The sequence below is a fragment of the Diabrotica virgifera genome, chromosome 4 (assembly GCF_917563875.1).
Source record: "Diabrotica virgifera virgifera chromosome 4, PGI_DIABVI_V3a".
Classification (NCBI taxonomy): Eukaryota; Metazoa; Arthropoda; class Insecta; order Coleoptera; family Chrysomelidae; genus Diabrotica; species Diabrotica virgifera.
In genome coordinates, this window is record NC_065446.1 from 264,906,959 (window position 1) to 265,031,889 (window position 124,931).

A 124,931-nucleotide genomic window follows, 5' to 3' on the forward strand; every position below is an offset into this window, starting at 1 on the left:
AGCTGTTGACTTTAAGACCTGGGGGTTTGCACCCCGCAAGCTTCAAGAGAAGGTAGTTTCTCTTAGAAACCTTTTGTCTTGTACTCTGACAGTGGAATTTATATGTTAGTGGCCGGTCTAGTATCACTCTTAAGTTATTAGGGCCTATCAGTATGTTCCAAGCGTTGTCCCTAGCAAGACACATTCAGTTTTACATGCGCCAAATGGTTGTTGAGATGAAATTCATATACTTGTGTTTTAGTAAAGTTTGGCTTTAACGAGTTTTGTTTGTAGTAAGTTGATATCATATTTACAGCCTCTTCCATTGTCGACTCTACTTGTGTGAGTGTTTTCCCTTTTACAGTGATACTGAGGTCGTCATCGTAAACAAAACTCTCAGTCTGGCTCAGTCAATAGAATAATTATCACCATTTTATGAAGTAAATGATTAAGTAGATGAAAAAATGTTATAATGAGGAAACAAGAGTTTTATTTTCTCTTCACTATACTGTACAGGTTTAAATAAACTTCTGGTACAAAATAGAATACAATCTCTCTTATGAAATTAAAAAAAAATACATAAAAAATTAATAAATAATACAAGTTGTATCGTTTGTCTTTCTATCTCTCTCTATACCATCTACCTCTAGGCTTTCTTAACGTTCTAGGTGATTTAGGGGACCCCGGCATTCGTCTTTGCTTTTTAGCCGTCCTTTGCTGCGTTACGATTACACTTTTCGATAGTTTTTTGCTATCTAATTTTTGAACACACACGTACGGTTGCCGTAGTTCACTGTTCACTAATTTATTCGACAGTACTTTCACCCTGCTTCTAGTAACATCACAACTTTGATCACTCGCACGCGACTTTCCAATGTTTGGTGCCTCCTTTCGCCTACTGTTTCTCTTTGTCGTCTCCGGCTTTTGTTTCTTCACGGTCTCCTGTACGTCCGCTCCTTCGTCACAGTCTTCCGCTTCTGAATTGATCACGCTGGCAGAACCAACAGTACTTGAATTTTCATCTTCGCTTTTCTCTTTATTCGGTTCTTTCTTTGATGATCTCTTCGTTTTACTCGGCCATCCTAGAGAAACAAATTTAAAATTAGTCTCATCAACGCTTTAAAACAATAAATATACAAGGTGTTTCATTGGGAACGGAAATACTTGAATGGTCAATAGAGGTTTTTGATGCGGTTCTAGATATGTATACTACATTTATTGCCTTATCAATTTTTATAACCGAGTTACAGGGTGATTTTTCGATTTTGCCCATTTCTTTCTGGACACATAATGGTCTAAGAGCTAGCAACGTATTCGAGAAACTATTTTAAGACAGCCGATCCTTTAATATATTATTCCCTATGCATCCTAGAACTCCTTACCGGCCATCTGGCTACTGAGACAGGTTGCGTTCATTACTGCGCAGCGCACCTATCGAATTTAAAATTATTTTAAGATGAAAAATTTTTTTGCCATTACTTGTAAAACATTCTTGGAAATATGAATTATAATTGCCAGACATTTCTGTGGTTGCTAAATACGTGCCAGACGCTATAGTCTAAATGGCTATCAACGTTTTCGAGAAAGTATTTTAAGACAGCTGATTCTTTAATATATTATTCCCTATGAATCCTCGAACACCTTCAAGGCCATCTGGCTACTGAAACATGTTGCGTTCATTAACGCGCAGTACACCTGTATAGGTAAATATATCGAATTTAAAATTATTTTAAGACGAACATTTTTTTGCCATTACTTTTTAAACATTATCAGAAACATGAATTACAATTGCCAGACATGTCTGTGGTTGCTAAGTGCGCGCCAGATGCTATTTATTATATAGAAAAATTTAATAGTTATTTATGATATAAGTGTTAAAAGTACACGTTTAAGGCACGCATGTGAAAGTTTGCACACATGAATGCCTTAAAAATGTACTTTTTAACACGCATATCATACAATATTTTTTCTACAAACGTAATTACAGGACAATATCTACAAAAACTTTTACTTGACGGACATTCCATTTTTATATTTTTTTGGCATTACATCAAAATTGCCTATACTGTCAATACGAATTAAAGTGCCATAACAATTTTAAAGCACTAGTGCCTTAAAGTAGCATTTTTAACGCTCGTATGGAGTGCTAAAAATTGCATTTTTAACACGATTGTAGAAAAATCATTTTAGTATGTCTCTAATTTTAATATTATATTATTCACACATAAATAAATGCAAAATTAATTTGCCAGACATTAACTCTGATGACTGCAGTCATCGGCCAGATGGAAGTAAAATCGTTAAAAATGATATATATTTTCAGCAAAACGTACGCTCGCTGTGTTAAGAAATAAGACAAACAAAAGATACAGGTAAATATATTTTAAATTAGTTTAAGACGAAAAATTTTTTGTCATTACTTTTTAAACATTATTAGAAACATGAATTATAATTGCCAGACATTTCTGTGGTTGCTAAATGCGCGCCAGATGCTATTTATTATAAATAATAATAGAAAAGTTTAAATCATTTTAGTATGTCTGTAATTTTAATATTATATTATTAACACATAAATAAATGCAAAATTAATTTGCCAGACATTAACTCGGTTGCAGTCATTAGCCAGATGGATTTAAAATCGTTTAAAATGATATATATTTTCAGCAAAACGTACGCTGGCTGCGTTAAGAAATAAGACAAACAAAAGATACAGATATCGTACAGGCATTGTATTTTATTTGCCATTATATTGTATCACAATTATTTTTCACTAAATAGAAACTCGACAAGAATCGTTAACAAACTGTGAATTGTGACTGGCCCATCTGAATACATGTGTGGACAACATTCACCCCCGAAATTGTCGTATCTTTTGTTTGTCTAGTTTCTTAACCCAACCAGCGATCGTTTTGCTGAAAATACACATTATTTTTATTATTTTAAATCCACCTGGCTGGTGAATGCAACCGAATTAATGCCTGGCAAATTAATTTTGCATTTATTTATGTGTAAATAATATGATATTAACATTTCAGACATACTAAAATGATTTAAATTTTTCAATTATTATTTATAAAAATAGCGTCTGGCGCATATTTAGCAACCACAGAAATGCCTAGCAATTATAATTCATATTTCTAATGATGTTTAAAAAGTAATGGCAAAAAAATTTTTCGTCTTAAAATAATTTTAAATTCGATATATTTACGTGTACAGGTGCGATGCGCAGTAATGAACGCAACCTGTCTCAGTAGCCAGATGGCCGGTAAGGTGTTCAAGGAAGCATAGGGAATAATGTATTAAAAAACCAAGTGTCTTAAAATCACTGTTTTCCCGACGTTGCTAGCTCTTAGTCCATAACTTAAGAAACACCTGGTATATTTTTTGATATTTGGTACACATACTATTATTTAGAAACCAAACCACCTAACCAGCAATTACAAGAAAAATCCAGGTCCGGACTAAAACACTTATAAATTCATTGTGACCTTGAAACAACACCCTGTATATTGAAATTTTCAAAATCCGTTTGAGTATTTGAAAAGGGTACAAAAAATTAAGTTTAATGGTTCGCTTGAATTTTTTGGCCAGACAATTTAATGACATTGATTTTGAAATCAATATTGAAATTTTTAAAAACTAGCTCGAAGATTAAAAAGCTGGTATTATTAAAGTTAATAAACAATAAAATAATCAATAATCCGTTGTAACCCGGGAGCAGTGGCGTTCACTTCTGTAACGTGAACAGTCGCGTGTTAGATTTCATCTCACAATACGAATTTACAACCAATTTTTATTTTATAGTATTTTTATTTACTTGCTATGTTAGAAATATTATTTCTAACAATTATTATTAAAGCTAATTGGCTCTCCCCAAAGCCATAAATTCCACGAAAAGAAGAAGAAAAAAATACCTACGAAATTTTACACCCTTCCTTGAGGCACTTACGAAATTTTTTCAAAATTGCAAAACTTTTGATCAAGTCATCGCAATTTGATAAAATTAGGATAAAATGTTAGATTTTTTCTAAGGGCGCAACTGCTCGCGGGTTAACCCGAACTTGGATTTTTATTGTTCTTACTAGTTGGTTCGTTTGGTTTCTGCATGAGACATATATGTAGCAATTACCAAAAAAATATAAAAGATGGTTCTAAAGATATGGGTTCAGAAAGAAATGGGCAAAATCGATAAAACACTCTGTAACTCAGTTATAAAAATCGGTGAGGCAATAAATGTAGATCTATTTAGAACCGCATCAATGACCTCTATTCACCATTCGAGTACTTCCGTTTCCCAATGAAATATTTATTGTGTAAAACTGAAAATGATATTGATTGAGGGCTAGAATTTCAAGCGTCAGCAAAGGAAATAAAATGGCTAGAAAAACATGAAATGTGCAAAAGGTGCAGAACATTACTTGAAAAATATCACCACAGGCTAAGGAATCAAAATAGAACTGAACAATGACAGAAAGATATACAGTGAGGACGTTTAGGTTGGAATAAAATCATTTTCCCGAGAATGGGCGATTTTAGAGAGAAATACCGAAACAGGTTTATTTTTATGTCGAGCCACTTATTATGACGATAATGAAGACATGAGAAATATGCGAATAAATGCTTGACGTAGAAAAGCATTGAATAGGGACGAATGGAGAAATTTTTGAGGAAACTAAGACCTCTACACAGGGTTGTAAAGTCAGAATGATTTTAATGCCATGGGAATTGGGAAATGTCATTGATAAATCTAAAAATTAAAATGCATACCGGTCTTATTCAATTTCCTCTTTTTATACCCCGGTTTTCTCCCTGGCGTCCCATTGAAAAACCGCCTACAACTTCTCTCAGTCTCCTTGGAATTATTTTCCTCGTACATCCCCATAATATCCTCTAACGTTGTTCGGCTGTTATTAAAGTCTACACCAGTTCCATCAGACATTTCAATTTCATAATCTTCTATATCTTCATCCAATGCTGTATCCAACTCATCGTCTATCTGCTTCACTACTGAATAGTAATCTATTTTGGGTTTCACTTTTCTAGACTTAACAGGAGTGGATTGGTTTTGAGGATTTGGAGGGCAGTCGCTTTCTTGTACTGGGGGAGGAGATGCTGATCGAACTGGAGGAGGAGGTTCTGGTGCAACTTCTTCTTGCACCGGAGCCGATAATATTTCTTGTTCTTCTTCGATGGTGGCTAAAGATTGGTTAATATCTTCTACGGGCTGTCTATGTTTGGACCGGCGCTTTCTTTGTTGTACCAAGTCGCTAAGAATAGCTAAAGTAGAGGCGTGCTGTCTAGGCGACTTCCGAGGATTTTTACCTACAAAACAAATCTTTGTAAGCCTCACTTCTAAAAAACGAAGCATTTAAAAATCGAAAAATTCCTGGCTTTTTTTTACGGGAATATCTGGGGAAAATCAATAGAAAAGGTGTATAATCTCATAGACTAGGAGCATATATTCTTTTTCTCATGATCATCTTTCAGTGCGTCACAGTTTTTCGATTTCTCTCTAACGCATTAAGTTGTATGTGACAGAAAAAAAGGCACGTCGGTGATTACATTTCGTCGGTGACATTTATAACATTTATTCTAGTTATTCTAGTTGTCGATAGATGGCGCCATAATAAAAAAATATTTTTTTTTTAATTAGATAATAATATGACAAATATAATCTGTATAATTTATAAGACTATACAAATCAAAGAAAATACCATTTTATAAATGCAAGAAACACATTTGATTTGTTTTTATTCCAAATTGAAAATAAAATGTGACAACTGTCAGATTTAACTAAAATGTCATGTTAGAATAAATGTCATAAATGTGTATTATCACGGACTTACCCTTTTTCCTATCATTTGTTACGCACTGAAAAATGCTCATGAAAAGGACAATAGGTGAAATTTATTAATCATTTTAGGCACGATAATACCCTATAACTTAAATAGTAGAACCTAAAAGAAAAGGTATGAACACTGTGCCGTCACTTTTTAGTGGCACATGCGTCGATAGTGGCGCATCAAACTTTAACTTACGGACGGGATAAATAAATTAAAATGTACCCTCCCTCACGCCCAGAATTCAATTTTTTTCATTTTTTTAAGTTCTATGTGATTTAAAAATACGACTCGGCGTAATTTTAACACACCAAAAATCCCATACCGAACGATAAGAAGTATTCGCTTCACAAAATGTTTATAAACAAAAAATGTATTCCGAATTAATCCCGAAAATTAGCATTTTTTAATTGTTTGCAATTATTTTTGTTAATATATTTTGCTTAAATGTCAATAAAAAAATCATGACGCCGTAAAAGATGTCCAGGTAGATATTCACAAGATGGTATGCCTTTCCCATTGACTTTCCGCAGATATTTCAGTTAAAAAATAGCTGGCATAATTTTTCTTCAATATTTAAATACCTCAGTTAATAAGAACAAAACAGGCCTCCGAATTCTATCCTACTGCATGGATTGAGTTATTTTGGGAGTAGCCTCTACTTATCTCCTAATTCAAGGTCTACCCTATGCCGATGTGCGCATTTACCTTGGGGGTGGTTCCCACCCCTTCTCGTGAGTGGAAAATTTTTTGGTCAAAATAACCACGCATGTGGCTAGAGAACCTCCTTATTCTTAGCCAAAACTATGCTATATTTTTTTGAGAACTCAATACTTTTTGGGTTATTTGTGGTTGAAAATTTACCATTTTCGTTGAAAAATGTCACCTTTTCGGAAGGTTTTTTTTGCGAATACATTTGGAATGCATAAAACATTTTTGTAGCTTATGAAAAATCAAAGAGATTCGTGTCTTCATAAATCTTCTAGTTATAACACAAAAAGAAATATGGTAGGTGAAAAGAGATTTCTTTGGTGCAAGCTCAAATCAATGTGTTCAACTTACAATACCAGAAAAATGGTCCATTTTAAGGGTATAATGCTACCAATACCTTTTGTAGTGCTTGAAAAATGAGCACTGTTAAATGTCGATTACACTCAAACTAAGCGAGATATGGTGCAAAAAACAAATTGATGACTAATTTATTTTGAAGTAAAATGCGAAGTATATTTGACTCCTCATCCACCAGATTTAAATGCGTCGCTTTACTTCTACAATACATTTTATTATAGTGTTATTTCTACGTTCAAAAAGATGGAGGGCATCAAAAAATGCATGATTTTTGAAAAAAAAAAGAATGTGTGTGTACTTTGTACGCACGTAAGAAGTTATACTTCTAAATATGATTTCAATGAAATAAATATACTTTCGGACAGTTTATTTGTATTTTATTTAAAGATTAAATTAATTTTTACTTACTACTTTCCAAAAATTTTTATTAAAACAATACCAAAAATTCAAAAAAGAATGTGTGTGTACTTTGTACGCATGTAAGAAGTTATACTTCTATTATATGATTTCTTAAAAATAAATATACTTTAAACAGTTTGTTTTAATCTTTTTTAAACACCAAACTAATTTTGTGCTTACCGCTTTCAAAAAAATAAAAAAAAGTATAGGATTGCACTGGATTCGAACTCACGACCTCTCGATCTCTGGCCGAATTAGTCGAGGCATTGAAGCACAAAAAAAGGCCTTACTGTCGATTTTTGGCGCAGTAAGACGGATTTTAATGCAGTTTGGTGCGTTGGATTCGTGAGAATGTCAGGAAATTTTGTGAACTATTGTAATGAATAAGAAATCTGAAATTGCATTTGTGCATAAGAAAAATTCATTTCAAAAGTGCATTTTGAAATAGGCAAATATTATAAATTTGCAAATCGGTAAATAGTTGGGCAACATCCCGATTAAATATTTTAATTATTTTTAATCATTTTTAAGTCCATATAATAATAGTCTAAAAGATGTCAATAACCATTAATAATAAACAAAAAAATTTTCCTTATGGAGAATCGAACCAAGTACTAACATGTCCGTAACTAGATACACGTACCGCTAGACTACGCAGACACTTGCTAGACAAGGGCGATATTAGGTATAAACAAAAACAAATAGGTAAGTAAAAATTGTAAAGAAAATTACTACATACTTAAATGTATTATAAAATTAATATATTCCTAAATTTTAGAAGAAACATTCGTAAATAGGTATTATTAATATCTATTAATTTAATAAATGAAATATAAATATTTTGACGTTTCACAATTTGACAATTAACTTTTAACTGCAGTGCCTTAAAATTTTTAAAGCACCGGTGCTTTAAAGTAGCATTTTTAACGCTCCTATGGAGTGCTATAAATTGCATTTTTAACACGTTTGTAGAAAAATATATTTAAAAACACTAATATATTCTTTTCACACCTTTTCTGGACTGATAAATACATGAATTAAAACATTTAGTAACGAACTCCATACTGCCTGTGCGCAGATTAATAAAATTTCACCCTCAATGAAATCGCGCCTAAAGAAGTATAACTTCAAAAAGATTAGAAAACACCAGGATTTGAACCGGGACCTCTTGATCTCCAGCCCAACGCTCTACCACTGAGCTATACCCTTTTGTTTATACGGGCTACAAGATTTCTCAGACATAGTGACAAACATACGAAGTGAATTATAAAATACTTCAAAAATATTACTTATTATCTTATTCCCGAGGTAGACAAGTCTAAATACACAAAAATTATAATAATAGTTATTTATGATATAAATGTTAAAAGCACAATTTTAAGGCACGTATGTGAAAGATTCGCTTCGCTCATTCTGCAATTCACATGAGTGCCTTAAAAATGTACTTTTTAACACCTATATCATACAATATTTTTCCTACAAACATCTTATATATCAACAATTATAATTTATTCATTCTCAATTACAGGACAATCCCTACAAAAACTTTTACTTGAACTTGACTGACATTCCATTTTTATATTTTTCTTGACATTACATCAAAACTGCCTATACTGTCAATACGTAAATCATAACAACTACAGAATAATATCTACTTTTATTTTTGTATATTCTAACAAATTTTAATAGTTTTTTTTACAAACGTGTTAAAAATGCAATAATACAGTTTAAATTAAATTTAAAAAAACCTTTTAAACCACCTTTTTCAAATTGCGCAAGTTGTATTATTAATATTAATGTTAATAAATGAAATATAAATATTTTGACGTTTCACAATTTGACAATTCACTTTTAACTGCAGTGCCTTAAATTTTTTAAAGCACTGGTGCTTTAAAGTAGCATTTTTAACGTCCATAAGGAAAAATTTTCCTATAACTGGCTGTATAACATTATGTAATTACAAAAATTGAAGAAAATCTTCTGTGTAAAAGGTATATTTATTTAAAACCCCAATAAAGGGCTACATTAAAAGACAGAACGTTTTCGCTCTAAAGAGAGCATCATCAGTGTTCCAAGCAAGCTCTACATGCTAAGCCACCAAAAATACATGGGTTAAAACCCTTAAAATGCCGACCAAAAGTCTTACATTGGCGTGTTATACAGGGTGTCCCGAAAAGATTGGTCATAAATTATACCACAGATTCTGGGGTCAAAAATAGGTTGATTGAACCTCACTTACCTATATACAATAGTGCACACAAAAAAAGTTACAGCCCTTTGAAGTTACAAACTGAAAATCGATTTTTTTTAATATATAGAAAACTCTTAGGAGATTTTTTATTGAAAATGGACATGTGGCATTCTTATAGTAGCAACATCTTAAAAAAAAATTAAAGTGAAATTAGTGCACCCCATAAAAATTTTATGGGGGTTTTGTTCCCTTAAACCCCCCCAAACTTTTGTGTACGTTTTAATTAAATTATTATTGTTGCACTATTAGGTAAACACAATATTTCTAAAACTTTTTTGCCTCTTAGTACTTTTTCGATAAGCCAGTGTTTATCAAGATATTTTGAATAATTGTCGAATCCACCACATATTTGTATATAGTCTAAGAGCTGGGAGCGGATTTTGTGCGTGATAAGTAATATGGAAAAACTATACGGGGATATGTTGAATTAGTTGTGTACATGACTTTCACCAACGGCCGGAAACCAGAGTTGGGGCCGAGGGTAGTTATAAGGGGTCAAAGTCGCGGATTTTATTATTTTTTTTATGACGCTCATGATCGAGATAGTGCACCAAAATTTGGGAATAAGTAGGTAATGACGTACCTAAGTAAAATCTCCAGGAGTGGAACGCTGCGTGGTCGACAAAGGGGTGGGGCAGGGGTGAATATAAAAAAATGTAAGGGGCTTTTTGCGACGTTTGTGATTGAGATAGTGCACCAAAATTTGGAAATAAGTAGACCATGACATAACTAAGTAATATCCCCAGAGGCGGAAACCAGAGTGGCGGACGAGGGTAGTTATAAGGGGTAAAAGTCGCGGTTTTTATTATTTTTTTTTGTGGCGCTCATGATGGAGATAGTGCACCAAAATTTGGGAGTAATTAGGTTATGACGTAACTAAGTAAAATCTTCAGGGGCGGAACGCTGCTTGGAGTACAAAGGGGTGATAGGCAGGGGTGAGTATAAAAATATATGGGGGTTTTTTGCCGTTCGTGATCAAGATAGTGCACCAAAATTTGGGAATAAGTAGATCATGACATTACTAAGTAAAATCTCCAGGGGCGGACCGCTGCGTGGGGGACAAATGTTGTGCCGGGTCACAAAAAAAATAATACACACTGCGACTTTGACCCCTTAAAACTACCCTCATCCCCAACTCTGGTTTCCGGCTCTGGGGATTTTACTTAGCTAAGTCATGGTCTGCTTATTCCCAAATTTTGGTGCACTATCTCAATCTAGCATGTCGCAAAAAACCCCTTATATTTTTTATATTCACACCTACCCCCACCCCTTTATCGGCCACGCAGCGTTCAACCCCTGGAGATTGTACTTAGTTACCTCATGACCTACTTATTCCCAAATTTTGGTGCACTATCTCGATCATGAGCGTCACAAAAAAATTAATAAAAACGGCGAATTTGACCCCTTATAACTACCCTCATGCCCAACTCTGGTTTCCGGCTCTGAGGATTTTACTTAGTTATGTCATGGTCTACTTATTCCCAAATTTTGGTGCACTCTGTCAATCACGAACGTCGCAAAAAACCCCTTATATTTTTTGTATCCACCCCTGCCCCACCCCTTTGTCGGCCACGCAGAGTGCCACCCCTGGAGATTTTACTTAGTTACGTCATGACCTACTTATTCCCAAATTTTGGTGCACTCTCTCGATCATGAGCGTCACAAAAAAAAATAATAAAAACGGCGACTTTGACCCCTTATAACTACCCTCATCCCCAACTCTGGTTTCCGGCTCTGGGCATTTTACTTAGTAATATCATGATCTACTTATTCCCAAATTTTGGTCCATTATCTCAATCACGAACGTCGCAAAAATCCCTTTATATTTTTTATATTCACCCCTACCCCCACCCCTTTGTCGGCCACGCAGCGTTCCGCCCCTACAGATTTTACTTAGTTACGCCATGAACTACTTATTCCCAAATTTTGTTGCACTATCTTGATCATGAGCGTCATAAAAAAAATAATAAAATCCGCGACTTTTGACCCCTTATAACTACCCTCGGCCCCAACTCTGGTTTCCGGCCGTTGGTGAAAGGCATGTACACAACTAATTCAACATATCCCCGTATAGTTTTTCCATATTACTTATCACGCACAAAATCCGCTTCTATCTCTCCGACTAATATGGTTAAGTGCGATTATAGAGAGCTGTTAATAATCTGAAAATTTATTTATAGTTTACATTATTATGTATATTTTGAAAAAGAAGAAACATCTCGATAAAAGGTGACTTATCAAAAAAAGAATAAGAGGCAAAAAAGTTTTAAAAACACTGTGTTTACCTAATGGTACCACAATAATAGTATAATTGCAACGTACCCAAACATTTGGGGGGTTTAAAGGAACAAAACCCCCATACAATTTTTATGTTAACATATTAAAAAAGAAGCCGCATCTCGATAAAAACTGGCTTATCTAAAAAATACCAAGAGGCAAAAAAGTTTTAGAAACGTTATGTTGAACTAATGGTACCACAATAATGAATTAATTGGAACGTACACAAAAGTTTGGGAGGGTTTAAGGGAACAAAACCCCCATAAAATTTTTATGGGGTGGACAAATTCCACTATAATTTTGTTTTAAGATATTTCTGCCATTAGAATGCCCCATGTCCATTTTCAATAAAAAATCTCTAATAGTTTTTGATATATTGAAAAAAATCGATTTTCATTTTGTAACTTCAAAGGGCTGTAACTTTTTTTATGAGCACATTTGTACTAAGGTAAGTTAGGTTCAATCGAACTATTTTTGACCCCAGAATGTGTGGTATAATTTATGACCAATCTTTTCGGGACACCCTGTATACTAAACCCTGGCGATGGGTGAAATTTAAAAAAGATATACCTCACAGCATTATATGACTATACCACGTGTATGTGGGTGGTTGAGTTGATTTCTCTTTGTGAAGACAGAGAAATCAACTCAACCACCCACATACACGTGGTATAGTCATATAATGCTGTGAGGTATATCTTGTTTAAATTTCACCCATCGTCAGGGTTTAATATATAACACGCCAATTAAGACTTTTGGTCGGCGTTTTAAGGGTTTTAACCCATCTATTTTTGGTGGCTTAGCATGTAGAGCTTGCTTAGAACATTGATGATGCTCTCTTTAGAGCGAAAACGTTCTGTCTTTTAATGTAGCCCTTTGTTGGGGTTTTAAATAAATATACCTTTTACACAGAAGATTTTCTTCAATTTTTATTTTTAACGCTCCTATAGAGTGTCACTAAACACTAATATATCCTTTCCACATCTTTTCTGGACTGATACATACATAAATTAAAACATTTAGTAAGGAACTCAATACTGTCTGTGTGCATGCGCGCAGATTAATAAAATTTCACCCTCAATCGCGCCTAAAGCAGTATAACTTCAAAAATAAGATCAAATTATAGAGCGCATTTTTAAATTTTCTTAAATATCTTCCTTTTTCTCCATGCAACTCGAAAATGATAAAGAGATACTGTCATGAAAGACAAAACAAAACTGTTATCTGAAAAAACTTTTTGTACTTTATTTGAGCTTACTTTTTTCAAAACTTAATTTGACCTTATTTTTTTCAAAACTTAAACCCGTTATATACTCATCCCATTAAAATCCATATACATATCTCCTTTTTCCTTAAAATAAATTAGTCATAATTTTTTTTTGGGCACCATATCTCGCTTAGTTTGAATGTAATTGACATTTAACAGAACTTGTTTTAAAGGTCTTTTCCAGCGCTACAAAAGGTATTCGTAGCATTATACCATACCCCCTAAAACCGACCATTTCTCTGTTATTTTAAGTTGAGTACACCGATTTGAGCATGCACAAAAAAAATATTTTTTCACCTACCATATCTCTTTTTGTATTACTAGAAGATTTATGAAGAAATGAATCTTTGATTTTTCATGAGCTACAAAAATGTTTTGTATAGTTTTTTCGTCCAAATAGTTGTCACTAATGGCAAATTTTCAACCACGAATAACTCAAAAAGTATCGAGTTTAAAAAAATTATAGAACAGTTTTAGCTTAGAATTACGTTCTCTAGTCACTTCCGTGGTTATTTTGACCAAAAAATTTTCCACTTCAGAGAGAAGGGGTGGGAACCACCCCCAAGATAAAAGCGCACATCGGCATAGGGTAGACTTTTAATTAGGAGATAAGTAGAGGGTATTCCCAAAAATTTCATTAAATACCATGCAGTACGATAGAATTCGGAGGGAACATCCTGTCTTTGTCCTCATCGAATGGCGTAAAGACAAGTGTTGTACCTGATGAAGCAGTCGGTTGCAGCACTATTATCCTACTGGACTTCCTCGCCCCTACCTTCGCTACTTTCGTTGATCTATCATCAGCGCTGCAGATAGAACTACTGGTCGAAGCACTCATTTTACTGTCTTCGTCTGGATCGTAGAGTGACGAAGAAGATGACATACTTTCGGGGGAAGGACTTCGAGTAGACGATTCAGATTTCACCGATGCTACCGCCATCAAACCTTTTAGAAGTTCTTGATAATGACTTAGGCAAGATTTACGGTCCAACGGCTGGATGCTGCGCATTTGATAAGGTAGAACAATTTCTTCCCAAAGGTCTAAAAGAATATTATATACATATTACTTATAAATTAATAAATTATACAAATCAATTGGTTTTGTAATTGTAATTTTTTATCATATACCTCTGAAGAGATGAATTTATAATGATTATTTATCTTACATTTTCATCATATTTCTTTACATTATGCACTATTTCGACAATGTGGCAACACTGTGAGAAAAATCAGCGACAAAACTAAAAAATAAACTGTATGCGCTCTCTGATGATACCCTAACAAGGGTTGAAACTTGTTAGAGTGCTTTTTTCGCTCTCTGAACTAACTAAAGTAAGACGGCTATTGTTTCGCTTCACAACGTAATGATTATTTTATTATTCTTATTAGTTCTACTCCTAATGATATACATTATACATATAATAGCATGACATCATTAATCCAATTTCTAAAATATATTCTTCAATATAAATATATTTATTTTTCTTAATATTTATGCGAGTTGAGGTGTTATGAATAGGATCGTATCCAACTTGGTGTCTATGCATTTTGGATTTATCGTAGTCACGCGTGACGTTGCGACCCTGACAGAAATGTTGGTGACATCTGGTGACTGACTGTCTCAATTAGAATCAAACAAATTTATTCGTTTTGACCAACTTTTACTATGTAATAAAGAATGCTTTAAAGTAAGATTATAACTTAATTCTTGTTTTCTATTTCTAATGTCTTTATTTATTTGCATTGAATATTAATTTGTTTTGTTGTATAATCCACTTCCGCAATAATTGACGGGTGTATGTGAAAAGGGATATAAGTCGAAAAATGCGAAAAATGAGCTAAGTACATCATACGTTCCAAAAATGGATATTACACTTAGAGGAAAAGAGATAAAGTCATTCTATACATATTTACGCGCGATTTGGTATGTGCAAAATGATATAATTGACTAAAAATGAAATTTTTAAAGTAATACGGGCTTATGTAGACTTATATGTGAAATATATGAAAATAAATGAAATATTTTGTGAATAGAGGTATTGTAACGGGTGCAAAGTGCATTAACGTTTTCGAATTCCTGATACTGTTGCTTCACCCTGTAAGGTAAATCCGTTTCAGAAATTGTATTTGTTTATTGCGTGGAAATGTGTGATTCTTTTTCATTTCTCATGAATCTGTAGTATTGCGTAATTGGTCCTCGATTCATATGAATATTTTTTAAGTTTCTTATTCCCGAGAACTCAGGTTTTAAAAGTATCATGTTTTGTTAGCCGTTATTCTGTCGTGAAATGGATTGTCGGTTTTTTTATCAAGGGAATTATAATCGTAAATTCTTCTATAATTGATTTCTGGCGACGAGAATAATATCATATTATAATGCTTTGTAGTTGGGTTTGTTTACATAGTGCATACCCTTGTGAGATAACAGGCTATGAGTGTGTTTATATAATATACTTGTTGGTATCTTAGTGGGCCAGCTGTGCGAGAAGCTGGATCAGCGAAAAACGTGAGAATGTATTGAGCTGAGATATGAATATCAGAATTTCGCGATGAATCCTATTTGACGGAGAATGAGTTATTACCTTTGAAGGCGTGGTTGAAGTTTGCTTAAACCTTTTCTATTCGTTTTTAAATAAGAGTGGAAATTGGCGAATTTTTTTGAGTGGTAAAACCGCTAGTAGGATAGAAGAATGGGAAGATGGAGTGAGTTTTGGGTGTTAGAGGAGTTTGAAGTATAAAGGAGATCAGTTCTAAGTAGTCGAGAAGAGCGATCAGTTCTAGAAAGCTAGAATAAGAAGTTTGTGCTTTCCGTCAGCAGGCCTTGCGTTGCTGACGGAGAAAATTGTTGAAAATAGTTCAATGGAGAAAATTAGTTGTTTGTATTTAGTACAGTTTCTTTAAGTCTTTGTTCCAGAGCCGAAGTAGGCTTAAGTGGCTGCTGTGGTCGTAGGGAATGTAAATTCTCGACCGTATTTTGTGTTCCTAGTGATGGATTAAACACATCCATTAGTTTTCTTTTGTCGAAAAGTTCTTCGTTTCATTCAATCAAGTTTAATTAATAACAATAATATAACATGATATAATATAAGTGTTTCATACAATAAACGAACAATGGAATTTCATCTCTAATATAATTATTAATACCTGTACTTTGTCTGTAAAATTGAGTGTCATTATGTGCGTGACAACAAATGTGCCGTAACATCAGGACAATGTTTAACACCGTAACTGCCGCATGGATGGACTATGGATAAAGAACACATCAAGGTACTTGCGCTATTTTTTTATTGTTGAACTCTTACGTGTTCCGCGAATCGATGAAACTTAATTTTTTTATTGATAACAACTTTGCTAAATTTTTATTTGTTTCAATAAAGTAAGAATTATGTTTAATTATTAGATTTTCTTTATCAACCTCTATCGTCCTTATAAAAGTAATCAATCACACATGAAAGTAGCCTACGGTAAGTACAGATATTTCAAGTAGCCGGCATACTTAGTTTTATATTTTTTTTATAAGGAAACATATATATTTCTTTTTTAATTATGGCGCCCCCCGAGCAATTGAGCTTCAATTTTATTTAACATCTATTAAGAATCCACAACCCTAGGTCTCTGAAGACTTAGCAGCTACCGAGGTATATCAAAAAGTTAAGTAGCACCAAGTATATTTTTATATTTTGTTTAATTTGGCATTTAACGTGTCGAGCTTTTTTTCTTTCTAATCAATGAATGTCACAAAGATAGCGCCCTTTCTTGGGACTGCTACAAACTGTCGCCACCGTGTTTGAGGCATATTTAGTGTTACAAAATGTCGCCGGCGACGTGCTGGGCTTTTCGTCTATTCTTTATTACGTTTAGTGCTACAGTATATGTTCACATATGATCAAAAGCGTCCGATTATTTTTCTGATTTGCGTTTGGGTTAATAAATATAAGTCAGATAGTGTAAGGGATATTTTGCCAGATGCATCTGACCACGAATATAACTAACAGAGGGTAATTAACAATAATAAATTACTAGTAATAATTAATATATTTTGTTTGTACCTAGGTTTTAATAAAAAATGTTTGTGAAAAGAGGTATATGTTCTATTTTTTTTTAAATATTATATATATTTCAAATTTACTACAAAAAATATGTTCTTGCGACATAATGAAGTCATACACTGAAGATAATACACATTTTATTGAAAAATAATAATGTATTGCATTTACGTCACAAAAATCACAAAAACCCGTTTTCCCAAAATTATACTTTTTTGACTTATATCCCTTTTCACATACGCCCGCCAATTATGTGATATACATAATTGATTTAAAATGAATTCAAGAATTTTTTGTAATTGGGCAACAATGTCAACATAGATCTCTGATGTAGATAATGGCGTGCGACAGTATCTATATTGTACGGACTGTATATTCATATAACACACAGGACAAACTGTTGTATACTTACAATTACTAAAGCAAGGGTATGTTTGTTCAGTATTGTCCAGCCTCTTGAAAGCCTGGTACCATCCCATATGAACCGGTACTTGTTCGAAGGCGAATTTGTACTTGGACAACTTTATTTTTGAACTCTGTACATGTTTCGTCTTCTTCTCCTCTGGTTCTTCGATCTTTACATCCTCCTCAGTTTTGGCAGGCCGTTCTGGTGATTTCATCACTAGCGGTAGGTAGGATCCTTGGTACCTTAACCTGCAATGACTTTGACAAATTAGATAACACAGAAATTATCACCACCAATGAAAACATATCACTAAAGCCTTCACCCAGATCATTCATAGAAGAATATATTATGATAAATGTGAATGAAATATTAATAGATCGCAGTTTGGCTTTCGGAGAGCACTTGGAACTAGAGAGGCAGTATTCGTTCTCCAAGTGCTTATACAGCGGTGTAAAGACGTTGATAAGGATGTGTATTTGTGCTTTGTGGATTTTAGAAAAGCATTTGACAAGGTCAATCATGAACAATTAATAGATATTCTGCGAGAGACAATTATTCTGAGAACAAAAAAAGGTATCCGTGTCCGACAGGGATGTATCTTATCCCGACTCCTATTCAATATTTTTTATTCCGAGGAAATATTTTAAAAAATGTGTGGAAAACCGTGTACCGACGTATTCTTTTTATATCCTGGACTGAACATGTCACCAACATAGAGGTAATCCACAGAATCGGAAAAGAGAAAGAAATCGTGAGCACAATTAAACAAAAAAAAAAAAACTTGAATATCTAGGCCACATAATGAAACACGATAAGTACCATCTACTGCAATTGATTGTCCAGGAGAAAATAGACAGTAAGCGCGGACCAGGTAGGAGAAGACACTCGTGGCTCCAAAATCTGCGGAAGTGGTTCAGGCTCACATCAGTCGAACTATTCAGAAGTGCCGCAAGCAAGATCAGAATTACCATGTTAATAGCCAACATTCATTCGTGATGCAGAAATATTTATGTCTGATAAAGTTGTTAGATTATTGCTCGACATACTGCATTATATTTAAGCTTTACTGATTATAATACACATACACATAGATCAAAGATAATCATTTTAAAAAATAGGATTTTTTTTATTTCTATTATTGAATTCAAACTAAGTAAATCATTTATTATACTAACCTGGAGCCCGGAGTCTCAAATTTATAATACTTTTGATTGTCCATGATGAAAGCCTCAGCGTGCGTCCTCCTCCTCTTCTTTCTACCCGTACTGTCCATAGAGGTCTCATCTTCGTTCCTAATGTTGGGTGTGGACGTTTTACAGTCTTCTATCTCGGTATTACTACAACTATCCGCCGAGCTTGCTGTAGTATTGGCCTCGTCGTCTTCCTCCTCGCTACTGTCATCCTTCTTTGGAAACAAAAAGTTGGTGGCTTCATTGTTTAGTTGAATCAATTCAGAATTACGCAATTTCTTAAATTTCACTATTAAACCTGTTGATAAGTTGTAAATAATGAATCAAATGTTTCACTGACATGTTGTTGTACTATACCTTTTTCCTTTTCATCGTCCCTCTTTGGAGATTGAGACTGTTGCCTCTTTGTAGACTCCTGGCTCTTGGTTGTTGAGTTTTGGCGTAGCTTAGGAGTGACCACTTCAACTTTGTAGTAGGTTTTGCAGCTTGAATTCAACCTTTCATCGGCAGATAGTCTTTTCTTGCTTATACAAGCCCTCTTTGGTCGACCAGAGTTCCATACCTCCTCCTCCTTGTTACTTTCCGCTACAGGACAAACCACTTTCTAAAAGCAAAAAGCAAGATTTGACTCATAAAATGAGTTAAGCAAAGGAAAAGAAGAGAAATACTATATTAATCCTACGCCCCACCGGTAAAATGAGTTCCGAGAAGGAATAAAGGAATAAATACTTGACTAAATAATGGAGCTCGAGCCAAAGTAACAACAGAAGAAGGTAGTACAAAATCAATTGCAATAGAAACAGGAGTGCGACAAGGCGACTCCCTGTCAACCACATTATTCAACATAGCACTAGAAGGAACAGTCAAGGCCAGCAAAATTAAAGGAACTATAGCCCACTCCTCAACACAAATAGTTGCATATGCAGATGATTTAGTTCTTATGGGAAGAGACAAGGAAAGATTAAAAGAAGCAGTAACAATCCTGGCAAAAGAAGCACGGAAAAGAGGTCTAGAAATTAACGAAGGAAAAACAAAATATCTACTCTGCTCTAGAAGAGAAGATAACAGGATGAGAGAAATCAAAATAGAAAACTACACTTTTGAAAGAGTCCAACAATTTAAATATTTGGGAGTAATAGTGAATGGCCAAAACAAGAGAAGTGAAGAAGTAACGGAACGAATACTAACAGGCAACAAAACATACTGGAGATATCATAGGCTTATGAAGGACAAGAACTTATCCAGAAATACAAAACTGAAAATATACAGAGTTGCAATCAGACCAGTAGTTACGTACGCATCTGAGACAATGTGCCTCACGGAAAAAGATGAAGAAAAATTGAGAATATTCGAAAGGAAAATCCTCAGACGCATCATGGGCCCGATAAGAATGGACAACGGAGAAATGAGAAGAAGAATGAACCATGAACTAAGAGACATAATGAAGGGAGAAGATATAGTTAGATTTATTAAATCACAGAGGCTGAGATGGCTGGGACACATAGAAAGAAGGAAAAACGACCGACTGATTAAGAAGATCACCAGATGGAAACCGGCAACTGAAAGACCAAGAGGAAGACCCAGAGAGAGATGGGAGGACCAGGTCATGAGAGATATCAAAATTCTGGAAGTGAGAAACTGGAGGGAACTATGCACATATCGAAATGAGTGGAAGAAAATAGTAACGAAAGCCAAGTCATACAACAAACTTTGACAACATACAAGTGGAATGCGGAGTGATTCACCGCAATAAGCGAATCTGAGAGCTCTAAGTAAGAGCGGCAAACATTCCACCTGGAATGAAAAGCCCTGATGATGATGATGAAATAATACTATTAGTACACTAAAAGGCCAAGGCTTTTAAACTGTCAATGTCATAAGGAGGGTAAGCTTTTTATATCGATAAAATAATATAACAAGAACATGAAACAGCAGAGGAGGCTCAACCCAAAGCCTACTTCGACCTACTACTAAGATATAGTCCGTTCGCTAAACTCAGACTCAACTGGCTAGTGATTTAAGCTAGTAATTTTGCCAATTTGATAAAATTGCCAAAAAAATAATTAATAAATAGTTAATAATTACTAAATATTTAGTAATTTTGCAAATTTTGTCAAAATTGGCAAAAAACAAAAAAGTTACGTACTAAAATCATTAGCCATTTGCGTCTGAGTTCAGCGAACCGACTATACCTAATTTACTGTTACCTTTAATTAAAAATGTACTACAGTAGACTCTCTCTATAACGAACACGGTTATTATGAGATTTCTCTTATAACGAGGTACACTAGAAGTCCCATGAAATTCCTATTGAACTGTAACACCTCTTTTGGGACAATGCAAGTTCGGCAAAGCGACACCTGGTTTCTACGCTCAGCAACATTATTCGCACTTTTAATTATATTGGCCAATTATATTAGTCCTGGTTACTGGATAATTGTCAAGGTCATAGTCCAAAAAAATAATAAGAAGAAAAAATATGTAGTAAATAAAATTAGTTATTAAAATGCAGTACTGCAAGTAAAATACAATTAATTAAATTTACCTTTATATAATAATTGCAATCATATCAATATTGTGGAGCAATATATAATTTTTCTTCTTTAATGACAGTAGGTATGAAATATTATGTCAATTTGACAATTTCAATTGACAATATAAATTATTTAAGAAAGTTGCAATATTTCTCCGCTATTCTCGCACGATCGATTCTCGTATCCCCTCCAAGTACTTGCACACCACGAATAACGAGGCATATTCGGTTATAACGAGGAAAAATGAAATCGTAGAATATGTATCTTTACCTGTTTTTAGCGCTGTAATGTCTATAAATAAATAAGTACTTTAACTTGTATTGGTATAGGTCTGTGCTATTATTGTAAACAAGTTATAATTGAATCACCGACTGTTTAAATGTACATAAATATAATGTTATCTGAACGTTAAATGAGTTTTAATTAATTTGGGGCCAAAAGGCAGTACAACACAGTTGTACTGCCAGATAACATTATATTTATATTGAAGCAGTCGGTGATTCAACTATAACTTGTTTACAATAATAACAGAGACCTATACCAATACATTTCGACACCATAAATATCTGACAATAACCCAATACTGAATTCACTTACACTGCATTAATACCTGACATAATATTAATACATCACGTTCCCAATTCAGGGTCAAATGTCAGTGTCTTCGTCTGGGGTTAATACCATATTATATTTTGATAAAGTTATTTAACCCTTTCAGGACCAAAGACGAGCGTACTCGCAAAAAATTTTCGAGCCGGTCGGACCGGAGACGTACAAACTCGGATTGATGGAGGCGTATTATAGGAACCGAAATCTAACGGATTTATTGACTTTCCTCTATTGGTTAGATTATATTAACCACGCCCCAATGAAAAAAATATGGAATCGACAATTACTTACCCAGTTTTGGCGCGCTTCAAGCGGAGATACAGAGAATATTATGACAGTGAAGCACGCGTTTCTAATAGGGATGAGTACTATTCATTGAATTACATTCCGAGTTTTGGCGCGATTCAAGCGGATACACAGAGAACATGACAGTGAAGCAGGCGAATCTAATATGGATGAGCACTATTCATTGAATTTTGAGAATGGATTATGACGTGATCTTTGTTATCAGTTTTAGGTAGGAGTTTCAACTTGTTTGTGCAGGAATTTAGTATACTGTGGTTATCGTTGAATTAACAATGGGTGCGTTCGGACGACCACAGCGGCTGGATAGCTGAGCCAGCAGTAGCTGTCAGACGTCACCGCTGGAAGCCAGCCGCTGAGAGATTTACTAAGCTTTCCCTATCACGGCTGGATGCAACCACTCAGCCGATTTCTGCTGCCAGCCAGCCGCTATGGTCGTCCGAACGCACCCATGGCTCGCAAATATTTGACGGAACAAGAACTGTATGATTTATTAAATCAAAGTGATGATGAAGATTTTACGCGTCTAGAAGATCAGTTTGACGGTTGGGACAATGAAGATGGTGAAAGTGATTGTGAAATTGCAGAAAATAATTTGGTACTAGCCGAAGCTGAGGTACCCTGTGATGAGAATAATTCAGATGCTGAGAATACTCAACCTAATCAGGAAGATAATCCACCACTCAGTAAAAAAAAGAAAACTGATAAGCTGACAAACAAGTTTATTTGGAGCAAAGTTGACCTCAAAACTTCTTTAGAGAATTTCGATGCGAACTATTCTGGGTGTCAACTTGAAAACCTGCCTGAAATTCCAACGATTTTGGAGGTTTTTGAAAATTTTATTACTAAAGAATTCGTCGAAGAAATAGCGGTACAGACAAGCATGTATTACCATTATATTGTGAGTGAAGATCCATCACGAAGAATTCACAAATATACATCACCAACTACGGATGAAATCTACCTGTTTTTGGGTCTTTGCCTACTCATGCCTCAAGTGAAAAAACAAAGAGTAAAGGATTATTGGTCCCAAGATTTCATAATTCAGACTCCTGCATTTGGTCAAATAATGTCCCATGCGAGATTTTTAGAAATTTTACGATTTCTGCATTTTTCAGATAACTCCAACGTTATCAAAGAAGATAAACTATTTAAGATGAGGTTCGTTGTCGACCATTACAGACAAGTATTTAAAAAATGTATGTACCCTTTTCAAAACCTCGTGATTGACGAAAGCCTTATGCTTTTCAAAGGAAGAATATCGTTTCGTCAGTATATTCCTTGTATATACCTATGCCAAGAGGCATCGATTTGGGATCAAATTTTTCATTATTGTGGATTGTGAAACGGGCTATATACTTGATCTACTGATATACACAGGTACTACAACAGAAATGAAGAAGTTCGACGAAAATCTAGGAACTTCAGGCAACATAGTGATGACTTTGATGGAGCCTTATTTCGACAAAGCACATCATCTATACACAGATAATAATTGGTATACCAGTCCCATTCTGTATCAGTCTTTTAGAAAGAAAAGTTTATTGCTGTGGAACAGTGAGACCAAATAGAATGTTCATGCCGAAGTTTGAAAAAATTGAAAAAGGTTCGATTGATTATTTTTCAAGCCAAACTTTACTGGCTTTGAAATGGAAAGATAAAAGAGACGTCCATTTATCTGCAATCCACAGTAATAAAATAAAAACTGCAACAAATAAAAGAGGTGAAGAAATTCAGAAACCAGAGGCGATTTTTGAATATAATCAAAATATGGGAGGAGTGGACAAAACGGATATGCTTCTGAGTACCATAGAAAGTGTGAGAAAAACAGTGAAGTGGTATAAGAAAGTGTTTTTTCATCTACTAGATTTAGCGTTGTTGAATTCCCATGTGATATATAAAATGAAAACAGGAAATAATATTCCATTATTGGACTTCCAGAGGACTTTAGTTAAATCTATAATAGAAAAATACAAAAAGGTGACACCTAGAAGTTGTACAAGCAGCAGACCAGAAAATTCTCACAATCCTTTACGCCTTATTGAAAGATATTTTCCTTCAATTTATCCCAAAAAGCCTGATAATAAATCTGTTGTCAAGCGGTGTGTTGTTTGTGCAAAGCAGAATAAGAGAAGAGAAACAGCCTATAATTGTGGACCATGTAACGTAGCGCTATGTGTTATTGGATGTTTTGAGCGATACCATACGGTACTAAAATTTTAATTTTTTTGTGCAATTTTTTTTCTTAATAAAATGTATTTTGATTCGCTTCTCAAAAATTATTTATTTCCATAAATGTAGTTAAGAGCATAGGAGCAAAAATTTGCGCCAATGCTTTTTAAATGCATTTATTTTTTTCGAAGTTTGAGAAAACTAATAAGTATTTTTGAAAAATTTAAACGCGGAATACAAGATTACATTATTACCGAGGGCTAAAAGTCGCTGAAAACTTCTATAATATTTATTTTAATAAGTGGCAGGGGTGAAAAAGAAGAAAAAATTTATTGTGATTTTTAATTTCAAATATCTCATTCAAAAGACACTTTTTGGTTATTCTAAGGGACTGTAGGCCCTCGGTAATAATGTAATCTTTCATTCTGCGTTTAAAATTTTCAAAAATGTTTATTAGTTTTCTTACTGCCTTCGAAATTTTGCGCCTACGCTCTTGAAATAATACTAAAAAATATAACATCTGAAACCGCGTTTGTGGACCAGAGCCGAATAAACTCGCAAGCACGTCGGCTACGGTCCAGCGAGCACAGCCGCCTGAAATCGGTACGGTCCTGAAAAGGTTAAAACTTAAAACATATTTTATAGGGAGTCTCCTAATATTACTACAAACTACCTGTATCAGAAACCTCCAACATCTGTGTGGTTATCGAGGATAATTTTGTAATAAAATGCACCGCCTAAAATAAACTTCTTCCTGTTCTGTGTATCTATCGACCGATATTGAATATTGTAAGAAAATTTAAAATTTATTTGAGGAAACAACATTTAGTATCTTATATTGCTCCGAAAGGCTTCACTACAGGAAGTTAATGTTTTAGAAAACTATATTATATTCATATAATGTATGCACAATATTATTGTTGTCTGATATAATGAGATCCGCTTATAACGAGGCAATTAGTCTGCCATTCAGTTCTCGTTATAGAGAGAGTCTACTGTATAATAGAATTTAGCTGAAGTGTTTTGTACTTACCGTTAAAGACCTAGTAGTAGACCTCAACCCTTTAGTTTCCTTTTCCTTATTCTCCGCCAGTTCCTGAGGTTCTTCTACAAGGGTTAAATCTGGTTTCTCCTGTAAACTATCCTCGTCCAACGGGGGAGTCATATAATTGATGTTTCTTCTAGATCTTAAATGATGACCTGTTATATCGCTGCCAGTTGGAGAGAGAGGAGAAGGATTAACTCTGTCAAACATGACCGACGCTGCCCGCGTTCGGCGCATACTGCGCTTCTTGTGAATAGGTGAGAAATCATCGAGGGAGGTTTCATGTACACCTAACAACATTTTCGATATATAACAGTCTGGTAAAATAATAAGGTAAAATAGTAAAATAATAAGCCTCAACTTCAAGAAGACAAAATGGATGTTGATAAGCAAAAAACAACAACCTGCTCAACAGTTACGGATAAACAACATACTAACTGACCGTATAGAATCTTATGTATACCTTGGCACCAACGTAAATGCAAAATGGGAACATGGCACAGAAATTAAGGCGAGAATAGTACGAGCTAGAATAGCATTTAATAATATGAAAAAGCTCCTCGTAAGCAAAGATTTATCTCTTCCCCTAAAACTACGTCTAGTTAAATGCTACATCTTTCCGATCTTACTATATGCTGTGGAGGCCAGGACGCTGACAGAGACGCTCACGAAAAAACTAGAAGCATTCGAAATGCGGCTGTACCGACGCATTTTTCGTATATCCTGGACCGAACATGTCACCAACATAGAGGTAATCCACAGAATCGGAAAAGAGAAAGAAATCGTGAGCACAATTAAACAAAAATAAACTTGAATATCTATATATCTATATATTGCATTTCAAGAAGCGCAATAACTTCGTGGATAAAACTCTTGAAATTAGGCAGAGAAAAAAAATTGTTTGCTCCTCCCCAACGTCGTAGAAAAACTAAATTAAATCAGGCTCAACTACAGCAAGTTGAAGCAATGGATCTAGGCAACATATTGAGACACGATAAGTACCGTCTACTGCAATTGATTGTGCAGGGAAAAATAGACAGTAAGCGAGGGCCAAGCAGAAGAAGACACTCGTGGCTCCAAAATCTACGGAAGTGGTTCGGGATCACATCGGTCGAACTATTCAGAAGTGCCACAAGCAAAATCAGAATTGCCATGTTAATAGCCAACGTTCGCAACGGACAGGGCACTTGAAGAAGAAGTAAAATAATAGAATTAACGATTATTGCATTAGATATGGACTAAAAATGAAAAAGATAAAAACTAAATTTAGGATTGTCTCAAAAACATAAGATGGAAATAAAAGGTTAATCTCTCAAAGTGAAGATGGTTTACAACATATGCTACACCAATTTAACATAACCGCCAGAAAATTTCCCAAAAAAAGACAAAATGCAATGTTATAACAACAAATCCAATAAGATGTAAATTGGAGCTGGTGGTTAAGATAATAGAACAAGTGATGGATTTTAAATATTTAGACATCACACTATCTAGCTACAGAAGCCTCGAAACAGAAGTGAAAGATCAAGTGAATAGAGCAAACAGAGCCACAGGTTGCCTGAATGACACAATATGGAGAAATAAAAATATCAGAAAAGAAATGAAAGGCAGAATTTACAAAACAATCATCAGACCAATAATGACATACGCGGCAGAAACACGACCCGACACAGAGAGGACAAAAATATTGATCAAAACAGCGGAGATGAAAACCCTTCCAAAAATCGATGGTAAGACTCTATGGGACAGAGCTAGAAGCAAAGATATACGACGGAGAGGCAAGGTGTACAACATTAATAACTGGTTAAGAAACAGAAGAATAGAATGGAATGACCACATAAGCTGAATGACAACAAATAGAGTAGAAGACGATCAGTGGGAGACCACAAAAATGATGGAACGACAACTTACTATGGTTTGTTTTTAAACCAGGAGGAGTAATTCAAATTTACCGCGTGTAATGCTTGTTTGTAATTGGTCCAACCCCAGGCAAGTTTACACCACTGTTTGTAATTTTGACACTAATGACATTTATGAAATTTTGACACTTCTGGCACTTTACTGGTTAAGTTATATCAGCTATTTTTGTGTTTTCTGCGTTATTCCTTTAATTTTTCAATTTTCAGTTTGCTTCTATACAAAAAATAGTTGTTTTTGGAACTCTTTAGCGACGTATTCGTATAATATAAGATTTATGGATTACCGTAGAAGGCCGACATGATCAACCAAAAAAGAAGATGTATTTGTTGACTTTTCTAGTGACTTTCTCGATCGTGAATCTGTCTTTTTAGTTTACTCCTCTTGGTTACAAAATAAACTATAGAGCCACATTGAAAAAACACAGTCATGTCTATACAAAAAGAAGAAGAAGAGGTTTATTTATTTTAGGGTTTAAAATATGTAGAAGGTTGTAGCATTTAATAGTGAGTTTACTCGATTAGAAATTGTTAGTAAGGGGACATTCTCTATAAACTAATTGTTAGAAAAAAATTACCTATAGCGTCAATACCATTTAAATTCAAAAATGGAATACTGTTGTTTTGCAGAAAACCATTCAGAGATCCGTTTAATGCTATGTAATTGGCATCTTCCCCTATTAACTTTTGGTGTTTCTTTGATTGGATATGATCTTCCACGTTATTATATGGGACATTACAAACGGCACAATATCCTGATTGAAGGGCTGATATTCTTGGCCTTCTAGTCCTAAAAGACAATAATTGCTTTATATTGGAACGTGCATTTGATATAAAAGATGTCAAAAATAATAAATCAAAATCAAAGTGAGAGGACAAAATAAATTGTGCTTACCGTGTTTTGCGTGTCATGATATGCTCGTCTAGCAATAGATCATCACTCCTTTGTCGCAATCTTGTACTAGCTTTTGTATTTCGCCTTTCTGAAATATTTGATTGTAGGTATTTGAAATCATCTGTAAATGCTTCTTCAAAATAAGATCTGGTTGTTCTCTCCAACATTGCATCACAAAAAGTGCCAACCCTAAAATTGGATACATTTTTACTGTATAGGTTTTACTATTCTACAAGGAACTCTTTCAAAGATTTCACTGTTACATGAACATATTCATAAATTTAACAACCTGTACAGATAAAAATAATTTACTAAGCTTGAATTCCGAGTTAAAACTATTATCAGGCAAGAAATAAACTATGTTAGCGTAGAAAATAAATCATCAACAGATGACAAATATATCGGGCAGCCAGGCAGTGTTCAGTTGAACAGAACTATCTTAAATAGATTGACACAAATTCTGTCGTTCACTGATGAACACAGTAAATGAACTAGAGTAAGAGTAGATAATATATATGAGAGAAAATCCAAATTAACAACTATGGTTCTTTTCATGAGGATTTTTCAGTGCGTCACAAATGATAGAAAAAAAGGTAAGTCCGTGATAATATACATTTATAACATTTATTCTAACATGACATTTTAGTTCAATCTGACAGTTGTCAAATTTTATTTGCAATTGGGCATAACAACAAATCAATTGCCTTTATTGCATTTATAAAATGGTATTTTCTTTGATTTGTATAGGCTTATAAATTGTACAGATTATATTCGTAGATATATTATATAATTAGTAAATAAATTTTTTTCTATTATAGCACCATCTATCGAAAAATAGAATAATCACTGAACTAGAATAATTACCAAAGTAATCACCGATGTGCCTTTTTTTCTGTCATATACAATTTAATGTGTTAGAAAGAAATCGAAAAATTGTGAAGCACTGAAAAATGCTCATGAGAAAAAGCATATGCCTTTGAGCAAGTCAATGTATTCACATATTTTATCTTGGATCAGAAAAATTGTTAATAGCTTAACAGTATCTGTTCGGACAAACTTTGATGTACAGGAACACTGGAAATTTTAATTGTGGAACATGTTGCAGGTTTTCGAACTTCAGACTACAAAAACGTTCCATGCATTTTGTCAGACAGAACTTCCAATTTATTTGTTAGCCTTTAATTAAACTCTCAAGCAAAAATCAGACTGTTATTTACTACCAATATAATTCCTGTTATTTGACATGTTCTACTTGTCAGTCTTATTTAAAATGCCCAACATATTTGGACAAACATTTTTTCATACCGGCTAGTTTTCACAATCATGGATTTGTGAAGATGACATGTTCTACAATTAAAATCATGTTCCACAATTAAAACTTCCCCTGTTCCAGTGTTCTCATAGATCAAAGTTTGTCCGACTAGACACCGTTAAGCTATTAACAAATTTTCAGCTTGCTATTAAACAACCTTTTTTTGGTATGCGGGATCCAGGCCTATTCGGTATATCGGTAGATTTGACAGGAATTCGGTAGATCTGCCGAAAAAATCGTTAGCTGTGGCATCACTGCACAACAGCCAAGAGACATTAGAATTGGCAACGCTGTTTCTGCACCTTGTTTTTGATAATAGGAAAAGCCCAAGGAGAAAGAAGTGACAGTTGCATACAACCTTAGAGCATGGAAAATTTAGGGTAAAAAATTTTCCATACTCTAAGCATACAACAGTGTGGCTAGCTGTATTCAAATTCTTGGATTTAGAATATTTTTATATCATGACCAGATTTAAAGAGTTCTTATTTCAAAATGCTACAAATATTCCGATATTTCGATTAATCCCTATTGAATATTAAAAAAACATTCCATAACTTATCAATAAACATTTTTCCAACAAAGAGGCATGCTGTTATATATTAGTGTTATACACTTATTTTGACAAAATTATCCTCTAAAATCACCATCTGGACTGAACATTTGGCAACGCTGTTAGTTTAAAACCGTCTGGTTATGGTATAGAGATGGGCTTTGATGCCCAAACAAGTATCCGAGATGAAAATGACGAAATATTAATTCACGAAAACGATGTCAAAAACGGATGGAAAAAGGGGGCTATGATTCTTTTCATGAGCACTTTTCAGTGCGGCACAAATGAGAGAAAAAGGTAAGAATATACATTTTAGTGGCATGACATTTTAGTTAAATCTGACAGTTGTTACATTTTATTTGCAATTTGGCATAAAATCAAATCAATTGTGTTTATTGCATTTATAAAATGGTATTTTCTTTGATTTGAATAGTCTTATAAATTGTTCAGATTATATTCGTAGATATATTATATAATTCGCAAATTATTTTATTTTCGATTATGGCGCCATCTATTGACAACTAGAATAAATATTATAAATGTCACCGACGAAATGTAATCAACGACGTGCGTTTTTTCTGTCACATACAATTTAATGCGTTAGAAAGAAATCGAAAAACTGTGACGCACTGAAAGATTCTCATGAGAAAAAGCATACTACAGTATGCGGTCTACATTAGGGATTTGCACAAAATAATGAAATGCAAATATTTGCTAAATTTAAAGCAAATATAAAAAATCTTTCAAAATAAAACCATAATTTTATTTTCCATCAAAATGAAAATTCATTCTTGCGCCACGTAATATTCATATAGTCGGTTCGCTAAACTCAGACACAACTGGCTAGTGATTTTAGTAATTTTTTTGTTTTTGGCCAATTTTGCCAAAATTGGCAAAATTACTAACTATTTAGTAATTATTAACTATTTAGTAATTATTTTTTAGTAAATTTAGTAAATTACTTAATAAAATCACTAGCCAGTTGTGTCTGAGGTTAGGGAACCAACTATATCAGCTCTTTTGTAGGAGGAATATTGTGTGCGTCACTCATTTCTACCAGCGTTTAGCGGTTTTTTTATTCTTGTATCAGTGATTTTTCAAAGTTTTTTATAAATTAAATGTATGAACTTGTATGTAATGTTTCTCGATTACATGTTAAGAGCTATAAGTGGTCGCCTTCTTTGTCACATTATCGTCCAAATGATCTAGTGGTTACGACACTAAACTTGTGATAGAGCAATCCGAGTTCATATCCCAGCCATCCCAATACTTTTTTTTTCAATATAATTCTTTGTGTGCATCGAATATACACTCGATTTTTTTTCTATACGGAATAGATTAAAAAAATAAGTATTGTGATGGCTGACAAATGAACTTGGATTACCCAATCAAAATTAGCATCGTAACCACTACAACTAGATAACTATAACATTTCGGCAATAATGGTTAAATGGATTATACTTTGGAGCTCGATAACTTATACAGAGAGAGTCTGTAATTTGGAATAAATTCAATATCTCAAATACTAATTGTTTTTTTGAAAATTGCTCAGACCAGTCGATTAGTATTTCAAATTGTCCTTTTTGACATACAATAATAATTTATACAGGGTGTTCCAATTTAGAGATATGACGTCATCGCTGATTTTCTTAAATGGCAACACTGTCATTTTGATAGCCATTTTGATTGGGTGTGTAAAGTTATACATAACTGCAAAATTTCAAATTTCTATTCCCTACCATATACAAGATAATAAAAAATAACAAAGTTATGTCTGTAATTTGGAAAAAATTCAATAATTCAAATACTATTTGTTTTTTTGAAAAATGCTTAGACCCGTCGATTTGTATTTCAATTTGTCATGTTTGACATATAATAATAATGTATACAGGGTGTCCCAATTTAGAGATTTGACGTCATCATTGATTTTCTTAAATGGCAACACTGTTATTTTGATAGGGTGTGTAAAGTTATACATAACTGCAAAATTTCAAATTTTTATTCCCTACCATATACAAGATAATAAAAAATAACAAAGTAATAAAAAATAAATAATCAAATAATAATTGAATTTAATTATTTCAATTAAGCAAATGCTCATAATGTTGCCCTCAATTATTGTCAAATGGTCAGTGGGCAATATTCTTCTTCTTATGGTGCCTATCCGTTACGGATGTTGGACACTAACATGGCTATTCTGACTTTGTTGACTGCTGCCCTGAAAAGTCCGGTAGCGGTTAAGTTAAACCATTTTCGCAGGTTATGCAGCCAGGATATTCTTCTTCGTCCTGGACCTCTTTTCCCATGCACTTTACCTTGAAGTATGGTCCGAAGTAGGTCATATCGTTGTTCATTGCGCATTACATGGCCCAGGTATTCCAGTTTGCGACGTTTTATGGTTACGACTAGTTCGCACTCTTTACCCATTCTATGTAGAACTTCTTCGTTGGTAACTCTGTCTATCCAGGAAATCCTCAAAATGCGTCTATAGCACCACATCTCAAATGCTTCGAGTCTCTTCAGTGATGCTTCAGTTAAGGTCCATGACTCCACGCAATATAAAAGAACGGAGAATACGTAGCACTTTAGTAAACGAATTTTTATTTCCAATTTTATATCGTGACTGTTAAAGATTTTTTTCATTTTGACGAAGGCTGATCTTGCTTTCTCGATCCTTATCTTAATTTCCGTCGATTGGTCCCACTGTTCATTTAAGTTTGCACCCAAATAACAAAAGTTGGTGATTTGTGTTATAGGTTGTTGGTTAACTAGTAATTGACCAGGTGGTATCCTATTTTTGCTTATAGCCATGTATTTGGTTTTTTTGATGTTAAAATCAAGCCCAAACCTGCTACTTACTTCTGCCACCCTGGAGACAAGTGTCTGCAGACCTTCAAGACTGTCTGCAAAAATGACAGTATCATCAGCGTATCTTATGTTGTTCAATCGTTCTCCGTTTATAAGTATTCCCTCGTCTATGTCCGTTAGCGCTAGGTTCATAATGTGTTCTGAATATGTATTGAACAATAATGGGGACAATATACATCCCTGTCGCACACCTCTTTTTATCTTTATGTCGTCTGTTAACTGATCCCCTACTCTAACAGCTGCAGTTTGTTCGTAATAGATATTGTTTATTATACGGCGATCTCTGCTGTCTAGACAAATTGTATTTAATATTTTCATCAGTTCGTCATGTTTTATTCTATCGAACGCTTTCTGGTAATCAACAAAACACACATATATATCACAATTCACGTCTCTACATCTTTGAAAGAGAACTTGTATTGCAAAAAGTGCCTCTCGAGTACCCAATGCATCCCTAAAGCCGAATTGTGTGTTTGTCATGTGTTCTTTCAACCTACACATTAATAGCATGGTTTCTAAGTCATTAAAGATGCTTGGCTTTGTTAAAAGATGCAGCTATGACTTTACAACTGGTCGTTCTTTAAAATTTCTTTATTGTTCTTTGGTTAGACCACATTTAGATTATGCATCATGTGTTTGGTCACCTCAATATAACTGTCATATTAATAAAATCGAACAAGTTCAGCGTAAATTCTTACGTTATTATGCTTATAAGATGCATCTCACTGGTCAAAGTTATGAGTCTTTACTGCAAATTATTCGACTTGACTCATTACAGAGTCGTCGTCAACATAAAGATCTTTGCTTCTTATATAACTTAATTCATGGTCATAAATTCTGTATCCCACTTTTAAATAAAATTGGTCTACATGTACCTTCAAGAACCACCCGTTCTGTGACCACCTTCCACGAGGTCATTAACCGCACAAATTATGCTTCAAGTTCCTATCTCTCTAAAACTATTAAATTAGCAAACACATTATCTCCGCAAATTGATTTCTTTGTGAACGACTTTACTGCGTTTTCCACACAATTACATTTATACTTAACTTAATGTTCTAATTTCAAGACTGATTTGTCAACTACTGTTATTGTCTTTGTTCTAGGATAAGTTGTATTTGTCAATTTCAAAATGTTCTAGCTCTCAATTGTTAAATGAGAGCAAGTAATTTTATTCTTTATTATTGTTTGTTATGTATTTACCAATTTTGTACCTACTAGATCTTATTTTTCTAATTTGTGTGACATTTTAATTTAATTGTATCATGTACTAATGGACTTCGGTCCGTAAATAATAAATAAATAAATAAAAAGGAAAATTTGAAATACTAATCGACGGGTCTGAGCATTTTCTAAAAAACAATTCGTATTTGAGATATTGAATTTATTCCAAATTACAGACTCTCTCTGTATATGGCTTAACCGATTTTGATCACTAAACATGAGTTAGAAAGGTATCTTGCATCAAAGAACAAATAAGATAAGTGAAGGTATTATAGGATCTAGTGAGCTTGAAAAACTGTTCATTCCTATGGGAACTGGATTTCATCAAACTTATGAGGCCTATAATTTAAAAATTGGAATTTTCCCAGATATTAGGTATACACCGTTAGACACGTCTAAAGTCCTACAAACTCCCAGTTATCGGAGCAAATGGTAGGTTGAAAATTTTGAGTATTGTCGAAAAACCCAAAGTTCAATTTTTCAGTTTTTCGGCTATACTGAGCCATGTGTATGCCCGATCCTGACCGCTTAGGCACCATTTGAAAGCTTAACTCAACGCTATTGATTTGATGTATTTGCCGTTTTGCTGCCTCTCCTTGAACCCAATATATATCCCAAAAAATATGCCATTTTGTACCTACCCTAACCAGTCCTATAGCTGGCTTATGGGAGGTCAAATGTGCCAAACTACACCGGTTCTGTATCGGCCCTGACCCCCTCTTGAAACACAGAAAAAAAATTCACATTAGTGTAACTTTTCCACATATATAGTATTTTTACTACAAAAGCGATATTACGTAGGTCAAAATTTTTGACGTAAGAGAACTGTCAAAACATTAGAATGTGACTTTTCATTATTGCCATGTTTGTCAAAACATTAGATTGTGACTTTTCATTATTGCCATGTTTATAACAAACATGGCAATAATGAAAAGTCACATTCTAATGTTTTGACAGTTCTCTTACGTCAAAAATTTTGACCTACGTAATATCGCTTTTATAGTAAAAATACTATACATACATACATACCCACAAACATTTTCCCCTTTTAAAATAGAAATTAAGTCATATTTCTGAGCTCGATAACTTTTGAATGGTATAACCGACTTTCAAAATTAGACATGCGTTGGAAAGGTAACGATCAGTACTATCAGAAGCCACAAAGGTCGGAAATAAATTTTCAAATTTTTTTAGAGTTTTGGGGACGAGAACGAAAAACAGACCCTAAATGGGAAGGGCCGTAAAATCCACACCCTTAGACCAAAATGGATGGTTGAGTCTTTTCTTAAACGCTAACATGGGATTTGTCCAAATTTTCAATTCAGTCAGATTTAGAAAATTGAAAATTTCGTGTACATATAGTTTCGCATGTAGGGGGGTTGTTCACCACTGGTTATTACAAGGTGTATTAGTGTTGTATCCTAATCCTAGAGGCAAATCTCCACTTTCGAATACAAAATCATTGCAGACACAAAGTAACAGTTACTTTCAGAAAATATCTCGCACCTCTATTATTTCCGTTTTGTTGTGTTTGATGAAATACTGTGACACGCGGGAGGAAAAGGGGGCTGAATCGGCCCGCGGCCGTTTACCTACCCACCACTGCAAGTACTTGTGCACTTTGTTGGATCGAAATATTTCACTTTATTGTCGTTAAACAAACATCTACATCTAATGGAGTTTTGACTTTTGACACGTTCTTATTCCTACTAGAACTAAAATTAAAGAGCACAATAATAATAATCTTATTACGCAATATTATCTAGAACACCTTTGTGAAAGTGCTTGGCAGTACTTTTAAAATAAGTACTGTGGCAATGTTATTAATAAGAACGATTTTGTTTCGTAATATAACATGCCACTGAAATGTAGAATGATGTGATATTAACAACCGTTAACCAACTGACAGAATATTTTGTAGTACAATTTTGTGAACAAAAAGAAATAGTTTTTATGATTTCTTAGCCAGTGATTACTAATCGTTAAAAATATTTTGAGTCACGACGCTTTTAGATAACAATTTTTATTTCTTGAAAGTAAATATACCTAGCTTTTAACTCAGCGTAAAAAGGAAATAAAATGCCGTCTGTAAACTAAAATCAAAAACAAACATCTCGTTAACAAATACCTGAATATACGGTATGATACGTGATATCACTGTATTATCGAAATAACCAGGTAAATATTACTTTGTGGGAAAATTACGTGAGAAATAGAAATAGAAAACGCAAACCTATTTACATAACAAAAGTAGGTAACTGCCAAGTGTATACATATTTTTTAGTTTACAGAGGCCATAAAAACAGCTATATAGAACTACATCATACCGATGTACAATACTGTAAAAGAAAAGGACCAAAATTGACGTAAGATTGTCGCCCGAGGCTTGAAAAAACTACTAACCTGATTTCAGTCCATTAAATCTCTAGCAAAGCTAATGCATCAAATTAGTTGTTCGTACACAAAAAATACACAATAAACACTATATTAAGATTGTAGTTTATCTACCAACGAACCCGTAGGCAAACATGACACGTACTTATTGAACGCCGAGCAAGAGAATCATCGCCCATATTCAACTCCAACTACCGTCTACACTTCGTTCGGCCATCCACCATCGCTGCTATCGTTGCTGTGCGCTGGTTCTCGACGCCCTAGCAGGCGTTTACCTGCTTTTTTCGGTTATTTTTTGTGGGCTGAATACTTCTTTAGCCGTTTGAGCAGTCAAAAATGACTATGTTACATTTTTTATGTTTTTACTTCGAGAAAAACACTATTTACTACAAATTCAAAACAATCGTCTGTCCGCCACTTATAATATAAAGCAATTAACCAATAAGAAAGCAGAGCTACAGCGCTCCGCTCGGTGCTTTTCATAAACTGAAACATTTACGAGGGAAGTTTGAATTTACTTAGATAATTAAAAATTACAAAGTATTATTTTTTCGTATTCATACAGGTTTGTTGATATATACGAGGCTCGTTCAATTGAAACTCACCTTTGGTTCAGCAAAAAATTATTATTATTAAGTATGTATAAAATATCTAAAAATATTATCCCATTGTTTCAATACCGATGTACTCTAGTGATGTAAAACAAATGTCATTTTTTGAACATTCGCGAATACCTACATATTTAGATTTTTTAAATTTGTTTCTATTTTTGTAATGTTTCCTAAATTTATAATGAAAAGTGAATTGATCATGTCTTACCTAATCGTCTCCCCCTCCTACTCCCTCCAGGAATTTGCACCTCAGCAATTCTTCCTATTGGGTGATTAGCGTCTCGACGTTTATTATTATCAAAATTGAAACTAATAAAAAAATGAAATAAACCCCTTGCTACAAAATCCTTTGTTTACAAAGGTGTTAACCTCTGGTGAAGAAGGTCCGCAGCATAGAAATGGTGCGGCATTTATTTTAGAACAAAATGTCGCAAAATCAGTAAAACATATCGTGCTATACTCAGATAGATTAATAATGTTACAAATAAAAACAAATCGTACAGACTTAAACATCATTCAGGTATATATATGCACATACACAACAATATGACGATTAAGTTGTCGAAAGCTTTTATTCAGATCTAGACTATTTATTATCACTCACAGGAAGCCAAGATATAAACTATGTATTGGGGAATTTCAATGCCAAGTTTGGAAGAGGTAGTGAAGAAGATGTCGTTGGCAAGTTTGGTTTAGGAACGAGAAACGACCGTGGAGATAGAATGATTAGATTTTCCGTAGAAAAACAATTAGTAATATCCAACACTTTTTTTGACTTGCCTAAGCGACGACTTTACACCTGGAAATCTCCTATGGACACTTGTGGAAGAATAGTAAGAAATCAAATTGATTATATCTGTATATCAAAAAGATATAGAAATGCTATATTATCCTCCAAAACATATCCAGGAGCGGATGTACCCTCCAACCACAACTTACTAGTAGCTAAAGTATTACTTAAATTTAAATAGATTAAAAAAACCCAAAATATCTCCTACGATCAGCAAAGATAAAGTTTCAAATGCGGAAGTAAAAGAAATAGTAGCCGATAAATTAGAAGATCAGTTTCAGAAGTTGGGAAATAAAAATTCAGAAGAACAATTATGGGAGTCATGCAAAGAAACATTGGAAAAAGTCCAAGAAGACCATCTAATGGAAAGAAAATCAGCGTAGGAATAAGCAACAGTGGATGACAGAAGAGATATTGAATTTTTTTTTCTGATTCTGGCTTTGGTTTAGAACTAGAACCTTTAGCCACGTAATTGTATAACTTATCACTAAGTCAGGGGAGTAATGTGTAGTGTGTGTGTTGACTAAGTGTCTTGTTACTTTGCAAAGTCGACGTCATTGTCTTTGCAAAGAGACGCTAATTGTTTCCGAACGTCTGCGGTCCCTCCGGTGAGTACCGATCCCACAAGGACAGAAACTATTTTTCATTTATTAATTTATAATAAATGAAAAATTTCTGCCCCTGGTAGGATTCGAACTCCCGATATTGAATTTAATGGATGCAAGAAGAAAATATAAGAATACTAATCTGACAGAATACCAAAAGCTAACGATTCGAAGAAAAATAAGATCAGCTAAATCATAGTGGCATAAACAACAATGTAAAGAAATTGAGAACTACAAGCGTATCTATGACGCATTCAATATGCACAAAAAACTGAAAGAAGTTGCAGGACTGAATAAAAAAAATGTAACCCTCCACTAATCGAAGATAAAAACGGAAAAATTATAATCGATATCGAAGGTCAACTAATACGATGGACAGAATATATAAAGGAATTATTCGATGATGAAAGAAGCGAACTAGAAACGGTAAATGACATAAGCGGTCCTCCAATAACTAAGGAAAAAGTGCACTACGCTAAATATAAAGAATGCAAAAAACGGCAAGGCGATCGCACCAGATGGGATTTACGTAGAAACACTAAAGCTTTTAGGTACCGAGGGCATTAAGATACTTACGAAATTATTCAACTTAATCTACGAAAGCGGAAAAATTCCTAAAGATTGGCTTAAATCATCATTTGTTGTACTACCAAAAAAAAAAAAAACACAGAGCCACAAAATGCAGCGACTATCGCACCATCAGCCTAATGAGTCATGTATTGAAAACTTTTCTCATAATAATTCATCAAAGAACATATAGAAAAATTGAGGAAAGAATCTCAAGTACTCAATTCGGTTTTCGCTGTGGCCTTGGAACGCGTGATGCACTATTCGCAACCCAAGTTTTAATTCAAAGATGCAGAGATGTAAATCATGAAGTTTTCATGTGCGCGATTGATTTTGAAAAGGCCTTTGATAAAGTTCGCCATGAAAAAATGCTACATATTCTCAAATCTACCGGTCTGGACGGTAGGGACATTAGAATAATCGCAAATTTGTATTGGGGCCAGGCTGCATGTGTTGTGTTAGGGTTGGGAATCAGTGCTCTGAAGAAGTAAAAATCAAGCGTGGAGTTCTACAAGGCTGTATATTGTCACCATGTTGTTTAATCTTTACGCTGAAACAATCTTAAATGAAGTGTTGGAAAACGCAAGAGGGAATACTTATTAATGGTATGCTTATGAACAATATCAGATACGCAGATGACACCTTGTTACTGACAGGATCAATTGAACATCTTCAAGCGTTATTGAACCGAATGGTGGCATTCTGCGCGCGATATATAGACTCAAACTCAACGCAAGAAAAACAAAGTTTATGGTTATTAGTAAACAGGCAGCCGTAAATAATAATAACTATAACGTAACAATCGGTAATGACTCAATTGAACGAGTATAATCTTGTATATCTGGGTACTCATATTAATGAAAGCTGGAATCCTAGTACAGAAATAAAAAGTAGAATTGCCAAAGCAAGAAAAAGTTTTATAAAATTTAAGAAAATCCTGTGCAGTCATGATCTAAATTTGGAACTTCGCATAAGAATGGTTCGATGTTATATATTCCCAGTACTACTTTACGGGGTTGAAGCATAGACCCTGTCAGAATCGCTTTTAAAAAACCTAGAAGCATTTGAGATGTGGGTCTACCGCCGTATTCTGAAGATCAGTTGGGTAGAAAGAGTCACAAACGAAAGGGTTTTGCAACGTTTGAATAAAAGTTGCGAAGTAGTAAACACAGTTAAAAGGCGCAAATTGAAATACTTTGGTCATATAGTGCGTCACCCAGAAAAATATGACATACTTCACCTTGTCATGCAAGGTAAAATAATGGGAAAAAGAAGTGTGGGCCGCCGTACAACTTCTTGGCTTAAAAACCTACGCCAATGGTTTGGGAAAACTAGCACTGAACTATTTCGTGCGGCTGTAAATAAGACAATGATTGTTAATATGCTGGGCAACATAAGAGCCAACGATCGACAAGCGGTCTCGGCACCTTAAGAAGATATGTTTGTTACGGACGACGCGCGATTTTTAAACTTTAACGCGCTAGAGCGATAAAGTGACGGTACTCAGTAAACGTCAACTTTTCGTTGCCATTGACAAGCAAGTTGCCACTTGATTATCAAGTGATTGTAGAAAAAATAAAGTGAAGGCTGATACTGTGATTATACGAGGTTGTTACCTTTTCTTAATAAAAAAAGATGAGAGGTGAATAAATTTTGATTTTATTAACCTAATAGGTATGTACACACATCAAAATAATCTATGGGACAAAAACAAAATGCGAGATTACAGAAGTATTTTAAATAATTTATTACAAATATTTAAAAAATAAGTTAGAAACAAGTGTCCCAAATATAAAATAAACAAGATAAAGGCAGTTTTTGTTTATATTCGATTCAGAGTTGGACCACCATCTCCATATAGCTATTTCAGCATCCTCATGCCTCCTCAGTGAAGCTATGCAGTCACAACTCTGAAAGGAATATTAACAATCTGCCTATTTAAGGGAAACCATCGCGATACAATGATTCCACATTTTAAGACGCAATCTAGCGACATCTTTCGTATTACGAGGAAAACAATGAAAAGCCCTAGATACAAAGTTTACTACTTTTTAAACAATTAGAGTAATTGAAATAAAAATATAATAAACAGTATTTTAAATCTAAGACTTTTCGTTAATAAACTGCTTTCTGGCTGCATCCCGTATCTCCGGATTTTACAATATATAATCACAGAGACGACGAAAATAGGAGAAAGCAAATAGAGGACAATTAGGCCACGCATTTACCTTCTCTTCGTCTAGGAAAAGGACCGAAAGACAGTTTCTAAATACTCAAAACTGAGTAAAAATGGAAAAAGATAAAGGCAGTTTTTGTTTATATTCGATTCAGAGTTGGACAACCATCATCATATAGCTATTTCAGCATCCTCATGCCTCCTCAGTGAAACTATGCAGTCACAACTCTGAAAGGAATATAAACAATCTGCCTATAAAATAAACATTTTTTCTTAGAATTATTGCAATAGCTCTTAAAAAATTAAGACAAAACTCCCATAAGTCAAAAAATACTAACATAAAAAAATAAAAAAAGTAATTTGTTGACCCGCAACTCCCAACAAAGTAGTCTGTAGGTTAAGTTAATACAGTGTATGACCTCCACGGTTGTTGATTACTGCCCTACATCTGTCAGGCTAACTCATGATCAAATGGTCAGTGTCTTTCTGCGGTATTCTTCTCCACTCCATTGAAAGGCCCTCAAACAGTTGCTGTTTTGTATTGAACGCAATATTTTGATGTAAAATGCATCTGCCCAATATGTCCCATTCATGCTCAATTGAGTTTAAATCTGGCGATTGTGCAGGCCATGATAAAACCTTAATTTCGTTATCTTCGAGGAATGTTTGCAAGACCCTGGCAGTATGTGGACGCGCATTATCACGCGCATTAATTGAATTTGGGAACCAGCTTCTTATGCAAAGGATACAACAATAGGTTCGAGAATAATATAGCGGTAGTATGTTGCATTTATTAACCGTTCTTCCACCAAGAGAGATGCCACAACGTGTCTTTATACTGCTGCTTTGCTGTCTATGAACCTCCTGTACGGCGACCAATAGTTTAGCATTACCAGATCGTCTCCAAATTCTTGTCCGTCTCGTATCTGGTGCAAATCCAAATCGAGACTCATCTGTGAACAAAGTAGAGGATCACTTACCAATTTGCGTTTTCTTGTGCCCACTGATATGTCGATGAGCGCGATTTCTTGTGGATAGCACACGTACTCTCACAAGTCTACGTGCATCTAAACCTACTTCATGCAGTTTATTTCTAATAGTTTGGCAACTTAAAAATAGCTGATAGGTCTCTTGCAGCCTCATTTGTAATTGTGATGCAGTTATAGTGAGATCTTCCAAATCCTGCAACCTAAGAAACTGTCTTCAATCTGGTTGGTTATCCTTGTATGGCCTGTATGACGTTCAGCAACGTCACCAGTTTCATGAAACCTTAACCACAAACAATTAAAGACATTACTGTTCTTGTAGAGAGCCTCAGCAACGTCTCTTTGACTTCTCCCAGGTCTAAGCATCCCGATAGCACGCCACTGGATTTCGCTATTTAAATGATGTCTCTCCATTATTGGCAATTGCAAGACTAAATCAAAATCCAAATAGACATCGAAAATCAAGTACAAATAAAGAAATATTAAAAGATGAAGTTTTCGATCCTAATAGCATTATTAATAATATTTAGAAAATATTAAAATATTACTAAAAGATTTTTAAATTGAAAACTTATTGGTCCATTTCCTTGGTAACACCTCCAAGGCTTCTAAAATTTGCAAGCCAAATGGATGCTGAAGCGAAGAAGACAAGAGGGAATTCAAAAAAACTTACAATTCACGACCCCGTCTGTTCAGCTGGTAAATTCCAACAGAAAATGGACCTAGTTAATCGGAGGAGTAAAGACCAATATACACGTTCTCCATATGGAGAACAAGCCTACGTTCTCTCCGATGAGGCTCTAATAAGAGCCGAAAATCGCGATTCAGAGGACTGGACTGCGCTCCGTATTATAATTGAAAAGTCAGATTGTTTTGCCTTCGAATTGCAACTGAAATAAAAATAAAATGTTTATTTTATTTTTAAAGAAATATTACTTCGTATCTTATAGGCAAAAACGCATTCTGAAGTTTTGTTTTATTTTTTATAGCCATTCTTATCAGCATTACCATCCAAGTTGGTACAATAATCGAAAAAACAACAAAAAATATTAAAATCATAAATTTATTTTTGTATTTGCAGCTAACACTGATTTAAAAGCTGTTAATGTGAGTGTCCCCTAGATTATTTTGATGTATTATCTTTAAATTATTTTTTTCTGATATTCATATTCGCAAAAATTTCGCGAATGCGGATATGCGAATACGAATATTCGTTACATCACTAATATAATCTGCTTAAAGAGTTGTTATTGTGGCTGTTGCTTGAAGAATTCTTTTAGACATTTTGTACTTCTTCGTCCGAGTGAAAATGACTATTACTTAATGCCCAGATCTTATTCTAATGGCGCTACAATCAACCCTTTGTGAATCTTGGCCTGCTTGACAATGTTCTTCCATTCTGCCCTGTCGGATACTTCCTTCGCCACTGTCTGATATTTATGTTTTTAAGATCTCCCGTTACGTCGTCTATCCGTCTTTTATTAGTTCATCCAGCTCGTGGTTCATTTTAATTCTCCACGAACCATTGCTGTAGCTGCAATGTGTTGGTCCAAATATCTTTCTTAGTATTTTGCGTCGAAATATTCTCAATTGATTTTCATCAGTTGTTAAGAGGATCCACGTTTCACATCCATATGTGACCACTGGTCTAATTACTGTTAGTAATCCCCTGTTCTAGTGTTCCTATACATCAAAGTTTGTCCGACTAGACACCGTTAAGCTATTAACAAATTTTTAACTTGCTATTAATAAATTTTTTTTGGTATGCGGGATCCAGGTATATGTGCTTCGTAGTAGAGAATTTGGAATAAATCTAAGTATGTATGTAACAAAATATTTATTTAAACCATTCAACACAGGAAAAAATACATCAAGCAAGATAATAAACAATATGTTTGCTTGAAATCTAAATACTGTTCAAGCTTATGCAGATTATTTAAATTTAAAAGTAAATTTTAATATTAAGTAAACTCATCACAACCTGAAACGATGTTTCAGTTTGAAATACTCAAGACAATGAATAATACTTCTTGAAATAATTAGTTTTAAGACTATGTAGTGTCCCTTTCAACTCTATTCTTTGACAAATGTAAGAAAAAGCTATTTATGTAGCTATGTAAATAACCACTTTTTCACAATGATTTTAGCTTTGTTGACATAATTGATCTTTACAATCTCTCATCAATCCTAAATGAATAGGGAACTTACATAGAATTTTAAATTCGACAAAATGCTATAAATCCCAACAGACCATAATTTAAAATATATACCAAAGGAAAAAAGTTGTTTTTTTCTTTCATTTGGCCCCTAAAGATGATTAATATCGAGAGACAATTCACATTATAGCGGCCAGCCCAAAAGGCGACCTGATTGGTCGCGACGTCGTATTATTATAATGTTTAAATTCAGCGTCGTTAATTCATTAAGTTTTTGTTTAATATTGTTTATGATTATTGTAATCATTTTATGGTCTATTTCAGTTTATAAATCTTTAGATAGTTGCTGTGAACTATATATTTCATAATATTTGAGTGTTTTTGTTAAGACAATTTTTTAAAATGACCGAAGAGGGTTTTCCTAAAGGGCAGTCTGATAACTTTACCCATTGTAAATATATTTATGTTGTCCAGGTGCCACATATTTTCAAAAGGAAGAAAATTTTTCACACAATTGATATTATATATTATTTTTATCTTTTCCATCTATATATACTTGATTTATAAAAAAAGACTATTAAGCAGACAACACATATTACATTAAAACAACAGACACCTATATTAGCATTAGCTTCGCATCCATGAAGACCTTGAGAATGAACTAACATGTCTTTAATGTCCTTTGTAACCACTTTATTAATCTCCGTTTCTTATCCGCTGGTAATCTAATAAATATTTTATTGGGAGTTTCAATGGTTTTAATTTAACAGAATGTTATTAAACAACACTTTCATAGTATTTACTTTTATTTTCCATAATAAAAATACACACAATTCATTACTATCTCTTCAAAAACTGTGTTTTTGAACTCCAAAGTAAACAAAATTGTATGTAATTTAAATGAGACGTTAGAAATGACATACAAAATATGATCATATGACGTCACAAGAATTCGCGCGATTTTTAGATCGTTTGAAATGATTTAAATACATAGAAGATTTTAAATTTGTACTTCTAAGTTATTATGAGATTTTGAGGCGTGAAATTTTGGAAATCTTATTTTTAAAGGAAACTAAACAATATTATATAATAAAACAAAAAAGTGCAAGTTCCCTATTGTGATTGATTAGGGCACCAATGAACTTGCCAAGGAGTAAATGTTATCTTATGTGTCGATAGTTAAAAGAAAGTTACTGTCTGAACTATTCTTATTTGTGGAGTATCATGCAGTGAACACACTATTTTTTTAAGATAACATATAATTTGTTAGGTCTAGAGTCTAGAGTAACAATAAACTTTGTAATTTAAGTAGTAATTAACACAAATTATTTAATAATCTTATAGTGCTACAGACGAAACAATTAAACTAAAAGAAAATAAATATTTTTTAACTTATTGTATAAGGAAATACTAATTTAGGGGCTTAGATTAGTGAATATTAAGTTTCTCGGGTTCTTTTTCTATATGGTATTTTGAAAATTTAATTAAGACTTCTATCAGTACAAATGTTGACACTGCATAGTTAAGCCGCGCTATTTAATTGAGGTGCATCCTTCTTAGCTACACCTCCCAAGAGCTTCTTGATTTCAGCAATAGCTCTACCTGGATTTAAGCCCTGGAACAAAAAAAAAATATATCATACAGTGTGAACCATAAGCAGTACGTACACAATTGTTAACACGTTAAGCCCCGCGTGACACAGATGCTGTTTCACGGTGCTGCGATCTTGCCGGACCGCGTGAGCTTACGGATGTCTCTCACAGCTCAATTTTACATCAGACCGCGTGAGCAGATGAAGAGACACGGTGCAATCTTATCTCTATTACACCACTGAATAACGCCGGTCCAGGGGGAACATTTCAGTGTTTGCTGTTTCAAAATTAGGGGAGTGCATTTAGATTTTCACTTCGGAAAAAATCAAACAAGATAGAACTTTTTGTAATTTCATTAAGAAACGTTTAATAAACAACGTATCAAAAAGTTCTACTCGAGAAGTAGGTGCTTCATTTTTTATTAAACAAATGAACTGCGAAATTAGATGTTTTTTTAAGTAACTTGGAAAATATAAACTTTATAAAAAAACTGACTTGACCATTGAAAAATTCAGAAAATTTTACAAAAAAAATCTTATATGTATAAAGATTTTTCTAAAATTAAATCTGTAGCTTCTATAATTTTTTATTTATAACGCTAAAGTCACCCTTCTCACAAACATTGGCGCACTGTATACTAGCGTTCGGAGAAGTGCACGGTTGAGTTATTTTAATGTAATTCTTTAACTAACGGATCAAATGAAATTTTACAAATTTGACGTGAAAGAAGAATAATTAAGCTATCTTATGGTTATAATAAAAAGAAATAAAATATATGGGCATAAGTACGGTGTGGGCGGAAAGTGAGACTTACATGAATTTTGTTTAAAAACGATTTAAACAGTTTTGTAACTAATACAATGTTTCTTATAAAACTCTCAATTTTGCACAACTTACCTTTCAAACATCTTACTAAACGATGTTTCATTCAAAAAAAATCTCAAAAATTTAATTCAAATGATATGACGTCTCAAAAAATGTAATTTTTGAAAACTTCGTAGTTTTGCAGAATTAACACCACTTTAAGACGGTATTACTCAAGTTTGAACAGATTTATTACAATTTTATAGGTGCTTTTTTAAAGCTTAGGATGTAATCTTTAAAATCCACTAAATTATTTTACTTTAGAAATGAAATAAACTATTTCTTTTTGAGAAAATTAAGAAAGATAACAAAAATGTAATACAAAAACCGAAAATGACCGTTTAAAAAAATGGTTATACAAAGTGATCAAAACTTTTTTCTGTAAAGTTTACCTAAAATACATTTAATAATAGGCTTCAACAATAATAAATGTTCAACAAAAAAAATTTTTTAGCTCTTATACAGTATGTCTGCGTAGCTTGGAACCTATTAATAACTTTTTTATTTTATATAATACGAAAAAAGTTATTCTTTATAAAATACTTTGCAACGTATATAATCTAAGATGCAACCATCAAATATCAAATTTTATTGATTTTATACGAGGTATGTCAAAAAATATGAATTTCACCCAAGAGTAAAGTACCTTCATTTTTCACAATATCGAAAATTGTTTTTAAGGAAAGTTATTTCTAATTAAAAAATATGTTTCAGTGTTCAATTACATCCTTCTAATTAAAATATTGTGAATAGTAAAGGTACTTTAAGAAAAATTCATATTTTTTTACATACCTCGTATAAAATTGAATGAGTTTGATATCTGATGGTTGTATCTGAGATTTTAGACCAGGTAGAGCATTTTATGAAGGATAACTTCTTTTCGGAAAATTTATAATAAAATAGTTATCATACCTACTTGAGTAATTTGAGAAAAAATTGAATTTATTTGTTTCGATTAGAATGATGTATATTAAAACACAGTTTTTAATTTCAAACAACTTTTCCTAACAGCATTTTTTGATATTCTGGAATATAAAGGTACTTTACTCTCTAACGTAATTCATATTTTTGACATAACCCGTAGAAAATTGATAAAATTTGATAACTGATGGTTGAGTTTTAGATTTTTGACTATCCAAAGCATTTTATGAAGAATAACTTTTTTTCGTAAAATTGATAATAAAAAAGTTATCCATGTGGTTTCTAGCTACGCAAACATACTGTATAAAAGCTTCTCTATAATCATTTTCAAATTGTACCTAATGTCATATTCGGATTCAGCATATCAAAAAAAAAAAAAATAGAAACATATTTGATCAAAGTAAAATGATGAATTTAACGATATTTTTAAAATTATTTATACAAAACAATCGTTATTGTTTAAACAATTAATAAACAATTAGGGCCAAATCTGCGAGAAGAACTTTTTACTTTAACATGTATATAAACTAACAAAAAAAGTTTTAGAAAAATATAAGCTTGTTTGAATTATTCCGAAACAATGCATGTTTTCGTTCTAATTGCACTCCCCTAAATAGGATAATTTGATATCAAATTATGAATACAATTTGATATCAAATTATGAATCATAACAAACAGCCATAGGTACTTGTACAAATATTTATTCTAAACAAAAATAAAGCCTAGGATTGTTTTATAATTGTCGTAAAATCATCTGCATATGATAAATCACTGTTCCCAAACGGGTTACTAATATCTTCATCAGACATTACTTCTCTTCATCGTTCATCGTACAGTTTTTCTATCCGAGCTCAATCGGCTTCAAAAGAAGACATACTGCGCTATTTATAACACTTCTCAAATTATGCAACAGTTCAACAATTACTTGTAAAGTAATGCAATTTGCGCAAGTAACCCTCAATGCCTTGATTTAGTCAAATAAGAACCGACAAGCCATCAACAATCATCGACAACATCTGCACTCCAGACCGGGTGAGCCATCCGTGACTCGTGTCTCTCATTTTCATTGCTATATAAATGAAATACAATTGACTAAATTTGAATGGAAAGTACATTGTTGGTTATTGAAAGGCTCATATTTGATAATTTAAGTAAAATTAATTTTCGATCGGCGGATCTTATAAAAAAAAATGTCATGTCGGGGCTGAACGTGTTAAGAGGTCACATCAGCGAGTCATCAATTTTACTTCGGAAGAAGCTCACCCTTTTTCGAAAGTTTTGCGAAACTTTGTTAACAGTGCGTCGGCATTATTTGACACTAACTAAGATCAAGGCTCAATATTGTGACAATATACTCCTAGGCGCGCTAAATGGAAGTAATAGAAAACAATTTATTATAAGTAAATAAAAATATTTATAAAAATAAACATAATATTAAAATCGTGTATTTTGGTTTTTTTATTTAAATTTAACTTTTAAACTATTGATGATATTTTTAGAATAAAAAATCCTCCTAAGACTTTATATACGCGCATTATAATTCGAAATATTTTTTCGTAAAATATATCTACCTATAAAACTCACAATTAATAATAAGCTATTTTTTCAAATAGTCCGACAACTTAGTTCTATTACACAAAAATATAATAAATTATTTATACATAAACACTACTTCCCTATGGATCAACACTAACGAATTCCAATATCTTAGAAAATAATACACTACTGCACTGAACAAATATCGATGTAAATAACAGAACAGATAAGAGAATCGTGCTATCACATTTTGAGAACCGATAGAAGTTTGCCAAAATGAAAGTGACCATTTTGTCTATGTTGCCGAATCAGTTATTAGTTATAATATTTTCGATTTCTTGTTATATAGATAATCAATTATAGTAGCTCCAATGTTACATAAAATCTAGGTATGGGATAAAAAAGTTTAATTAAAGAAAGTGTATTATTTTGTAGAGGGATATCAGTGACTAGTACATTCAGCCGTTTGTATGGACGAATAATTAGAGACCGCATTGAGAAGGAGTACAAAGACCAAGAGGAAGAAGAACAATCCGGTTTTCGAACAGGAAGAAGCTGTACTGATAATATCTTCTGCCTCAAACAACTAATAGAAAAAAAATTAAGCACAAATCAAGAAGCCCACCTCATGTTTATTGACTTGCAGAAGGCGTACGATACAGTTCCTGTAAACAAACTCTGGAACGTGTTACGACAGACGAATATTAGTGTCACCTTAATAAAAGCCTTAAGAAATTTGTATGAAGGGTCAACATCACAAATAAAAACTGGAAACAGATTATCGCAAAGCTTCCTGGTTAATAAAGGTCTACGTCAGGGGTGTTGTGTATCACCGACCTTATTTAAAATATATGTTGCAAAAGCATTGAAAGAGTGGAAACGAAAATGCAGAGGCATGGGCGTAGACCTTGGAGAGATTTGCTTATATACATTGCAGTTTGCTGATGACCAGGTTGTTATAGCAAACGATAAAGATGATTTAGAGTACATGGCAAGGAAATTACAAGAAGAATATAGAAAGTGGGGACTAGAAATTAATACAGAAAAAACAAAATACCTGCCAATAGGTACCGAACTATCGAACATCACATTAGAAAATAATGAAATCATCATGACCTGCGACCATTACACATATCTAGGAATCGTTTTTGACACAACGGGGAAAGATGATGAAGAAATAAAGAGAAGAATAACACAATCCAGAAAAACAATAGGTTGTCTAAACAGCGTACTGTGGAATCATGAAATAGGAAAAAGAAGAAAACACAATATCTACGAATCTCTTATTAAAAGCAGTCTATTGTACGGAGCAGAAACTTGGCGGATAACCGAAAACAACAGAAGAAAACTGGAGGCAGTAGAAATGGACGCTTTTAGAAGATCAGTAGGAGTGTCACGCAGAGAGAGAATACGTAATGATGAGATAAGACAGCGAATGGGGGTTGACGGCTCTCTAACAACAGACATAGAAAGAAAACAGCTGATATGGTACGGACACGTCCAGAGGATGGATAACTCAAGACTCCCTAAAATAATTATGCAATGGGTACCACCAAACCGCAGAAAGAGAGGAAGACCCAAGAAATCTTGGAGAGAGGGAGTAACGAAGGCGATGAGCGCAAGAGATCTTAGAGAGGGCCAATGGGATGATAGAGTGTCATGGAAATTAGGCATCGGACAACGTCGCAAGACGTTTTAAAACCGATTGATAGATAGTATTATTTTGTTCTTAATGGCGGTACAGGCTAGTTTTTATAATATTTTGTTTAATTATAAAGTAATTTCCACATATAAATATATTTCCCAAATTGGGCTCTGTACCGCTATTCCTTACTATATTACGAATATGTGTGCCAAATATCCCAACAAAAAATTAAAACTGCAATCTTGGAACGCGTTTTCCGTTTTGATGACGCGCTGATATAGCCTCTTAATAGTATGTGATATGGTGTGCCAGACATTTTGGAATTAACAAGAAAAAGAAAATCACGTTACCTATTTATGTATGCTAAAGTTAAATACAGGGTACAATAAATTTTTTTTAAAGTAATCACTACAATAAATGCCTAAAATTCTAAACAACTCTAGATGTTTTACCTTAGGACAGGTTCGAGTACAATTCATAATAGTATGACAACGATAAGCTGAAAATGGATCCCTCATTTTATCCAATCTTTTATTTGTTGCTTCATCTCTGGAATCAATTATCCAACGGTAAGCCTAAAAATAATGGTATAATATTATGTCCACTAACTCTTCATCTAAGTACATACAGGGTGTCCAGAAACTCTTCCGACAAAAGAAGATCGGGGATTCCTCAGATAATTTCAACCCAATTCGTCTAATCCGAAATCGCTTCCTAAGGGAGCTAGAGCTAGAGCTCTTTGAAGACGGCGTCTTGTAATTATGTAGTTTTTTTTTTAAATAGCTCCAGAAAGCTTCTATTTAGAAAAACGAAAACTGGTTCGCCTATTTATCTTCCAGAGTGAAATCGACGTCATAGGCGTCCGTTTTGGGTAGGGCAACGGTTATTTTATTCCATAACCATTTTTGTCTTTAACTTTTAAGCAGTTTTGACACCGGATTATTAAACTCAGGTATTCTAGTACTAAGAGGTATTGTTGCTTTAAGAGGATGGGTACGTATTTTCGACTGCAATGCTATTCAAATGGGGATTCATTTTTTTCGAATCCTGAGAAAACATATAAGTGTTTTTGAAAAATTTAAACATAGAATGAAAGATTACGTTATTAGCGAGGGCCGAAAGCCCCTGAGAACTTATATAATGTTTATTTTAATAAGTTACAGGGGTGAAAAACTAAGAGAAAATTTAGTGTGATTTTTAATTTCAAATATGTCATTCAAAATAAACTTTTTATTTATTCTCAGGGACTTTCGGCCCTCGGCAATAATTTAGTTTTTCATTCTGCGTTTACATTTTTCAAAAATATTCATTGGTTTTTTCAGGATTCGAAAAAAATGAACACAATGTCCGTGGTAATATTTTCCAAATCTATCTTTGTCTTTGTCTTAGGAGATACCATCTCGCCCAAGCTATTCAACCAAGCGCTAGAAGATGTGTTCAAACAACTACACTGGGATGGCTTGGGTATAAACATAAACGGGCAATATCTGAATCACTGACGATTTGCTGATGATATTGTATTAATAACAGAAAGAAGTGAAGAACTACAAAGAATGATGGAAGAACTAGATAGAGAATCGACAAAGATAGGACTGAAGATGAATTACAGTAAAACAAAAACCATGACCAATCAACAAGAAGAACTAATAATTACAGTGGCACAAACAAGAATAGAACAAGTAAAAGAGTATATATATCTAGGACAAATCACTAGATTAAATAAAGAAAATCAGACCGAAGAAATAAAGAGAAGAATAAGATTGGCCTGGGCATCATTTGGAAAACTGTCTTATATTCTAAAGAACAGAAAATACCCGCAATATCTAAAAACAAGAGTCTTCAATCAATGTATACTCCCTGTTCTAATATATGGCTCTCAGACATGGACGTTTACAAAAGAAAATATGGAAAAAAATAGCAAAGACAGAAAGATCCATGGAAAGACAAATGCTGAACATTAAACTATCAGACAGGAAAAGAAACGAATGGATCCGTAACAAAACAAAAGTGAAAGATGTCTCAACCCAAGTAGCAAAGCTTAAATGGAAGTTCGCCGGAGACACCCTACGGCAGAAGGATGAAAGATGGACTAAGACGATTATACATTGGAGACCGTGGAACCACAAACGAAAAAGGGGAAGGCCACAAATGCGATGGTCAAATGACCTGAAGAAGCACACTGGGTCAAAATGGATGCAAATTGCCCAAAATAGAGAGGCATGGAAGAAGGAAGAGGAGGCCTATATCCAAGGATGGATGTTTAGGGCTGATTAGATAGATAGATCTTTGTCTTACAACGCACTCAGTCGAATAGAATATTGTCAGCATATTGTCAATCAGACAGTGACAATTTTAAATATTTGACATGGCATCGGGAATATTTGGAGTTGTTGATTAAATAATATTGATATATAGTGAATTTGATAAATAATTGATTTAAGACGTGAACTTAATAAAAAGTTATTTACTGTATACTATTTGTGGAAGATCCAAACAGAGAATACATCAGGATAATATATTCTGTGATCCAAGTATTTTGTTGTTAAAGATGTTCAAAATTGTAAGCGTTCCATAGTAACAATATATTATTAAAAAACACTTCTCTTTTCTCGATTGAGTATTAATTTTTGTTGTACACATAAATTATTACAATCACTGAATACATAGTTAGTGAAAAAATTATCACATTTATTAACTGAATTAATAATTTGCAATTATATAAATAACAGTTATCCAAGAACATTCAAAAGCTATCTCTTTAAGTTAATGATGACATTTTCAAGTAGAATGACATTCTAGTAATATTTACATATCCATACCAGTGTGAATTTTACTACACGTAATTTGACGTGTAAAGACAGAAAACCGATGGCCTTAAGTCGGTATGATTCACCGTTTTCTAGAAAAATCGATTTGAAAAAAATTTTCAAAATGAAACGGTGTATTTTATCGACTTGAAGCAAGAGTAACTTTTAGTACTAGAATATCTCATAATCTAATAATCTGGTGTCAAAAATTCTTAAAAATTAAAAACGAAACCGATAAAGCGATAAAATACCCATTGACCTACCAAAAACGGACGAATATGACCAGTACTATAAATTCGCAATTGATAAAATCGATTCATCTCTAGAAGACAAATAAATGTACCAGTTTTCGTTTTTCTAAATAGTGTTTTTTTTAAATTTTTTTAAAATCAAAAAACGAAAAATTTTCTAATCGATTTTTCTAGAAAACGGTGAATCATACCGATTTAAAGCAAGAGTACTTTTTAGTACTAGAATACCTCAGAGTTTAATAATCCGATGTCAAAAATACTAAAAAATTATGGAATAAAATAACCCAAAACGGTACCTATGACCGGTACCGGAAATTCGCAACTGACGGAATCGATTTATCTCTGGAAGATAAATAGGCATAACAGTTTTCGTTTTTATAAATACAAGAGTTCAAAAAAACTAATTACAAGACGCCATATTTAAAGAGCTCTAGCTCCCTTAGCAAGCATTTTTAGACTAGATGAATTGGGTTAAATTGTCTTAAAATTATCTGAGGAATCTCCGGTCTTCGTTTGTCGGGAGAGTTTCTGGACACCATGTATAAACTAAAAGTCAAACAATTAGATGCACGTCATAGATTATAGATTTAATGACTTCATAATCCACCGGTGCAAACTTGACGGCAAACAAATTTAACAAATTTTTCCCCATACATATATTAGTTTTTTCGCTACCGTCAAGTTTAACGAGAAAGAGCTGTTGCCAAATAAAAAACATCTCAAAGCAGCTACCGGCTACATTGTTTCTCTTTGTCTTTAAGAGTGTGAAACAAAGATAATTATAGTGTCACACTGATATTGTCCTATAAAAGGTTATGTATAGTGTGACCAACTCCAATTCAGTCGAATCCGGGACAAGGCTGAAAAAAATACCTGAAATCCGGGACTTTTCAATTAAAATCGGGCTATTTTTCTTTTCTGAAGACGATAATTAAAATACAGAAACGAAAAAAAGTCCACCGGACTTAGATGTGGTATTAGAATTAAACTCTAGAAATTGTCGACTTTTTTTCATCCCACCAATTCAATTTGATGTGAATTCTTAGAAGAATAACGTATTCAAAATAGAATTTTACCAAAACGTTGAAAATTCGGATGGCCTGGAAGCCTTGTCCGGGACACGACTTCGTAATTCGGGCCATGTCCCGGATTTTTCGGGCTAGTTGGTCACACTAGTTATGTAAGATTTGTGTTTGTTTATTTTTTTTTTCTTCTTTTTTATGACCTTTGGGAGCTGTGCCCATTTAGTCAACACCATTTCTTAAAATTCACGCTTAACTAAACTTACCCCAAAACAAGACTATTACAAACCTATTCGACCAATCAAGGATAAGGGAGGGAAAGTGAAGTTGGTTAAAATATAAACTAAATAAATAAAATATAATTTGAAAACAATAATTTGACATTATATTTAGGTAACCTCCAATATTATGACAGACATCAGTTACCATTTACAATCACATCAAATATAATAATGGCGTCATATAAATTCGTCACTAATTCTAGCCAATGAAATGATCGCTGTAATCGGAATGGCATGCCAAAAAATCTGATTAGTCCCTATATTTTTTTTTAATTCAGAATAGGGCAACAAGGGGAAAATTACGTGCATACCTTATTGTTTGACTTTTCCTATATCTATATGGAGCAAAATTATGTAAACAGGTTTATTATTATTTTTAAATTATGATTTTTTGGCATATACAGTCTCTGGCCACATTATTATGACCACCTATGAATTTTTACAAAAATCAACTATTCCACTGGGTACATTTTGTTTAAAAATTTATTTTTAATTTAATTTTGTTACGTAAAGTTAATGCTATATGGGCTATTCCACGAATATACGTCTGTCTTGGATTATCGCGACAACGAATATTTTAGTGTGCAACATAAGAAGTGCGAAAGTAAATGGCTCTAATAATTGTTCCAATAAACAACAATGTATTTTGCAATTTACTTTCGTTCTTCATAATTTGCACAGTAAAATATTCGTTATCCAGATAATCCACAACAGTCGTATGTTCGTGGAATAGGGTATACATTAACTATAGTATATTTAATAATAAACAGAAATAAAATATTTGAATATGTGACATATTTAAATTAACTTAGAACACTCCGTGTACAGGTTTTTAAAAAAGATTTATTACAAATTATCTACAAAATACGTCTTTAATGTCGGAGAGCAGATTCTAAACTGAATTAAAAATGAAACAATTACAACTAACATGATAACAAATTATGAAATACAATAATGCTGAAATTGCTGAAACAATATATGCTTTCTAGCCAACGTCCTCTAACCTTGTGCATACACTGCTGTTCCTACACTATAACTCCTCCCCCGTTAGAATAGAATAGAATAGAATAGAAATATGCTTTATTGTCATGAAAAATTGTACAATTTTATCGACAAAGCTTATAAAAAGTCAAGACAACAAAACAATAACAATTCAATTTACTAAAATTACATAAATCGTCAATATATTTACAATAATAACAATAATAATGAAGTTAAACAGAAGTAGTCAATTGCAAAATTTAAGTAAATTGCAAATGCATAGTCTACCTAGTAATTAATAAGTTTAAAAGTTAAGCTGCTGCATATGACACCCAAATATAGACAAAAAAAATGATAATAAAAATACTACTTGTGCAAAGGGTACTGTAATTTCTTAGTTATTGATTAAGAAAATCTTCTACTGAATAATATGGTCTTTCAGATAGGTAGGCTTTTGTCAGTTTACGGAATTTGGGGAAAGATGCTGCAGATTTAAGTTGTAGAGGGAGATGGTTGTAAAGTTTTTTTGCGGAATATAATATAGATTTCTTTACTAACTCAGAGGACGGGGTCGGCATATAGACGTCAAACGTAGAATTTCTCGTGAAGTAGTCATGATTAGGTCTTGGTGGAAAGACATGTAGATGTTTACGAATTAAGCAAACAGTTTCTAAAATATACAAAGATGGAAGGGTTAAAATTCTGTGATCTTTGAAGTAACTTCTGCAATGTGTTGTTCTTCTGAGGCCAAACAGATATCTAATTGCTCTTTTTTGTAATTTGAAAATAACATCGAATTGGGCAGCTGTACCAGAACCCCAAAAAGGAAGACCATAACGAAGATGTGACTCGAACAAAGAAAAATATGTTATTTTGGAAGATGCTAAATTGAGTTCATTCGAAACAGATCTTATAGCATAGCAAGCTGAGGATAGTTTCTTCCTTAACAAATCGATATGGTGGGACCATTTAAGTTTGCTGTCTAAAAAAATACCAAGAAATTTCACAGAATCAACGGTACTGATCTGGCTGTTATTAAGAGGTAAGGGTTGAAGGACTCCTTTATAAGACAATGCTACTGTTTTATCTACGTTAAACGAGAGTAAATTAGAGTCAGACCAGGTTTTTATTGTAAGTAGATCAGAAGTTATAGTAGCATGAAGAGTTGCAATATTTGAGTTGCTCCAAGTGATACTGGTATCATCAGCAAAAAGAAAGATTTTTCCATCGATTTTTAAACTAGTGATGTCATTAATAAAGATAAGGAAAAGTAGAGGACCCAATACTGAACCTTGAGGTACCCCACATACAATGTTTTTGAGACTAGAGTCTGTATCGTTTGCTCTAACCAGTTGTTTCCTATCATCCAAGTAAGATTGGAACCAATCTAAAGAAATACCTCGAATTCCGTAGAAATTTAGTTTTCTTATCAAAATGTTATGATTTACACAATCAAAAGCTTTGGCGTAGTCACAAAAAACGGTGGCAGTGTGAAGATTATTGTTCAGTGCTTGATAAACCTCATGTAGTACAGAAAAGATGGCATCAGTGGTGCATTTATTATTTAAAAAGCCGAACTGATTTTGTGATAAAATGTTGTATTCAACTAGAAAGGACATAAGTCGGGCTTTTATGAGTCTCTCAATAATTTTGGAGAGTACCGGTAGTAGTGCAATAGGTCTATAATTGCAGGTATTAGATATTTCACCACCCTTATGAAGAGGAATAATGATGGCTGTCTTCAGGCACTCTGGAAATTTACCTTTCTCAAAGGAATCATTAATTAGTGAGATGAGGACTTCTAACACATTTTCTGGGAGATTAGAAAAAATTTTTATCGATAGACCATCAGTACTACAGGAGGATTTGCTTTTGATACTATTGATTGTTTGGATCAGTTCAGATTTATCAACTGGTTTTATAAAGAATGAATTCGAGACCTTTCTTGAATTAGGGAGATAAGCAATGGGATCTTGTTGTGGCAAAATAGTTGATGTAATATTTTTACTCACATTAACAAAGTATTCATTTAGATTTTCAGGGTCTGGAAGGGAAATTGTTTTAACAGTGTGGGTTTTATTTCGAAGATCGTTTATTATGGACCAAGTTTCTTTTGCAACACTTTTTGAGCTTCCCAAACGGTTATGGTAGTAGTCTTTTTTAGCTGATTTTATAAGTTTAAGATAGGTTGCCCTGTACTTGGTGATATATTCAGTGATAGAAACGTTGGTAGTAAATTTCCTGATATAGAGAAGAGAACGCATATTCTTGGAAGATATTCGGATACCTTTAGTAGTCCAGGGTTTGCGATGTTTTGGCTTAATTGCAATTAAAGGAAATGCTTTATTGAAGATACGGACAAGCTTATCCAAAAAAGCACTGAAATTATTATCCACGTCCATAGCAGGAAAGCGCCACTCAGAGGTTAAGCATAAATTTTGGAAATTACGAAAGTTCCGGGTGGAAAAAATCCTGCCTAAACGTCGGGTTTTCAAGGAGGGTTTGCTCAAGATATTAAACTTCGTATAAACTGCTTCATGATCAGATAGTCCAGCATTAATAATTGTAGAGTGGACATCAAGGGGTGAAAAATCTGAGACAGTATAATCAATTATGGTAGATGAAGTTTTTGTTATCCTTGTAGGAGAATCAACGTGCATTGTTAGACCATAAGATTCAAATATGTTGACCAAGGATATTTGTGTAGCACTAGCAGCAGCATAATCAATGTTAAAGTCCCCGCATAAAATTTTTCTACTTTTATGGGGCAGGTCATCTAACAAATTTAGCAGGTTCTGAAAAAATAGTTCCACGGAAGAGTTAGGTGATCTATAAATGCAAATAATATAAAGATTAAGATTCTTATTGTAAATTAACGAAAACTCAAAGAAGGCTTCACTTAGCAGAAAGTCATATTTTGTTACCGAAGAAAAATCATTGCTCGTAGATAGAATTAGGGTGCCTCCGTAAGCTGAGCTTGGACGATCATACCTAGCAATTGTGGTGTATTTTTCTACAAAAAAAGGCTCGTTGACTTCAAGCCAGTGCTCTGTAACCGCAACTACCGGGGGAAATCCTAATTCCTCTAGGAACAAAAACAATTCATCAGTTTTGTACCTTATAGAACGAATATTAATCAGAACCATGCTAAAGTTGTTATCACTAAAACAATTTGAGGATTCTAGTCCCTCAGAACACGTCGTGATGTTTAAAAATTTCGTTTTGGAGAGGCAGCGGAATAGTAATTTCGGTGACATTCCCTTGATTTCTGCAGGTGAATAATTCTTTCAGAAGTGAGAAAGGATCTGTAAGCATCAAGATCAGCTTCCACCTCATCTGGACCAATCCCATAGGCATTGTTAAATTCCAGCAGAATTCGTCGTAGATCTTCAGTCTTAGTGGGAAGTCCCTCGGAAGCCAAAAAGAGTTTAACGCTTGTATTGGTAAATCCATCGTAAAACACTGAATCTGGTTGGTCGTGTAGATAAGCAAGATGAAGTTTAATGGCTTTTAAGATATCCGGTTCCCTTAATCTGGCTAGAAGATATCGACTATTCGAGTTATTGGTTAATCTAACTCTTGGTGGGGTCAAAGGATCCAGATTTATCGAAGGTTCTAAAGTATCCTTCTTAATGAAATTTACAGGCGAATGGAACGGATTCTTAGATTTACAAACTTCGATGGCCTGCTTGTCTGTACGTATGTTTGTGTTTTCTACTTCATCTTTGTTCTTGCGAGAATTGATAATTGGATTTTCCAAGGTGACAGAACTTCTGAGATTCTTCGGATTCTTATGTGACTCAGATGAAAGCGTTGGTTCAGAATTGGATGATTCTATAGACCATTTGATGTTAACACCATGTGGCCAAATTTCCTTATTAAATAATAGGTTAATAGCTGTTCTAGATTTTATACCTATTTTGAACGAAGAGCCAGTTGCTGTGTCGGCATCTTTAAGGAGTGTGTAACATCTAATGTATTCCTTAATGCCTAGCCTCTCTTTGATATAGTGCACAACTTGTATAGGGGTGTACGTTGGGGTCAAGTTACTAATAACTACAAAGTGACATTGATCTTCTGTAATTTTTGGCTTTTGCTCTGGACTTGGTTCGATATGTCGGGGCTCTTCAGTTTGGGTACTTGCGGTGGCATAAGATGTATTTTTCTTCAATATCTCTTTTTTAGTTGGTATATTAGATAGATTTTTTGTAAGACTGCTCATTTGATTTGACATATCACCGATATTTGAAGAGAGCCTTTCTAATCCCAACTTAATCTCAGTTGAATTTGTGTCTTGGATTTCAACCTTGATAGTCTCATCTGAAGAAGAGCCGAAAAAAACTGACGATATATTAAAAATGTCGTGTTCCATCTGCCTTACAGATTTTAAAACCTTCTCAGGATTCAGCAGGTTGTTTAGTTTGTGGATCTCGTCAATTTTTTTCGTAAGATAGTCCAGTTTGCCGTCATTTTTAGTTAATAGGTCATAAGTCTCGATGAAAACAGGCAAATTGTCATTTAGTTTTTTAGTAACTTGAATTAAGGCCTCAAAGTTCTCTAAAGGTATTTGATTTTTTGATAAATTTGTAATTTTGTCATTTAGGGCCGATTGTTCAATTGGAGATTATCTTCAGATTAAAAATAATCTTCAATTAAACTTAATATTTCGTTGTCCAAAGCAAGTTTAACATTTAACCATCTGTTAACAAGAGATTATCTTAATCGCTCAAAAACGAAGGATTAAGGGTGTTAACTAAAGATTTGTAACCTTACTTTCTGTTTTTAAATTAAATATTTTCAATAGCATTCCACAATGAAACAACCATAGTTATTGCAATAGGTAGGTATAAATATTGTTCTCTCTACAAATTTTCAGTAGTAATAAGGTTTGCAGTAATAATCTATTATAATTTCGTGTCTCTAATAATAATAATGGCTATTTCTAATATTGATGTTTTTTATTTTGAGGATATGACATATCACAGAGGACGAAGATGTCTTAGCTGTTGTTAATATAATTTAAAAATGTAGGTACCTACTTCTTAAATAATTTATAATATTATAACCCAGTGATATGCACATAGGCAGTACAAAAATAAATTAGATTTCTCAGTGTATAGGTACTTATGCTTCTACAAATTTATTCATGATAATTATTTATAAGTAAATACATATTTCCTTGAGTTTCACTTTCTTCTTCATGTACTACGTCCTTTCAGAACGTTGGTTACCATCATAGCTATCTTAATTTTATCCACTGCCACCCTAAATAGCATGTTTGTATCAATACCATACACCAATCTCGCAATTTCTTAAACCATAAGGTTCTTCTTCGTCCTGGACTGCGTTTGCCTGCTATTTTTCCTTGCATAATATTTTGCAGCAACCTATATTTGGGACCTCTCATTACATGTCCGAAATACACCAGCTTTCTCTTCTTGATGCTTTTTATAATCTCAGTAGTCTTGCTGAGACGTTCTAGTATTGTGGAATTTCGAATCTTCTCCTCTCAGAAAACTTTTAAAATTCTTCTATAACTAAAATTCAAGTTTCACTTGCTTTTAATTATGTGTAAAAATCAGGCAAAAACAAATTGGAAAATCTTTTTATGAATTCTTTTGGGAAGGAATGATATACAATTTTTATTGTCAAAAGCTAAAAATTAACATTACATTAAACATATGTTTTTTTGACGTAAAATTAGCAGTTCTCCTGCTTTTATTACTTTGTTCCATTTTAATTATGTTTAATTATGTAAATTAAATAAAAATAATCACTGATACAAATTAACATAACAAAAATGCACATAAGTTTTAGAAGAAAATTTAAACATCATACGTCAAAAATCATTAATTTTACCACAGAACACACTTTTAAGTACAATTTTCATGATAAAATTTATTCCAAGCCGTTAATTAATAACTGGCAACATTGTCACCGCTTCAGTACTCGGGTTTAATGAATCCGAAAGTTAACCAGCATTGAACAACTTATTAAAAAATAATCTTTGAATTAAATTTAAACATGGTTTACTTAATCCATGAGTTACCTATTGATTGAACAACTGGCCCTTAAATAATTTAAACTTGGAGAGTCACATACGGTACAAAAGAATCTAAGGTGAGAAGACTTTTGGTCCAATAGGGCTTTAGTGATGGTCTTGTTTAATTTTGTACATTTCATACAGAAGTTTCTTTGGCAATCTCCATTACATCTTAACTGGTTGTATTTATCCGAGTCAGAATATTGTGTAAGACAATGTTCACAAGTGTACGTCATTTTCAAGGTTAGATGTGCAAAAATTAACTAGGTCGATGTGATGATGGTAATAAAAATTGAAACACTTACAGCTAGTATCCACAACACATAAATCAAAACAAATAACAAAACTTGTAAACACAAGGAAACAAATCAAAACATACATCCGTATACTTCCACTGCTGGTAAACGAATGATGAAGGAGTGAGGCTCCGTCAGGTAGCCGAGTTTTATTTTCTCCTTGTACCAATGTTGACTTTGTTTTTCTTTGTTGTCTTCGTTTGTAAATAAAATAAAATAAAGATACGATAATACAAATATACAATAGAATAGTCCATACGCTTGGAGTGTGGAGTTTCCGTTATTATAGGAAATGGTCCATTGGTATGAATTTCTTTAAGTTCTAGTGACTTCAGGTCAATTTTCATTGGTAAAATTTTGATGGGATTAAATCGAAATTTTGGTTGGTTTATTATCAGTGGTTGTCCGTAAGTTTTTTCTAAAAAGACCAATTCTTGGTTTCTAAATATTATTTTGCAATTAGAATTTTCTATAAGATATATTCCGGTTAACGTTTTAATCTCTGTTCCTTGTGGACAATTTATAGTTAATTTTTCTGGTGAAGGAAATATAGCTAAAAATTGATTTACTTCTGGGATGATTTCAATATTGTTTTTTGAAATTTCGACTCGGATATATTGGCATTCAGAAGAATTTCCATTGGTTATTATTTGTTCTTCACATTTAAATTTATTATTGTTTTGAAGGTGACGAGGGCATTGGAATATTTTACCTTTAGTACATATGTCGTTGAGAGGTTTTATTATATTTTTGGATTTCAGCAAAAATTTTGTGTTTGGTATTATTGTTGAGAATTCTGATTCATGCTCTGTGGGAATAGGTAATAAATAAAAGAGTTCAAATTCTAATTCGAAATCAATGGGTATAGAAAGAAAATAGGTTATTTTATTTTTGTCTATTTTACAGTTAACTTCTAATAAAGATTCAAAATTTAATATGTTTTCATAATTAACTTCAAACGGAAGTTGAGATTGGTAATGGGAAGAGATTTTTCTTATTTCTTATAATAAGTCTCGGGATTTTATGATGCTTGGGTGTAAGGTTTTGAGCTTACAGAATGTGAGGGAGTTTTCGATATTTTCTAAAACATTAAGTATTGAATTAAAGATAATTAGCATTTCATTAAACAAATCTTTCAAATAGACAACATTTTCAAGATTTCCTTGAAAGTTAATGATATCTTTGATTTCTAGTATTTTAGACTTCAGATTTAGTTCGTTATTTTGAATGTCGACTACAGTCTGATTAAAATTTTTAATAATTTCGTGGCTTACAGAGTATTGCATTTGAAGTTGATTTTGTAAATTAATTTGGTTTTTCTTTAAATGTTCCAACATTAGATTTATCCTTTCTCCGTCATCTGAACCTAAGTTACCAGTAATGGTTTTAACTATTAATCCAAGACCATTTATTAACCCTCTTCTTTTCCTTATACTAGTAGAATGAATATTAAAATTATCTAACTTATCATCTATACTATTCTTAACATACTGAATTAAATTAATAAAATTTTCAGTTTCTGACCTAAAGAAAGTATCATTTGAAATATTAGTTTTGAGATGGTCGTACTGAATATTTAGATTTTTGTATTCGTTTAATAATGGATTAAGATCATAAAAGTGGATAAAAGTATGACTTGCTTTTTGTAATTTGGCAGGTCATAGGTTAATGGGTAGAATGCCCATATTGTTGCTAATATCCTTTATGTTGATGGCTGCATGCCCGACTGCGATGCACCTGTAATAAAATTATAAGGTTTTTGTTTAGGTCGTTTAATATTAGATAAGTGTATATCTTCAGTTGTATTTTTGTGTCGAGTAACGATTTTGGCTGTTTTTCTTCCGCGATTAATGCTTTTTATTTCCTCCTTTTGATATTTGTTTTTGGTTTTTCCTTTAATTTGTTTGTTACGCACAAATATTTTGGAAGGAATTATTTCAGGTACCTCTTCACGATTTAAATTTGCTTTTCCAATTAATGTTTCTTTATTTTTTTGTAAATTTTTATTTATTTCTGAATACAGTAACTTCATTTTTTCTTTATGGTTGATTATATAATTATTATTAAGTTGTTTTTCCAGATCTAAGTCGAAAATAGAAGTATTCTCTAAATGTCCATTTATTATTTCATAGGATTTAAATTTAGTCGCTGAGTGTATACTACTATTATAAGCCAATAGGGCATAATTGACTTTTTGTTCTATTGGTTCGTTTTTAAAATCGTCGCGGTTATTAAATAATCTAATATGTTCGATAATTGTACTATGGAATCTTTCGGCAATTCCATTGGATTCTGGGTGTTGTGAGGTTATAAAATGGATTTTGATTTTATGAACAGCAAGAAGTTCTTGAACTAGAGAATTTTTAAGTTCGGTACCATTATCCGAAATTATTTGTTCGGGTGTATTATGATGAGAGAAGTACTTTATTAGGTCGTTTACAACTTCTATTCCTTGGGCGGATTTTAATTTGTAGAGTTGGGCATATTTGGAAAATGAATCGATTACGGTTAGAAATTTAGTGTTTTCTAGTGTGATTGTATCGAGATGTAATATTTGGAAGGGTTTGATTGCTGTGGGGGTAATATTGAAAAATGGTTTGATTGGGTTTCTATCGTATTTAGTTAGTTGACAGATTTCACACTCGTTTATGTAAGTTTGAATCGAAGCTCTTTGATTGGGCCAGTAATATATATTTTTTATGCGCGACTCGGTCTCATCTAATCCTCTATGGTTTTGTTTTCCTTCGTGATAGTTTTGGATTAATTCTTTTATTTCATTGAGAGGAATATCAATAAGTTTCTTTGTACATTTAATGAAGGATATTTGGGAATTTTTAAAGAATTTTTGGACGACTATGCTAAATTTTTCGTATATGGGATCCTCAAAATATAAATGATATTTTAATTTTGGGACAGTATAATCTTTGACGAATTTTATGACATCTTTTTCGAATTTTTTTTTTCGAAAATTGTACCAGAATTCTGCGCTTATTATTAAATAATATTATAATATTGGGTATTGCTGGTTCGAAGTTTACTTCAGAAATTATTATTTGATTTTTTCCTATATTTACGGCACATTCTGCGATAGGAATGCCGATAATTGGATTTTCTTGACTGGTGTGTATTGTGTTACCTTCGTCATCTGCTTCTTCGCATTCAACTATAAGTGATTCGTTTTCTACGTCATTATTTGGGGTATTAAGTAGTTCTTCGTCAAAATTCATTATATAATCCATTTCTTCTTCGGTATTTGGTTGTGTTTCATTTGTCTCATTTACATTTAATTCTATTGTGGATAGAAAATCACTATTAGTGTTTAACGCACCTTTTTTGTATACGACATTGTAGTCATATTCTTCCAATTTGAGGTGCCATCTAACTAACTTTGAGTTAGGGTCCTTTAAAGAAAATAGGCATTGTAATGGCTTGTGGTCAGTTACAATTGTAAACTTACGACCAAAAAGATAAGGGCGGAAATATTTCACTGCCCAAACAATCGCAAGTAGTTCCTTCTCAATTGTTGAGTAGTTGGTTTCGCTTTTATTTAAAGTTCGACTAGCATACGCTATAGGTAAATCAGATCCAATTTTTCCTTGGCTCAATACAGCCCCTAGTGCAAAGTTGATTGCATCTGTGGTTAAGTTGAAGGGTTTAGAAAAATCAGGGTACTGTAGTATTGGATCATTAACAAGAAGATTTTTACACATTTCAAAACACTGGGAATAATCTGAATCGTTTACGTTTATAATTGCATCTTTTTTGAGACTAGAAGTTAAAGGTTTAGTTAATTTTGAGAAATCTTTTATAAATTTTCTATAATATCCCAATAATCATAAGAAACCTTTTAGTTGTTTGGTATTTTTTGGAATAGGAAAGTTTACGATAGCTTTAATTTTGTCTGGATTGGGTTTTACGCCATCTGGTGTAACGATATGTCCCAGATAAGCAACCTCTTTTCTTAAAAATTCTGATTTATCAATTTGAATTTTAAAATTTGACTCTCTTAATCTCCTAGAAACTTATTTTAAATTTGTAAGGTGTTCTTGGAGACTGGTACTAAACACTATAATGTCGTCCAGGTACACAAGACACTTTTCATTTTGTATTCCTCGAAGTATATTGTCCATGACTCTTTGGAAGGTCGCCGGTGCGTTACGTAATCCAAAGGGCATTCTAAGGAATTCGTAGTGACCGTTTTCTATATTGAACGCAGTTTTGGGTATATCTTCTTCGGCCATATCTATTTGATGAAATCCCGAAGCAAGATCTAAGGTTGTGAAATACTGACAACGACCTAGTTTGTCAAGTAAATCGGAAATATTAGGTAGGGGATATCGATCTCCTAAGGTGATTTCGTTTAATTTTCGGTAGTCAACTACGATTCTATATTTAGGTACTTGAGAGTTGTCCAATTTTTTGGGAACGACCCAGATCGGGCTCGACCACTCTGAGTCAGAATGACGAATAATATTTTGGTCCAGCATACTTTGAATCTGGTTTTGTACCTCTTTTCTATAGATTTCAGGATATCTATAGGACTTCGAATAAATAGGTATATCGTTAGCTGTTTTAATATTATGTTTTACTTTACTAGTAAAAGATAGCATGTTGCCAGTTACATGAAATATATCTGAAAATTCTTTGATAAGTTTTAATATAGCTTCCCGTTCTTCGATATTCATGTGTTCAGTGCGAACTTTGGAAATATCGAATTTAAATTTTTCTGCGTATATATTATTTAGATTAGGGTAAGCTGTGCTATAATAGTTTTCTGAGAAGCTTTCAGCTTCGATGGGTGAAGTGAAAGTAACTTTACATGCATTCTCAGAAGAGTTCAAAATACTGCAAATGGCTTTAATAATTTTTATCTTTTGTTAAACATTGTGGGATTTCTACGTTCCCAATTTTCGTATACGGGATTATTACATCGCCATTATTGACATTTAGTATGTCTACGGAAATTATTTGCTCCGTACCAGGAGGCACTACTATACAATTCATGCTATCCTCGTTAATATTATGATAAAGAATATTTATTTTATTATTTTTTGTTATTAGAACATTATTTATTAAATCTATTTTAGCATTTAGTTTCTTAAGATTGTCTAATCCTAATAAACAATCAAAGTAGTCATGAAATTTAAATATGCAATAATTTAATTTCATGGGATTTTTGGTTTGGAATATTTTAGAAGTAGGAATCACAGTACAAAAATTTTGTTGGCTCCTGCCTAAAGCGGTTGAAACTTGAAAAGGTTTCCGAAAAATGGCATTTTTAAAATATTTTTCTGCTACATTTGGAACACAAACGACTTAGTACTACCAATATCAATTAAAACTTTCAGATTATTTTCAGGAAAAATTATATACGGTAGTTCACTTTCTTTATTGGTTAAATTTAATAATTCTATTCTAATTGGTCCGAGGCAATTTCCTCTAAAAAATGATCATTATCTTCTTGGTATACATTTTTATCTTCGGAATTATTTATTTCGTCAATATTATGTAATTCTTCTTGAATTATATTTTGTGGTTGCCTAGCAAAATAATTTTGATTTTGACTACGAGGTTTGTATCGATTTTGATAATTTTGGTTCGGTCTGAAGGTATTATTTGTAGAAATAGTCATCGGAGTTGGGTTTGGAAGATTTTGGTTATGATTAGGTCTAAAAACGTTACTAGTTCTGCTAGTGTTAGGTTGATTTTGATTATTATTAAAATTTCGGGTTTGTGTGTTTTGATACTGAGTTTTTGGGAATTGGGAATAATTATTATTCCTTTGGTAATTATTATTTTGGAAGTTGAAATTATTTGGTGGAACATAATTAGATGAGTTTGATTTGTTTTTATTTGAAAAATTATTTGATAATGAGGGGTTTTGATTTTTGGGAGAATTATTTTGTCCCATATAGATTTGGAAATCATTAGTGAGAACATTTAAAGCTGTGTTCATATCATTAGGGTTTTTAGTACGCATAAAAGTTCCTAAGGGTTCTTTCAGACCTAGTAATAATACTCTTAAAGCCAGATTTCTAAAATAGCTACCAAGTATCTCTTGTTCGTTACGGTTAGAACGAGTTTGCAACAAAGATATTTGTAGATTTAAGAGATGCTGTATTTTTTGGAAAAATTCGAAAGGCGATTCATTGCCTTGTTTAAGGTGTGTAATTTCTATACTAAGTGTATAAACGTCTCTTTTATCTGCATAAGTATTTAATAGAGCATCTTTTAAATTTTCCCAAGTTTTTATACTACATGATGAAATATTTATGGCGGCTTCGCCTTTAATTTTTGCTAAAATGCTAGAAGTCAGATATTCATTCTGAAAATCGGTTGGATCGGCTACATTATAAAATTTAGTGACTAGTTTTTCGCAAATCTCTATGAAGCGAGGAAGTAATGCGACATCTCCATGAAAATCTGGGATCATTTCCAGATATTCTTTTTTGAGTTGAGGTACAGCCGGTAAAGCCATAGTTAATTTGGGTTTTGATAAGGTAATTTTTGGAAAAAGATTAGAAGTATTTTCTTGATTTTTAAATAATAAATTAGTATTGTCTGAGTCAGAATCTGAATCAGAACTATCTGAATTAATCAAAATTTGTTTCTCTCTATACGACATAAATAAAGGTACTTACAGTAAGATTAGCTTCCAGCCCATCTATGCTCGAGTCCACGATGAAACGGCAGGAACAGGACCTTCACAGGAACTTCAATATTCACTTGAACTTTTCCGTCACTATTCTTCAGATCAGGCTACTCAATTCACCCAACCAAGAGTCTATACTCGCGGTGCCGGTTATTTATTTGTTCGATTGATTATTAAATCGTTAACACGAACCGGGATTTATATCCGTTAAACCCGTTAAATCAATCCTACTGACTGCGCCAATTAACTTCGAACACTCCGTGTATAGGTTTTTAAAAAAGATTTATTACAAATTATCTACAAAATACGTCTTTAATGTCGGAGAGCAGATTCTAAACTGAATTAAAAATTAAACAATTACAACTAACATGATAACAAATTATGAAATACAATAATGCTGAAATTTCTGAAACAATATATGCTTCCTGGCCAACGTCCTCTAACCTTGTGCATACACTGCTGTTCCTACACTATAACTTTTATATATTTTTTAATATTTTGTTGAGCTTCTAACCTTAATCCAATAGAAAATGTTTTGGAACTTTTAAAACGACAAATTTCCAATGAAAAGGTCACCAACAAAATTGTTTTATTTGAAGAACTAATATATCATTGGAACCACAATGAAAAATTGAAGCAAATTGAATTTAACCGCATTCAAAGTATGCCAAGATGGGTACTAGCAGTAATTAAAGTTAAAGGGGGCCACAACAAAATATTAAAAACATATAAATGTAGGATTGCAAATAGTTTACCTTATATTTTAAATTCCCCTGTATATCATTTTTCTTAATTATTGGTACGAGAACGGGATAAGGATCTCACACATATGGATGTTGGCCCAGATGTGCAGATCGAATTGGGGATTACGGCGACGGTAGCGGACTACTTTTAACTTTAGATTGAACCAAATTTTATTACTAATAGGGATCGAAATTGATTGCAGTAGAATTTTAATAATTTCGGATTTTAAGCATGAAGAGGGGAAGACAGGAGACTGTTTTGGTTAGAGCGGGCAATCGATTCTAACACCATAAACGCGACGGACCTGTTCTTAGGGATAATACTTAGACGGGTATTATATTGATTAGACGCAAATTATTCTATAAATACATTTCCCTTTTGTAAAAATAAGAACACGTAAGATTTTGGTCGCAAATTACACAAGCACTTTTACATTTCGTTAATTTAATAGTAACAATAATTTAGTCATCTATTTTATTAATTAAAACTGTTAAACATCAAACGGACTTTTATTACGATTGTCTTTAAGGAAAACCTACATAAATATGTGACATTTTGAAAAAATGTTTTAGGGAGCGTTCAAGTATTACGTAACGCAGTTTGGGGGAGGGATCTTGTAAAACGTTACGGCGCGTTACATACGGGGGAGGGGGGTTCGAAGTGTGCGTTACGTAACACTGTTTTTTAACTTAAATAAAAAAAACTACGGAATCAAAATATCCCAGCTTGGCAACTTCTATATATAACTACCACTTAAAATCTACCAAATTTAAATTGCGCATCTCAACCGGTTTTAGAGCAATAAATAAATCTTCAGTTTGTAAGAAAAATTTCAACATCCCGTATCTCGGAAACGAAGCATTTGCGGACATATGTTTATAAAGCAAACTGCCATTTCTTTTTCATGTAGAATTACCTTAAAGTTTGTCGCACACCCTGCATTGATGAAAAGCATGGCTAGTTATTAAAGTACCTAACTTTTTATTATCCAACATAAGAGATTGAATAAAAAAAAAAGAATGTGTGTGTACTTTGTAAGCACGTAAGAAGTTATACTTCTATTATATGATTTCAACGAAATAAAATACTTTAAACAGTTTATTTTTATTTTATTAAACTAATTTTAATACTTACCTACCACTTTCTAAAATTCCAATAATTAAAAAAAAGACAGCAATTTTCCGCATTTGAACCCGGGATCTCTCGATCTCTGGTCGAATGCTGTACCAATGACGCTACGAAGGCATTGTTTTTACGGTTTCTCGGACATTATGACAAATCACGGTAACAAATAGACGAAGTGAAGTATTAAATATAAAAATGTTTTAATAATACGTATTATCTTACTCCCGAGGAAGACAAATCCAAAGACACAAAAATTATAATAAATATATTTACTAATAACACTAATATACTTTTTCCACGCCTTTTTTGGACTGATACATGTAACTTAAAAGATTTAGTAACAGACAACATACTGTCTCTGTGCGCATGCGCGCAGAATAATAAAAATTCACTCTTTATCGCATCTGAAGAAGTATAACTTCAAAATATTTCAGAATGCTTCAGAATGTTAAGAAAATCTGAGGCTATAGGTGGATTTTAATTTCAGTATTTTATAAATGATAGAATAATCCACAGGGTGATGCGCACTTTGAGAAAAAAAAAACACAGTTTGATTCGTACACCCGGTATACAATGACAGTTTACCTGTCTAGCAACAATATTAATCAGTTTAAGTTTCAACTAAACAGCTGTGCTTCGGCGCTTTAAAACTGCGTTCAGTCTGGTGAATGGTATTTTTCCGTTTGACACTTTCATACTTGGTTTTGTTTGTGTTCTCATCTGCTCTATGAACTTAACCTAAAACGAGATTCGTTGTTTTTGTTTATTTATATCGTTCAACGATAACTTGGACGTGTCTTAAACAAATTTAATTCAAAAATGGATAATATACTACATCTATTGTTGGTTGAGAATGAAATGAATAAGAAATAATTTTTAGTGCTGCTGTGCTGGACTTGACAGAACCATTGGATGATGATGATGATGATGTATTCCCATCATAAAGAAATAATAATGACACGAGAAATATGAATTATGTTGAAAATATTGTTCCTCAATAAACAGATTTACAATTTCGTGAGAATATACAATTATGTATCTTCTGTTTCAATTACTTTATAATTAAAATTATTGTAAAAGTAAATATTTTCAAATAAGCGCGCCATTACAATACATTTCTTAAACACGTTCAATATTGAAGCGATGCAAATCCTACGTTGAATAAAATGGCGACCGCTTCGTCAACACGTTGAAGTTTACTCTAAATTGACATTGAAGTTCACCGAAAAATCTTAAACAGTTTCAAAGCGCTGACATAGCGCACTGGTCTTGGGAACGCACCCATTGTTAAAGAATAAGGCTATAACATATTAAAAAATCACTTTTATCGGACAACAGGTTTAGGAAATTCGAGACATCAAAAATGACCCATTTTTAAAGTGGTGCGTTAATTTCTTGGAGTAGTGTAGTTGTTTTACCTGCATTAAAACAGCAGGGCCTAAATATTTATCACCATTCCACCAATAACTTGGACAAGAAGTAGAACAACATGCACATAAAATGCATTCATATAAACCATCCAACTTCTGTCTATCTTCTACACTCTGCAAATATTCAGTGTTTTTCTTTTGGCTGTCATCGCTGAAACATTTATAAAGTGATCAAATGAAGTAAGAATCAAAATTATTGGCATTAGTACTTTTTAGGATACAAAAAGAAATATGGAGCACAATATTAGAATATAAATAGGGAACTTGCATAAAATTTTTAACTAGACAAATAATATGCTATAAATCTAAACAGAACATAATTTAAATTATATATCAAAGAAAAAAAAGTTGTTTTTGTCTTTCGTTTGCACCCTAAAGACGACTAAAATCGAGAAAAAATTTAAATTATAGCGGTCAGCCCAAAACGCGACCTCATTGGTCGTGACGTCATATCATTGTAATGTTTAAACTCAGCGCCATCAATTCATTAAGCTTTATATTCATTTACTTGTTGTAATCATTTTATGGTGTGTTCAGTTTTATAAATCTTTAGATAGTTGCTATGAACTATATTATTATATTTCGTAATATTTTAGTGTTTTGGTTAATCTTTTAAAATGACCGAAGAGGGTTTTTCTAAAGGGCAATCTGATAACTTACCCAATGTAAATATGTTTATGGTGGCCATGTGGCCACATATTTTAAAAAGGATGAAAATTTTTCACAGAGTTGATATTATACAATATTAAATTATTATTTTTATCTTTTACATCTACATATTATATACATTCTGTATTAAAAAGTTCTTTATTCTTTTTGTTCAAAATACACTTGATTTATTAAAAAAACTATTAAGAAGACAACAGATATTACATTAAAACAACATATACTTACATTAGAATTAGCTTCGTATCCATGAAGGCCTTGACAATGAACTAACATGTCTTTAATGTCCTTTGTTACCACTTTATTAAACTCCCTTTCTTATCAACGGGTAATCTAATAAATATTTTATTGGGAGTTTCAATGGTTTTAATTTAACAGAATGTTATTAAACAACACTTTCATAGTTTTTACTTTTATTTTCCATAGTAAAAATACACCCAATTCATTACTATCTCTTCAAAAACTGTGTTTTTGAACTCCAAAGTAAACAAAATTGTATGTACTTTTAAATGAGAAGTTAGAAATGTCATTCAAAAGATAATAAATATGACGTCACAAGGGTTCGCGTGCTTTTTAGATCGTTTGAAATGATTTAAATACATAGAAGATTTTAAATTTGTACTTCTGAGTTATTATGAGGTTTTGAGGCGTGAAATTTTGGAAATCTTATTTTTAATCGAAACTGAACATTATTATATAATAAAAGAAAAACGTACAAGTTCCCTATTGAGAAATTAGACAAATTTACCTTCTTTGCAACCATGGTTCAATTGATTTATATTGTCGATAGAAGTTATTCATATCAGGCACCAAGTCTTTTACTACATACATATGAGGCAGTGGATAAATCTTTGTGGACTTACTGGATGTCTCAATTTTGCTAAAAAAAAATGGTGTTTATTTATTGTTAAATTACACACTAACAGCCCAAGAGTCCGTGGCAGCCAGGCATTCTATATTTAATAAAAGCTTGTGACGATAATATAATTTTATCGTCTAGAGTACACCAATGAATTAAGTAAAACTTGTTTTTGTACCGTCTTGGACGATATAAAAGTCGGATCGAAAAGCCTAGTTGATTATTATTCTTGGAGCGTTGATCGAAGAATAATAAACAACAGCGAGGTATAAGAGGTGAGTTTATGTAGGTAGTATTTCCCGACCATATTCCGCTGCCGTTTTGGCAAGCTGAGCGAATCCGACAGTTTTCCTCTTACCTATCCTTATACGAGCGGTGATCGTATATCCCTAATATGTCTTTTCATCTGGCGAGCTGAGCGAGATTTCCTTTCCTCCCTTTCCTTATGCATTCATGTCATATTAATAAAAGAAATTTAATAATATTTGACGCGATCGTCAAAATCATTCATTCATGTACAAAATATCGTCACATCGGTCCGAACAGAAAGCTCCATGCGTAGATTATAAATATATTTTTATCGAAATTAACAAGTAATTTTCGTAAGGCTAATTATCTTATCTTTTGTATGTTTTGATTCCAAATAAAAATGTCTTAAAAAGCGAACTCTTTTCTTCGACTGATTTAGTTACCTTACCTGGAGCAACAACGCAACGACCTCGTTACAAGCTGAAAGTTTCTGTGCGCATGTCTCTAACAGGTAAAAACGATCAGTGAGTTCGGAGTTTGGATCGTGGTTACTTGAGCAGGTAACAGGTAGCAAAGGTGTGTAAAATATAATTTTACTTTCGTTAAAAAAACCGCATCGTTATTACCTGTGTTGGGGATATGTGCAGAGAAGCTTTCAGCTTTTATTAAATATGGAATGCCTAGCGGCCACGGGCTCTTGCTCTATAACATTTCGTTATTGATTTTTAAACAATATAATTTGTTATACACTCACGGACAAAAACATTGCGCTTATTTTGGCGCTCTCTGAACTAACTAAAATAAGACGGTTCTTGTTTCGGTTCACAACGAAATCATTATTTATTATTTTTATTAGTTTTACTCCTATTCTGAGTATTGGGAACTAATCTTTGTTGGAATTTTACCGTGCTGGACAGGCGGGTAGTGAGATACAGATGCAACCTGATTACCTGATAGCTCCGACGATTCGTTGGCTTGCAAATTTTAGAAGCCACGAATGGTGTAACCATAAGATTAGTTCTAATAAAGTTTTATTTTTAATATTGTTATTATTAAAATTAAAACTTTCGTTCGTCTTCTTCGTAATGAACGTAAGAGAAAAAAGAAACGTAAGCAAAATATTTTTTATGAATACGCTAGCTGTTTCCGTTATATAAGTTATTTTTAACTCAACCTAGAATGAAGTAAACACTTTTCACATTTTTCGAGCAAGGATGAAGTACATCTACATGGTTTTCAAATAATCTTAGTACATTGACATTGTACATTTGTAATTAAAAACCATATTCAAATAAGCAATAACAGCCTTCTACTTAAAAAAAAAATTCTGAAATTTTCCTAAATTACCGACTCCAACATCATTTTTATTTATTAGACATGTAATAACTCTTTTAGGTACTAGTTCACTTTAGAAGATCAAAAATAAGCATTTTTTCAATATTTTTTTTCTCAGAACCCTTATTAAAAATTAACAACAAACAAACTTTTTACATATTAATATCCAGCTCTTAGAGAATACAAAAAATATATCTCTTTTCATTTATGCACGTACACGAATATTTTAGGGGGCGCCAAAGTCGAGGCCTCGAAAAAAGTAGTTCCGATGGCGGACAGTTAATCTCAGAATTGGGATCTCTGAAACAAAAAAAATCGTACGGCATTTGAAAATGGAAGGTCTCTTACGTGACAATTTACCACCGTTAGTGAAAAATTCCGCAAAAAAAAGATTTTAGGGAAATTAAAAAAAAAAATTTGTGAAAAATCGCCTGTTTTTCTTCAGGTTTTCATGGTTAAAAATATTTTTTATTTTTTGGTCAAATTGTGGTAAATTATCACGTAAGAAACCTTTCTTTTTCAAATGCAGTACGATTTTCTTGTTTCAGATATCCCATTCCTGAGATTAACTGTCTGCCATCATTTTTCGAGGCATCGACTTTTGCGCCCTCTACAATATTAGTGCACGTGCATAAATGAAAAAAGGTATATTTTTTGTACTCTCTAAGAGTTATGTATTAATATGTAAAAAGCTTTATGTTCATTTTTAATAAAGGTTCTGAGAAAAAAATTCTTGAAAAAATTGATTATTTTTGGTCTTCTAAAGTGTACTAGTACCTTAATAATTTTAGGAAAAAAAGTTATTCTTCATAAAAATCTGTGCATGGTCTAAACCTCAAGATGCAACCAACAGTTATCCAAGTTTGTTAATTTTATACGAGGTGAATTTAGAAATTCTTTCTAAATTCATATTATTTGACGAGAATCATATAAACATTGTTAAGCAATCCCAATAGTGGAGTCAATGAAGGTGGATATGAGTTATTACCTCAGATTTCGTTGAACCTCCATCGATTTTCATAAAAATTGGTAAGTGGTTAAAGGATACCTCAAGGAACAAAGGTGACATAGTGCCAACTTGCGCTTTTTGCATTTTAGGGGTGAAATACACCCCTTTTTTAAAAATTATTTTTTAGATTTCTGAAAGTGCAGTCACTGTAAGTTTTCACTTCCTATTTCGTTGAACCTTCATCGATATTCATGAAAATCGGTAAGTAGTTAGAGGATACCTCAAGCAATAAAAGTTATATAGCATCAACTTGCGCTTTTGCATTTTAGGGGTGCAATACACCCCTACTTTTTAAATTGTAAAAAATGCAGATTTCCGCATTATGGCGCAAGTAATCTTTAATTAAGAAAAATAAATATTTGTTTTATAATTATGTGCATGAATTACATTTTTTTTTAATTTTTCAAACCTTATAGTAACCAAAAATCCGAAAATTAACAAGTCGAACATCACGAAAACCTTATTCTTCTATATTTCTGAAAGTGTAGTCACTGAATGTTTTCACCCACGATTTCTTTGAACCTTCATCGATTTTCATGAAAATTGTTGATTAGTTAGAGGATACCTCAAAAAACAAAAGTAATATGGCACCAAGTTGCGCTTTCTGCATTTTAGGGGTGAAATCCACCTTTTTTTTAATGATAAAAATGCATATTTCAGCATTCTGGCTCAAGCAATCTCGTTTAATTAAGTAAAATAAATATTTTTTTACATTTATGTGCATGATTTATAATTTTTATTCATTTTTCAAACCTTATAGCAACCAAAAATCAGAAAATTAGCAAATCGATAATCACGAAAAAATTATTCTTTTATATTTCCAAAAAGGCAGTCACTGAAGATTTTCACCCCTGATGTCGTTGAACCTCCATAAATTTTCATGAAAATTGGTACGTAGTTAGATGATACCTCAAGAAACAAAAATGATGTGGTACCAACTTCCGCTTTTATCCTGGGGGTGGATGTTACCCCTTTTCATGGGTGAACACTATTTTATAAAAAATAACCCCATAATTAGATAGAGGAGTAAATTCTAAGCAAACTTTCTTTTATCAAGTTTATAAATTTTTTATTTAAATAATATTTTATAATTTAATAAAATATTATTGGTACAGTAAAACCTGCCAATAACGGCCACTAAAAATAGAAAACAATTGGCCGTTATAGAAATGTGGCCGCTAATGCTAGGTTTCCTTTTCCACAAATACATAAAATATAATTGAAAATTTATTTATTTTAGTAATTAAAGCAAATCTAATTAAATATAATTCTACAAACAAACGGAACATACTAAAACTAAATTCAATTTACTACAATATAAAACAATATCTATACGAAAAAACAACTACAAGAAAAACAGAATTTTTGTTTGTTTTACATTTTTTTAGATAAACGAAACATACTAAAACTAGTTTAATATAGGTAATACATAATATAAAACAACATACTATAGCTACTACGAAAAATACGCTTATCACTAAAGTATCGTCGTGCTTTCATGCTATATTCAATAAAACCAACTTGGTACGGCCTTTAATTAGATATCGCAAATCACTTTGGCTGATTTTGTCTGCATATATATATATATTATGTTTGAAGAATCCCTTTTTTTTTTGTGAGACTGGATATAGGACATTTCTCAAGTATGAATTCACATTCATGGTATATCGTTGCTATACAGGGATAATAATCTGTGCAATGTTACGGTACAGGCTACGTTAAATATGAAGTAAATGTGGAAGATATACACTGGTTATTCATTTCAATTTAATTTGATTGTTTTTTAATCGTTTAAAATATTTAAAATAATTAAAGACATAAAGTTAGGGATTTCAAAAATAAATTCAGTTCTCACTGGCAGGGTGGGAAATAGTAAAGTGCCATACAATAGCATTTCATTATAATGCTCATTACAGGCATTACAGGCTGCTCCGTTTGAGAAAACTCATACTCTCAAACTTTGAGAAAACACTCATTCAGTTTCGACCAACCCTGTATTAGCTAAAATTAAACGTTTTGCTAGATTAATAATTTTTAACAATAATAGACTATATTAAAAATCACTTGAACATAAATTGATTTTCTGATGTCAAATCACTACAATTATACAGGGGGTGAATATTGCTATGAAATTTGAAAAAAAAAAACGTAATTATATTTTAAACTACTTCTTATAACATCACAAAACCTGATATTTTAAGAAATAAAACATAGAGAAGAATCCAAAAATGTAAAAATATACAGGGTGTTCCATTAACCAAAAGATAATTTTGTTTCACCCTGTCAATATGGGTGGCCCTGTATATTTGGAAATGTATTTAAATTCTGATATTATCTATGCCCCAATCTCATCTAAATAAACTTTTTTCGTATCTCCTACAACAAACGACTAATTGGACTTCCCACAACCTGTATACATACAAAATCTCCGCTATAAAATTTTTTCAAAGAAAATGTTATTGGTTTTTTTTAAATAACTCAGTTAATTTTTGAAATATGAGATTTATCCAAAAACCATTACAGAGCTAAGTAAACGGTCTATAACACTGTATTAAACATAATTTTCTAAATCCTTTATTTTTTTTAAATACAAGGTGAAATGGCCCCGGTTACATGGTTCTCGCAGTAAAATTTAGGTTTTAAATGTTTCTATCTCGGTTATTTTTTGTCGTAAAAAAATGTTAAAAAAAGAAAAAGCTTAAATAAAGTTAAAACTATAATTTTGTTCTTTATCATTTTTTAAGTATATCGAGTATTTTTGGAGTTATTATCAAAAGAAAATGAAATTCACGAAAATTTGAAAAATTCTAATTTTTTTTAATCGTATTTTTTTTCAAAAATATGCATTCTAAACCGGTCAAAATTGTTGAAGTTATTACTCATGTTAAAATAAATAGAGTTTTAAATGGGTTACTATAAATTTTAATTTTTGTGGAAATGACGTATGTTTCATTTTTCATTCTTCCCTAAAAAATCTGAAAGGGTCCTCTTATTTCCATCATAACTTGCTTAGTTTTGATGATATCGACTTCTTATATAGCTTTTTGATAGTTACCTTTAAGTACTTTATTAAAATGTTTAGTATCTATATTTAACAAAGTGCATCGTTTTCCTGTTATTTAAGCTTGAATACTAAGATTTGAGTACTCGCGGAAAAAAAATATACATTCAATTGCATATAACTCACTTTGTATATGTAATAAAGGATTTTTCGAATAAGGAGCTTATTTATTTTTATATTATCTTCGATTTTGGTAATAACAAGTTTTTTAAAGAAACTTATGGTTTTTGAGTTATTTATGAAAAACTGCTTTAAAACATGGATTTTTTTCAGGAAAAATCAAAACTTTTGATCTTTAATAACTCAAAAACTACTGATTTATTGGAATAACTTTATATAACAAATTTTACTTATAATTTGTCCCTCTATCGATTAGTGGTATTATTTTTAATAAAATAATTTCCACCCCGAGAAGGGGTGGCATCCCCCCCCAGGGTAAAAGCGCAAGTTGGCACCATGTCACTTTTGATTCTTGAGGTATCCTCTACATACTTACCAATTTTCATGAAAATCGACGGAGGTTCAATGAAATCGGAGGTGAAAACCTTCATTGACTCCACTACAAAGGAAATCACCGACCACAGTCCATCAAAACACGAGGCCATAAATAAACCCACATCTGTTTACCAGCTAATCATATAAACATCGTTAAGTAATTCCATAGGAAACCACCGACCACAGTCCATCAAAACATGAGGCCATAAATAAGCCCACGCCTGTTTACCAAGAAGCTTTCATCCACCAGAAGTCGAATGGCTCAGTTCAATTAATTATAATTCAAACATTGTTAGTAGTTCGGTAGTAAATATTATATATGTATTTTAAAATAAAGTTTTTAAAAAGAAAGTTTCTTCACAAATAAACTTAATTGGCGCAGTCAGTAGGATACCTGAAGGTTTCTAGCAGTTCCTGAGGGCAATTTAGCAGAAAAGTTCCCGAGAAACGCAGTTCAACCGTTGGTGTCTACCATTTGTTGGAAGAGTCTACAGTTCCAGTTCCAGTTCAAAGTAAGTTACTGAGAAATTATTTTCCTTTCCTGTCTTACTTTACCTTTACTGGCTATTCTCTTATATATAGAATTTTGAAAATTAATTAAATAATTTTGAATTTTACCGAACCTAACATTTTAATACTATTTTATATAAGAATTTAAATATATTTAAACTCTTTGTCAGAGATTTCGATTTTGTAAATCTTATTCGATAGAGTAATTTTTATAAACAAAAAAATTTATACATATTTTTAAGAATATTTAATTTAAATGCAAAAAGATTTTACTATTGATAATTTAGTTGCAAATCTTAATGAAATGGCTTTAAATCAAGTAAATACTTCTACTATACAAGCGGCTAAAGCACTTGCCGAATTTTTACCCACATTTAATGGGGATTCTTTAAAATTAGAAAGTTTCTTACAAAGATGTGAGAAATATTATCAAACATATGGACAAACCATAGATAATACATGAAATAATTTTACCTTTAACGTTATATGCTCTAAATTACAAGATAATGTACTAAATTTTATTATGTGCCGACCAGATTTAAATACCTGGTCTTTAATTAAAGTTGCTTTAAAAAATAACTACGGAGATAGAATAGACAGACAAACGCTCACTAAAGAATTTTTACAATTAAATAAAAATAGAAATGAAAATATTCTTGACTTTATTACTAGAATTTCACAACTTAAAGTTAGAATAGAAGTAAAAATTAATTCAGAAACAGAAATATCTGCAGCTAGAAAAGAAATCTTAATGGAACAAAATGAAGGCAATGCAATCGATGTTTTACTAGCAAACGTAGATGAAAAAACTAGAACGATTTTAGAAATCAGAAATCCAAAAACATTTGTCCAGGCGTCAGACATTATATCTCGTCAATTTTATAATGATCAAAGAATACAATCCTTAAATCCAATTAATAAATTTAATAAAATTAAACCTAATTTCCAAAACCCTCAAAGACAAAATAATCCGAATCATAATCAATATTATAATCCTAATTATAATTATAAAAATGTACAAACATATCCAAATAATTATTACCAACAAAATCGACCTAATTTTCAACATATGAATAATAATTCTTATTTACCCAATCAAAATTTTAATCAACAATATCGAAATACAAATCCATTTTCGCAAAATCCCAATTTCAACCAACCAGGTACTTCAAAACAACAATTTCCTAGCCAACCAATAAATATCCAATCGAGACCAGTTCCTCGAAAATTCTTTACTAATGAACAAGTTTTTGGCAAACCAAAAAACGTATTTGATCCAAAAAATAGTTATCAACCAACCCCAATGTCCACCACATCTAAAATATCTTCTGCTAAGCAAAGATTCCCTTTTCAACGTCTCTGAAAACGATGACTATAATTCATCTGTATATTCCCAAGATTTTTCAAATAATTCCATGGAAAACTACGGACAAAACTATGATCAAAATTTCGATCAAAACTACGGACAAGATTATGAGCAAAACTATGACCCAAGCTACGAACAAAACTACGAGCAAAACTACGGACAAGATTATGAGCAAGATTACGAACAAAATTATGAAGAAGAACCTCAAATCCAAAATCACCCAAATTTTCACGAAGATCTTCAGAAAAATACGAACGATTAGCAAAACGGATTGATCTAAATAATGTGATCCCAAATTCCTTACCATATATTCAAATAAATTCCCCAACGCCCATAAAATTATTAATTGACACAGGATGTCACCCATCTCTTTTGAGGCCCTATTTTGCAGAAAAATATTTTCCTGAAAAAATAATAAGACATAATACTCCCATAATTACATGTGCCGGATCTCGAGAAGCACAATTTAAAGCAAAAATTCCCCTTTTAGAAGAATATAATTTATCAGAACCCTTAGATTTTGTTTTATTCGACTTTCACAATTATTATGATGGGATTATAGGGATTCATGACCTTAGAAGGTTGAAACTGAATTTAAATATAATTAATGGAATTTTATTTAATCAAACCACAAAAATAAAACTAGAGTACCGTAAAATGAAGTTACTTTGGCCGCTGGGGTGAATTTGACCGAAAACATAGAAAAATATCTATTGTGATATACTTCAGCCACCCTGTATAATTTTTAAAATTATTTTTAACCATTCAAATTTATAAATATCTAAGAATTCATTTTTAATTAAAAAAAAAAAAGAATTAATAGTCCAAGGGTTGTTAAATCCACCGATATAACGAATTAAGACAAAATGGTTTAAAAAACGGTCAAATTAACCCCACTTACAAGAAAAATAAGTTTACAGGCAAAATGCATATACGGTCAACTTTCCCCCAGATGGGGTGAACTTGACCAAAGGCATTTTTTATTTTTTTTTCTAAGTCATGATTATTTTCTTGTAATTATAATCTAAGCTACTGAAAGTAGACGCCTAAACCCATAACATATTTGCATATAGAAAAATGTAGCAAAATTTAAAATATGATTTTTATAGGATTAAAGTACAACATCGGTCAAAGTCACCCCATTTTACGGTATCGAAAAAATTTTAATATTCAAAAATTTGAAATTCCCCCACTATCTATTATTGTTAAAGAAATTTCCACTATTGTAGACAACGGTAATATGTTTTTAAATGTAATGGAAAATCCAGACAAAACAATAATTATTCCTTCCAGCCTAATACATGTAAATAACGGAAAAACTAAAATCGAGTTTGTAAACAAATTTAATCACACAGAACTAATTAGTATAAATGAAAATTTCCTAAATGATCATGTGGAAAACTTAGAACCTAATAAATATAATTATTTTTCTATGGAAGAAATTATGAACATTTCCACAAATACAAATGACTTTAATGATAAAGAAATATTCAATAATATTGACAATAAATTAACTTTAGATAATTTCCGAACGGAACATTTAAACAAAGAAGAAATTTCCTGTCTTCAATTATTAATAAACGAATATCGCGACATATTTCATCAACCTGAAAGTAAATTAACTTTTACAAATGAAGTGAAACATAAAATTAAAACTACTGATGAAATTCCTATATACTCAAAAACATATAGATATCCCTTTGTACATAAGGAAGAAATAAGAAAACAAATAAACAAAATGTTAGAAGATGGAATAATACAACACAGTCAAAGTCCATTTAGTAGTAGCATACGGATAGTCCCAAAGAAACTCGATGCTTCTGGAAAACAAAAATGGAGAATTGTAGTAGACTACAGAAAACTTAATGAAAAAACAATAGATGACCGATATCCTTTACCTTCAATACAAGACATTCTAGATAAACTTGGACGATGGCAATATTTTACAACATTGGACTTAGCGTCTGGTTTTACGCAGATAGAAATGGATAAGGACTCAATTGCAAAAACAGCTTTTAATGGAGAAAATGGCCACTACGAATATCTTCGCATGCCATTTGGTTTAAAAAATGCACCTGCCACATTCCAAAGAGTAATGGATAATGTACTTAAAGATGTACTAAATAAAATATGCTTCGTATACATGGATGACATAATCATTTTTTCAACTTCTCTTCAAGAACACATTAATAATATAAAACAAGTTTTTAAAAGATTACGGAAAGCCGGTCTAAAAGTCCAACTTGATAAGTCTGAATTCCTTTGCAAAGATGTAGAATTTTTAGGACATGTTATAACTCCCCAAGGTATTAAACCTAATCCAAAAAAATATACGCGATAAAAAATTTTCCAATTCCTAAAACAGCAAAACAAATTAAGTCATTTTTAGGACTTATCGGTTATTACCGACGATTCATAAAAAACTTCGCTAAACTCACCAAACCCTTAACTTCCTGTCTTAAAAAAAGAGTCCAAATTAAACATACACCCGAATTTATCGAAAGTTTCGAACTTTGCAAAAATATTTTAATGAATGGTCCTATTTTACAATATCCTGATTTTGAAAAAAACCTTTAACGTAACAACCGATGCCTCAAATTTCGCAATTGGTGCTGTTCTTTCCCAAGGCCCCATAGGTAATGATTTACCTGTCGCTTTCGCATCCAGAACTTTGAACCCTGCCGAATGTAACCACAGTACAATCGAAAAGAACTATTAGCTATAGTATATGCTGTTAAATATTTCCGACCCTATTTATATGGTACAAAATTTAATATTGTTACTGACCATAAACCCTTACAATGGCTTTTCTCTCTAAAAGAACCAAACTCCAAATTAATACGATGGAAATTAAAATTAGAAGAATACGATTATAACATTACATATAAAAAAGGAAAATTAAATACAAACGCTGATGCTCTTTCCCGAGTAGAAATCCATCCTCTCGAAACCGAAAATGATAATCTCTCACTTTTTATGAATTTAGACTCTAGCGAATTTTTCGGATTTAAAAATCAAAATGAAACACAACTTAGATGTTTAGACTCTCAAGAAATTATTTCCAGATCTCCTTTTAATTATGATGATATATTACCTGATAATTTAGATATTAATCCTTATCACGACATAACTCAAGAATTTTTAGATGAAATACTTGATAAAGAAATACCAACATCAACTGATGCCTCAAAAAATATTGAAAATACAACATTAACACCTGAACAAACACCTGAATCAAATTCAGTTCCAAAAATAAAAATTCTTCAAAATATTGTCATTCCTGCCATACAAGAAAACCAAAACGATTCAGACGACTTAGAAACAGTTCATACAAGTTTAGAAGACCCTATATTAAAAATACCTCACACAGAAAAAACTATAAATGTTTATAAAAATCAAATTATAATATCTTCGAATAATATTACCCAACCAAAGAATACATATCAAAAAATATTTGATAAAAATAGATACTATTGGGAAATACCAAAAGAAAACTTTCAAGAAAATCAATTTTTAAATTTAATCAAAGAAATTATAAGACCTAACAAAACTTATTGTATATTATTTAAAGATAAAAATCTAGAAATACCATTTATTCGTTTTATGACAAATAATTTCAAAAATAATGCATTTTTCCTTGTTATTTCAAACACACTCTTAACAGATATAATAGACGAAGAAGAAAAAGCAGAAAAACTAAAATTTTATCACGAGACAAAAACAAATCATAGAGGAATTAATGAAAACCTCACTGCATTGAAAAAACATTTTTATTGGCCTGATATGGACAAAGATGTTACAAATTATATTAACACTTGTGACTTGTGAATCATGTCAAAAATCAAAATATGAAAGACATCTCACTTCTCTTGTCTTTAAACCCACACCAATCGGAAATTCTCCTCTAGAACATTTATATATTGATACATTCAAATTTAGTAATCAAAATTTCCTAACAATCATTGACAGTTTCTCTAAATTTGGTCAAGCATACCCTATCACTTCTATAAACGCTATTGAAATTGTAAATAAATTAATATTTTTTATTAGTCATTATGGAATACCTAATAAAATAACATGCGATAATGGTATAGAATTAAAAAATATAACCTTTCAAGACCTATGTCTTTTACATCACATAGATATCCACTATACCACCGCCTATAATCCAAATAGTAATTCTCCCATTGAACGATTTCATTCTTCTATAATTGAAAGTTTAAGAATCCTCCGAGAAGAGAAAGAAAATATTCCAATTATCATTTTAATGAGTTACGCAATCCTAGCTTATAATAACAGTATACATAATAGTACAGGCTATACCCCTTTTCAAATTATGCGAGGAAAACCAGACTATAAAAATCCCTTTGAACAAAATGAAAATGAAAGAATCACTCAGTATATCCATGAACATTCAGATAATTTAAAAATACTCAATGAGTTTGTAAAAAACAAATTAACGAAAACTCAAAAACAAACTTTAGAACGAATCAATAAAACAAAACAAAAAGAAATAAAATTAGACACAAATCGTCCTATATATCACTTAAAAGGCTCAGAACCAAGATTGGCAAAATCAGATCAACCATAGAAAAAATTAACTGATGCCAAAATAATCGGAGATAATAAAATAATATCCGAAAACAAAACATATCATTTAAGAAGTGTAAAACCTCAACGTTTTGTTACAGATACCAATATCCAGCATGAAGTTGATAGCGACGACGATACTCCTTTATCTACAAGGATATCAAATGCTAGAAATAAAAGAAATAGATAACCCCATTTTACCTGTTCAAATCGGCAAAGTAAAAATTATTTTATCAAAACATACATTTATTTATCATATTAATCTTACTCAACCATTAGAGATAAGTAATCAAATATTAAACGAACTATTAACCTTAAAAGATTCTATTACTATACATATATAACTTTTCCATATTAATATTAAATAAAATAAATCACGCTATAAAATTAAGTCAAACCATAAAAAATCAATTAGCGGCTTACTCCAAAAATAGAATAAAAAGAGCTCTAATTAATGCAGTAGGCAAAGTTTCCAAATGGCTTTTTGGAACATTAGATTCTGACGATGAAAATTACTATAATAACTATCTTTCCATTCTTAACGAGAATCAAAATCAATTAAATTCAAGTTTATATAAACATCACACTCTTTTAATCGAAATGTCAAAATCATACGCAAAAAATTTCAATATTCTAAAAGAAAATCAAGACCTCATTAGTAAACAATTAACATTGATGACACAAGAAATGAAAGAAATAATAAACGTCGAAAGAGCTTTCTCATTAAATATTGTAACAGATAATTTAATAAATCAATTACATGATTTACAACTTGTTATTAGCAATATAGAAACCGCAATATCATTAGCAAAATTAAATGTTCTTCATAACTCTATTATCAGTCCATTTCAATTAGAATCAATAATTACAAACCTAAATAAAATATATAACACAAAATATTCCAAAATTAAAATTTTTTATGAATTACTATAATCTATTTTCTACTCAAGTACAAATTCATAAGAATTTGGTTATTTTTAGAATTCATGTTCCAATCGTCAGTAATTCCTTCAAATACTTCCAAATGTACCCTATACCTCTCAACAACCTTACAATTATTCCTGACCAACCCTTCCTACTTCTCAGTAACACAGAAAATTGGACAACAGCTAAAAGATGTCCAGAAATTGAAAACCATTATTATTGCCTTAAGAATTCTCTTCAAGAAAATCCACAACCTTGTCTAGCCACCCTAATTCAACACGGAAGAAACGAATGCAAAAGTACAAGTATACACTTAAAAAAAAAACAACTATAACATCCATTAATTCTGATCAACTAATAATCATTCCAGCCAATTCAGCCACAATAGAAACAAATTGCGACCAAAATGGTTGATATAAGATAAACATACCATCAATCATCACTATTGGAAAATGTAAAATAACAATTGATAACCAAATATACCAAAAAGAAGAAACTATACATGAAGAATATATATTCGACTTACCAAAATTTAAATTCAAAGAAAATAAGACGAATTTACCCATATTAAAATTAAAAACATTAGATAGCAGCGAAATTTATTCAAAATTTAGCAGAAAACATCGAAATTCCTAAATTGAAAGCAGCTCCTACATATCACAATTGGACCAATTCAAGCTTAATCATTATAATCATATTAATAATTATTACTTTAATATTTCTTAAGAATTTCAGCTATTTCAAAGAAAACTGTTACAAAAGAAAAATAAAGAAAACAGAAAATAGTTCAGAAAAACGAAGTCCCTTGTTTTCTGAAATTAATGATGGAGGAATCATATAAACATCGTTAAGCAATCCCATAGGAAATCACCGACCACAGTCCATCAAAACACGAGGCCATAAATAAACCCACATCTGTTTACCAGCTAATCATATAAACATCGTTAAGTAATTCCATAGGAAACCACCGACCACAGTCCATCAAAACATGAGTCGAATGGCTCAGTTCAATTAATTATAATTCAAACATTGTTAGTAGTTCGGTAGTACATATCGACCCATGCAACGAAGACTATAGGTTCGTTCCAAGACGACACATTTGTACGATCCCTTGAACCGCCACGAAATCGATTGGACTGTTTTAATGCGCAGAATCGCCCTTGAACGGTTTTCTTTCGATCTCGAACCGATTACCGGTACGTAACCCTCTTGGAACGTATTGGTGTACCGTTTCAAGTTCGAGTTGCGCCTGAGCCATTTTCAGTACGAGTACCACTGTACCACTAGTAGTTTGCTAGATGGGTAGAAATTAATATTTCTAACATGTTCATTAAACATCACTTCAGCTTCAAAATCTTCCTCAGAATCGATATCTGACATTAAATCGTTGTCTCCTATGAAAAAAAAATAATAAATTATCCATATTTATAAGATTAATTTGAAAAAAAAAAAAAGAATTAATAATTATTTAAACGGAAATCAAGATTCACAGGTACTAATAGCGTAAATTGTGGATTATTCTATTATTGAATCATCAGCTGACCTCATAGCAGTGATCAGTAAAAATGAAAACAATCCTAACTGCGCAAGTCAGTACAAATAGTTTCTGCTTGAAGGCATGTATCAAAAGGACCGTTCAGTTACCGATTTCGAAACGGTACATGGATCGCTTGGAACAACACGGTGTACGATACCAATCATCGTTCATGTTCGCTTGGAACGCATTTTTTATAATGCGCATGACGAGGGCAGTACGAAGGACGGTTTTCATGTCACTTGGAACGCGCCTTATAGTAACTCAAAAAACGTTACATTTGACTTACTATTATGGTATTATTCTTCTTTTTAAGCTTTATTTGGTAGAAAAGTATGGTAAATCAGGTATGAATTTTAAGGCAACCAGTAAAGCATTTGCATGTATATAGTAAGTTTACTGACCCACACTCCTGCAGGCGAAAACCATAGTAAGTTGAGTTACTGTAGTCTTCGTTGCAAGAAACAGCGGAAGGTATTGCAGATTTTAGGCCAAACTGTTTGACTTACTATAGTTTTCTCTAGTAAGACTCTAATTTTAGTTATTGCGATTAACTATAGAAATGTGTTTTATTATAATTTTTTAAATAGTCGTGCTTTGCTTCAATAAATCTGTTACTAGTAAGTCTAGTCTAGAATAAGTATTTTTCGTTAACTGTTTCGATGAAAACTATAGTAAGTCTACAAAATTTAGAAAAAACCTATTTTTTGTTGTGTTTGATCTGTGAAATCCCTTAAAACCCTTTATAGATATACTATAATAGAAATTTAAATTTGTAAGACGTATTTCTTCCAAAAATAACGTCATTTACTGTTACTAAGTATAGAGTAAGTATGTTTTTTTCCTTAATTGCTTCGACGAAAACTATAGTAAGTCTACAAAATTTAGCAAAAAAATGTGTTTTTTGTTACGTTTGAACTGTGAAACCCTTTAAAACCCTTCACATATAATATACCAGAAATTTCAGGTTGTAAGGCGTATTTCTTCCAAAGATATCGTCATTTCTTAGAGCGATCTCTTTGCGAAAAATTTTCAAACGCGATTATCTCAGTTCAACCAAAAGTGAGTTACAGTTACAATAGACTTCGTTGCATGGGTCGATATTATATATATGTATTTTAAAATAAAGTTTTTAAAAAGAAAGTTTCTTCACAAATAAACTTAATTCGAGGAGAATTTAGAAATTCTTTCTAAATTCATATTATTTGACACACCTCGTATAAAATTAACAAACTTGGATAACTGATGGTTGCATCTTGAGGTTTAGACCATGCACAGATTTTTATGAAGAATAACTTTTTTTCCTAAAATTATTAATAAAAGAGTTATTACATGTCTAATACATAAAAATGATTTTAACTATTTATAATGGGAAATAAGCCACAATATTATTAAAAAATGATTTTTATTAACGTTTCGACGCCCAAATCGGGCGCCGTTGCCAAAATACAAAATACTATTAACATAAACAAAAATGTTGTTGCTTAGTAAAAAAATTCTTCTAATAATTTATTTAATTTGACTCATTTATATCGGCAATTCAGACACATAATATGATACATTTTAAAGTAGAAGACTTTAAAATTATATTGCCAATATTTATGAGTTGCTTATTTCCCATTATAAATAGTTAAAATTGTAAAAATGCCACAAGAAAATAGTTTCAGAATAACATTAATAAAAATGATGTTGGAATCGGTAATTTAGGAAAATTTCTGATTTTTTTTTTAAGTAGAAGGCTGTTATTGCATATTTGAATATGGTTTTTAATTACAAATAACTTTTCATAATAAATTTTTTTGATATTTTGAAATATAAACGTAGTTTGCTCTTGAGTGAAATTCATATTTTTTGACATACCTCGTATACTGTTGACAAAATTTGATATCTGATGATTGCATCTTAGGTTTTAGACTATGCAGAGCACTTTATAAAGAATGACTTTTTTCGTAAAATTGATATTAAAAAAGTTTCCCATATGGTTCCAAGTTACGCAGACACCCTGTATACTGACAACAGAAGTGTTTACTTCATTGTATGTTGTCTTATCGAAGGTATACAGCCAACTACAGCGTTTACTCTTTTTAAAGTTATTTTTAACTATTATAATTTAAGATACCTACAGACTTTTATTATGTTTTAGAGGTCAATGACTGAGATTGTCATCTTTTTTTGTAAGAATTTTAATAAAATCTACATAAATTAATGACAAAAAAAGTGATTAAAATGTTTGTTTCTTTGGTGTGTGTCCTTTTATTTTAAATACTTATCATGCCATAACAAATATTTTTTACACAAAAGAGATATAATATGCTAATATTCGTTTCAGACAAATTCTTACGCTGTATTTCAATATAATATCAAATACAGTTTAAATTTACCTTTCTAACAATATTTAATTTGCATATAAGTGATATAAAATAATAGAGAAATGAACCAAAAATAAAAGTCAAAACTTTGTGTTTGCGTAGCTCCTCTGTAAAAACTGTGATTTTTGTTTGTGACTCTTTTATATTGAAGTAGAGATATACTATTAATTGAATTCCTAGACCAGTACTAATTAGTGCAATATAATATAAACATAATTAAAAGGCAATAATGTTAAAATAATCTTCATGTTTATGGTACATTCTATGTCAAATCACTGAGACATAAACTTTTGGATCTCCAATTTGTCTGAAACTTGGTTTATAGCTTCTGTGAAACGTAAAAATAAGCTCAAGCTGAAGCATTTAAGCCCGAACAGTCTTCTTCTTTTTTTTTTCTTAAAATATCATTTGTAGCGATTTTACAGTGATTTGGTATTTATTTAAACAAATTTGTGTGTTATATCATAAAGTATCAATGAAAAAAATAATTTTTTAATAGAAGGGACTCAAAAATGTCATTATAACGCATTATAACAAGTTATGTATTTTGATTTAAAAACAAGTTTTTTATTAAATTTTAGCGTAGAAAACGTTAAAACACCGTTTTTTACATCTTCCTCCATTCCCAAAATACATCACCTTTGATTTGGCTGAAAATTTGTCCACATACGTCAACGTTTAATTGTGACACCCTGTAGTTCGGTTATTATCAACTTTTGTACTAAGGTAAGTTAGCTTAAATCGACCTACTTTAACCTCGGGAATCTAAGGTTAAGCTATGGCCCATTCTTTACCAAATACCCTGTATAGCCAAAACACAGAACTTTAGTGGTTAAGTGCATATAACTTTTTTTGTATTGTAAAACTATAAAAATCCTTTTAACCAGTCAAAGTCCTGTAGTTTGGCTATAATGTGGGCAAATTTTTAGCCAAATCAAAGATGATGTATTTTGGGAATGGAGGAAAATGTAAAAAACAGTAATGTTTTCTACACTAAAATTTGATCAAAAACTTGCCTTTGAATCAAAATATCTTGCTATAATGCCTTATAATGACATTTTTGAGTCCCTTCTATTAAAACATTGTTTTTCTCGCTATTACTTTATGATAAAATGTGCAAATGTGTTTAAATAAATACCAAATGACTGCAAAATCGCTAAAAAATGATATTTTGAGAAAAAAAGAAGAAGACTGTTCGGGCTTAAATGCTTTAGCTTGAGCTTATTTTTACGTTCCGCAGAAGCTATACACCAAGTTTCAGACAAATCGGAGATCAAAAAGTTTTGAAAGGGAACGGCCCTTATTCTTAAGTTAAAAAAAATAATAACAAACCTGATACAGGCTAAGGTATTTACACCACCGATATTCATAGCACAAGATCCACAAATGCCTTCACGACAAGATCTTCTAAAGGTTAAAGTAGGGTCTACCTCGTTTTTAATTTTAATGAGAGCATCTAGAACCATAGGTCCACAAGAATTCAAATCAACTGTGTACTCTTGCATATAAGGTTTAGTGTCAGGTTTGTCTGGATTCCAACGATAAATGGCAAACGTTTTTGGTCTAGCTGGCTTCTCGGCTCGTTTTGCTTCAGCTGCAGCGGCGTTTGAAGTTGCGGCAACGTGAATAAGACGAACCTGAAATTTTATATTTTTTAAACCTTCATCGGACTGGCCGGGGTCTTTTTTAAACCCAAATCATAATTTTTGGTTGATACTTTTATAGATCTTAATTTTTAATCGGCATTCTTCCATCTATCTGTAGTTTATATATTTTATTGATAAAAAATTATTCATACAAGAACATTAATTATTTAAGGTGAGCAGCTCACCTTTACAAACAGAAACTTACTATTTAACATGGCATATAAATTAAATAATTACACTTTTATAAAAAAGAACTTTTTTATAATACTTAAAACCTTTTTATTATTTATAGGCAAGAATATAAAATAATTTAACGATAAACGATTTAACGATAACATGCTTAAAATTCCAAAAATTACACTCTAATAAAAAAGTACTTTTTATAATATCACGGTTTTGTTATTGTACATATAGGACACAACATGTTTGGAAAGAATAATTAACTTATAAAATATGATTTTTAGTAGGTGTATTAACTGTTGTTTATAATTATGATTCCAAAAATTACACTAGTATAAAATAGTATTTTTTATAATACCACGGTTGTTTAAAATGGTATATATAATTTTAAGTATATAAACTTTTAATTATTTATTAAAAAAATTAAAAAAAGATACGCAACAACCGGGTTCCAACTGGGGACCTCTCGATCTGCAGTCTAATGCCACTGGGGCAACATCAATTTGTAGATATCAATTTATTAACGTATTTTAACTTTAAAATATCATTGCATTAGTCACATTTTAAAAATAGTTTGAAATAAAAAAAATCGATTTATCCATACAGTGTGATTGGTCAGTGGGGTAAAGCTTTGTAAATCCGTTATAAGTAATAGATAGCAATAAAAGTTAATAACAAAAATTGTAGCCAACTTTGATTACAGATTGATAATCAGCAATCGTAAATTGTAAGTTTTAGACAATTATTCAGTCATGGCTTACCTAAAATTTGGAAAGATTTAGACCCCTAATTATTAAAAATTTTGCGCTGAAAATGATATTATCTCGAAAACTAATAAATTTACGCATAGGGAATGTTATACAAAAATTATTATAGTATGGTAATGGTACTTTTCGATAATGATATAAAATACAGGGTGCTCTATTTAAAATTACTGAGAAAATAATGTACTTGCGTTTTGACTCACCCTGTATTCAATATAAAGAAAATTAGCAAAATAACCATTTTCGAAAATTTTGACAATAAATAAAAAATATGACGTCAATAAACCATTGACCTTGTGCTTGCTTTTATTTATACAGGTAGTTAAACTTGTTACGATTTTCATATAAAATTGGTTATAACTTTGTAAATACCCCGTATAACATACCAAACCTTTATATTTTTGTAATCGAAAAGTTACGAAGATTTCGAATATAAAATATAATACAGGGTTTTCTATTTAAAAAAACATATGGTTGGTCTGCCACTATGTTATCGAACACCCTGTAACATTCTAACTAATTTTGTAATGTGAAGCTCAAAGTTCGCTACAATTTTTGTTATTAAGTTTTATCGCTATACATTACTATAACGGATCTACGGAGCTTCACCCCACTAATTATTAATCACCCTGTATAATAGGAGTAAACTATTGGATTGTTAGCTAGTTCTAAGCTATCCTGAAAATTTCAGGTGTCTAGGTAGCCTAGAACTATTTTTAAAATGGATTATAAAATTTGTAGAGTCCGTGACACCAACCAAGCCAAGTAGGTATATAAAAAGGTTTTAAAAAGGAAAGGAAATACAAATACTGTTGGACAAAAAATGGTAGGGTATATGTAAGAAAAACTGACGATTCTGAGCCAATTTACATCCACAATGAGAATATTTTTTAAAATCTTTAATATTATTGCTTGAACATTACAGTAAAGTGGAAAATACGCTAGTAAAATGGATAATGATTGTAAATTGCAAATAAAATTTAAACTGGAGAAAGTACAGTGTAATAATAGTACTGAGTTTAACATACTCTACCTGAATGTTTAGTCTTTGAGAAATAAGACATTGAACTTTGAAACGTTAGTTGTTAAGTTAAATATGTCCGATTCAATTGTAGTGGTCAAACATTCGCTGAGAGCGGGTGAACGCTATATTTTAATGTGAACGGTTATAGTTCAGTTTTTGTTTATAGGGATAAAGAAGATGGTGGGGTAGGGTTATTTGTTAAAGGCTGTTATGAGTACTCAGAACTACTCAGAAGTCTACAGATATAATAAAAAGTGTTTAATGTTATTTTTACAGATTGATAGAAGTATTATAGTGGGTGGAGTATATCATTCTACTGCAATGCAATTTTTGACACACTGGATACAGCACTAAACATATTTGTGAATAAAAAAATTTCAGTTTGGATACTAGGTGACTTTAACATAGACCTTATTCAAGAGAGTATGTATCCCACAAAAATTAATTTGTCAAACAATTGTGTCAAACGGTTTTAGTATATTAAATAAAACTAACCCCTACCAGTATCACCAATCATTTGGCTACCTGTATTGATTAATGTGATGATGAACACCTTAAACTTTGATGCAATGTTAAATATAGTAGATGAAGGTTTCGGTGATCATGAACTGCAGCTATTAAAAGTAAAAAACACATCATTTATAACCACTGACAAGTATTATACAGTAACAACTTTAAACAAACTGAAATTCAAAAATGAAATATACTGCTTGCAAAATCAAATTTGGAATAAACCTGATTCTTTGTGTGATGAAATATCACGGGTTTATCTGAATAATCTTAATACAAAAACAATTAAAAATCGATTTCGACAAAAAAGTGTACCTTGGTTTAACGTCATATTACATAATCTTGTTTTAAAAAGAGATTTTCATTGAAGGCATAGACAATTCCCAAATAGTAAGTTCTTACAAGATGCTTAGTCAAGTCAAGTCAGTGCAAAATGAACCACTGAAAGCAGTGGACAAAGTAAAAAAAGACTATTTCTCGAATTAATTATCAGAGGCACAAGGCAATAGTAAAAAAAACAATATCTATCAACCACTTATTCATAATGCCGAAAATACAAACAAAAACCAATAACAATACATGAACTACACTATCAGAACTCTATATATAATAAACCTGAGGGAGGACCTATCAAACCAATTAAACAAATATTTTTCACAAGCAGGAAAATCTCTGTCAAAGAACGTAACACCTTCAACAAGCACTCCGATAAATGTATTGCCAAAAGAATATATATTTGAATGGCAACAAGTCTTAGAAATTAATGTTCAAGAGATCATAACAAAACTAAAGAAAGGAAAATCTCCTGGCTGAGATGGCTTCGGTGTTGATATTATCAGGGAGTTTGAGAAGGAGTTTCTACTGATCATAACTAGATAGATGGATAGATAGATAAATAACTAAATTAGTTAACCTTTCTCTTGTCACTGAAATAATACCAAACACTATAAAAATGGCAATAGTGATACCACTTTAATAAGGCAGGAGACTTAAAACAGCCGGGAAGTTATCGGCCAATATCTCTCTTAACAGCTATGTCAAAAATATTGGAATCAAATCGCCTGGTGAGAACAATAGTGGCGAAACACGAAAATCAGCGTTTTTGAGTTAAGACCATCAATCAACGTCTAAATATGCCCTCTTTTATGTGCAATATCGGCTAACAATTATTTAATTTCCTTATTACTAGAGGGCGCCTACAAGTCTTTATGGTATTGTGAATTTGTCAAATATTTTAATGCATTCACGACGAAAGCACACCAAACTTTATATCAATACTGGCGAATCTGTAATTACGCTGTGCCAGCATGTATTTGAAATATTAGATATTTTATTAACCCGGGAGTAGTCGCGCTCACTTCTGTAACGTCGATAGTCGCATGTGAGATTCTATCTCAAAATATGAATTTACAACAAATTTTTACTTTGTACTATTTTTATCTACTTTTTATATTGAAAATATATATTTTTAACAATTTTATTAAAAAACCTGTGTTAACGCCCACCTGCCAACATCGACCACCTATCCTAACGGCCAGTTTAAAAATTTCCCAAACCAATTATATGTAGACTACAAAAACTGGCAATACCATCCACCTTTCTATATCGGCCAATAGTTCTTTCATTTTTAGTGGCTGTTACTGACAAATTTTACTGTACAGTAAAACCTGTGTTAACGGCCACCTGTCCTAACAGCCAGTTTTAAAAATTTCCCAAATATATGTATACTACAAAAACTGGCAATAGCGGTCACCTTTCTATATCGGCCAATAGTTCTTTCGTTTTTAGTGGCCGTTACTGACAGGTTTCACTGTATTACGAAAAAGGATGAAATGTGAGATTCTATCTAACGGTGCGACTACTCGCGGGTTAAAGCTAATTGGCTCTCCCCAAAGCCATAAATTCCACAAAAAGAAGAAGAAAAAAAATGCCTACGCATTACTACACCATTTCTCGAGGCACTTACGAAATTTTTTCAAAATTGCAAAAGTTTTCATCAAGTTATCGCGAAAAAGGATAAAAATTGAGATTCTATCTCACCGCGTGACTACTCGCGGGTTAAAGATAGTAGTACAATGTGCAATAGCGGCGAATGAGCACTTTTGTCTCTGTGGTTGTTTTTGCTTTTGTGTTTTTTTTATAAAACTTCTTACAGAGAAACTCAGTTTCAATCGTTCTTAGGTACTTAGAAATAGCAAATCAAGAAAGCGTCTATCCACTTTGGATCAGTATTGTTTAATTCCACACTATCGAGAACCAATATTTATTTCCAAAAAGAAGTCTTACAAAATAAATCAATTCCTTCTACCCACAATCATTTCTTTAGTAGTTTGAAATACAAAACATACGTGAGTGAAATGATGAATTTAATTTTACTATTCATAGTTCTTTTGCTTACTTTTTATCTTTTATCATGTTTATCGTCTTCATAATTATTACTTAAGATGTTATTTTGGTATTTTTCTATTGTACTTTAGTTTCATTTTGCGAATAACTTGTGTGTACAATAAAATATTTTATTTGATGCGTTTAATTTATTTTTAAAAGTAATTTTTTTAATTATTTAAAACAGAAACTAAACTGTTGTAGTATAGTAGTAGTAAAGTATAGTGGCGAAACATCAAATTAAACATCCTCGATAATGCAATAATGGCGTAACACAGAAAAAAAAATCAAAAATAAATACAATATCCATCTTTTCTTCAAATAAAATTACTTCTACTAATTGGTTTACATATCTAGAACCCATATTATTAGAAAATTCTGCAAAATGATTACCTATTAGTCAGTTATACTGTTAAGCAGTTTCATCAAAACTTCAAATACGATTATCTCCAAATGTTCATTTTGAAGTTTCGTCACTACTGTTCTCACCAGGCGATATGTAAATCTTCGAATCATAAACTCCTTGAATACAACTGGCGCCTGGTTTAATAGACAATATGGTTTCAGACATAATTCCAGCACAGTATCACCAGCCACTGACTTGATTACAGATGTAGGTATATAGCAACTTAGACAAAGGATTAAGCTGTGTATTTGTAGTACTAGATTTACAAAAAGCTTTTGATTAACCATGAGTTACTTATCTCAGTACAGTGGAACCTCGATAAGTCGGATTAAACGGGACTGCAGCCGATCCAGGTTATCGAAAATCCGTGTATAGTAAAAATTAATAAAATGCAGTATACCTACAGATAAACTCCATTATAATTGCACAAACATGCAATACAAATGCACAGTAGGTACATTTAAATTATGTACAGTTGTATACAGTATTGTTTATTTCTTAGTAAAAACTCAGTCAAAGTGAAAAAATGTTTGTTTTGTCTGACGAAAATCAGTCCTGGTTAGCCGGACTTCCGGGTTATCGAAGGTTATTGGGGTTCCACTGTACTCTGACAATATGGTATAACTAGTATGTCCTTAGTATGGCTGAGGGATTATTATTTGACTGGCAGAATACAAAAAATGCTCTGTAATAATGTGCTTAGTATGGCAGAAGACATGATATGTGGAGTCCCTCAAGGGTCTATATTGGGACCAACAATGTTCTTTATTTATATAAACTCCATTTCCAATCTACCTTTAAAATTAAAGCTATTTCTATGCTGATGATATAAGATTAATATTATTATATAATAAAAAATATTTCCGTGACTTACTTGTGCTAACCTCCCTTTCCATAATCGGAATAACTGCATTTCTCTAGACATTGTACAATGTTTAAATAAGAAAGTGGTCAACAATGAATGCCAGATTTATAGACAATCATTAACAAATTTTATCTTAATGACTTGACTTTCTTTAAAAAAAAATAAAATACTTTTCTTCTCGGACACAGACACTCAGACCAGTGACAGATGACAGATGAGTTATGTCAAATACTATGGAAGTCGACAGTCGACTTATAATAATCTTGGCCCTGCCTGGATTCCGTGCACTGTAGATATCTACATGTCGCTTTCTATCGATGTCAATTTTCGTAAAAATATTTGAATTTTAGCTTTAATTGAATTATTTTCTAGTTTTACTAGGTTATACTCTAATTGATGCTGAAGTGAGACTTAGTAAAACAAGAAAATATTTGAATTAAAACTAAAAATTAAAATATATTGACACTGCGCATATCGCTTTCTATTAATGTCAATATATTTGAATTTTTAGTTTTAATTCAAATATTTTCTTGTTTTACTAAGTCTCACTTCAGCATCAATAAGAGTATAACCTAGCAAAACTAGAAAATAATTCAATTAAAGCTAAAATTCAAATATTTTTACGAAAATTGACATCGATAGAAAGCGACATGTAGATATCTACAGTGCACGGAATCCAGGCCCTGGGGCCTGATTCTAATTCATTTCGACAGTCGCAATTTCATTTCGACACCGCGCGATTCTTGGGGATATTAACCTTATTATGTTGAGACTGCTCAGAATTTGGGTTGGCGCTTCGGTTTCTTGGATTTTGTTGATAGTCTGGGAAAATTATCGAAAAAATACCATTTTTGGGAAAAATTATTTAACAGCTAATTTATTGCTAAAATCGAATCTTAAGATTGCATATATTAGTAATATGGGGTATGACAAGTCCGCAGAAAGTGTGTTATTTTATTTATAAACAAATTAGCACTCCTAAATCTTCTTTTTTTTTTCAATTAGTGGTCTGTAACTCCTATATTTTTTCCTTTGAGCCAAAAACACTCAAATAAAAATTCACCGTAATTTAGTTCTGCACAAAGTTATTTTTTTTCCGATTTCCTTCAACAAAAATTTTACTCAGAAAATCCGAGTTTTCCCAAAAAATCTGCCATTTTCAATTAAAATTTTAGGGAAGTACCTAATTATTTATCAATAATTAAATAATTGAAGACATGAAAGATTTATTATAGTAGATTATACAGAGGGGCTAAATTATGGAATAAATTCATTTCTTTAAAACGGACGATTTTGGAGCAAAATCCCGAAAGAGGTCGATTTTTATTTTTAAATTACAATTTTTTGGCATATATTTCATACTAGTGACGTCATCCATCTGAGCGTGATGACGTAATCGATAATTTTGTTAATGGGAATAGGGGTCGTGTGGTAGGTCATTTGAAAGGGCGTTTAATTCTCTATTCAGTAATATAAACATTAATATCATTAGGTATTTATACATGGTTGCCAAAAAAAAATTTTGAATTAAATTAATTGGCGCAAAAAGAAGAATGTATGTAATTTATTTAACTCAAAATACATTGTACTGCTGTCAGAAAATAGAAAAAAAGGTTTATTTCACAAATAAACATTTCTTTTCGCTTAAATTAAATCACAAACAGACTCCCTCCTACCTATTGGCAGTTTGAACTTTTAATTTAAGCTAAAAGCAATGTTTATTTGCAAAATAAACATTTTTTTCTATTTTCTGACAGCAATACAATGTATTTTGAGTTAAATAAATTACATGCATTCTTCTTCTTGCGTCAATTAATTTAATTCAAAATTTTTCTTGGCCTCCCTGTATAAATAATGAAACTTATGTTTATAATACTGAATAGAGAATTGAACGCCTTTGTAAATGAGCTACAACACGAACCCATATTCCTATTTAAAAAAATAATTACGTCATCACGCTCGGATGGATGACGTCACTAGTTTGAAATATATGCCAAGAAATTTAATTTAAAAATAAAAATCGACCTGTTTCGGGATTTTTCTCTAAAATCGTCCATTTTAGAGAAAATGAATTTATTCCATAATTTAGCCCCTCTCTGTATATCAGGAGACCGGCGACAATCTAACCAATAGTTTAGCAATAATTAAAATGTTAATTAAAAAATTTCGGTCGAAATAATAACCAGAAAGATTATGATACACCAGAATAACTATGATTTTCATATAAAAAAGCACTATACCTATTCAACGTACCTTACAGGATTGAAATTGGACCATTTGAGCGGTCTCGGGAATGTTATAAAGAAACAATTTTTTGGCTTATAAACAAATAGAACCCCTCAGAAAATATTAGATTAAATTAAATTAAGTTAACGCTGTTGAAAAGAGCACGGCTTCTGTGTCCTTTTCGAAGAAAAACAAATTGAATTGCGAGGAGTGATTCCAGGTATAACCGGTCAAATTTGACCGGCATTTGCGACAGAGTTATAAACAACAGGATTTTAATCTTTGAGCCATTAGATACCTTTTAATTCCGGTCTTCTTTGTACATACAAATTTTCATATCTTCAAGACACTCATAACAAAAAAGATTTATGTCACTGTCACCAAATTATTTAATTATTGATAAATAATTACTTCCCTCAAATTTTAGTTGAAAATTAAAGATTTTGTTTGGAAAACCCGAATTTTCCGAAGAAAATTTCCGTCGAAGGAAATTGGAATAAATTATTAATGTGCAGAATTAAATTACTGTCAATTTTTATGTGAGTGTTTTGGTTTAAAGTTAAAATTTTCGGAGTTTTAGAGCAATAATAAAAAAAAAGATTTCGGAGCGCTAATTTGTTTATAAACAAAATAGCACACTTTCTGTGGACTTTGCACAGCTATATTACTAATATAGGAAATCTTGAAGATTTTATTTCAGCATGTCCAGCAATAAAATAGCTGGTAATTAATTTTCCTTGTTTTTTACTAATTTTCCCAGATTATTACCTCACATCTTTCATTGAGTTGATGATTCATGTTGTGGACATTCTCAATTATTATATTTCTAATTTAATACTATTCTATCTAATTCCTCAAAACAAGCAAATTTCAATTAAACCCAGCTATATTATAATACCTTTTGATTTAGTTTTCCTTGCAAGAAATAAACAAAACACATCTAAACTAAACCTAACCTCGCTTTTGGCCATTCATTCATCTCCGTGTCAAATAATTTCGACAGTCGCCATCGCCATATTGAAAGCGACTTGTTTAGTGTCGAAATTTGATTTAGAATCAGGGCCCTGATTCTAAATCAAATTTCGACACTAAACAAGTCGCTTTCAATATGGCGACGGTTGAAATGCGATTGTGCGAGCCTTGTGGATTTTAGTTGAACTAACGAAGTGACGTCATGAAATAGCGACTATCGAAATTAATAGCGACTTTAAAAAGGGTGTTGATATTATAATTTCGACTGTCGAAATTATTTGACACGGAGATGAATGATTGGCCAAAAGCGAGGTTAGATTTAGTTTAGATGTGTTTTGTTTATTTCTTGCAAGGAAAACTAAAGCAAAAGGTATTATAATATAGCTGGGTTTAATTGAAATTTGCTTGTTTTGAGGAATTAGATAGAATAGTATTAAATTAGAAATATAATAATTGAGAATGTCCACAACATGAATCATCAACTCAATGAAAGATGTAAGGTAATAATCTGGGAAAATTAGTAAAAAACAAGAAAAATTAATTACCAGCTATTTTATTGCTGGACATGCTGAAATCAAATCTTAAGACTTCCTATATTAGTAATATAGCTGTGCAAAGTCCACAGAAAGTGTGCTATTTTGTTTATAAACAAATTAGTGCTCCGAAATCTTTTTTTATTATTGCTCTATAACTCCGAAAATTTTAACTTTAAACCAAAACACTCACATAAAAATTGACAGTAATTCTGCACATTGATAATTTATTCCAATTTCCTTCGACGGAAATTTTCCTCGGAAAATTCGGGTTTTCCAAACAAAATCTTTAATTTTCAACTAAAATTTGAGGGAAGTAATTATTTATCAATAATTAAATAATTTGGTGACAGTGTCATAAATCTTTTTTGTTATAAGTGTCTTGAAGATATGAAAATTTGTATGTACAAAGAGGACCGGAATTAAAAGGTATCTAATGGTTCAAAGATTAAAATCCTGTTGTTTATAACTCTGTCGCAAATGCCGGTCAAATTTGACCGGTTATACCTGGAATCACTCCTCGCAATTCAATTTGTTTTTCTTCGTAAAGGACACAGAAGCCGTGCCCTTTTCAACAGCGTTAACTTAATTTAATTAAATCTAATATTTTCTGAGGGGTTCTATTTGTTTATAAGCCAAAAAATTGTTTCTTTATAACATTCCTGAGACCGCTCAAATGGTCCAATTTCAATCCTGTAAGGAACGTTGAATAGGTATAGTGCTTTTTTATACGAAAATCATAGTTATTCTGGTGTATCATAATCTTTCTGGTTATTATTTCGACCGAAATTTTTTAATTAACATTTTAATTATTGCTAAACTATTGGTTAGATTGTCGCCGGTCTCCTGATATACAGAGAGGGGCTAAATTATGGAATAAATTCATTTTCTCTAAAATGGACGATTTTAGAGAAAAATCCCGAAACAGGTCGATTTTTATTTTTAAATTAAATTTCTTGGCATATATTTCAAACTAGTGACGTCATCCATCCGAGCGTGATGACGTAATCGATTATTTTTTTTAAATAGGAATAGGGGTTCGTGTTGTAGCTCATTTACAAAGGCGTTCAATTATCTATTCAGTATTATAAACATTAATATCATTATTTATACAGGGAGGCCAAAAAAATTTTTGAATTAAATTAATTGACGCAAGAAGAAGAATGCATGTAATTTATTTAACTCAAAATACATTCTATTGCTGTCAGAAAATAGAAAAAAATGTTTATTTTGCAAATAAACATTGCTTTTAGCTTAAATTAAATGTTCAAACTGCCAATAGGTAGGAGGGAGGCTGTTTGTGATTTAATTTAAGCGAAAAGAAATGCTTATTTGTGAAATAAACCTTTTCTTCTATTTTCTGACAGCAGTACAATGTATTTTGAGTTAAATAAATTACATACATTCTTTTTGCGCCAATTAATTTAATTCAAAAATTTTTTTTGGCAACCCTGTATAATTACCTAATGATAATAATGTTTATATTACTGAATAGAGAATTGAACGCCCTTTCAAATGACCTACCACACGACCCCTATTCCCATTAACAAAATTATCGATTACGTCATCACGCTCAGATGGATGACGTCTCTAGTAAGAAATATATGCCAAAAAATTGTAATTTAAAAATAAAAATCGACCTCTTTCGGGATTTTGCTCCAAAATCGTCCGTTTTAAAGAAATGAATTTATTCCATAATTTAGCCCCTCTGTATAATCTACTATAATAAATCTTTCATGTCATCAATTATTTAATTATTGATAAATAATTAGGTACTTCCCTAAAATTTTAATTGAAAATTGCAGATTTTTTGGGAAAACTCGGATTTTCTGAGTAAAATTTTTGTTGAAGGAAATCGGAAAAAAAATAACTTTGTGCAGAACTAAATTACGGTGAATTTTTATTTGAGTGTTTTTGGCTCAAAGGAAAAATTTTAGGAGTTACAGACCACTAATTGAAAAATAAAGAAGATTTAGAAGTGCTAATTTGTTTATAAATAAAATAACACACTTTCTGCGGACTTGTCATACCCCATATTACTAATAAAGTAACGCATAAATTCGTTATTTCGTAAAGTGGTTACTTTAAGGAAAATTCCCGAAACACGTCGATTTTTATTTTTAAATTACGGTTTTTTGGCATATATATCATACTAGTGAAGTCATCCATCTGGGCGTGATGACTTAATCGATGATTTTTTTAAATGAGAATAGGGGTCATATGATAACTCATTTAAAAGGGTATCCAATTCTCTATCCAAGAATATAAACATTAACATAATTATTTATACAGTGTGTTCAAAAAACATTTTTTAATTAAAATAAGTGAGACAAAAAGAAGAATATAATGTAATTATTTAATTCAAAATACATTTTACTACTGTCAGTAAACAGAAAAAAATTTTATTTGACAAATAAACATTGATTTTCGCTTAAACGAAATGTTCAAACTGCCAAGCGACAGGTGGGTGGCAGCTTTAACATTGAATTTAAGCAAAAAACAATATTTATTTCTCAAATAAACATTTTTTTCCTGTTTTCTGACAACAGTAAAACGTATTTTGAATTAAATAAATTACGTACATTCTTCTTTTTGTTTCAATTATTTTAATTAAAAAAATGTTTTTTGAACACCTTGTATAAATAATTAGGTAAATGTTTATATTAGTGAATAGAGAATTGAATACCCTTTCAAATGAGCTATCACATGACCATTCTCATTTAAAAAAATCATCGATTACGTCATCGCGCCCAGATGGATGACGTCACTAGTATGATATATATGCCAAAAAATCTGAATCTAAAAATAAAAATCGACCCGTTTCAGGATTTTTCATTAATGTCGCTGGTTTACGAAATAATGAATTTATGCGTTACTTTATGGACGCACTGTATATGCAATCTTAAGATTCGATTTTAGCAATAAAATAGCTGGTAAATAATTTTTCCCAACAATGGCATTTTTTCGATAATTTTCCCAGACTATCAACAAGTTCCAATAAACGGGAGCGCCAACCCAAATTCTGAGCAGTCTCAACATGATAAGATTAATATCCCCAGTTGGAACTAATATCGAAATGAATAAGAATCGCTATATTCTGCGGCTGTCATGGCGGTGTCGAAATGAAATTGCGACTGTCGAAATGAATTAGAATCAGGGCCCTTATCATAATCCTGTCTGAGGGCCCGGGGCCCAGCAGGTGGATCACGAAACTCGATTATCGACTTTAGTCGATCGAGTTAACTCGATAATCGGGAACTTTGTTTCACGACATTCGATCAATCGACTCGACTCTACCAAAATCTCTCGACAACCCTAAAGGTGTCGAGTTAACCAGTTTTGAAAGTTATGCTAGTATGATTAGTGTGTTTTGGACGAAATTAAATTTTTTTTTTTTATATAAAAACTGTAATATGTAATTATTTTCTACAAAAACTTAATCTTTTACGTTTTATTTCTGCAGTCTCCTTTTTCAATGCCGACTTAAAATCGGTCCAAGTCTGAAAAGCATAATTATTTTAAATGATTTTTGCCATATAAGAATAACTAAATATGTTCTTACTTTTTATCCATTTTTCAACTGGTTTATTAGTATACCCCAAACTATTAAGCTGGGTAGCAAGAGTTTCCCACTTATTTCTTATAATATGTTTGGCATTGGGACCCATAGCTCTTCCAGAAACCATTTCAGGATTAGACTCAAATGAATCTAATAAAATTTCCCACTGTTTTGGGGTTGGTCTAGTTGACATTGTTATTTCAATTTAAATCAACCGTAACAACAATAACGACAATTTTAACCCTAAACACAGTCCTAAACAACGAAAATAAACTTTTTGAACGTGTCTTCGGTTGCCTACATAAACTGAACAGAAGTTAGGTACAATCGAGAAACTCGATTTTCTACTCGATCGAGGTTCGTGAAAAACTCAATAGACTCGATAACGAGTTAAGTCGATTTAGTCGAGTCGACTTTCCGGATTACGAACACTCGATACGAATCGTATCCGCCATGTTTTCCCATAAGGCGCTACGGTAAAACATGGCGGATACGATGCGTATCGAGTGTACGTAATCCGGGCCCTCCTGATTAGCTCTTTTTTCCTTGTCTAAGCTGATTAGCGTCATAAAGTTAGCGAAACGGTTTTTTCAAAGTCGTTATTTTGACTTCTGCCATAGGTCAAAAAATTGCACCTCGTTTGCGGATAATTGCACCATTCAAAATTTCATTTGCGGAGTTTCCATTTTTGAGATATAAGCAAATCAAAAGTGGAGATTTCGGCGCAGCGCTAAAAATAAACGCTGTGTCTAGGTACATGCTAACGTGTACGCAAATAAAAATGTTAGGTACACGCGAATTAAACTTCATCAAGCCAGTGACGTCATTATTTAGCGTGCGCAGTGACTTTATATTTTCGTACACGCTATTTTGATATGTTAAGGCCCGGTACTTTATGTCTCGATTAACAGCCGGTTAGCTAACTGGAGTTTAATCGGGACCTCTTTAAGGTCTCTTGCGTTCTAATAAAGGCGATTACAAGTATTATTATAATTATAAATAAGGATAATAATAATTATAATTGCATTTATTACAACGCAAGACACCCTATAAAGAGGTCCCGATTATAAACCCCGGTTAACTAACCGGCTGTTAATCCAGACATAAAGTACCGGGTAGTGTTTGTTGTTTGTTTGATAGAAAATATTTTTATTAAGGGAAGGGGAAGGGAAGCAAAACTATTCAGATGTTTCAAACTTAATTGTAATAAAACTATGTATATACAGAGTGGTTCATCTTATTCACCTCGGTCTCTGTACAGAAAACCACTTGATATTTTAAAAAAATTTCTTCACAGAAATATACAGGGCCTTTAATACTACAACCTAAAAATAATGTGAATTATACAGGGTGTTCCAAAAAAGAGTGGTATATCAAAGTTATATTTTTTCTTATGGAATGCCCTATATCTGATGACATTATTGAATTGACCTTAAAAAATAAGCTATACTTTCATAAGGGTCGCCCCCAATTCGCCTAAAGTGTAAATGTCGGTAACACAGAGATAGTCACGAAAACGCATAATCACCAAGTCACACCAAGTTGGATACAACCCTATTCATATACACACCAACTCACATACATACTGAGAATAAATAATTATACATAATATAATTAGAAATTGAATTAATGATGTCGTTATTATATGTATTATATCGATTAAAAAGTATAGAACATGTATTATCCCACAAATATAATATAAGAGTATAACAGTATTTTATACTTTTATGTTTGTTGGATTGTATTACAAATGGGAAGAAAAAGAGAAGATTTGATTTACCTACCTAACCTATTAAAATGATATAATAAAAATCTTATAAAAATACATCATAAAAATAAAATATAAAGTAGTTTTTGGAAAATTAGAGTATATATTTCTAAAATATGTGTATAACTAGCAGATGATAGATAAAATATAGGACGAAGTTGTTAAAAATGGACAATTTTTACAATCCTGTTCCTTTGGAAAGTGCTGAAACTTACAGATTTAAACGCAGACAGCAAGTAGAAGGAGAATCAGTGCAATAATTTCTATATAAATTGCAATTTTCAAGCACATCTAAAGTCTGCCATAAGGAACCAATTTGTTTTATGTTCCAAAAGAATACAAGCAAGACTATTGGGCACCAGGAATCTAGACTTTGAGGGAGCAGTGGAGATTGCCTGTAGTTTGGAAACTTCTGAAATGGACAGTAATTAATTAAGTTGCAATAATTCAATTCATTTTTACAATCTAATAAATCTAGATCAAATTGTATCTAAATTTGTAAATATTCACAATAAATATTTTTAATTATAATAGATTATAGGTACTATAATATACATATTCTAAAGACAGTGCGATTTATGTAAATACAATTGCAATTTTATACCCTGAATCTATCTGCTACTCTTTCAGAATAACAGCAAATTATTTGGACGAAAAATGTAAACGAGTTAGTTACCTATATATTTTTTTTTTCAAATTTTCATTCTGTATTGCGATTTTTGGAATAATTTTCTGGGGGGAAAGTAGTACGGCTGAACAGGTTTTTATATTACAAAAAAGAGCAATTGGAACTCTACTTAACTTGAAATACAGGGATTCATGTAGAGATAATTTCAAAAAACTCAACCTACTAACAATAACAGGAACATACATATATGAATGCTTCCTTTTCATTTTTAGAAGTAGGCATAAATTCATGAAACGTAATAAACCATAATTCTAATAAACCAAACAATTTTATAAACTATATAATGTACCAATACATAGACTAACAACATCTGAGAAAACTACAGAATATAGAAAGTCTGTTCAACAGTTACTCATATACCTAGAACCATACAAAGTGGAATAATACCTTCAAGCTGACCTGCAAGGAGACTGTTATTTTTATGTTAAGTGTAGGTTGTTTCAGAAACCCTTATAAATTGTATTTTACACCATTCTCCCTACTGATATTTTTATTTTTGTATAAACTTGTGAATCCTGAGAATAAAGCTTTTTTCTATTCTATTCAATTTATATAAAATTAATTGCAGAAATATCACTTAAACTTTATAGGGCTCGGCAGTTATGTATTGCATTTAGTTAAAGGCTGGATTAAAGCATAGATAATACTTAATAAACTAGTGACTCATTTAATTAACTATTATTTAAGATAAGTAAACATATTATTTTTGTGCAAGTAAAGGAAGAGCTTATTTCGAAAAACTGAAAATTATTTTAATAACCAATTAGGGCATTTTATACACATTCAAAATATTTCCCTAATAACACACGGACATCCAGTGAAAGTCCTTCACATATGTCCCTCCAACGTCCATTTTAGTATGAACAACTTTATATTTTGATCCAAATGTGGTGCTGCCAAACATACACCTAACGTCCTGAGGGGACGTTTACTGGGTGTCATTTGGACCTTCATCAGATGGCATAGTTTGGTCCAAAATGTCGCGCTAATAAACGTCTCCCGAGCTTCCTGAGAGGATGTCCACAATATAATTGGACCTTCATTGGACATCCAAGCAATAAGTCTAGTAGACTTACTTCTATTAAGAATGTATTTTGGGAATAAAAATAAATTTTAAAAGGAACTTTTATTACATATTACATTAATACATTAGGTAAATAATTGATATGTAGGTATTTATTACTAACAAATGAGACAAAATCACTGTCAAAATTATATATCAGCATTAAAATATATACAATATATTTATAAAATTAGAAATACATAAATGATTCGGTCATTGCGAAAACAATACATGTTACAATGTGTAAATTTTTCAGGAAACGTAAAAATCTTTTCATTAGTTGGATATTCCTAGATAATACTATATTTTATATAAGTATTATGGGTTGTGAATGAATCTTTCTAAAAGGCAAAAAAAGTTTAAATGTTTATATGTTTAAATGTAAATTTCATGGCGTCAAAAAGCATCGTCATTTTACCCAAAATATGGACTAAGATTGTTTTCGCAATGACTGATTCAAATACAATAAATAAATTCCTAAGGCAATTGATACATAACCTAAACAATTATGAGGTAACTGATTTGCATGCATAGTGGTCAGACCATATCATACCTGTATTTGAACCATAATTAGTTCTGCGATAAGGAACAAAGAAAAGTGAATTGTGGCACAGTGAACGGAAAGAAATATAACAAATTAGCTGAAGCATTTCAGAAGATTGGATTATCTCATTTACAAGCTTAAAAATAAATATGAAGTCAAAGTTAACTCTTCTGACAAGAAGATAATCTAGATTCAATAAATTGATCATACCAGAATAAAAATATGGCTTACACAATTTAAAAGAACAGTACATCAGAAATCTAAACAAATTAGATGTTCTATATGTATCAGGACCTTTATTGGCATTAAGACACTGTAAACATGATAGAATGTCACAAATTTTAATAGTTAAGTGTGAATATCACTATCACTATGAGTGATATTGGGACTATGACTGCTCTGGTCTGGACAGGAAAAAGAAGCATTATGGACACTGCTGAAGAAATTGGCAAAAGCATCAACAATTGATTGTGGCTCACTAAAAACAGAATCATTAACATTGAGTGTGGATAAAATGAGTTAAGACTTATACTCTCAACTGAAATTATTTTCGTCTTAGAAGTTCATATATATCCAATGCACATTGATGGTGGCACTATGTGGCTCACATGAAAACCATCCGCAAATAAAGTGTTAAACTTATAACATGGAATATTAAAATTATTTCTCTTACAATTAACCACATTCTAAACAGATTTTATATCGTAATTCAGTGATTCCTTAGTATTTTCTATATATAACATGTAGCAGTCCGTACTTTTTTACTTACATAAAGATCATAAGCTACAAAATTCATCATAATCGCTAACACAACATAATTCTTCTTCAATAATTCCATCAGGACTACCAAGGAGTCTCGAATCTGTTAGCCATAAATTAAAACTATAATTTTGTCTTAGGTGCTCCATGGGCCTATGCATATTTTCTATGGATTCTGCCCAATGAATGGTTTTTATATACCTAATCAACATTGTATTCACCTGCAAAGAAAAAAAATTTTTGAGGTTTATGTACAACAATTATCAAAATCTCATTGAAAAACAGAAGCAGAATAATAATTCGACCCCTGCATAGAATGACGTTGTAACTAACATTTTTGGCGATTTTTATTTACAGTGTTCTTCTGGTACAACTTTTTATGCTCTATCTGCCAATATTATCAGTGTGGTTATTGTTTTAAATTGAGTTAGGTGAGCTAACTAAATGACCATCAACGATCCAAGTATAAAAGTTTCCTGTTGTCCTGTAGTTTAGTTGAATTATAATCGTTGATGGTCATTTAGTTAGCTCACCTAACTCAATTTATAACAGTTATAACTGCATTTATAAGAAAAAATCCGAATGGTGTAATACCATAAATGTAAAAAATATTTGACTTATTTGTAGAACAACACAGTAACTGCAGATGTTACAATTTTATTCGCCACGTAACTGTTGTTACAACTTTATTCGCTACTAAGTTCTGATAATTTTGTGCATATGACTACATATGTGTCAGATAAGATCATCGTAAGTGCCCTTACAAGATTATTCTATGCACTTTATATTTATATCAAAAGCTGTAACTGCCATAATGCAAAAACCTATCCTCTTATTCTGAAAGAGTTTAACATTTATATAATTACTTCTTACACTGAAAAAATGTTACATGCAATTAAAAAAATCAAAGAAATTGCTATCTTTTTTTCTGAAGAATATAAATGCTGGTTACCAAGGGTATTCATTGCAGGGGTCGAATTATCAGAACAACTTCTAGGATTTTTATTCTTGTTTCTCATTTACTAAGTACTGTAATACACATATTTTAACTCACCTACAACAAGGCTTTTTAACAAACTATGTGGAGACCTGTTTCCTTTGCATATGAGACGATTTGTCCAAAAGTACTTGCTGTTAGATTTAACTTTTTTTCAAGATACCACTTTTAATGTGTAACCTGTCTATTAGTGGCTTCAGCGATGTCCCGTATTATTCGTCATCCATTTGATGCTATCCTATTAATCCTATCAGTAGACACCAAAAAACTCCATGGAATTTAATATTTCTTCAGTCACTGGGAAGTTATGACCTATCACAATCACAGCTTTTATTCTTCATATTGGCTAATATTTCCCCCCTAATGCCCATTAAGTAAATCAGAGTCAAATATCATCAATTTTTTACATGTTTCTTTAGTACAAACGTGTAGACTGTTCTGGTTCTACAGTGCGTCCATAAAGTAACGCATAAATTCATTATTTCGTAAACCGGCGACTTTAAAGAAAAATACCGAAATAGGTCGATTTTTATTTTTAATTTCCGATTTTTTGGCATATACATCATACTAGTGACGTCGTCCATCTGGGCGTGATGACGTAATAGTTGATTTTTTTAAATGAGAATAGGGGTCATGTGATAGCTCATTTGAACGGGTATTCAATTCTCTATTCCCTAATATAAACATTAACATAAGTATTTATACAAGGTGTTCAAAAACTCATTTTTTTAATTAAAATAATTGAAACAAAAAGAAGAATGTATGTAATTTAGCTAATTCAAAATACGTTTTAATGTTGTCAGAAAACAGGAAAAAATTTATTTGACAAATAAATATTGTTTTTTGCTTAAATTCAATGTTAAAGCTGCCACCCACCTGCCTCTTGCCAGTTTGAACATTTCGTTCAAGCGAAAATCAATGTTTATTTGTCAAATAATTTTTTTCTGTTTACTGACAGTAGCAAAACGCATTTTGAATTAAATAAATTACATACATTCTTCTTTTTGTCTCGATTATTTTAATTAAAAAATATTTTTTTGACCACTCTGTATAAATAATTATATTATTGTTTACATTAGTGAATAGAGAATTGAATACCCTTTCAAATGAGCTATCACATGACCCCTATTCTCATTTAAAAAAATCATCGATTACGTCATCAGGCCCAGATGGATGACGTCACTACTATGATATATATGGCAAAAAATGAGAAATTAAAAATAAAAATCGACCTGTTTTGGGAGTTTTCTTTAAGGTCGCCGGTTTACGAAATAATGAATTTATGCGTTACTTTATGGACGCACTGTATACAGAGAGAGTCTGTAAAGTGGAATAAATTCAATATCTCAAATACTAATTGTTTTTTTGGAAAATGCTCAGACCCGTCGATTAGTATTTCAAATTGTCCTTTTTGACATTCAATAATAATGTATACAGGGTGTCCCAATTTAGAGATATGACGTCATCGTCGATTTTCTTAAATGGCAACACTGTCATTTTGATAGCTAATTTGATAGGGTTTGTAAAGTTATACATAACTGCAAAATATCAAATTTTTATTCTCTACCATTTACAAGATAATATAAAATAACAAAGTTATATCTGTAATTTGGAATATATTCAATAATTAAAATACTAACTGTTTTTTTGAAAAATGCTCAGACCCGTCGATTAGTATATCAAAGTGTCCTTTTTGACATGCAATAATAATGTATACAGGGTGTCCCAATTTAGAGATATGACGTCATCGTTGATTTTCTTAAATGGCAACACTGTCATTTTGATAGCTATTTTGATAGTGTGTGTAAAGTTATACACAACTGCAAAATTTCAAATTTGTATTCTCTACCATTTAGATGATAATAAAAAATAACAAAGTTATGAAAAAGAAGTAATCAACTAATAATTGAATTTAATTATTTCAATAAATTAAGCAAAAACTCATAATGTTGCCCTCAATTATTGTCAAATTGTCAATGGGCAACGTTATGAGCATTTGCTTAATTGAAATAAATAAATTCAATTCCCAATATAGCAATTTGTCGACGCGACAACGTTGTCTACCGCGTGGCAACGTTTTGTTACAACGTTGTTATTGCCTAGAAGACGACCCAATTCTGCACTAATTTGGTGGACGATTTTTGAGTTGTCTTGACGTTGCCTAGGCAACCTTAAGCGTTGCATAAGACAACTGAAGCGACTATAAAAAGTGCCTGCGTGCAATGGTTGCTCAAAGAGTCGGACTGGTTATGTTTTTTTACCTATATAAAAAGTAAACTATTTTGACATCATATCGGGTATTTAAATTTATATAATTACATAAATAAGGACTTAAACAAAATTACCTGATGTGAAATTTATAAACGCATCTCAGATTACCGTCAAATATGGATATTCCACCTTTAAAAAACACACGCGCTCATTTTTTATCACCTTTTTAACAAAAAATATGTAAATTTAAAAAATCTAATTTTAATATAAAAGCCAGAATTTATGTTAAAGATGTTTTGTATAAATTTAATGTATTGATGGTGCTTTTAAAGGTATTAGAAAATGCCTGCATTTTTTATATTTTGTGTTTTTATTTTCTTTACATCCCAAAAAAAACAAAATGGTGCATTAAACAACATTACCAATATTACTTAAAATATACTTTATTACCAACCATAGACGGATGAGACAACCGAGAAGTCCAATCGCCGACCAAACACGGCCTGGACCGACTATCCCAACCACTTTAGAACGCACTCTCTTATTGGGTGACAGAGGTCATGTGACCAGTGCAATGAAGTGCATCATTCTCCTTAACAGCGTTGCCACATTTAGTAGATATCTACTGTTTTGGTATATTTTTGATATTATTTAAAAAATTCTAGTAGGCAATGTTTTTTATTAGATGTTTGGTATATTTCAATATTTTGTCATCACTAAAATAAAATTTGCTTTTTAATAGTATTCACCCCATTTCTAAATTAATTTTCAGACATTTTGTTACAATTTCCCAATGTCATTACCGAAAATAAGATTCAGGACGTAGATGATGATAATAGATGGACAGAGAACAGACAAGGCGGAAACGGCGCGTTCGTTGGGAAAATATTCCCATGAGATATTTTTGCATAATCACATTCGTGAGACATCCCAGAATAAGGTTCAAGAAGTCGCCCACGAGAAAAGTGGGCCAATTTTTTTTAACAATTTTTTTTTAATCAAATTGCAAAAATAAATATTTTGGCCCGCACTAATTTTTTTTAGATTTTTTGGACCATTCTGGACAAAAAAGGTCTCTTATAATTTTTCTCTAAAGTTGATCTTTTTCGAGTTAGAAGCAAGTTAAAATTTGAAAAACGCGAAAATGGCCATTTTTAAGCCTAATAAGTCGGTCAAAAATTATTATTTTGAAAGTCAGAAAGTGAATAAATCAAAGTTTAAAGTCACCGTTACATGATCCCGAAGAAATCTGTTTCATTAATTTACTACTAAGCTGTTATTTTTAATTAATAACAATGAGTGGTTGTATCGTATTGACGCTGCTGTAAATGCGAGTGCGAGGACTGCTGGAATAGCTTCTCTCTCGCACTCAGCATTTAGAGCCCCGCACACGTGAATGGCGCTTATTATTATTACTTAAAAATAACAGCTTAGTAATAAAATAATGACGAAAATTTCTTCAGGATCTTGTAGGGGGGGCTTCAAACTTTGATTTAGTCATATATTGACTTTCATAATAATAACTTTTAACCGAGTTATTAAGCCTTGAAAATCGCCATTTTTCGTTTTTTTTCAATTTTAAATTGCTTATAAGTCGAAAACGATCAACTTTAGAGAAAAATTATTAGAGACCTTTTTTGTCCAGAATGGTCCAAAAAATTTAAGAAAAAATTTCTCGTGCCAAAAATATTGATTCTTGCAATTTGATTAAAAAAAAAAATTGTTAAAAAAAAATTGGCCCACTTTTCACTTGGGCGACTTCTTGAACCTTATTCTGGGATGTCTCACGAATGTGATTATGCAAAAAATTTTCATGGGAATATTTTTCCCTTCGAACCCGCCGTTTTCGCCTTGTCTAGAAATGAAACTGGTAAAACCAGATCTAATTAAGGAAATCTTCATATAATTGGTTTGGAGAATTTTCAAAATGATTGTAACGTTCGGTTTCATAATCAGTTTTTTAAATTTTAAGTAAGTTGGTACCTCTACCTTTATCACAATTCATATATAGGGCTTTTCATCGATTGTCATTTGTTTCGAGCTTCTGTCATGTGTCACATAATATTAATATATCTACGTCATACGTCTTTGGTTTGTATCATTGGATATACCAATAACGTATGACGTGGATATATTAATATTTAGTGACACATGACAGAAGCTCGAAACAAATGACTGTGAATGAAAAGCCCTATGGGTAAATGTCAACTTTAAAGTGAACTTTACTTTAATGTTTACTTTAAGTTGATTATGAAATCGGGCGATTTTGACAGGTAACCGTTAACACAGATTTTACTGTATTTACAGGGCCTAAAAAGAATCTACTGATTTCTATTGATTTTTTGAAAGCAAAACTACTATCCGCTGCAAGATAATTCGGATGGAATTCAGACAAAATATATACAAAAAGTACATATTTTGTCGGAGTTTCAGCCAAATTATCTTGCAACGGATATAGTACTGAAAGAGTAAGAAACTGGCCTGGCAACCCTGTCTAGCAAAGCTGATACAAAGATTAGAACTTATCAAATCTACTGATAAAACAATGGACAATGGAGAAACCAGCTAATAAAAAACAAATAAACAGGTTGTTAAATAAATCGAAAATTTCCAGCAAAATAAAATATAAAATAATAAGAAAAAAGTAAGGTTATAAAGTAAATTCTTTTTTTGCTCCTGAAGTTGCCGTAAACGTGTCACATATCTATAGAACTATACGTAAAGGCCCTGTGGTCGTGAGAGACAACTACCTAGTCGGCCAGAAAACCCATGGGCGTAAATTAGTTTAGCATTATAACGTTTTTAAGTAGTTGCGATTGTTGAAAAAACTTGACTGTGATATGTAGTTGTCACAATAGTAATAACTTAGTTGCCCATATAACTAAAGATATTACTTAACGTTGTAACATCGTAATGTCAGTCGGGTTAGGGGTCGTTGGCCGAAACAACTGAAAATGCTCTCGGGCAACGTTATATACAGTGCATTTGTTTGTACTGACAACCAATGCGTCGAAAAATTGCTACTTGGGTTATTATTTGATTACTTCTTGTTCTTCATAACTTTGTTATTTTTTATTATCTTGTAAATGGTAGGGAATAAAATTTTGAAATTTTTCAGATGTGTATAACTTTACACACGCTATCAAAATAGCTATCAAAATGATAGTGTTGCCATTTAAGAAAATCAACGATGACGTCATAACTCTAAATTGGGACACCCTGTATACATTATTATTATATGTCAAAAATGACAATTTGATATACTAATCGACGGGTCTGAGCATTTTTCAAAAAAACAGTTAGTATTTTAATTATTGAATATATTCCAAATTACAGATATAACTTTGTTATTCTCTATTATCTTGTAAATGGTAGAGAATAAAAATTTGATATTTTGCAGTTATGTATAACTTTACAAACCCTATCAAATTAGCTATCAAAATGACAGTGTTGCCGTTTAAGAAAATCGACGATGACGTCATATCTCTAAGTTAGGACACCCTGTATACATTTTTATTGAATGTCAAAAAGGACAATTTGAAATACTAATCGACGAGTCTGAGCACTTTCCAAAAAAACAATTAGTATTTGAGATATTGAATTTATTCCACTTTACAGACTCTCTCTGTATATTATATTGTAGAATGAACATTAATAAACACTAAAAATAAAAATTTATTTGTTTTCCAAGCTAGGCTGTCATCTGTCAATAATAGTCTGCAAATTTATAAGTGGTCTAGTCCGATTAAGGAATTAAGCTTAAAAACGAATAATTTCACCTGAGTATGTGAAATGTCAAGTATATGAGTTGGGGCTATCGATGAAGTGACTGTATACGAGTTGGAGCGTATAGGACATGCGCGTGACGTTTGACAAGTTCAAGGTTTTAGGTGAATTGGACGGCGCCCCTTTCATAAGGGTTCCCTATTCGCAAAATTAAATTCCAACAGAGGGCGCTCAAAATTTCAAAGATGGACGACAACGCTAGGAAAACAATTCATTTTGTCATTTGAATTCACAGTTCTAAAACGTTCAATTAAAATCATTTACAGGAGTGTTTTGCCAAAGTAACCACTAAATTTTGCAACTAAGACATCTTATAAGTTATAGACGACTCAAAATTATGTTTAATCTGTATGCATTCATTAAAATTTGATGCTAACTACTGATTTGTTTTTACCTTTTTTTCATAAAAAAATCTGGCCCCCGATAATCCCACAGCGTTCTAAAAATTATTAATCTATCTTAGGATTTCTAATTTTGTTTTTAATTTAATTAATAGGTGCACTACAGTTTATTTTACACCGACAGATAACAATTTTTAATTAAATAAAAACTGGAAACTTGGAAACTAAGTAGGTGAATTTATTTTATAATAATTGTGTTCTGGAAATTACGAAGTGGTCGGGATATTTTTCATAACAATGTACATTATATGTACAGAATATATACTACATTTTATTCATTTATTTAATTTTGCAGTCGCTTAAACATTAAAAAATACTACGTTTAATACAAACGTTAAATTAACAAAATGTGTGATTTGGCATTGGTTAATTTAGGTCATTACGTAGAGTATAATAGGAATGAATACTGAGGAACACTGCAATAGTTTTTTTAAGTCGAAATTATTGTTAATTACAACATAAACTGACCGCAAATATGTACACAAGTTAATGGCAAAGTCAATGTTTTCCTTGAGTTGATGCTTTTCAATTTCGCCACCAGGCGTCGCCCACTTTGCGGTTCCTCGCCAATACCTAAATACAGGGTGTTTTGATTTATTTCGATTTTAATAACAATGTAAGGTCTTAGAAAAAAATAAATATCTACGAATCTAAGAAGCAGTAACAAATTCTTTCTTGGATCATAATAAAAGACTATTTAGCATACTTAAACAGATGCTTATTGCAACAAAATTTCTTACAGGGTGGTCAAAATATGAGATTGTTCTATTAACAAATTCAAGCTGTAATAACTTACTTATTTTAAATGGACCACCCTGTATCTTACTAGTCTTTCGCGTAGAAAATTTACTTAGCTTTCAATTTGTACTAGGGTTTCCTATACCTATCTTTTTACAGGGTGGTCAAAATATTAGATTGTTCTATTAAAAAAAACCAAGCTGTATTAACTTACTTATTTTAAATGGAACACCCTGTATCTTACTAGTCTGTCGAGTAGAAAATTTACTTAGCTTTCAATTCTTATTAGGGTTTCCAATACCTATCTCCCTTCATTTTTGAAATATTTAAAGATTTCCTAATTTGTAAGCTTTAAAAATCAGAATTAAGTACCTATGTCGTGGTTATGTACACTTCGCGTCAAAAAAAACTAGTACACTTTTTTTTCCCATAATATCTCCAACTTAACTTCAAGAGTTAAACTGTAGCACTTTTTGGGACTAGCTGGACCAGGTGTATCTACTAACGCCGAAAAATCAAAGAAAACAATTTCTTTTTTGAAAACTTTTGACATAAAATCAAGAAAGGATTTTTTCAAAATTAGCTAATTGGACATATTGGTGTCAATTCGAGTGCCAGAGTTAATATGTAGCACTTTTCTTACATAATATTTTCCTCTCGTTCTTCTGCTGTTCGCAGAATTTCTCTGCTAGTTACGGTTCGTAAGAAAAAAGCTTCCGTTGTAGAGATAAATGTATCAATTTCTAAAAATTAAAAAAATCATAATATCTCCAACTTAACTTCAACAGTTAAACTGTAGCACTTTTTGGGACTAGCTGGACCAGGTGTATCTACTAACGCGGAAAAACCAAAGAAAACAATTTCTTTTTTGAAAACTTTTGACATAAAATCAACATAGGGGGTACCCCTGGATTTTTTCAAAATTAGCTAATTGGACATATTGGTCTCAATTCGAGTGCCAGAGTTAATATGTAGCACTTTTCTTACATAAAATTTTCCTCTCGTTCTTCTGCTGTTCGCAGAATTTCTCTGCGAGTTACGGTTCGTAAGAAAAAAGCTTCCGTTAAAGAGATAAATGTATCAATCTAAAAATTAAAAAAATCATAATATCTCCAACTCAACTTCAAGAGTTAAACTGTAGCACTTTTTGGGACTAGCTGGACCAGGTGTATCTACTAACGCGGAAAAACCAAAGAAAACAATTTCTTTTTTGAAAACTTTTGACATAAAATCAACATAGGGGGTACCCCTGGATTTTTTCAAAATTAGCTAATTGGACATATTGGTGTCAATCCGAGTGCCAGAGTTAATATGTAGCACTTTTCTTACATACAATTTTCCTCTCGTTCTTCTGCTGTTCGCAGAATTTCTCTGCGAGTTACGGTTGGTAAGAAAAAAGCTTCCGTTAAAGAGATAAATGTATCAATCTAAAAATTAAAAAAATCATAATATCTCCAACTCAACTTCAAGAGTTAAACTGTAGCACTTTTTGGGACTAGCTGGACCAGGTGTATCTACTAACGCCGAAAAACCAAAGAAAACAATTTCTTCTTTGAAAACTTTTGACAAAATCAACAAAGGGGGTAACCTTGGATTTTTTCAAAATTAGCTAATTGGACATATTGGTGTCAATTCGAGTGCCAGAGCTAATATGTAGCACCTTTCTTACATAAAATGTTTCTCTCGTTCTTCTGCTGTCCGCAGAATTTCTCTGCGAGTTACAGTTCGTAAGAAAAAAGCTTCCGTTAAAGAGATAAATGTATCAATTTCTAAAAATTAAAAAAATCATAATATCGTCAACTTAACTTCAAGAGTTAAACTGTATCACTTTTCGGAACTAGCTGGACCAGGTGTATCTACTAACGCCGAAAAACCGAAGAAAACAATTTCTTTTTTAAAACTTCTGACAAAATCAACAAAGGAGGTACCCTTGGATTTTTTCCAAAATTAGCTAATTGAACATATTGGTGTCAATTCGAGTGCCAGAGTTAATATGTAGCACTTTTCTTGCATAAAATGTTTCTCTCGTTCTTCTGCTGTCCGCAGAATTTCTCTGCGAGTTACAGTTCGTAAGAAAAAAGCTTCCGTTAAAGAGATAAATGTATCAATTTCTAAAAATTAAAAAAATCATAATATCTCCAACTTAACTTCAAGAGTTAAACTGTAGCACTTTTTGGGACTAGCTGGACCAGGTGTATCTACTAACGCCGAAAAACCAAAGAAAACAATTTCTTTTTTGAAAACTTTTGACATAAAATCAACAAAGGGGGTACCCTTGGATTTTTTCAAAATTAGCTAATTGGACATATTGGTGTCAATTCGAGTGCCAGACTTAATATGTAGCACTTTTCTTACATAAAATTTTCCTCTCGTTCTTCTGCTGTTAGCAGAATTTCTCTGCGAGTTACGGTTCGTAAGAAAAAAGCTTCCGTTAAAGAGATAAATGTATGAATTTCTAAAAATTAAAAAAATCATAATATCTCCAACTTAACTTCAAAAGTTAAACTGTAGCACTTTTTGGGACTAGCTGGACCAGGTGTATCTACTAACGCCGAAAAACCAAAGAAAACAATTTCTTTTTTGAAAACTTTTGACATAAAATCAAGAAAGGATTTTTTCAAAATTAGCTAATTGGACATATTGGTGTCAATTCGAGTGCCAGAGTTAATATGTAGCACTTTTCTTACATAAAATTTTCCTCTCGTTCTTCTGCTGTTCGCAGAATTTCTCTGCTAGTTACGGTTCGTAAGAAAAAAGCTTCCGTTGTAGAGATAAATGTATCAATTTCTAAAAATTAAAAAAATCATAATATCTCCAACTTAACTTCAACAGTTAAACTGTAGCACTTTTTGGGACTAGCTGGACCAGGTGTATCTACTAACGCCGAAAAACCGAAGAAAACAATTTCTTTTTTGAAAACTTTTGACATAAAATCAACAAAGGGGGTTGGATTTTTTCAAAATTAGCTAATTGGATATATTGGTCTCAATTCGAGTGGCAGAGTTAATATGTAGCACTTTTCTTACATAAAATTTTCCTCTCGTTCTTCTGCTGTTCGCAGAATTTCTCTGCGAGTTACGGTTCGTAAGAAAAAAGCTTCCGTTAAAGAGATAAATGTATTAATCTAAAAATTAAAAAAATCATAATATCTCCAACTCAACTTCAAGAGTTAAACTGTAGCACTTTTTGGGACTAGCTGGACCAGGTGTATCTACTAACGCGGAAAAACCAAAGAAAACAATTTCTTTTTTGAAAACTTTTGACATAAAATCAACATAGGGGGTAACCCTGGATTTTTTCAAAATTAGCTAATTGGACATATTGGTGTCAATTCGAGTGCCAGAGTTAATATGTAGCACTTTTCTTACATACAATTTTCCTCTCGTTCTTCTGCTGTTCGCAGAATTTCTCTGCCAGTTACGGTTGGTAAGAAAAAAGCTTCCGTTAAAGAGATAAATGTATCAATCTAAAAATTAAAAAAATCATAATATCTCCAACTCAACTTCAAGAGTTAAACTGTAGCACTTTTTGGGACTAGCTGGACCAGGTGTATCTACTAACGCGGAAAAACCAAAGAAAACAATTTCTTTTTTGAAAACTTTTGACATAAAATCAACATAGGGGGTAACCCTGGATTTTTTCAAAATTAGCTAATTGGACATATTGGTGTCAATTCGAGTGCCAGAGTTAATATGTAGCACTTTTCTTACATACAATTTTCCTCTCGTTCTTCTGCTGTTCGCAGAATTTCTCTGCCAGTTACGGTTGGTAAGAAAAAAGCTTCCGTTAAAGAGATAAATGTATCAATCTAAAAATTAAAAAAATCATAATATCTCCAACTCAACTTCAAGAGTTAAACTGTAGCACTTTTTGGGACTAGCTGGACCAGGTGTATCTACTAACGCCGAAAAACCAAAGAAAACAATTTCTTCTTTGAAAACTTTTGACAAAATCAACAAAGGGGGTAACCTTGGATTTTTTCAAAATTAGCTAATTGGACATATTGGTGTCAATTCGAGTGCCAGAGCTAATATGTAGCACCTTTCTTACATAAAATGTTTCTCTCGTTCTTCTGTTGTTCGCAGAATTTCTCTGCGAGTTACGATTCGTAAGAAAAAAGCTTCCGTTAAAGAGATAAATGTATCAATCTAAAAATTAAAAAAATCATAATATCTCCAACTCAACTTCAAGAGTTAAACTGTAGCACTTTTTGGGACTAGCTGGACCAGGTGTTTCTACTAACGCGGAAAAACCAAAGAAAACAATTCCTTTTTTGAAAACTTTTGGCAAAATCAACATAGGGGGTACCCCTGGATTTTTTCAAAATTAGCTAATTGGACATATTGGTCTCAATTCGAGTGCCAGAGTTAATATGTAGCACTTTTCTTACATAAAATTTTCCTCTCGTTCTTCTGCTGTCCGCAGAATTCCTCTGCGAGTTACGGTTCGTAAGAAAAACGCTTCCGTTAAAGAGATAAATGTATCAATCTAAAAATTAAAAAAATCATAATATCTCCAACTTAACTTCAAGAGTTAAACTGTAGCACTTTTTGGGACTAGCTGGACCAGGTGTATCTACTAACGCCGAAAAACCAAAGAAAACTATTTCTTTTTTGAAAACTTTTGACATAAAATCAACAAAGGGGGTACCCTTGGATTTTTTCAAAATTAGCTAATTGGACATATTGGTGTCAATTCGAGTGCCAGACTTAATATGTAGCACTTTTCTTACATAAAATTTTCCTCTCGTTCTTCTGCTGTTAGCAGAATTTCTCTGCGAGTTACGGTTCGTAAGAAAAAAGCTTCCGTTAAAGAGATAAATGTATGAATTTCTAAAAATTAAAAAAATCATAATATCTCCAACTTAACTTCAAGAGTTAAACTGTAGCACTTTTTGGGACTAGCTGGACCAGGTGTATCTACTAACGCCGAAAAACCAAAGAAAACAATTTCTTTTTTGAAAACTTTTGACATAAAACCAAGAAAGGATTTTTTCAAAATTAGCTAATTGGACATATTGGTGTCAATTCGAGTGCCAGAGTTAATATGTAGCACTTTTCTTACATAAAATTTTCCTCTCGTTCTTCTGCTGTTCGCAGAATTTCTCTGCTAGTTACGGTTCGTAAGAAAAAAGCTTCCGTTGTAGAGATAAATGTATCAATTTCTAAAAATTAAAAAAATCATAATATCTCCAACTTAACTTCAACAGTTAAACTGTAGCACTTTTTGGGACTAGCTGGACCAGGTGTATCTACTAACGCCGAAAAACCGAAGAAAACAATTTCTTTTTTGAAAACTTTTGACATAAAATCA

General features: G+C 32.1%; 2 protein-coding genes across 5 annotated transcripts; both read right to left on the minus strand.

Moving 5' to 3' along the window:
* Nucleotides 1-446: 446 nt before the first annotated feature.
* On the minus strand, nucleotides 447-36,970 carry LOC114325148 (uncharacterized). Of its 4 annotated transcripts, none has more exons than XM_028273114.2 (10): nucleotides 36,691-36,970; nucleotides 28,198-28,386; nucleotides 27,881-28,092; nucleotides 25,375-25,676; nucleotides 19,081-19,327; nucleotides 18,709-19,021; nucleotides 17,540-17,790; nucleotides 13,802-14,122; nucleotides 4,747-5,301; nucleotides 447-1,061 (listed from the first exon to the last, which is right to left on the minus strand). In XM_028273114.2, the coding sequence occupies exons 2-10, from the start codon at nucleotides 28,362-28,364 to the stop codon at nucleotides 601-603; spliced, it is 2,829 nt and encodes a 942-aa protein (XP_028128915.2). In that variant the 5' UTR covers nucleotides 28,365-28,386; nucleotides 36,691-36,970; the 3' UTR covers nucleotides 447-600. The 4 variants fall into 4 exon arrangements, with proteins under 4 accessions (XP_028128915.2, XP_028128934.2, XP_028128925.2 ...); XM_028273133.2 differs by having other exon boundaries at nucleotides 27,896-28,092; nucleotides 36,555-36,970; XM_028273124.2 differs by having other exon boundaries at nucleotides 17,540-17,781; nucleotides 36,555-36,970.
* A 7,132-nt stretch (nucleotides 36,971-44,102) lies between these two features.
* On the minus strand, nucleotides 44,103-99,605 carry LOC114325135 (succinate dehydrogenase [ubiquinone] iron-sulfur subunit, mitochondrial). Its single transcript, XM_050650027.1, has 6 exons — nucleotides 99,383-99,605; nucleotides 92,926-93,230; nucleotides 74,041-74,172; nucleotides 72,615-72,777; nucleotides 51,447-51,569; nucleotides 44,103-46,051 (listed from the first exon to the last, which is right to left on the minus strand). The coding sequence occupies exons 1-6, from the start codon at nucleotides 99,431-99,433 to the stop codon at nucleotides 45,959-45,961; spliced, it is 867 nt and encodes a 288-aa protein (XP_050505984.1). The 5' UTR covers nucleotides 99,434-99,605; the 3' UTR covers nucleotides 44,103-45,958.
* Between the last annotated feature and the right edge of the window lie 25,326 nt (nucleotides 99,606-124,931).

What these genes read in the sequence shown, in the direction of transcription:
- LOC114325148 (XM_028273114.2), bottom strand. Translation starts at nt 28,364, where the DNA reads ATGTTGGAGAGAACAACCAGATCTTATTTTGAAGAAGCATTTACAGAT. An exon ending in ATACCCTTGCTTTAGTAATT is followed by an intron (nt 14,123 to 17,539) that starts GTAAGTATACAA and finishes ATATTCTTTTAG; the next exon opens with ACCTTTGGGAAGAAATTGTT. An exon ending in GCAACCGACTGCTTCATCAG is followed by an intron (nt 5,302 to 13,801) that starts GTACAACACTTG and finishes TTTGTTTTGTAG; the next exon opens with GTAAAAATCCTCGGAAGTCG.
- LOC114325135 (XM_050650027.1), bottom strand. Translation starts at nt 99,433, where the DNA reads ATGTCTAGAGAAATGCAGTTATTCCGATTATGGAAAGGGAGGTTAGCA. An exon ending in GGAAAGGGAGGTTAGCACAA is followed by an intron (nt 93,231 to 99,382) that starts GTAAGTCACGGA and finishes ATAAAATTTCAG; the next exon opens with GTTCGTCTTATTCACGTTGC. An exon ending in GCCCTGCTGTTTTAATGCAG is followed by an intron (nt 51,570 to 72,614) that starts GTAAAACAACTA and finishes CATTATTTTTAG; the next exon opens with GCTTACCGTTGGATAATTGA.